At 40.8% G+C, this 122,220-nt stretch overlaps 11 protein-coding genes across 15 annotated transcripts in view; 7 read left to right on the forward strand and 4 right to left on the reverse strand.

The window, feature by feature from the left end:
- Window positions 1-8,855: 8,855 nt before the first annotated feature.
- On the reverse strand, window positions 8,856-10,535 carry LOC144654398 (prolactin-releasing peptide receptor-like). The gene has a single exon (XM_078514542.1). The coding sequence runs from the start codon at window positions 10,301-10,303 to the stop codon at window positions 9,365-9,367; it is 939 nt and encodes a 312-aa protein (XP_078370668.1). The 5' UTR covers window positions 10,304-10,535; the 3' UTR covers window positions 8,856-9,364.
- A 3,468-nt stretch (window positions 10,536-14,003) lies between these two features.
- Window positions 14,004-17,623, reverse strand: LOC144654118 (uncharacterized). Its single transcript, XM_078514218.1, has 3 exons — window positions 16,994-17,623; window positions 15,629-15,783; window positions 14,004-14,969 (listed from the first exon to the last, which is right to left on the reverse strand). Exons 1-3 carry the CDS (start codon window positions 17,241-17,243, stop codon window positions 14,004-14,006), a joined length of 1,371 nt encoding a protein of 456 aa, XP_078370344.1. The 5' UTR covers window positions 17,244-17,623.
- A 2,293-nt stretch (window positions 17,624-19,916) lies between these two features.
- On the reverse strand, window positions 19,917-36,974 carry LOC144654354 (uncharacterized). Of its 2 annotated transcripts, none has more exons than XM_078514484.1 (17): window positions 36,569-36,974; window positions 36,402-36,451; window positions 34,406-34,559; window positions 32,883-32,922; window positions 32,000-32,065; window positions 30,571-30,637; window positions 28,088-28,168; window positions 27,749-27,826; window positions 27,342-27,411; window positions 26,973-27,037; window positions 26,193-26,259; window positions 25,816-25,864; window positions 25,571-25,630; window positions 25,260-25,336; window positions 23,541-23,692; window positions 23,050-23,109; window positions 19,917-21,904 (listed from the first exon to the last, which is right to left on the reverse strand). In XM_078514484.1, exons 1-17 carry the CDS (start codon window positions 36,671-36,673, stop codon window positions 21,853-21,855), a joined length of 1,293 nt encoding a protein of 430 aa, XP_078370610.1. In that variant the 5' UTR covers window positions 36,674-36,974; the 3' UTR covers window positions 19,917-21,852. The 2 variants fall into 2 exon arrangements, with proteins under 2 accessions (XP_078370610.1, XP_078370609.1); XM_078514483.1 differs by having other exon boundaries at window positions 34,376-34,559.
- A 64-nt stretch (window positions 36,975-37,038) lies between these two features.
- LOC144654435 (large ribosomal subunit protein uL6-like) lies at window positions 37,039-42,681 on the forward strand. Its single transcript, XM_078514586.1, has 5 exons — window positions 37,039-37,074; window positions 38,121-38,180; window positions 39,579-39,784; window positions 41,261-41,471; window positions 42,538-42,681. The coding sequence occupies exons 2-5, from the start codon at window positions 38,135-38,137 to the stop codon at window positions 42,639-42,641; spliced, it is 567 nt and encodes a 188-aa protein (XP_078370712.1). The 5' UTR covers window positions 37,039-37,074; window positions 38,121-38,134; the 3' UTR covers window positions 42,642-42,681.
- Window positions 42,682-46,630: 3,949 nt separating this feature from the next.
- On the forward strand, window positions 46,631-47,404 carry LOC144654426 (E3 ubiquitin-protein ligase RNF130-like). Its single transcript, XM_078514577.1, has one exon. It carries the CDS (start codon window positions 46,662-46,664, stop codon window positions 47,322-47,324), a length of 663 nt encoding a protein of 220 aa, XP_078370703.1. The 5' UTR covers window positions 46,631-46,661; the 3' UTR covers window positions 47,325-47,404.
- Window positions 47,405-49,286: 1,882 nt separating this feature from the next.
- On the forward strand, window positions 49,287-52,159 carry LOC144654376 (uncharacterized). 2 transcript variants are annotated; one of them, XM_078514510.1, is made up of 3 exons: window positions 49,476-49,488; window positions 49,618-49,647; window positions 50,764-52,159. In XM_078514510.1, exon 3 carries the CDS (start codon window positions 50,811-50,813, stop codon window positions 51,843-51,845), a length of 1,035 nt encoding a protein of 344 aa, XP_078370636.1. In that variant the 5' UTR covers window positions 49,476-49,488; window positions 49,618-49,647; window positions 50,764-50,810; the 3' UTR covers window positions 51,846-52,159. The 2 variants fall into 2 exon arrangements, with proteins under 2 accessions (XP_078370635.1, XP_078370636.1); XM_078514509.1 differs by lacking the exon at window positions 49,618-49,647 and having other exon boundaries at window positions 49,287-49,488; window positions 50,801-52,159.
- A 3,156-nt stretch (window positions 52,160-55,315) lies between these two features.
- On the forward strand, window positions 55,316-62,746 carry LOC144654361 (E3 ubiquitin-protein ligase RNF130-like). Its single transcript, XM_078514492.1, has 6 exons — window positions 55,316-56,181; window positions 56,962-57,027; window positions 57,838-57,920; window positions 59,982-60,075; window positions 60,621-60,777; window positions 61,704-62,746. Exons 1-6 carry the CDS (start codon window positions 55,483-55,485, stop codon window positions 61,823-61,825), a joined length of 1,221 nt encoding a protein of 406 aa, XP_078370618.1. The 5' UTR covers window positions 55,316-55,482; the 3' UTR covers window positions 61,826-62,746.
- Window positions 62,747-65,548: 2,802 nt separating this feature from the next.
- LOC144654463 (uncharacterized) lies at window positions 65,549-70,253 on the forward strand. Of its 2 annotated transcripts, none has more exons than XM_078514618.1 (4): window positions 65,549-65,634; window positions 65,743-65,913; window positions 66,463-66,501; window positions 69,071-70,253. In XM_078514618.1, the coding sequence occupies exons 1-4, from the start codon at window positions 65,594-65,596 to the stop codon at window positions 69,267-69,269; spliced, it is 450 nt and encodes a 149-aa protein (XP_078370744.1). In that variant the 5' UTR covers window positions 65,549-65,593; the 3' UTR covers window positions 69,270-70,253. The 2 variants fall into 2 exon arrangements, with proteins under 2 accessions (XP_078370744.1, XP_078370745.1); XM_078514619.1 differs by having other exon boundaries at window positions 69,074-70,253.
- An 841-nt stretch (window positions 70,254-71,094) lies between these two features.
- LOC144654434 (uncharacterized) lies at window positions 71,095-71,910 on the forward strand. The gene has a single exon (XM_078514585.1). The coding sequence runs from the start codon at window positions 71,188-71,190 to the stop codon at window positions 71,755-71,757; it is 570 nt and encodes a 189-aa protein (XP_078370711.1). The 5' UTR covers window positions 71,095-71,187; the 3' UTR covers window positions 71,758-71,910.
- Window positions 71,911-106,120: 34,210 nt separating this feature from the next.
- On the forward strand, window positions 106,121-118,466 carry LOC144654310 (FHIP family protein v1g243165-like). Its single transcript, XM_078514410.1, has 7 exons — window positions 106,121-106,962; window positions 109,543-109,701; window positions 112,214-112,300; window positions 113,173-113,340; window positions 114,074-114,153; window positions 114,699-115,422; window positions 116,198-118,466. The coding sequence occupies exons 1-7, from the start codon at window positions 106,222-106,224 to the stop codon at window positions 116,903-116,905; spliced, it is 2,667 nt and encodes an 888-aa protein (XP_078370536.1). The 5' UTR covers window positions 106,121-106,221; the 3' UTR covers window positions 116,906-118,466.
- A 1,195-nt stretch (window positions 118,467-119,661) lies between these two features.
- LOC144654420 (thiol S-methyltransferase TMT1A-like) overlaps window positions 119,662-122,220 on the reverse strand; it is a 13,321-nt gene continuing 10,762 nt past the window's right edge. For both annotated transcript variants that reach the window (XM_078514569.1, XM_078514570.1), the window contains exon 4: window positions 119,662-120,910. In XM_078514569.1, the coding sequence (XP_078370695.1) occupies window positions 120,699-120,910 (212 nt within the window). In that variant the 3' untranslated portion in view covers window positions 119,662-120,698. The remainder of the gene's footprint in view (window positions 120,911-122,220) is intronic.

A 122,220-nucleotide genomic window follows, 5' to 3' on the forward strand; every position in this document is an offset into this window, starting at 1 on the left:
TCACTCATGTTAGTATTATTCAGGGTGGATACGCCGTCGCTCATGTTAGTGTTTTTCTGGGTGGATACGCAGTCGCTCATGTTGGTATTTTCTGGGTGGATACGCAGTCACTCATGTTAGTATTTTCTGGGTTGATACGCTGTCGCTCATGTTAGTATTTTCTGGGTTGATACGCTGTCGCTCATGTTGGTATTTTCTGGGTGGATACGCAGTTGCTGTTAGTATTTTCTGGGTGAATACGCAGTCGCTCATGTTAGTATTTTCTGGGTGGATACGCAGTCACTCATGTTGGTATTTTCTGAGTGGATACGCAGTTGCTGTTAGTATTTTTTGGGTGAATACGCAGTCGCTCATGTTAGTATTTTTTTGGGTGGAGACGCAGTCCCTCATGTTGGTATTTTCTGGGTGAATACGCAGTCGCTCATGTTAGTATTTTTTCTGGGTGGACACGCAGTCGCTCATGTTAGTATTTTCTAGGTGAAGACACAGTCGCTCATGTTAGTATTTTTCTGGGTGGATACGCAGTCGCTCATGTTAGTATTTTTCTGGGTGGATACGCAGTCGCTCATGTTAGTATTTTTCTGGGTGGATACGCTGTCGCTCATGTTAGTATTTTCTGTGTGGATACGCAGTCGCTCATGTTAGTATTTTCTGAGTGGATACGCAGTCGCTCATGTTAGTATTTTCTGGGTGGATACGCAGTCACTCATGTTAGTATTTTCTGGGTGGATACGCAGTTGCTGTTAGTATTTTCTGGGTGGATACGCAGTCGCTCATGTTAGTATATATTGGGTGGATACGCAGTCACTCATGTTGGTATTTTCTGGGTGGATACGCAGTTGCTGTTACAATTTTCTGGTTGGATACGCAGTCACTTATGTTGGTTTTTTCTAGGTGGATACGCAGTTGCAGTTAGTATTTTCTGGGTGGATATGCAGTCGCTAATGTTGGTATTTTCTGGGTGAATACGCAGTCGCTCATGTTAGTATTTTTCTGGGTGGATACGCAGTCGCTCATGTTAGTATTTTCTAGGTGAATACACAGTCGCTCATGTTAGTATTTTTCTGGTTGGTGACGCTGTCGCTCATGTTAGTATTTTCTGTGTGGATACGCAGTCGCTCATGTTAGTATTTTCTGAGTGGATACGCAGTCGCTCATGTTAGTATTTTCTGGGTGGATACGCAGTCACTCATGTTAGTATTTTCTGGGTGGATACGCAGTTGCTGTTAGTATTTTCTGGGTGGATACGCAGTCGCTCATGTTAGTATATATTGGGTGGATACGCAGTCACTCATGTTGGTATTTTCTGGGTGGATACGCAGTTGCTGTTACAATTTTCTGGTTGGATACGCAGTCACTTATGTTGGTTTTTTCTAGGTGGATACGCAGTTGCAGTTAGTATTTTCTGGGTGGATATGCAGTCGCTAATGTTGGTATTTTCTGGGTGAATACGCAGTCGCTCATGTTAGTATTTTTCTGGGTGGATACGCAGTCGCTCATGTTAGTATTTTCTAGGTGAATACACAGTCGCTCATGTTAGTATTTTTCTGGTTGGTGACGCAGTCGCTCATGTTAGTATTTTCTGGGTGGATACGATGTCGCTCATGTTAGTATTTTTCTGGCTGAATACGCAGTCGCTCATGTTAGTATTTTTCTGGGTGGAGACGCCGTCGCTCATGTTAGTATTTTCTGGGTTGATACGCTGTCGCTCATGTTAGTATTTTTCTGGGTGGATACGCAGTCGCTCATGTTGGTATTTTCTGGGTGGATACGCTGTCGCTCATGTTGGTATTTTCTGGGTGGATACGCAGTCACTCATGTTGGTATTTTCTGGGTGAATACAGAGTCACTCATGTTGGTACTTTCTGGGTGGATACACAGTCACTCATGTTGGTATTTTCTGGGTGGATACGCTGTCCCTCATGTGGGTATTTTCTGGGTGGATACGCAGTCGCTTATGTTAGTGTTTTTCTGGGTGGATACGCAGTCACTCATGTTGCTATTTTCTGGGTGGATACGCAGTTGCTGTTAGTATTTTCTGGGTGGATACGCAGTCTCTCATGTTAGTATATTCTGGGTGGATACGCAGTCACTCATGTTGGTATTTTCTGGGTGGATACGCAGTTGCTGTTACAATTTTCTGGTTTGATACGCAGTCACTTATGTTGGTTTTTTCTAGGTCGATACGCAGTTGCAGTTAGTATTTTCTGGGTGGATATGCAGTCGCTCATGTTGGTATTTTCTGGGTGAATACGCAGTCGCTCATGTTAGTATTTTTCTGGGTGGATACGCAGTCGCTCATGTTAGTATTTTCTAGGTGAATACACAGTCGCTCATGTTAGTATTTTTCTGGTTGGTGACGCAGTCGCTCATGTTAGTATTTTCTGGGTGGATACGATGTCGCTCATGTTAGTATTTTTCTGGCTGAATACGCAGTCGCTCATGTTAGTATTTTTCCTTATGGATACGCAGTCGCTCATGTTAGTATATTCCAGGGTAAAAATACGCAGTCGCTCATGTGAGTATTTTCTGGGTGAATAAGCAGTCGCTTATGTTAGTGTTTTTCTAAGTGGATATGCAGTCGCTCATGTTAGTATTTTTCTGGGTGGATTCGCAGTCGCTCATGTTAGTATTTTTCTGGGTGGATACGCAGTCGCTCATGTTAGTATTTTTCTGGATGGATACGCAGTCGCTCATGTTAGTATTTTTCTGAGTGGATACGCTGTCGCTCATGTTAGTGTTTTTCTGGGTGGATACGCAGTCGCTCATGTTGGTATTTTCTGGGTGGATACGCAGTTGCTGTTAGTATTTTCTGGGTGAATACGCAGTCGCTTATGTTAGTGTTTTTCTGAGTGGATACGCAGTCGCTCGTGTTAGTATTTTTCTGGGTGGAAACGCAGTTGCTGTTAGTATTTTCTGGGTGAATACGCAGTCGCTCATGTTAGTATTTTCTGGGTGGATACGCAGTCACTCATGTAAGTATTATTCAGGGTGGATACGCAGTCGCTCATGTTAGTGTTTTTCTGAGTTGATACGCAGTCGCTCGTGTTAGTATTTTTCTGGGTGGAAACGCAGTTGCTGTTAGTATTTTCTGGGTGAATACGCAGTCGCTTATGTTAGTGTTTTACTGGGTGGATACGCAGTCGCTCATGTTAGTATTTTCTGGGTGGATACGCAGTCACTCATGTTAGTATTATTCAGGGTGGATACGCCGTCGCTCATGTTAGTGTTTTTCTGGGTGGATACGCAGTCGCTCATGTTGGTATTTTCTGGGTGGATACGCAGTTGCTGTTAGTATTTTCTGGGTGAATACGCAGTCGCTTATGTTAATGTTTTTCTGGGTGGATACGCAGTCACTCATGTTAATATTTTCTGGGTTGATACGCAGTCACTCATGTTAGTATTTTCTGGGTTGATACGCTGTCGCTCATGTTAGTATTTTCTGGGTTGATACGCTGTCGCTTATGTTGGTATTTTCTGGGTGGATACGCAGTTGCTGTTAGTATTTTCTGGGTGAATACGCAGTCGCTCATGTTAGTATTTTCTGGGTGGATACGCAGTCACTCATGTTGGTATTTTCTGAGTGGATACGCAGTTGCTGTTAGTATTTTTTGGGTGAATACGCAGTCGCTCATGTTAGTATTTTTTTGGGTGGAGACGCAGTCCCTCATGTTGGTATTTTCTGGGTGAATACGCAGTCGCTCATGTTAGTATTTTTTCTGGGTGGATACGCAGTCGCTCATGTTAGTATTTTCTAGGTGAAGACACAGTCGCTCATGTTAGTATTTTTCTGGGTGGATACGCAGTCGCTCATGTTAGTATTTTTCTGGGTGGATACGCAGTCGCTCATGTTAGTATTTTTCTGGGTGGATACGCTGTCGCTCATGTTAGTATTTTCTGTGTGGATACGCAGTCGCTCATGTTAGTATTTTCTGAGTGGATACGCAGTCGCTCATGTTAGTATTTTCTGGGTGGATACGCAGTCACTCATGTTAGTATTTTCTGGGTTGATACGCAGTTGCTGTTAGTATTTTCTGGGTGGATACGCAGTCGCTCATGTTAGTATATTCTGGGTGGATACGCAGTCACTCATGTTGGTATTTTCTGGGTGGATACGCAGTTGCTGTTACAATTTTCTGGTTGGATACGCAGTCACTTATGTTGGTTTTTTCTAGGTGGATACGCAGTTGCAGTTAGTATTTTCTGGGTGGATATGCAGTCGCTAATGTTGGTATTTTCTGGGTGAATACGCAGTCGCTCATGTTAGTATTTTTCTAGGTGGATACGCAGTCGCTCATGTTAGTATTTTCTAGGTGAATACACAGTCGCTCATGTTAGTATTTTTCTGGTTGGTGACGCAGTCGCTCATGTTAGTATTTTCTGGGTGGATACGATGTCGCTCATGTTAGTATTTTTCTGGCTGAATACGCAGTCGCTCATGTTAGTATTTTTCTGGGTGGATACGCAGTCACTCATGTTGGTATTTTCTGGGTGAATACAGAGTCACTCATGTTGGTACTTTCTGGGTGGATACACAGTCACTCATGTTGGTATTTTCTGGGTGGATACGCTGTCCCTCATGTTGGTATTTTCTGGGTGGATACGCAGTCGCTTATGTTAGTGTTTTTCTGGGTAAATACGCAGTCACTCATGTTGCTATTTTCTGGGTGGATACGCAGTTGCTATTAGTATTTTCTAGGTGAATACACAGTCGCTCATGTTAGTATTTTTCTGGTTGGTGACGCAGTCGCTCATGTTAGTATTTTCTGGGTGGATACGATGTCGCTCATGTTAGTATTTTTCTGGATGAATACGCAGTCGCTCATGTTAGTATTTTTCTGGGTGGAGACGCCGTCGCTCATGTTAGTATTTTCTGGGTTGATACGCAGTCGCTCATGTTAGTATTTTTCTGGGTGGATACGCAGTCGCTCATGTTGGTATTTTCTGGGTGGAGACGCTGTCGCTCAGGTTGGTATTTTCTGGGTGGATACGCAGTCACTCATGTTGGTATTTTCTGGGTGAATACAGAGTCACTCATGTTGGTACTTTCTGGGTGGATACACAGTCACTCATGTTGGTATTTTCTGGGTGGATACGCTGTCGCTCATGTTGGTATTTTCTGGGTGGATACGCAGTCGCTTATGTTAGTGTTTTTTTGGGTGGATACGCAGTCACTCATGTTGGTATTTTCTGGGTGGATATGCTGTCGCTCATGTTGGTATTTTCTGGGTGGATACGCTGTCGCTCATGTTGGTATTTTCTGAGTGGATACGCAGTCGCTCATGTTAGTATTTTTCTGGATGGAGACGCAGTCCCTCATGTTGGTATTTTCTGGGGTAATACGCAGTCGCTCATGTTAGTAATTTCTGGGTGGATACGCAGTCGCTCATGTTAGTATTTTCTGGGTGGATACGCAGTCACTCATGTTAGTATTTTCTGGGTGGATACGCAGTCACTCATGTTAGTATTTTCTGGGTGGATACGCAGTTGCTGTTTATATTTTCTGGGTGGATACGCAGTCACTCATGTTGGTATTTTCTGGGTGGATACGCAGTTGCTGTTACAATTTTCTGGGTGGATACGCAGTCGCTCATGTTAGTATTTTTCTGGGTGAATACGCAGTCGCTCATGTTAGTATTTTTCTGGGTGGATACGCAGTCACTCATGTTGGTATTTTCTGGGTTAATACGCAGTCACTCATGTTGGTATTTTCTGCGTGGATACGCAGTCGCTCATGTTAGTATTTTTCTGGATGGAGACGCAGTCTCTCATGTTGGTATTTTCTGGGGTAATACGCAGTCGCTCATGTTAGTATTTTCTGGGTGGATACGCAGTCGCTCATGTTAGTATTTTCTGGGTGGATACGCAGTCACTCATGTTGGTATTTTCTGGGTGGATACGCAGTTGCTGTTACAATTTTCTGGGTGGATACGCAGTCGCTCATGTTAGTATTTTTCTGGGTGGATACGCAGTCGCTCATGTTATTATTTTTCTGGGTGGATACGCAGTCACTCATGTTGGTATTTTCTGGGTGAATACGCAGTCACTCATGTTGGTATTTTCTGAGTGGATACGCAGTCGCTCATGTTAGTATTTTTCTGGATGGATACGCAGTCCCTCATGTTGGTATTTTCTGGGTGAATACGCAGTCGCTCATGTTAGTATTTTTCTGGGTGGATACGCAGTCGCTCATGTTAGTTTTCTAGGTGAATACACAGTCGCTCATGTTAGTATTTTTCTGGGTGGATACGCAGTCACTCATGTTGGTATTTTCTGGGTGGATACGCAGTCGCTCATGTTAGTATTTTCTGAGTGGATACGCAGTCGCTCATGTTAGTATTTTCTGGGTGGATACGCAGTCACTCATGTTAGTATTTTCTGGGTGGATACGCAGTCGCTCATGTTAGTATTTTCTGGGTGGATACGCAGTCGCTCATGTTAGTATTTTCTGGGTGGATACGCAGTCACTCATGTTGGTATTTTCTGGGTGGAGACGCAGTTGCTGTTTGTATGTTCTGGCTGAACACGCAGTCGCTCATGTTAGTATTTTTCTGGGTGGAGACGCAGTCACTCATGTTAGTATTTTTCTGGGTTGATCCGCTGTCGCTCATGTTAGTATTTTCTGGGTTGATACGCAGTCACTCATGTTAGTATTTTTCTGGTTGGAGACGCAGTCGCTCATGTATGTATTTTCTGGGTGGATTCGATGTCGCTCATGTTAGTATTTTTCTGGGTGGAGACGCAGTCGGTCATGTTAGTATTTTCTGGGTTGATACGCTGTCGCTCATGTTACTATTTTTCTGGGTGGATACGCAGTCGCTCATGTTGGTATTTTCTGGGTGGATACGCTGTCGCTCATGTTGGTATTTTCTGGGTGGATACGCAGTCACTCATGTTGGTATTTTCTGGGTGAATACAGAGTCACCCATGTTGGTATTTTCTGGGTGGATACACAGTCACTCATGTTGGTATTTTCTGGGTTGATACGCAGTCGCTCATGTTGGTATTTTCTGGGTGGATACGCAGTCGCTCATGTTAGTATTTTTTTGGGTGAATACGCAGTCGCTCATGTTGGTATTTTTTAGGTGAATACGCAGTCGCTCATGTTAGTATTTTTGTGGGTGGAGACGCAGTCACTCATGTTAGTATTTTCTGGGTGGATACACAATCGCTCATGTTAGTATTTTTCTGTGTGGATACACAGTTGCTCATGTTAGTATTTTTCTGGGTGGATACGCAGTCGCTCATGTTAGTATTTTTCTGAGGTGATACGCAGTCGCTCATGTTAGTATTTTCTGGGTGAATAAGCAGTCGCTTATGTTAGTATTTTTCTGCGTGGATACGCAGTCGCTCATGTTAGTATTTTTCTGGGTGGATACGCAGTCGCTCATGTTAGTATTTTTCTGAGTGGATATGCAGTCGCTCATGTTAGTATTTTCCGGGGTAATACGCAGTCGCTCATGTTAGTATTTTTCTGAGTGGATACGCAGTCGCTCATGTTAGTATTTTTCTGGGTGGATACGCAGTCGCTCATGTTAGTATTTTTCTGGGTGGATACGCAGTCACTCATGTTGGTATTTTCTGGGATAATACGCAGTCACTCATGTTGGTATTTTCTGAGTGGATACGCAGTCGCTCATGTTATTGTTTTTCTAAGTGGATACGCAGTCGCTCATGTTAGTGTTTTTCTGGGTGGATACGAAGTCACTCATGTTAGTATTTTTGTGAGTGGATACGCAGTCGCTTATGTTAGTATTTTCCTGAGTGGATACGCAGTGGCTCATGTTAGTATTTTATTGAGTGGACACGCAGTCGATCATGTTAGTATTTTATTGAGTGGATACGCAGTCGCTCATGTTAGTATTTTTCTGAGTGGACACGCAGTCGTTGTTAGTATTTTCTGGGTGGATACGCAGTCGCTCATGTTAGTATTTTGTGAGTGGATACGCAGTCACTCATGTTAGTATTTTCTGAGTGGATACGCAGTCACTCATGTTAGTATTTTTGTGAGTGGATACGCAGTCGCTTATGTTAGTATTTTCCTGAGTGGATACGCCGTCGCTCATGTTAGTATTTTTCTGAGTGGATACGCAGTCACTCATGTTAGTATTTTTGTGAGTGGATACGCAGTCGCTTATGTTAGTATTTTCCTGAGTGGATAGGCAGTCACTCATGTTAGTATTTTATTGAGTGGACACGCAGTCGATCATGTTAGTATTTTATTGAGTGGATACGCAGTCGCTCATGTTAGTATTTTTCTGAGTGGACACGCAGTCGTTGTTAGTATTTTCTGGGTGGATACGCAGTCGCTCATGTTAGTATTTTGTGAGTGGATACGCAGTCACTCATGTTAGTATTTTCTGAGTGGAGACGTAGTCACTCATGTTAGTATTTTTGTGAGTGGATACGCAGTCGCTTATGTTAGTATTTTCCTGAGTGGATACGCAGTCGCTCATGTTAGTATTTTATTGAGTGGACACGCAGTTGCTCATGTTAGTATTTTATTGAGTGGACACGCAGTCGTTGTTAGTATTTTCTGGCTGGATACGCAGTCGCTCATGTTAGTATTTTTCTGATTGGATACGCAGTCGTTCATATCAGTATGTTTTTCGAGTTTCCGATATGTAGTCGCTTATGTTAGTATTTTTCCCAGTGTTTACGCGGATACGCAGTAGCGCATCTCAGTATATTTCTAAATGGATACATGGTGGTTCATTTTTAGCATTATTTTTACAGTTTTTTATACTCATAGCACTTTCCTTATTTTAATGACTGTTTGTTTTTATAACTTGTTCTCCTTTTTCACTTTAGACCTTTTTTCCCTCTGTTTTGGAGCTAGTAAACATATATCTTGAAATTAAGCTCTGAAATACGTACATCAAGCTTAAAATAAGGGGCCAACATCTGCAGCGAATGGTAACCGGTCAAAAAAAAAATTTATGTAGTTACTGACAGCCAATGTGGCTTTATTAGGTTTTGATTTTTATTATGTTTCTACATGATGGCATTTATTATTATTGTTGTAAATAAAACTGGATTTATCAAATCTTGCTTACGAAATTTTCACCGTTTTTAGCGCAAATTGCTGTTATGTCTAAAGTAAACGAAATAAAAACTAAAGTGAATGCCAGTTGTTTTTTCTATTTACCACTCATAGCACTTTCCTTCTTTACCTTTCAGCGTCGTTGCTATCCGTTTTTCATTTTCATTTTCTTTCTCGCCAAGTTTTAACTGAGCCATATCGCAGTGTAACGTACGTGGTCAAAACACTCAGGCTTTTCGTTGACAAGGTTTTCATAAATCCAGTTATAAATAAATGTGACAAGGTTCATCGTGTACATGTTTTTCTAAATTACTTCGCGAGTTACGTCATGTACATGTTCATGCCAGGGTCACCGCTGACTGCATGGATCCGTCTTCGTCTGCTTCCACAAACGTTTTTAAGACCCATTCTGTAATTGGAACTCTGAAATGCATACACCACCGGGTTTAAAGAACAGCTGCAGTACACTAAAAAGTAGGATACTTTGTAGGCCAGCGTGTGTGCTGAAACCCTCATTGCCGAGATAGCAGCGAACGGTATAAAACATGCTATAAAAATTACCGTCACAGTTATTAAAATCTTCACAATCTTCTTCTTGTTGTGAACGTCGTCTTCCTTTGCTTTCTCTCCCTGGCTGTTGTCGGAGGGTAGAATATCCTCACATAAGATACCTTTGACAATGCGGAAATAACAGACCACCATAACAAGCAACGAAAGCACAGTCAATGCCGCTAACAGACCCCAGTAAGCCTTTGAAACGGATGGTTTCCAATCCAAGTGACAATGTTCAACCTCGTCAACGTACTTTTGTTCTACAAAAAGTGGCATGACAAAGCTGATAGAAAACGTCCAGATTAAGCAAACAGCGATGCAAACGTGTTTCTTTCGAAGTCTCAGTGTTTCTTCCATTGGTCGCAGAAGAGCATTGTGTCTTTCGATTGAGATTAGTGTCAAGCTGAAGCCAGAAACCAACAACGTTGCTCCTGATACATGGTGCATAGTGACAAACTTGCAAAGAAAGCTACCAAGCGCACCTCTCGGGTGATGCTCAACAGCAAATTGTAGAATGACGCCAGGAACGCAGAAAATAAGAGTTATCACATCAGCCACGGCGATATTTGCAAGTAGAAAGTTTGTTGTTGTGTGCATAAAGCGTGATCTTTTTACCACTGTTATGAAGAGAGCATTTCCTGGAATACCAACCAGTACCACAATGGCGTAGAATGGTAAAAGTACCAAGTCTACTTGATGTGGTTCCATTCCAGTATTACAAATGATAGCTCTGTTTGCTGGGACTTATGTTGCTGTTCTTCAAGCAGACCGCTACAAAGTGAACAGACTCAACGCTGAAGTTCATTATGATTTATGCACAGGTGTTGTAGCAATTTATTTTCTTAATTGTGTCTGACAAAGGCCAACGCATATAATTTAAGACACTCTTTGTTAATGATGCTCGAGAAATATTGAAACTCGAAATTACCTCCTGAACAAGACAGGCTGCCCACAAAGTGGCCAGTTGAATGAAGTCTCATTAACTTTTGGCACTTCACATCTGTTTTTCCTATACTTGCTCGATTAAATGCCATGGTAACATGGTACAGCAAGCACGTTTACCGTGAAAGCTAACATGTTCTCTTGTCACGGAAAATTGATATGTAGATTTGGGTAACAACGATGCAACGAACGACATCAAAACAACATATTTTGCCGGATAAAAGGGTTTAATTAACAGCTAGGCAAAATTTTCATCATCTATTCAATTTCTAAACGACATGGTCGCTTATTTCCCAAGGGTAATATCGAAACCTTTTAATTTACTCTTTATACGTAGCATATTGTGATTTCTGAATGAACAGATAGGCTTTCAATATAACAAAGAAAACGTTACCTTAACTTTGCAAACAGAGGGTAAAAAAGAAGATGAACTAGTAATTATTTCCTGCCAACCTATCTGCTTTTCTGTGTTTTCCGAAAGAACTTGCAAGATCCTTTCTTTATAGTTTTGTTGAGAAGCTCTATCTAATGAAACGTTATTTTACTGTTGATTAGACGCGGCCTCCCGCATGCATTTTGTTAGAAGTTCATAATGATTATGAACATCTGATTTTGTTGTCTTGATGCCTATTTCTCCACTGATTTTGCTTGTATGTATCGAGAAGAGCACGTATGCGTTTTTTGTATTGCAGATGATTCTAAATTTTACCATTGTAATAATAATAACAATCTTTTTCAGCAAAGCTCCAATCACTTAAGTGGTTTACATGGAGGTCCTAACACTATATATATATTATATAATTTAAAATCTATTAATTAAAATCTATAAATTAGAGCTAAAACCAAAATATAACGAAAGATAAAGAACGAGAGTGTAAATTTTCGAAATGTAAATATATTGATTTCACGGCTTTTCATTGAATAGATAAAGTACAAAGTGTTGTCAAATAAACCTAGAATAAGGCTACCACGTTCTATTTACAGATGGAAGTTGCTGTTCCGATTCATATTAACTTTCAGTAAAACGCTTTTCATTAACCTTGGACATATTATGTGCCAAGGTTCATGCAATTATCATGACCTTGATCATGGCAAAGATATTTCTGTTGACATTCATATGGGCTTTAGAGCGGCCCTGACGTTGGTGAATTTGGATTTCATTTTAAATACCTTATTGTGCCTTATTTTCGCGGGAACTTAATTTCGCGAAAATGAGACAGGCATATTTCGAACACTGTCAGAAACGTTAAGAATAAATTTTCGCGGGTCTTAAATTTAGCGATATTTTGAAAATCGCGAAAAAATCGCGAAAGTAAGTAACAATAAGGTATGTGTAATTGTTTTTCTCTTCTTTTTTGGTGGGGTTGGGGAGTTAAAGTAGTAAATAATTTTTGTTATAAAGTTACCCTAAAACGGGTACTTTTTTAACACTGAATAGGTGGATTTATCGTTTCGTTCGTGAACTACCCTAGCTAACAACTCTCAGTATTAGCACAGTAAAACGCTTTTTATCACGTAGCACATATCATGTGCCAAGTTTCATGACAATTATCATGTGGCTAGGCCTTTTTACTGTTGACATTCAAATGGACTCGATCGACAAATTAAATTAAAAACGCCTTGATGTTGGTGAATTTAGATTTAATTTTAAAGATGTGTAATTGTTTTTTTTTTTTTCTCTTTTACGGAGGGGGCGGGGGGGGGGAAAAGCAGAGAGCGATTTTGACAAAGTTATTAGCTCTAGGATCGTTTACTTTTTTAACACTTTAGGTAGGATGATCGTTTCTTTGTGAACTACCTGAACTGTACTGTACAGCAGCTTTCAGTAAAATGCTTTACATTAGCGTAGAACATATTATGTGCAAATTTTCATTGCAAGTATCGTGACCTTGATCATGGCCAGGCTCTTTTCTGTTGACATCCAAGTGGTCTCGATCGATAAATTAAAAGTGCCTTGACGTTGGTGAATTTGGATTTAATTTTAAAGATGTGTAATTGTGTTGAATGTCTCTTTTTTTTTTTTTGGGAGGGGGGGGGGGAGGAGTGGGCGATTTTTGACAGTTATGTTAGCCCTAGGAGGATTGGGTACTTTTTTGACACCGAAAAGGTAGGATAATCGTTTCATTTATGAACTACCTGAACTACAACACGATGACAAATAAATATTGACTGAAATGTGTCACGTATATGGTCTATTTGACAAACATCTTCGGAGTCAGTTTTGTATTGAAGCACGCTCGTTATAATTGCAGACATAAAGAAAATTGAAAGTCTCTTTATATTTTTAATTTAAAGGAGTCCTTGTCGTGATGTCTTGCTCCATAATTATAGCAGGATAAATTCTTTGCAGTTCTTGGAATAGTTATAATTTCATTTTTTAACGGCAAAAACTTAAAACGCATATCATCTTGCTTGATTTTAAGATTTCCTTTCTAGTCGTCGCGTTTGCCGAAAAGATAATGAAAGAAAAAGAAAAGAAAATATGAAAGGTTTACACCTGTTCTCAATCGATAAAAGGAATTTGAATAGGCCTTATCACGGTTTTCGACTGCGCCGTCTTGAGGAGTAGGCAAAGCGGGTAGAAATTACAGCTTTGTCTATAATTTTTACCCGCGAACCTGGTCAACTCACCGAACCGGAACGTAAATCTGCAGAGAAAATACAGACAAATGTATGGGAAATTTAAAACATAACTGAACGCTTTCTAGCCCAGCTCTCCGAGCTTCATCGAGCGTCATGTCATTTGCATTTGGTGCTGACCAAATGAATAATGGGTTCAGGGAATGATATTGAATTACAAAAAGAATAAGGCGGCTCCCTTGGGGTTGTAGGACCACGCAAGTGTTAATGATGCAATCTTTGGAATCTGTCTGCCCAACCTGACGCAAGTTCACGCTTAAAAACTGCCTTGTAGATGGGTTGGTCAAAGGTATGGGTTTACAGCGTAAAGCATAAAGATGTGACCATTTATAATCAATTCAAATTCTTTGATACAGAATTTTATCCAATCAGAAGCTGAGGAAAGCTTACAGTTGACTTCTGATTAGAGTAAATCTGCACGAAAGAATGTGAAGTAATTAGAAGTGGTCACACTTTTTGGCTCGTTTCTGTAATAATACATTAATAGGATTCATCAGTAGTAGTCAAGAGTCGTTCAAGTTACCACATGATATATTATATTTACATGTATAAATATTGTTTACACAATATCAACCTCTTTCTTTACTCTCTCTATTTAGAAAACGAGAGCACGGACATATATTAACAATTTTGAATGTTACACACATTATATAAAATTATCTTTATCAGTGTTTTCGTTTTCAAACTGTCATTAATTTTTCAATCTTGACATCTGAACAGTTCAAACTGCGATAAGAGACATGTCCAGTTCAGAACGAGTCAAGTTTTTCTGTTCCTTCAAGTTGTCTACTTGCTGCTGAAGTTCAGCCAACATTTTATTCTTATTTTATGCTTTCATCGTGGTATTTTCTTTTTTCAGCTTAGCTAGCTGATTGTTAAGTTGGCAAAAGGACTTCGATTTGTCCTCTTTAAGTTTGTTAATCTCTTTATCCTTATTTGACATGAATCTGGCGTTTTCATCCATTATCAACGCTAGCCGATCTTTAAATTGGTCAAAATTATTCGATATTTCGTGTTGAAGCTTGGTCAACTCTTTGTCCTTCTCTGCTAGCCGTTCGTTGAATTGGCCAATAATACTCCACTTTTCATCCTCAAGTTGTTCAATGACCTTCGACTTTTGCTTTTTCAATTCGTTCATTTCTTTGTCCTTCTCAGAAATGATTTTAGCGTTTTCATTCATGAACGACGCTATCCGATCCTTGAATTGGTCAAAAACTTTTGACTTTTCCTCTTGAAGTCGTTCGTTGAGCTCTTTGTCCTTCTCAAACATGATTTTGGCGTTTTCCTTCATCAATGCCACCAACTGATCTTCAAGTTTGTTTCTAACCGCCGTCTTTTCCTCTTTAAGTTCGTTAATTTCGTTGTCCTTCTCAGAGATGACTCGTGTGCTTTCGTCTATAAACTTATTTAGCTGAACTTCTAGCTGGTCAATGGCACGCGAAGTTTGTTCCTTCAGCTTTCTATAGTCCAGCTCGCACGTTTTGAAGTGAGCTGCCTCCTTTTCCAAGGCGTCTACTTGGAATCTTAAACTTCTTACATCAGCTCTCTTCGTTTCAAGTTCAGCCTGAAGAGTGTCGTTCTTCTCCTGCAAATATTTGATTTCGTTCTTCATGCCACTGTTCTGAACCAACAGCTTCACATTTTCCTCGTTGGTTTTTTCAATTATTTCCTCCAAAGTTTTGTTCTCTTGGTCTCCGTCCTCAACCCACAGTTGAAGTTCCTCTATTATTTCTGTATTCTCCTTTTCAAGCTGTTCAAGTTCCTTCTTATGGATTTCGTCACAACTTGAGACCTGTTTCAGTGTAAAAACAAATATCGATAAACATGTGGTTTATCTTCAGTTCACTCAAGAGCGATATGCCCCCCCCCCCCCCCCCCCACTCCGCTCTTGTGTGGACTCTCTAAGTGGCACCAGAAACCCCTTTTGAGTTTCTGGTGACACTGTGTAAGCATTCCCGTGGTTTTTTTTTTGATGGGGGTGGATGTGGGGGTGCTCCATTCTAAATTTTTGCTCCCTTTCTGAGATCGCCGTGTAGCAATAGCGTTCGTCGCTACTAACATTTCGTCGAAAATACCCTTACAGACGTGCTCTGTGATGTGTCTTACTGGTTTAAGCACCTAAGTACTTCTCTGAAAGGATTGTAAGTACAAAAAAGCAGCATATATCAGCGTGTTGCGGAGCAAGTATGGCGCAGTTGCGAGAGTGCTCGCCTCCCACCAATGGGGTCTGGGTTCGATTCCCAGGCCCGGTGTCATATATGGGTTGATTTTGTTGTTGGTTCTCGCCTTGCTCTGAGGGTTTTTCTCGGGTTCTCCTGTTTTCCTCCCTCCACAAAAACCAACATTTCCAATTCCAATTCAAACTGGGCAAAGGACCCGCATGAAAACCAACTAGAGCTGATGTGTCTTCCACTCTAAATATAGCAATTTATTTTTATTTTTGTTGTTTACCTGGTTCGTTAATGGGGTGTTTAATGGTGTTCTTCGCCTCACGAGCGGTGTTGATTTTGTAGCAGGATTAGGGTTGCTACGTTTAGCTGCATGTGAAGTATTGGTCCCTGTGATATCTGCTGCTTGTTTTCTGTGTATCTCTTGCAGGTTAATTCCTGAAAATTAATTCCAAAATTAAAAACAAGTTTTAATGACAATCATTGACTCGACTTTAGGTTCATCCGTAGGCGCTAGTACCTTGAGATTACTGTAGTTAGCGGCTACTAATTTTTGCGAATTTAGCGAGTTAGGCGAAAATCGCTAAATTTAGTACTCGCTAAAATGTTTCACGGTAAAATTTAATACAGTACTCGTTAAGTTTAAGTATCCCCTCCCACCCCACAGAAAAACAAAATTAACCATACTGTATTAACTCGAATAAGCGCCGCCCCCGAATCATCGGGCGCCGCTCTCGAATAAGCACCGCATTTGGGATAAAAAAGTTAAAAAGCCGCAGTCCCGAAGCGGCGCTTATTCGAGGCATTCTGTTTAACTAAAGACAACACTACAAAGCAAATCTTAAAAAAGCTTGGACATTTCTTTTCATGGAAAGCGATGTTCTGTAGTTCAAAGTGATTGTTTTACCGCTCGCCCATTAGTTTTCTATCCGACATTCTTGCAATACGTAGTTCTGTAAATGTCGTGAAGTCCGCGAACTTTACCAGGACAGCTAGTGCCACTTCTCTCTCTTCAGAAAGAGAGGAATATTGTCAATCAAAAGGCACTCTTTTCAATTACTGTAAAAGATAAGATTCTTTTTGGCGTCCAAATTTTTAAGAAGCGCCGCCCTCAAATAGGCGCCACCCTCGAATAAGCGCCGCACTTGGGGGCGCGAAACGAGTAAATACGGTAGTTGCCTTGAAAAATTCTTTACAGAATGGATACCGGTAATTTTGCTCTTTCTGGCAATGTAAATGTTCCTTCAATTTCAGGTGAGTTTGTTCTTTTATTGAAAATTTACTTTCATGATAGCTATATGTTCATTAAAAACTGGTTTACACGATCATGGCAATAATTAATTAAAATTTTCAGAAAATCGCTAACTTAAATAGTCGCTAAATCTTGCTCAGAAAATATCGCTAAAATTAGTAGCCGCTAACTTTTAGTAAGTCGTAGTAAAACTAGTAGTAAACTGTTAAACATTTTTTGAAGCTCATTCGCGTATTATTTTTAAAACAATGTTTTTCCTTTTGACGATGGTATATGGCGAGCAGCTCAATGTACTCGAAAGCTCTTGTATAAGTGATGCACTTCAAAACTAAAATAAGCTTGTTTAAATATTTGCTCAAATGAAATATAAAAAATGTCTGCAAAACATGAAAATACCTGAGTCTTTTCCCAAAGGTCTTTTATCTCCAGTCTTGCTGTCTTTCTGAAGGGCCACTATCGGAATCCGTGATGGCCGCTTGTTTTGCGGAAGCTTTTCTACGGAATCCGGAATGCGCTGCTTTTTATTAGCTTTGTCTTTTGACGAGGAACTGTTTCCGCTGACAGTGCTCAAACAGGTTGCTTTGCGGACTGGTATTTTAGAATTTTGTTGAGCTGGAGAAAGGCGATTCTTGTCACAGGACGCCATCGCGTTTTCACGGCAGTTTTTGACGCAGGGCTTGAACTACAACTTTCCCTAAATCTGTTCTGTGTTTGTTTTCTCTGTTTTGGCCTGTTTCGGAACTTTTCTCTTCGATTTGACTGCGAAAAATATCACAATATCTCCCGCTCCGAATCTCAATGCTGACTGCATCGATAGCTGAAGCAAATGATTCAGTTTTGAAGAAATCCATGGAAACCGTCTTCGATCGTTTCGTCATAAACAGCGCTGCTTTGGTCATTCTTGCTCGATTGCACGCGCACAGTTTTGCTGCACAAATTTGGCGAAAAAATGCGTTTTTATACGCTTGTTTCAGACTGTAAAGTTTCATTCAAAAATGGCTCTATCATTTATAAACTTAAGTAAATATATTAAGCGCAATTCAGTGGAGAGGTTAATTCACATTTTCAAATAAAACTAAAACTTAACTTACCGTATTTACTCGAATAAGCGCCGCGGCGCTTATTAAATTTTTCACGCCTCAAGTGCGGCGCTTATTCGAGGGCGGCGCTTATTTAAAATTTGGACGCCATAAAGAATCTAATCTTTTACAGTAATTGAAAATAGCGTCCTTTGATTGTCAGTCTTCGTCTCTTGCTGAAGAAAGAAGTAGCGCTAGCTGTCTTGGCAAAGTTCACGGCCTTTACAACATTTACAGAGCTGCGTATTGCAAGAATGTTGGATAGAAGAACTAATGGGCGAGCCGTAAAACAACATTGAACTGCAAAACATCGGTTTTGATGAAAAAAAAATGTCCAAGTTTGTTTTAGAGTTGCTTTGTAGTGCTGATACTAGTTTAACGGAATTCCTCAAATAAGCGTCACATCGGGACTGCGGCGCTTATTCGGGGGCGGCGCTTATTATCTTTTTTGTCCCAAATGCGGCGCTTATTCGAGGGCGGCGCTTATTCGGGGGCGGCGCTTATTTGAGTAAATACGGTAAGCTTACCTTTTATGAAGGCATAGCTCTGCAGTGTGGAAAAGATCCTGTCCAAATTACTATTTTGAGTCTGTCGTTTCAGCTCTTGTTGATGCTTGGCTTCTTATGAAATTTCGTTGTCTCCTGAGAGATAATCAATGCTGTATTGTTCCAACTGAAACGAAGTAAAAAATAAACGTTCTTGCCGACCGGAAAAGTTAAACGAAGCCGGCGTCTCGTTCCAAGTTTTGAGTTCATCAAAAACAGCATTTACATCAAACTTATAGAAAGAATGCTTTGTCACTTTGGCCAAAAAGGTTTTCTTTAGAACTAAAAACTGAGTTTCACTCATTGCAAATGAATTAACTACAGTAATTTGTGTCCAGCTCAGACGTAATACTATTTGTAGTTCGTCCTTCGGATTTTCCTTTGATTCAAAATCATTTTCAAGCCATCTTAAAGGAACTCATAAAAAGCCAATCATAAGCAACGAAATTTGCTGTCAATCAAGACTCCTCTTGCAAACGTATTCACCTGTCAATCAAGCGAAAATTTCGGAGAATATGATGCTACGGGGGAGAGGGTGGGTGCAAACATAAAAAAATCCTGCAAAGCGAAAATCAGTCTATCAGTCTGAGTGTCGATTGTCGAATTCCAAAACCCAACGGTTAATATTTGCTGTATAAATCTAATGCACAGTTGTGCAAACCCTCCAGTCCAGTGGCATTGCCAGACAAGCTTTAAACTGGAGTCTGCAAGGAGAGCGTAAGAGAGGTCGTCTCCGAAACACATGAACACGTTCTTTTGACGTAGCCTGCGAATACAGACCAATACAGCCGCCTCTCATTTGGCTCCTGTTACCACGCACGTAGTAGCAGGAGCGAATGAGAGGCGGCTGTATTTGCAGGCTACCCTTGACGGAGGGTCTAAATGGGGGTACCTCGATAACAATATTATAAACACCTATTTTTGGCTCTGTAACATGAAACAGTTAAGTTTTAGGCATTTCAACACTAACAGTAAAAAATTCACTGTAAGTAAATTTAATCCACAAAGAAACAAAAACAGCTCCAAAAAGGCTAGCCTGCGAATACAGCCTCCTCTCATTCGCGTCCCGCAAGGACGCGAATGTGAGGCGGCTGTATTCGCAGGCTACAAAAAGGCCAATATTATTTTATTTAGAATATCAAGAAGCTTTTGGCCATTTTCCGACAATTTCCGATCATTTCGGTAGATTTCTGGAGACTACCGAAGATTCCCGAAGACCGTCGAAGATTTCCGGAGACTACCGAAGATGTCTGATGACTGAGAAGTGGCAATGAACATTCCGAGTTCCTTCAAAGGGAGGAGATCAGGGAGAGTCATGCCTTACTGCGAGGTGTCTTATGTTAAGTTAACTTTTTTATCCTGATTATTAGTCACTTAAATGATGGGCATCCAATCAGCTAGCTATATTTTGCCCTTTTCCATTTCTCTTCTCCTACTTGTTTTACTCTATATTTATCTTTGTTATTTGAAATAGAATAAATAAAAAAATGAAATGAAATGCAAGGTAAGCTGCAAAGCGTTTCTAGTCAAAACCGCCTTGTGGGTGTCGACTGGGGGGCCTTCTCGGCGACGAGTTTTCAAAATGCCGAGAAGGCCCTGGGGACGAGGTTGTTACTTTCATGGTTTGCGTAGGCTGGTGATCGAAGACCATGTGGAATTGAAGGAAGTGACAGGCTTAAAAATCTCAACAAAACAACTCTTAACCACATTGCTTTTGCTTTACTTTGCTCAGATGTACAAACATTGTCGTGGTTACAATGGAAACCACATTATTCTTCTGACATTACTGTATGATAAATTAACAGTAAACACTGATACCCCTGTATTTAAATGAATTTACATGTACATTGTTTGCATAAAATATTCTTTCAGATACTTAGCTGTTACAGCTGAACCCCGATAACTCGAACCCTAGATAACTCGATTCTCATGCTAACTCAAACCTTTTTCGAATCCCCTCAAGATCATTTTCTTACTAAAAATTATTTTATCCTTCATAATTCGAAACCCCACTCGATGAATAGCCTTTGTGGTTCCCTCTATAGCGCGCGCCTGCAGGGAATCACGGTAGTTGTATTCATCAAACCATGCGCGAGACTCAGCAACGTGCATCATTGTTGAGTCTCGCGCGCACGCATGGTTTGATGAATACAACTACCGTGATTCCCTGCAGGCGCGCGCTATAGGGGGAATCGGGTATTGAACCTCTTTCTGTTCCGATTCCCCTTGAAGTTATCGGGATTCAACTGTACTTGGTTGTCAAAAGGCCCATAAAATTATTGGTTAATGGTTTTGATTTTAAGTGACTAGTGATTACTGTAAAAGGAATCTGCTAGTGAAAGTTCAACTTAAATGTACATCTTTGTTTCCTGTGAATTTCATGCACTTGTTTTTAAATTATATTTCACTACATGTACTAAGAATATCTATTATTATTTAGAGAAAATATACTTCTAACCCTACATGTCTCATCAAAAATCGATTTGCCTCATAGAGGTTTGTAAAAATAACTGTACAATGTTTCATATTTATCAAAGCTCTCAGCTAATTTCTTAGCATAAATTTCAGCTGCCTCCTCTGGTGGTCATTCCTTAGTTATCTAGTAAAGAGGTGGACAAAATCCCCATTTGGCTACTGATAACAGACACCATAACATTGTGAAGTTCCATAAATTATCCACACCTCCCCCACGGAAGGGATTTTTTTAACCCCCCCCCCCCACCCCTCTGGAAATTCCAATTAAAATAAGCTCAACATTTCCTTAAAGGTTTTGGCGTTTGAGACCCCTCCCACCACCCAGGAATTTCCAATCCCTTCTGTGGGGAGAATATGGACATTTTCTGGAACCACACATTAACTTAGACAAGTGTTTTCTTTCTTACCAATTACTAGAGGCTTGCATCAAAAATCGACTATCATTCTTTTGCATTCCATTGATTATTGACATTACTGAACTCACCATAATTCACACAAACCTACTGCAAATTTTAAAGTAAAACCAATCATTTTTCTAAAACATTAGTGCTAAAACGCAAATAAATGTACATGTAGTATTTAATTTCATTTTTTGCTGAATGGAAATGTTTGAATCTGTTGAAATGGCGTAGCGCACCACTATATTTTTATTTATTTTCTTTTATTTAATTTACTAGTAGATGAAATCATATGGTGAATATCACTCAGTGAAAAAAAAAAAATTTCATTAAACTGTTTGAGTTTGTTCAGTTGACGATAAATATGATGTGTTGCTGTAGAAAGGTACTCTCTTTTTCCACTCTCTTGACACAAGTAAAAGCTGTCCCAGAGGAGCACTGTTCTATTGCTTTAGTATTTAAAATTTGTAACTCAATCTGTGTATTGTCCTTTCATCTCTTGTGCAATTCTGGCTCTAGATGTTCAACCGATTGATTAAACTATCCACTGGTTAAATCACTATCCAGTGAACGGGATAATTGGTTTTGTTAACATTTTATCCGCTGGATGGTGATTATCCAGTCAATAGTGTTATCAACACTTTGAACGATCGAGGTCTATCTTTATACAGGATTATAATATTTTTTTTCATTTACATGTTATATTGAATAAATAAACTGAACATTAAGTACAACTTAATGCACCAGTTGAAATTAAATCATGAGCCAGCCAGAAGCCTTAGAAGAGCATCTCTTGTTCCTATAACGGCCCTGAAAAAATACAATTATTATTATTAGAAACACCTATAAAGTGCCAATGCAAAATTTATTACATGTATGATATTAGCTTGAGGTTTCTATTAGTTGATAGTTGACAAGAAGCAAGCCCCAAGCATTAAGGCTGAAAGAAACCAAGAGTGAACCATTTAAGACGGAATCCACTAGGAAGTCGGGTAATATTTATTAAAGTTGGACAAAAATCAATTTCCAGAATAATTTAAATCCTATTGCGTTATTTCCTACTCTTAATAAAAGGTAAAGATGTAAGTAATTATCCGTGATAACATCAAAAACAATTTCTTATCAGAGTCTGAGAAAATGAATTTCAAAGTTCACAAGGTATAGGCAAAATCTCATGTGTAACCATTTTGTAAATTCGTCTTAAGCGATTCAGTGGAATTCAGCGGAACTTCAAAATGTGTTTTCGATGTGTGGTGTTGTTAGAAAAGATTTCCTTTGATAAGATATTTGAAGCAGTAACAAAAAAGTTTGCAATAAGGTGGAAATAATTCTGGTATAACAATTTCTTATCAGAGTCTTAGAAAATGATATTTAAAGTTCACAAGCTATGGGCAAAAGCATACATCTTTTAAGCGATTCAGTGGAATTCAGCGTAACTTCAAAATGTGTTTTCGATGTGTGGTGTTGTTAGAAAAGATTTCTTTTGATAAGATATTTGAAGCAGTAACACAAAAGCTTGCAATCAGGTGTAAATAGTTTTGGTACATAACTTTGTCCAATAACTACTCGAAGTCCTGGCGGATTTCCTCTTAATTTTTTTAACAAGGAGACTGATCTATTTAACAGAAAGTTCAGTGAAAGTGGTTTATTTACAGTTTCGGTTTGTGATTTCTGTAGTTTAATTTGCGTAGGCTTCCAGGTCAGTCTGCACAAAGTATGTCTGGGTAAAGTATGCATATAATCAGGAAGTTGCAGCCAGAAATAACTTTAGTGGGGCAAAGTGGCAGTGTTTCAAAGTCTTTTCATTACTTTTTTTTTAGGGAAATTCGATTTATGCTATTTCAACAGCCTGTAAACCTGTTTGCATATTAAACAATAGTACTGTTAAAGTTCAAGCGTAAAAGCTCTTTACAGTCTTACACTGCTCAACATAAAAATAACTGAACACTCCTTACCCAACTAATCCAAGAAATATAATTACTATGTCAATCAGCCATTCACATTTTGTGAGATGTCTAAAAATAAGGTAAAGATAAAAAACAATTATTAATAATGTTTTACAGATCAATAAAATTTGACACCAACGAGAGCGTATGGGTGTTCAATAATTGGGTACTTTTCCTTATAAATTGTATTCAAAGCGCGAAGAGTTGTGTGGATATGAATTACAGTAGCCTGCAAGGCCGGCATTCAAAGAGGTGGGAGAAGGGGAGTTCGATCATGGGCGTGGGCAGGAGCAGAGAGTGCGAAGCACTCCCCTTTGAATGCCAGCCACACAAGCTAGAATTATAGGGTTCTAACAGCCAGAATTTTTCATTGTGGTTGGAGCTCTGTCGTCCACAGCGGAGATAGAAAAACCATTTCTTAACAGTCATAGGTCTGAGCCAGCAAGATCTTAACCCAAGCCTGTTAAAGTACAAAAATCCCTTTAAATCAATGTACCTACCCTTCAAATATTCGAAGGTGAAAGATCCCTGGTAAAATAAATCCTAGCAGTGTACAACAACTGGATCCAAAGAATGCCATAAGTGTAGAGAAATTTGGAATTACAAGCACAACAATGCCTGATAGTATTACAACACAGCCACGTAAAATACACTAGAAGAGAAAAAAGGAACCTGCCTGTTAGTAGCTTGCCCTCAACTAGAAACCTTTTATAAACAAACTTCTTTAATTTCTTTTCCAATAAAAATTTAAACTGCCATACAATCTAATGATAATGATAATGATAATGAATTTATATAGCGCATTTTTCATGTGTATATGTTCAAATGCGCTGTACACCAGACCACAACACCGGGAGCTTCGTGCCCTACTCTTTCGAATAGTGTGTGGGTCTTTAACGTCCCCTGTTATAAGACGAAGATACAAGAGACGGGACCTACGGTTTATCGTCCTTCCGAGAAGACAGAATGTCTAACCATTTGCAGATTTTAATTACAAAGGCAGCACATTCTCCTCAGTTATTTTAAGACCCTGAGTGTTGGTCCGGCTGGGGTTCGAACCCATTGACCCCCGCACAGCAGCCGCGCCACCAACTGAGCAGCCAGGCGGGGCAGCCAGTGGTAGAGCGCCGGACTGCTGTGCGGCTAGCTCACGCATTAATGCCGATGTCTTTCCAATTATCTTTATCATGATCTTTAATTTTCTTCTTGTAGTTCTTAGGTTTCAGGTAAAAAAGAAAGATACAGTCTGTAATTGAGCCTAGTGGCCCAGAAGGCCAGATAAAAAGTCTGTGTTTAAGCCAAGTGGTCATACAGCCGGAGCTTATCCCCGTTTTTGTAGAAGAAAGCCTTTTTTTAAATAGGGTTATTCCTTCAGTTTTTAAAAAAAAAATTTTTTTAAAAAAAGGCCCAAAAAAAAAAAAAAAATTGTAAAAAAAAAAAAGTAAAAAAAAAAAAAAAAAAAAAAAATAAAAAAAAATAAAAAAATTTAAAAAATTGTAGCACAAACCAACTAGGAGTACTTCTACTCTCTGTGGATGGGATGATAGTCCATTGCAGGGTTACCCCGTGCATTAAATTCCCCAGTACCCATTTATACACATGGGTGGAGAGAGGCACTATCATGAGAGTTTAGTGCCTCAAAATAACACAACACAGTGACCCTGGCCAGGGCTTGAGATTCCAGGTCTACAACTCGACCTGCAGTCCAACACACTGAACATTAGGCCACCACAGCTCCTGTAGTGTACATGCTGTACTTCACATAGAGCAGTTTTCAATTGAGTGTCGTAAAACCAAAACCAAAGTAATTATTCTGGCCAATCAAAAAGACACAGACAATCCAGTGGACCAATCAAAACTCAAAATAAATACATGTACCCGACACGAAGCACAGGAAAACGTGCGCGAGCGAGTCACAATTGGTTTTGGTTTCACTTCTGATTGGTCAAGAAAGTGGCGCAAAATTTTAAAACCAATCACTTAGAAGCGTACTGATGCAAAACCAAAGCAAATGCGAATTACTTTTGACACTCAAGTGAAAACTGCTCTAACTGACCTACAGTTTGCTAATGACTATTGTAAGCACTGAAGCTTGCTTTTCTATGGTATTTACATTTATTTACTTAAAAGTTAATTCCTCAGTGTGAGGTGTCAGTGATAAAATATCAGGGGATTTAACTTAGGGCTGTTGAATTAAAAACATTCCGACAAATAATTACCCCTTGATAATAACTACTTTTTCCTCCATCTGGAAGAAGTTTCTTCTCTAGTAATAGTACAACTGGAAACATCATGACTGCAAATTAAGAGCATGAACAAAAAAATCATTATCACATGTTAATGTAACTGTTAACTAATGCCCTCTGCTAATTACCTACCCTTCCCTACTCCCCATATATTTTTTTAAAAAAATCTAATATTTAATTTAAAATAATTTATTTATAACTGGGACAGAGACTACATGTACTAAAAATAAATAATAATTTACCATAAAAGAGCAACACTCACATAGTAATGAAACTGTACTTACTTGGGTAAGTGAAAAATAATGAAAAACAAAGACACAGTTGAACTACAGCAGGAAAAGGACCTAAAAACAATAATTTGAAACATATAACATCAGACAGAAGTTCTGAATCAGAGAAAAACGATAATTTATGTGCATTTAATAATTTAATACTTCCTCTATGGGATACATTTTTGATGTACCACAAACATATAAAAAATTATAATATCTAAATACTAAATACTTGTTATATCGAAAACATTTCTCACCATTAGGTAAATTTAATGTAATCATTTGCTCAGTGTATTCTCCAAAGGACTAGAAAACCAAAAAATAAACCACTCAAGATTAAATTTATTAATTTAATGAATGTCTAGTCACAGCATACTCCACTGTAACATGCAAAATGCACAATCATTAACAATAAAAAATCACATTTAATGATGATCCGCACAAAAACAAGCACGACCACATGAAAGCTAATTTTACAAAGGACACAAATCCTTAACAAATACAGGGAAGAAGTCAACCAAACAAAATGTTAATTAAAGGTTTGATTCTTTAATAATATAATTAAAATTCAATATCATAATCGATGATACATTGATACAATCACATGTCATTTTAAAAATAAAATTGTGCCTACCAAATAACCACAGGCACCAAATGCAATATACAACGTTGTAACTAAAAACAATGTCATCTTGAATACACTGAAAGAAAAAAAATAAATTTTACAAGTTAGAGTGATCAATTCATAGTTTCTCCCAACAATATCTATAGTCTGCCATGTGGACAGGTGAAGAGAAAGAAGAAAATCATCAAGTTCAAGAGGATAGTGTCTTGAACCTGATTTACTTCCTACTTCTACTTCTAACATTAACAGAACTTCAACTTTGCAATCAGTACCTAGGAAAAGTTTATAGTTTGAGACAATTTTTGACTGAAAGCCCTGGTTAGAGAATATAAGGCAAAATGTCAACTTTCGCATGTCTAGATTCGCAAAGCCTGACAATTTACTTCAAGAATTTTCATTGGATAATAACATCATCTTTACTTGAAGCTTGGTTCCTCAAACAAACCATTCAAAGACCATAGCTCATAGCTAAAGAATAGTGGTTATAAATTTTAATTAAAAGTAAAATTCACTTCCCATAAATATTTCACTTCAGTCTGTCATTATAATTTCTTCAATAAAAATCAATAAATACAGCTCTGTGTGCAGGGTTCATGTTATACACTTGAACACGTACTAAATGATAGCAAAAGCGTTAAAGACGCTTTTCATGATCCATTAAACAGAAACTAAATGGATACCGGTAGTAAACAATTTATTCCATTAAGCGTAAAGCATTTAGTGGCTGTTTTCACTTTCCAGGTCACAATTACAAACTTGTTTGGAGCTTAATCAAAGTCAAATACTTACTTTCTAAATTTGTCTCTTGAATCTCTTGCACAGGATGCCTCCAGTGACAATATTAATCCTGCACCCTACATTAGAACAGTATACATCAATAAGAATTATATTCTTATTATATCTTAATCTGAACACCACACTTCAACACACTTTGTATGAGTCCATTTATACACACTTTTGAGAAAATATTTTTTTTTGAGGATAATGAATGGAACAAATCACTGATTGACTGTTGTACATTGTATATCATATACCGATCATTTTTTTTTTACCTTATCAATCTGTCTTTATCCTCTGCAAATAAAAATTAATTGCCATTTCTTTATCACAAATTGTTTTCTTTTATATTTTTTTTTTGTTTTGCTTTAATTTACTTACCTCATAGCAGTATATTGCCACACCCAAGAAAAATGGCAGACCACTTATTCTTGCAACCTGAGGATGAATCCTGATAACACAGAGTTAGATAAAATCAAGAGAAAGTAATACATTTTAAGCAATGTGTTCAAATTGTAGATTAACACTTATTGTGGCTAAACCCTGCATGAGAAAACCTTAATCCAAAAACAATAAAAAAGTAAAATTGATTTGTCATAGAACTTCCATCATCTACTTTTGCTAGGAGAGAAGGCTGACTGAGACTGGCTGACACCCCTTCCCTCCCCCCTCCCCCTGCACTCTCCAGACCACTCATCCAACAAAAGAGAGATACATTAACAAACTCATTTCCCTTTACAAAGAAAGTAACTGAAATTAGACAAAGTACAGTAACTATAATAACTTACTTGACTTTATCAAAGTGTGCAAAGTCAAACCAAAAGACTACACAATAAGCAAACACATTGGCAAAATCTGCAAAAAGACTGCATAAAAACAGGTATTAGTTATTATTTAATCACAACAACTGGTACTTCATGCTTTCATAGAATATACTGTACCTCTTGAAGATACAGAACTTCTTGAGTTGTTTTTAATTAGAACTTTACCACTTTTTTCATAATTATTTGGCAAGAACCTGTGTTATATTCTCATGAAAATTTATGATGCATTTATATTTTTATCGACTTCAGTTATAAATTAAACAATATTTATAAAAATGCACAATTTATAAAGGCGACATTTACCTGAATATAGCTAATTTCTTCAGATGTCTGAAATTTACCAGAATAGCTAGTGGTGGTAATAAACTCATAAGGAACTGGTGCCTGCAAAAAAAACCCAAGAAATCATATATATTATGATCAGTCAAAAACCACTTTAATTATATTGTAAGAATTTTAACATCTTTGAGCTTTTTTCTAATGAACTTGCTTAATGTTTACTGTTCTTGATTTTGGCAGTTCTAATTAAGGCCGATTTACACGGCACGATTTTGTTGCATGCGACAAGCTTACGACACGCCTACAACAGTCGTAAGCGAGTTGTAGGTTTGATAAATTACATGACACAATTCGTGTAGTTGGCCTGTTGTAAGCATGTCGCAAGCATGCTGCATGCGACAAAATTGTACCGTGTAAATCGGCCTTTACAAGTGCCCATAATTTTGATGAAGTTCGATGGAATAGGCCTTATTCGTATTCCCCGACGGCCCTGGGGCGAGAGCCTTCTAAACATGAATGCAAGGCTAATGCGGGATACTTTGCTCGAAATTGCAAAGAAACGTATGGAAAATCGCGACTGGGTTGCCGAAAAACCTTAAAAATAATAAACGCTTTGAGGATCTATAGCTAGGAGGTGATCTGCAGGCCAGAGGGATACCAGTGTCAATCAGAAAAAATTAGAAGATCTGGTAGAACTGACCGAGAAGGCTAACAAATTTTCCTTGAAGTAGTTGAATCGGGGGAGTGCAAGTCAGTCATCGAGTCGCAAGGTAATGACCCCAATCTGTTAATAGTTGTTTTGATTGTACATCCGACTTACCAGAGGCAATATACTTAACTTGGAGAGATTTGTATTGCCATTATTTTAAAAAAATAAGAATAAATGTCTGAGAGATGCTGCGTATTGACTACATATTTTGATCGGCATATGGACAAAAACAACTGAACGAAATGGCGCATTAATTATTTACAAATTCGTTTGCTGTTAAATGCTCTCACTGTTTAGTTAAAAGAATAGCTTTTAATTCCACTGAACTGATTTCTTTCAGAGTTTGACTGCTATGTTTCTGTGCTGCTGCCAAAACGTCTTGAGAACTAGTAAATTTAATTAATGTTCTCGCACGCCGGTACATGCAAACTGGCTAGAAAGACCTAAAAATCGCAAGATCTAAACTTCCAAATTCATTTTGCCCCTAAATCATCGAATGTTCGAATAAAAGATAATTTTCTTATTTCAGTTAAGTGAGAATGTCGATAGTTTAATGATCATTTAATATTCTTTCACGAAAATGGTCTGAAACAGAACTGGATGTTTCAGATTAAAATCTCGCACGCACATCAAGATCGGCAAACTCACTAAAGATTACAAAGCAATTTACAGATTCGTTTTGAAGCTAACTACACACAATTTTTGATTAAAAGGCTAGATTTTCATTTGGCTCAAGTGATGCTGTTAATCGTTTCACGCTCATTTCATGCTCTTGCAGTGAAAAAAGTTATCACAGCGCCACAGTTTAAAAAAATAAACAACTGAGATTGTGTGCGTGATCAAATTTAATATAGCAAGTTCCCTCTTCTGAACCCCTTTCTTAAATAGCAATATAGATATCCTCAAGGAAAGTTTAATCTCTCACTTAAGTCGGATATACACTGAAAATAAAAATAAGAGATTAGCTGGAAACATAACCTGGTGTTGAAGTTTACTTCGCAAGTACTGCTGACTCGAAACCGTTCCCGACGATTCAGTGTAAATTTGTTAGCCTTCTCGGTAAGTTCTACCAGATCTTCTAATTTTTTCTGATTGACACTGGTATCCCTCTAGCCTGCAGATCACCGACTAGCTCTAGATCCTCAAAGCGTTTATAATTTTTAAGGTTTTTCGGCAACCCAGTCGCAATTTTCCATATGTTTCTTTGCAATTTGTGCAAAGTACCCCGCATTAGCCTCGCATTCATGTTCAGAAGGCTCTCGTCCCAGGGCCGTCGGGGAATACGAATAAGGCCTATTATACAGGGCAATAACCATTGAGAGTGATTTTTTGAAACTGGGTTACCATGATGATAGTAATTTGATCAAACAGGGCAAAAATTTTACATTTTGAGCAAGGTTCCTCATGGTCACTTAGTGTGTCTAATAATAGCTCATGTGTATATTGTATGTTGGTAAATAAAATGCATTCCATCTATCAATAAGAATCTCCTTGGTTTTAGTCCTTTCGCATTTGACTGAATTTCTTTTGTTATCATTACTTATACAACTGTAAGATAATTACATGTATGTAGTTTAGTATAAATTCATGCCCAAATACCGTATTTGAACCCTGTTACTTAAATTATACAGTGTAGCTAATAAAGCTATTATATTTTTTACATAATATACACCCATTACTCCAGCAACAGATCATCCCTTTCACCATTTATAGAGTCCACACAATAAAACTGTCTTTATGTCAATATTTAGTCAGTGACCGCCAATAAATTTACAAATCTGGTCTGCTGAATACTCACTTGCTCAGAACTGGAAACATGTTGTTTAGAGTGTCAGAGATAAAAATCAAATATGCACATGAAAAACCTGTCAACACATAAAAAAGCATTTAAATTTCAGGGCTTGAGACTAACTTTTTAACTCAATGGTTTACTGGCTAGTGACATATCAGATTTTACTAGCCAAAAGTTATTTTTCACTAGTCAGGTATATTCATTTCTATCGAGAACAGCTGACTTTTCCGAGTTTTTCACTAGCCAAATGGCTAGTAGGAATGCTAAACCTGGTAGCCAAAAGTTAAATTTAAGTAGCCTTTGGCTAGTTGGCTACTGTTAGTCTCGAGCCCTGAATTTCAACAGACTGTTTACACACTGTAAGGGACGTTCAAAATAATTATTTAATATGTTCTATTGGAAGTTCTAACTTGGATCCAAGGTCAAAGTAAAAACAAATTTAAAGAAATTTACTAAATTTGCCCCTCAACCTAACTTTAAAGTAGAATCCCAATTTTTCAAACCCTCAGCTTTTTTAAACTCCTCATTTCTTGAACCAATTTTTGTTTCCCTTGGATAGTACTTCTCTGAAGTAATTTTACCTGATTTCTCAAACCCCTCAGATTTCTCCAAGCAATTTTTGTTTCCCCTGGAGGTTTGAGAAATCGAGATTCTATTGAAATTTTGGTACATAATTCTTCTCAGTAATCTCTCTAAGTTATAGTACTATATTATTTCTGCTGTCATTGTTATATGGCTAAGATATGGAGAGTGACACTCCGGTGAAGCCATAAGCGACACAGAGTGTCACCGGCGGAGCGGGGGATTTTTTTCTTCGGGCGTGCTGGAATACAAAGCGGTCAACAGCAAACGCGGAAGAAACAAAAACAAGGTACATACACCCGAAGACAAAAATATATGTTCCGCTGGAAGTTGATGCACAGAACACAGATCGCTAAGGGAGGGAGGGCGGGACGCAACATTTGAACTGTAGTCGTGGTGTTTTACCGTCGAAAGACCTAGAACTGAGGTGCACGCTGAAGGGAACGGTTAATATTGCACCGCTACACCAATGGGAGAGAGCCATGGGGATAATTAGCCATTTCCACGGGACTTATGACCTGCATACATAATAAAGTACTATGCAAATGACTTTGAATAGAGAAGTGTGGGAATTACACATGCTTTGTGAGGTTAATTGTCATCAACCAATCACACAGAAAATTATTTTTCTAGATAATCATTCTCTTTTAAAAGTTGTTGGAAGAGCGCATGGAAAGCTTTTGAATCACCTGCCAGGTTTAGCAAATGACTAACAAATTATGTTTACAACATCTACTAGATGTACACTACAGTATATAGCTTATAAATCTGATTAACTTGAACAGTGGATGGTCGAGTGCTTAATATCAGTTATTACATGTACAGTATAACAGTAGCTCTTAACAACTGATACCTATTTGTGAAATGACTATGCTTATGTCAACTAGGGCTCTTCCAGAATTTCCCAGAGCATAATAACCTGAAACAACAAGAAGACAGATATTGCTCATAGTACTTCACCAGGGGTTTGGACACACCAGGGGTTAATCTGGCTTATTGCTGGTTTTCACTGTCACGCAATCAAAAAATAAATTCGAAACCATTCAACTACAGAAGCTAGGAATTTCAAATATTATAGATGATAAATAGATAAACAATTTCTCCAAGTTTTTTAGGTCTGTATGGTGCACCGTTCGCCAGTTATTTCGCGAACGTTTCCACGCAAATTTATAAAGCTTAGTATGGAGATGCCATAACTGTGTCCTTCCGAGGGACACAAATATGGCCGCCGTGATGTCAGAGAAACCATCTGGAACTCAATTCTGTTTACAACAGCGGCAATCTTTGGCTCATGAGCTAGTACAGTTTCACATAAACACCACTTATTATATCTGAAATGTTCAATCTGCTGAAAATGGAAAGGAAAGGCCTTTTTCAAACAAAACAGCTTTGTCACGGCACTCAGCTTGATGTCACATACGACAGAGAAATCAAATATTCAAAATGCTCTGATTAAAAAACGAATGACACTATCGATCTGGAAATTTGCAAAAAGATATATTTTTAGTTTATCTTACGTCTAATGACAACAAAAATTTAGTAGGCCCAGTGAATTTTGATTTCAGAATTTTATGACGTAACATGAAAACCAAGAATACCTGAAAAGTATGTTGACCAACATTTCCAGGTCACTGATTTACAAAAAAGCAACAAAGTGCTTAAAAAATTTACATCGTCTAAAAGAATAAGTAGATTCATGTACTGATGAATGACGAAACACTGTACAAAACACTCACCAAGATCTCCATAATCAATCTCATGATGGGGATTCTGCAACTAAATATCCATGAGAACTAAATATTAACCTGATATACAATAATCAAGCATTTATCATACAATCTACATTGTACACACATGCATACATGTACTGAAATGTCAGGTTCAATATAATAATTGTAGGAGTCCATCACCTTACAACGAACCTTGCAACAGACATGCTAGTCCATTGCAAGGTTACCCCCAGCTGCTATTTAAAGTGCCGGTAACCAATTATATACACCTGGGTGGAGAGAAGCACTATGAGAGTAAAGTGTCTTGCCCAAGAACACAACACAGTGACCCTGGCCAGGGTTTGAATGGAGACTGCTCAATCCAAAGTCCAATATGATGATACATGATATGTATATGTTGCAGTTAATTTTCGATCTCAGTTAATTTTTTTATTTTAACTAGTTAGTTTTTTTTTCTAACTAGTTTTTTTTTATTCTAGGTTAATAAGTAGAAAAAGTAGAACACCTCCCCTCCCTTGATATCTCATACCCCCCCCCCATCCTTACTAACCCTCCCCTACTATCTGCTGTTATCCCCCTCCCCTAAGTACTATCATTTATTTATTTTTCCTTTTTACTAACCTGCACTGGATTTGAACTCTCAACCTCTGGATTTGCTGTCCAACCCCTTATCCACTTTGCCACGTAGGAAACATTGGGTGAACTACTATTTTTTTTAAATATATGATACCCTTACCCTTACCCCATTATTTAACTAGTTAAAAAAAATCAACTAGTTAGAAAAAAAACTAACTAGTTAAAATAAAAAATTAACTGAGATCAAAAATTAACTGCAACATATATGTATTCTGCAGGTAAATACAATGTATTTACATTTTATCTGCCTGTATAGTATGTTGCTGGACATGCATCAAAAGAAAGAGAAGTCTGCAAGAAAAATGCTTTAGCAAGATTGCTAAGGACCATCACAGTAGGACGGGAATTTAGGAAATCCAAATAATTTAGAGAGCATTGAAACATAAAGAGAAATAAAATACAAATAGATCTTGAAAAGATCCAGTAAGGAGAGAACATGACTTTAGCAGACTTAACTGCTACAGTCAAACCAGATGTTCTTTTGATAGGAACTCTGCAATGTTGCAGTGCAATGTACCAAATGAATACTGATTCTCAGTTTTATTTTGCCATGTAAAACGAGGTTATACCACCTCTGTTTCAAAGAAAAAACAGTTGACAATAGGACAATGGCCGATTCCCACTATGGTGCATGCCTGCAGGGAATCATGGTAGTTGTATACATCAAACCATGTGTGAGACTTAGCAACGATGAATACAGCTACCGTGATTTCCTTTAGGAGTGTGCCACAGAGGGAATCGGACATTAGTTACTCCTTCTTTAAAACATAGGTGGAGTTGTTATGTTCGGTTTTCTACCAGAAAAATAACATCAAAAGAACATCCGCTTTGACTGTAATTATTGCTAAATTAGCAATACTGACTAGCAGTTCATCCACTACTTCATCCATTACTTTATCCACTTCTCCGTTTTCAGCCGTCTTCAGCAATTCCTTCTCCTCTGACGCAATCTTTCCGTCACCTGACAACACTGAGCCATTAATGTGGTCAAGCTTCTTCCACGTTATCTTTTTCTTGCAGTCAATAATCAGTAACATTGCTTTCACACTGTAAGGAGCACAAAACAAACTTTATTAATACCAGTAAACAAAACTTTTGTGGGGAACCCATGTCGCTTGTCTAAATTTAAAAATGTCCTGTGTCGCTGTTTTATCGCACTTCCCGTCCCTGTCGGTAGTTGAATTGAAGGAAAATTGTTTGTCCTTGTCGGAATTTAAGTTTTTCCAAAAGGTTTGCCGTTTGTCACAATTTTATTTTATGTGCCAGCTGTCGCTTCTTTCTGGGCCGTGTCGCTTGTCAGAATTTACCCTGACAGGGCCTCATTGAAGGGCACTACAAGCAAACAAAATAGAAGGAAATGAAACTTTGGATGTTGGTTTTTTGGGAAGGAAAAAAGTGGAGAACCTGGAGAAAAACCCTCTGAGCAAGGCGAGAACCAAAAACAAACTCAACCCACATAAGGCACCTGGTGGAAACCAAACCCGGGCCACATTGGTGGGAGACAAGCGTTCTCACCACTTCACCATCGCTGCTCCCCCCTTTTGTGCTAAAATTATGACCAACATAAGTACCTTCGCTCATACACAAAATATGCCCAGAACAGCAAGATGAGGATAACGGTGAATTGTCAAAAGGTAATCAAATTGTACAGTTGGAGTAGTTTTTTGGTGATTTTTCCAAGACACAGTGACATTGTATGCAAAGAGTCTGGGCCCTACTTTTTACCAAATAGTAATGAAGTTATTTTATTGGCCTTGAATTCCCTCACTGGATCAGTTACTCACTCACTTCATTCTGATATAAAACCGCAATTAATTTATGCATTAAACGGTAAACATGCTTACAGAAAGGTTCTTTAAAATGCAATTCAGTCATGTCAATCAGAAGTAAATTATTCTCCAACCTCATTTCCAGGGTCGCTCTCTTACAGGAAACAAAGTTGTATATTTACAAAAGAAATTCCTAAGCGTGAAAGAGGATCAAAGATCTTCATCGTGACACAGCTTAATTTTCAGATTTTGGATGTATTAATTTTCAAATCAAGACACTTAGGTCTGGTTCACACCAAAAACATAACAATGTATTATATAAAGGAAAAAAAGCTGATCTTTTCAACTAGCCCAGCCCTGTCCAACTCACCCAGGCTATGTGACAGACCTTTCTTTGAATACTGGATAACTTAAAATGTCAAATATAGCTTTTTATGAATTTTGATTGCTTTATAATATACAATTGATCTTTTGCTTCCTTGCCTAGCTCACAAAGCCTTTTTCTGTCACAAACTACTACTGGTTTGAGAGCATCTTGCCAGCTGTTGCCACAGTGTATAGGAAAAAACATTTTTTGGTGTATTTTTCACAGTAATGTTAAAGCTGTGGCTTGTGTGGTTTCATGCATTTCCTTGGTGGGGATTTTGCCCAGGAGGAATTACATGTATAGCCCTAACTCATTCATTAGTACCAGTATTCTAAATTACCCATTTTGACACATCGTTGATGTTTGCTAAACTGTTTCAATAAAGCTTGTTTTTAGAAAAAGTTTAGACAAAAAAGTTAGAATAAGCTAGTCTTTTATCTTAAAGCTAAGCGTATATACGGCTTAAAAAGTTATTAAATTAGAAGCCCGGGCGAGCAAAAAATCAAAACAATTTTGCCAAACTGTAAATTAAAAGCCAACTTATGACTGCTCAAGAACAAAAAGTCAACAACAAACGTATTCGCTGCTATGACTACAAGTACTCCCTATCAAAAATCCATATTCACGATATTTTTAAAGGACCGGCAAAGCAAACTCTGTTGCCTACACTAAATACCGAACGTGAAAGTTTGTACTTTCAGACGGTGAAGGCAAAAGCTATCGTTTAGCCAGTGATTTTAAGTAAAAACTTACCTTAATGTACCAATTAATGCCATGATCGCACTCCCTTCGATAACTCCCGCCTGACAAATAAAACAATCAACCTTTTAGTTGGCCAAAATCTTCATTCTCCAAATATGCGTTCGTGGCATCGCCGTACCGCGTTCGTTCGAGCGATCGCTCAAGCTTCAGCGCCTTACCTCTCTGAATGCATGAGGCATTCCCAAAATCCCAGCACCGATGAACGAAATAAATATATTGGCGAACATCTTGATGGAACTTTTGGCCCCATCATCTTGATGCATTCTCCGCAAAATGACATTTAACGTCCCCTAACTTTCGCCACCACAGCCAAACTTGACTACATCCAGCGGTAAATATGTGTCAACTCTTGAAGAGGGACTGGTATCTATCTTCCCTGCGGGGGTAGGGGGAGGTAGTGGTGGTTCGTAATCACATTTTCTTATAACAGCTCAACCAGAGTTACCAAAGGTTTATCAGAACATTTCAAAAATTTCTTTTTCTTACATTTTTACCATCTAAGTGTAACTTGTTTTCTTTTTTTACCGTTTTCAAGCCAGAAATGATCTTTGTATTGTTTTGTTCACCCCACCCTAGACCTGAGGAGGAAAAATTGTCCATCGAGCCTGGTTACTAAGCAAGTTACAAACTCGACTCTTTCTCTTTCCTTCCATCTTCGGCGAAGGTAATAATCTTGTTTGATATCCACGAACATTTACCTCTTCGCTGTATCATCCATCGCTATTTAGTAAATATCTATGAAATACATAAACATATTTATTTTTGTCATAGCTTATTTTGTTCCAATCGCCCCTTTGAAATGAAGAATCATCTTGCTAAGTCACAAGATGAACTTGCATGTTCGGTGTCCGCAGAGTCTCATGGCCGTGTATTTATTTTTGTATGAAACAACTCGCTTGACTCACTAACGTTTAGAACACATGTGGATGTCAGAAAAATGATTAAAACAGGAGATTTAGTCCCTAATACGACCAAACTACAGTAAAAATAATTGTCAACATGTAAGTTGTCTTTCACGAAAATAACCTCTTATGAAAATATCTGATGGAAGTCCCAATACGTTTTTCTGGACTATTCAGCGTCTCTCACACAGCAAACGAGTTGCCTATTGTTATAAACTTTTTATTTACTACAGTGGAACCCCGATATAACGATCTTCGATATAACGATATTCCCGATATAACGATGAATATGTTATGTCCCGGCAATAGTAAAATGTATGGGACGGAACCCCGATATAACGATTCCTCGATATAACGATATAACTTTACTGCCCCCTTGGCATATCGTTACATCGGGGTTCCACTGTATGTAGATCATTACTGTACATGTCATATTGGAGTAACATCATTTTTTTTAACATTTACCACACTACATAAACTTTTCTGAACGATAAAAGTCAGAAAGCTTATGAAGACATCAGTCTTCTATTAGCCTAACCTATAAAGTCAGAAGCTACTGGGAGACTAGTAGCTTTGACAATCAAAACTATATCGATGGTAATGAACAGGCCTGATTTTAGTGCAAATCGGACAGTAACAACTCATACCTATATAATTAGACAGTCTAAACGTCATGCCTGTGTTATTGGACAGCCCAGTTGCAAAAATTATCCAATGTTTAAAAGTACACGTACATTGTAAGAACCACTCTTAAGGTTTTGCTGTCAGGGAAAAAATATTAAATTATGTACCCTGTTTTCCATTGCAGATTGTCTTTGAGCCATGAAGACGATTCTGGCAAGTCAGACAGTTGAGATACCTGAAAATGGTACTGAAGACAGCAATGTTATTTTTGTTTGAATAATGGGCATTTTGTAGGACTGCAACAATACATTTGCTTACAATACAATACATATCTTTTTATTAGAGCGGTTTTCACTTGAGTGTCGAAAGTATATCGCGTTTGCTTTGGTTTTGAATTACTACGCTCAGTGATTGGCTTTAAAATCTCGCGCCACTTTCTCAGCCAATCAGAACTAAAACCAAAACCAATCGTGACTCGCTCGCGCACGTTTTCCGGCGCTTTGCGCTGGCTACATATATTTGCTTCGAGTTTTGATTGGTTCACTGGATTGTCCGTGTCTTTTGTGATTGGCCAAAGTAATTACATTAGTTTTGGTTTTACGATACTCAATTGAAAACTGCTCTATTTTTTATTAATTTTATTTTTATTTTTATTGATAATCAACACTTTACAAAATAAAAGGATAAGATTTAACCTATACTTATCTGCAATAGATTTTAACTTTCCAATTTAGTTTTTCAAGGCTTTTTTTTACATCGTATACTAAAGCATTCAAAATTATATGTACAACAGGAGTACTAACTTATTACTTAACTTTACTTATTCTAGACGTTTTCCTCAAATGCTTTCCATTTTTGGTTGAACACATTAATCTGATTTGTCTTAAAAGCAATATATTTTTCAGTTTCGTATTTGATTTCTAAAATTTGTCTGAAGTGATCAAAGTTGGGTTTAATTCCTTTTCATTTACAGGTCCAAAGATACGTTTTTCCTAAAATTATTATGTAGTTTACCAAGTCCATTCCCTCCTTCAGAATTCCAATAATAACATCACGTAACAAAAGACACCCGCAACTACCAAGCCTATTCAAAATATTAACAGTCACCGTATTCCAAAAGGACTTTGAAAAAGTGCATTCAAACAAAAAGTGATTGATAGTTTCTCGACTCACTTGACAAAAAGTACAGTTAGGGTTTGTTATGTAGCCTATTAAACAGACGGTCATTTGAAAAGAGAATCTCTCTTTGCAATACATATCTTGATGCAAGTACCACAATGCAATACACGATATGATACATGTGTACATCATTACATAATTTTACCAAACTGTGGTTTCGTCTCAGTTTTTTTGACACAAACCATGTGTTTTTGCTTGTGGGAACCCAAGATTTTGTCAGCTGATACTTATTAGAACTACACATGTGTTGTGTCACATCTTGAAAAATATATCCACCTAGTGATCAGAAGCTAAGCAAGGATGGAACTTTTTTACCCTCTAAATCACTATATCGTTATGAAATCACAATATTTACTGGCTGGAAGTATCAATCAGAGAGCTGACAACACTGCTCTGGATAAGCATTTACTGCATCTTATTGGCAATAATTACTCACAATTAATTATTCTACCTTTTTTTGCAGTCACCATCAAGCTGAGGGGCCGTGAGGTAACAATCAAAGGACCTCGTGGTACCCTTGTACGAAACTTTAATCACTTAAAACTAGAGCTGGTTCTTGTGGGCAAAAAGAAGTTGCGTGTCGATGTGTGGTTTGCAAAACGCAAAGAACTGGCTTGTGTGAAAACCATCTGCACTCACATTGAGAACATGATCAAGGGAGTTATCTATGTAAGTATTTACTGGACAATATTTACTGGCTGGAAGTATCATAAGCATTAGATCTGCATGTACTAAAAGTCATTTTAAACAGAAACTTAAGACATATTTATTTAGCAAGGCATTTTGTTAGTTTATATTAAGAATTTTTTTTTTCTTATAGCTAATTGTAACTAGTGTAGGTTTCGTTTTTAATTTTCTAAAGATTGTAAATAGGTTCTTATTTTTGTATCTATCGTAATGTTTGTAATGCGCATTTGATTATTTTATAGAAAATGCGCAATATAAATATTAAATATTATTATTATTATTATTAAGTACATGTAGTTGACAGGGAAAAGTGATTGATTTTGGAAACCTCAACACCTCTCTAATACAGACACCTAAGGGACAGAGCAAAGTGTCTGTATTATAGAGGTCACTAACGATGGTGTCACTTTTTGACTCCATTGACAGCTTAAAGTGTTCAGTAACTAAAATGATGCCCATACTTGTCTTTACTGCATCTAAATTGATTAATATGCAACATTAATACATTGTCTATCTGTAGAGTACTATATATTTTACATTTCAGCTACATGTACTGTATACAAACGAAATGATCTGCAACACAACGCTGCATGTAATAAAATAACATTACAATTCCATTTAGTTAAATGACTTTTAACAAAGTTAATCTGGGGCATTTAACATAGTTAACTGCCACGAGCTAGCGGGCGCCTTTGGCCAGCGGTCACCTGGTTAAGTGCAGGCTCACATGGTTTGTTGCAGCTTCGTTTTTTCAGCAGCGTGTTTGCTTTGAGCACTAGCGGTCGTTGTAGCGGTCTTCTTCGTGTTTTTTGAGCACTTTCCTAGCGGCTTTGCTCAGCGTTCCCCCACCCCACCCTCCCCTATTTCTTCTCCTTCCACTGATTCAATCAGTGTTGACGGGTGCCTGGAATGGGGGCTCATGGCTGGGTTGCGGGGATTTGCCAGCCATGGGAGCGGTATTCTGTCTAGGGGCTGGCTGGCCACAGTGGAAGCCCCTGGATATCCCAGGCACCCACCTTCCATTTAGCTAGGCAGCAGGTTAAAAAAATGTCCAAGGGGAATAAAGCATTGTTTTTATAACCACTCACTCACTCAACCCTGTTCGTACCCTTGGGCACACAAGGCCGTGTTTTTATAGCCAGAAACAGGAAATTGCATTACGAACAAAAACTGAGAGAGTCAGAGTCTGATCAACGGAGTGCTCACAATAAAGAGGTTATGATCATATGAATTTGCTCCATGGGGCTGAGATTTGGTGCGAAGTGACTGTGTGCGTTGTCCGTATTAGAGACTGAGAGGGTCCATATTATAGAGACTTCTTCTGAAGAAAATATGTGATAATTTTGTTGGGACATCAGATATTTTCCGTAATAGAGAGGTGTCCTTACTTAGAGGTTTGACTGTATTGCGATTCTTGAGTAAAAGCTTACATTTCTGACTTAAATTTATTGTCTTTAGGGTTTTAGATACAAGATGAAGGCAGTATATGCTCATTTTCCCATTAACATCACCGTCTCAGAAGGCAACACCCTGGTAGAGATTCGTAATTTCTTGGGGGAGAAGTACATAAGACGCGTGAGAATGAGGCCAGGTGTCACCTGCACCAATTCCACTGTTAAGGATGAAATCATTCTGGAAGGCAATGACATTGAGCTGGTTTCGAATTCAGGTTAGGTCATGACCAAATCCTTGTACTGTAGTTGCTTTCTTGTGTTGAATTATCATAAAATGCTGGTTATACCCCCCTCCCCCCCCCCCCCCTTCCACCACCATGGCTTAGTGCTCCAAATATTACCATTTGCTTTGGTTTTCATTACTACACTACACTTTGTGGCAAAGCCACGAGTCATTCTCTCCTCATTTTTCCTCCTCATCTGCATACTTTTGACTTCTCAGGTCGCACATAGGATTTCAGGTACAAAAACCAACAACTTGCATTCAATACACTTTGTGATTGGTTTCAAAATCTTGTGTCACTTTCTCGACCTATCAAAAGCAAAACTAAAATTTCCCACATGTTTTCTCACACGTTGTGCCACTAAATTTGCTCACTGGGAGAAAAGACTTGAATGTTGGTGAATGAAAAAACTAGAAAAGAATTCTTGGCACTTCTGATCACATTTTTCTGTCAGGGTCAACAGTGACCCCTTCAGTTTTAATTGATTGGAACATGGTACAGGTTTAACGTTATGTCCACACTTTCACAGGGCAACCATCTTCAAAATCTTTGTTTGTCATCACTTTTTTTTTACCTTGGTTCACTGTTTTGATAAAGGGGCTTTGTCACGGATTTCAACAGATTTTTAAGCAGCCAAAATTTATATTTGTGTTGTAGGAAACCTGAAAATAATGGTCCATTTTTATTAACAATTGCTATATTAGAGCACTTAAACTGTTTACAAGCGTCCTTGGCTGCAGGAGGCTAGGATGGAAATGGATTGCAAGCTTGAAAAATTGAGGCTAAACTTTTCGAGTTGTTTCCGGGGGTCTTCAAAGTTTCAATATTTATAGCCGAAGTTTGATTTCTATCCACAAATTATATATTCCTTAAAATGTTCAGAGGTGATGTTTTTTATAGGTTAAAGTGCCTACCACTAATTTCAGAACAAAGACCAAATATCTGTGAAATCTTCTTGACATAGCTCCTTTTATGTCATTTTCTCAGACTTGGTAGTAATTTGTCAACAGTATGTGTGACAACTGTTCTCAACGCTCTTTTGCTCCTCATTTTACAGCTGCCCTGATTAAACAGTCAGCCACCGTAAAGAACAAAGACATCCGTATGTTCTTGGATGGTATTTACGTGTCTGATAAAACAACTGTTGTTGCTGAGGAATAAGCTTGTAATAAAATAATAAAACGTTATTGCCACTAAACAAGGTTGTGGTTTATTTTCCTTCCTTACAGCAAGAGTATTCTTCATTACAACATTGGTGCTCCCCAACTAACTGAACACCCTGAACAGGCTAACATGCACCTAGAACAATGATTATATATATCATTGTATTCTAAAACAAGAAGCTACTTAGTAGCTCGAAACCGGGTGGTTAATGTTTAACCACTCTTTTAGCTAACAAGAAAGCCTAAGGCTTTTAGACGTATACCCATTAGCGTTTTATTTCCTTTTGTTGCTGTTCAACAAGAAGTGCGTTATGTTGAAGCGTGACATGCGATATACGATACTCGGCCATTAGTATTAAAGGTCAAAGGCACTTTGATCGCTTTTGAAGACTTTGAAGGTAGAGATATCAGAGTTGCTTTCGTTCTACTTTTAAAACGCATAATATATAACTTGACTCTTTCAATTATATGTCGTACTGGTCATTTCTAACTGAGCAGCAATTCTATTTTGCTCTGTGGTCTAAGCGATGATTTGTTGTTGAGTTAAACACACGGAAAACGCGTATAACGCACGTAATTTTAATCCCTCAAGTGGCAAGTAATTTAAAACATTTCCTCCGTCCCATTCTCCTTCCTCCACTGAGGCAATTTCAAGTGGGTGATGAAAGATGACCTGTTTTAAGCCAATCAACATGCGTGACCTTCAATGCCCTACCGACAAAAAAACTAAAAAAAAAAAAAAAACCGAAGGTAGATTATGAACCGGGGGGCACCAGACCCCCACCCGGTTAACAATTATTCCATGAAGGTGCGTTGGATATAAGATGGCGGATAGCCAACGAGGTACCGTAGCACAGAGTTGGCTATAACGATCTCGTATCCAACAAGTGCGAGTGGAATACTTGTTAACCGGGCGGGGAGACTGGGCCGGCCCGGTTCATAAATCGCCCGGAATTTTTTCGTCGTCGTAGTAGTAGTAGTAGTAGTAGTAGTAGTAGTCTTGTCGGTAAATCGTTCCAGACCCGCTCGGCCACTTTCTTGGCCAGGATTCAAATCACGCACCCTTGATGTTTACTCGGCAGAAGCTATTAAATCATTCTCCTATTTTAAATTTTATCTAATACCCTCAATTCTCTTAAGCGTGAAATATATATTTTTGTGTTATTCAAGCGTTTGAGTACTGGTTTGCGAAACCGGTGATTTTTTTGACACGTCCAAGCAATTATTATTATTTTTTTTTTTGAAAACTGCTACGTCAGTCACGCAATGATTTTGCAGCAAGCTTCACGCATAACTGCTTTTAAAAAAAGGGCTGGTAGCCAGAGAATTTTTGAGCCGGATTACTTTGAAGATGCTCTTCATTTAATAGAAACAATTGTGTCCATTTTCATCCGTGTACAGTTGAGCCGGCAAAGTCGCGTATCAGAGACGATTGAATGTTTGCACAGCGAAATAATCTTATTTTTGTTCTTGATGTAAAAGCTTTACTTACACACTTCCCAAGACTTCAGTCGACAAAATGGTAATGTATAGTATTTCTACGAACTATGATGGTATTTGTGAAGGGATCCGCAAAGCCAGCAAGTAAAACAAATGGTCTGCAAAATGAAAATGAAATCTTGGCGCGGGTAATTTAATACATGTAATTAAATTCTACCACGGCATGCAAAATTTCACGTTTTTGAAATTTTCTAAATCTTTTTGCCTTTTAAAATGTTTCTTGACCCCATCTTGAATTAAAATTCATCTAAAACGTTTTCATGTTTCTTTTTTATTTTTTCACGTTTGTATTTAATAGTTGCCTTTTTAGGCTTTTGAAACGAACACGGCATCTATTTATAGATTGAGGCACCATGTTGATGTTTACATATTTGCGTTATTTGTCGTAGTAGTTCACTCGGCCGCTTTCTTGGCCAGGATTTAGATCCCGCACTTTTGATATTTACTCAGCAGGAGCAATTAAAATTTTATCTAATACCCCGATTTCTGTTAAACGTGAAAGATATATTTTTGTGTTTTTATTCAAGCGTTCGACTCAAGCGAGTTCTGGAGTCCGAAACCGGTGATTGTTTCGACAGGTCGCTGAGGTCGAAGCTTTTTTTACATCAGTCACGCAATGTTTTTGCAGCAAGCTCCTGCATTTAAAAACGGCTCCAGACTCTACTTTGAAGATGCTTTTCATTTAGCAAGAATTGTGTCCATTTTGTCTATTTCCATCCGTGTACAGTTGGGCCGACAAAGTCGTGTGTCACAGACGAATTGAATGTTTACACAACAAAAGAACCTTATTTTGTTCTTGATGTAAAAACTTTACTTGCACACTTTTCAAGAACTCATAAAACAAAATGGAAATGCAAAGTAATAATATAATAATTTCTTCAAACTAGAATGGAATGTAAATCGGTAAAGCCATCGTGTGAAATAATAGACGGCAAAAATGAAAACTTGCCCTTCGGCGCGTATAATTAATTAAATTTTATCACGGCATCAGTATTTTCACGGCTTGGATTCAAAATTTTTAATGCAATTCAAATGTTTCTTCGCCTCATCTTGAATCTTTTTTTCACATTTAGTTGAGATTTTTAACAGCATCTGTTATCTAATACATGTGGTCTAATGCATGCCCTTTTTTAGTCTTTTTATTTTCTTTTGTAATTTCGTTTAGAAATTTTTCTGTTATTCTTGATATTTGACTCGTTTTATTCGTTTTTTTATTATTTATGTTACTCGTTTTATTCGAGCAGGAGCCAATACTGTAATTTTCTGGTTACTCCGCTCTTTTTAGCGAGGAATATAAAATATATATTTTTTGTTTTTCATTCAAGGGTTTTGAGTTTCAGTCGGAACCGAACGGCGATGGAGAAATGACCTGCAATGAATCACGCAATCAAGAACTTGCGTTTGCGTGACTGCTTCCCAAAATTGACGTAAAGAGCTTGCATGTTTGAAAGCTGAAAAGCTTTCTTATCTTGTTCTTATTCCCATTTTTTTGGTGTGGTACATTTTTAAAAATGTTTACATGTAAAAACACGTCTTAGTTTTTAACGAAATTGTTTGTTTGTTTCGGTCGGAGATCATTTGTACTGCCATTTAACTGGTTTGAGTTCATTTATTCAAGATTGCACACAAAACGTTTTCAATACCTACGTTATTCAGTATTCGGAAGAAAAATAAAAATTTGAAAGCCTAAGCAGGAATTTGTCCAAGCATGGACAAGCAATCCACAGACTTGCGTGTTACTCAATATAAATTAAATGGTATTTTAAAAGTTTTTGCTGTACTTGTCTAATAAAGTAGTTAAACATCAACCGCCCGGTTTTAAGCATTAAGCTTTAGGCGTCTTGTTTAATTAAAAACGCCCAAAGAATTTCTATGTTCTACTATATTTGTGTCAATGGTATATGAGCTCATATACCATTGCCTGTTAACCAATCAAAACGCAGGAATTGCAATATACCATTGCTAGGTTTTAATATTTATTATTAAAATTTAACCATAGTATATTGCAACTCCTGAGTTTTGATTGGATTACAGGCCATGGTTTATGAGCTCGTGTTTTTCGCAAGGTTTGAGATATTTCTTTGGGTGTTCGATGGAGTAGTTCATCTGGACAAGTCTCTCTTACATCAGGACAGACGATATCCCGCAAGATTGAGCTTGAAAAACTGTGGTTACGCTGCGCTTTGCACGATTTTTGACTTATCCCGCAAAAACATACGTGTCTTGCAGCCCCCGTTTCCCCGCCCTGTTTTGTACGAATGACTTTCTGACCATACCATATATAGGTATCGAGCTAATTTCTTGAATTCTACTGAATAAATTTTAAACGAAAGTTAGTAGAAACTACAGTGAATAAAAAGAGCTGAGGTAGCTTAATGCGTGGAAAAATTGCCTGGAATCCACAGGTGTGTCAATCTAGCCATCACGTGACGTCCTTCTTCACTGCGGCTTATTGACCTTATTCACGAGCGACGGCGAATCTGAAAGGCTGGTTTAAACTGTTAAAATACTTAGAACGATGCTGTCGATTGCAAAACGGTTTTCTAGGCGATTGGGCGTCATTGTAGTTTTATTATTGTTCGTTTGTGTCGGCAATTTTGTCAATTGCAGTTTCTATGATGAAAACCCGCCAACGGAATACACAGAGGCTAAATTGAATATAACGTACTGCGATGCCTCTGGCAAGAAATGTTTTGTAAAACCTTACGCTGGCGATGGGAAGTTTGGCATCGATAGCCCTAAACACGGCTCAAGTGGATGGCTCTATACCTTGGTCGAAAACAACGTACATGGCTGTAAGGAATTCAACGTAGAGGTGGACAAAACCCCATGGATTGCCCTCATCGAAAGGGGAGTGTGTAACTTCAAGGAAAAGATACAAAATGCCTACAAACACAACGCTATTGCCGTGATAATTTACGACCACAAAGATAACAAAGATGAAATTATCATGTCGCACACTAACGCCGATAATATTGTAGCCGTGAGCATAACGAAATCTCTTGGAGAAGATCTAGCCCGCGCTCTTGTGAACAGAACCAAGGCTGTGTATGTAGAGATATCTGTTGGCGATAGCTATCCGGAACATCTTTCATCTACCAGTTCCAGGCCTTTCGCCAGTTTCAACCCGTATATGTGGCTGCTCGGCTTAGTTTTTGCCGCTCGGAGTAAATTCTGGTAAATGGAACACCCAAATCCCTTTATACGAATTTAGTTTGAGGATTTTGCTGACCATTGGCCCAAACCGGTTTCCCAATACAATCTTATCACTGTCTTATGAACGTATGTTATACCAATCTAATTATAAGGCAGGAGGGCAGTAACTTGTTACAGCCTATTTTAATACTGAATAGATGCATAAATGAGTTAAATTCCGACGGCTCTGAAACGGCGACATGAAGGAACTAAAATGGCGACGAACAATGAGACTGCTGCTGTGAAATTACGACAGCGACAAACATAAAAGCAAACTGGCGTTATTTTTTTCTAAATAAGACATGTTTGCTTGGTATCGTGTTATGCTCAAGAAAAAGCGAGTGAAATTAGACAAATCGGTGGGTTTATGTACTAAGAAGGTTGATTAAGAAAATTTGCGACCAAATAGCAAATCAGGTTTTCTCACCCTATTACATGTACAGAACAATATTGCTTTTTTATTTATGAATAATATGTCACGCTTCAGCGTTCCCTGAAAGCGAGTTTGAATCATTAATAGTATATAAATGATCCAGTGATTTTAAATCGCAAAAACTTAAAACAAACCCAAAATTCAGTACCTTGAAACTAATCATTCTATTTGCTTGTTTTCCGGACAGTGTACAGCTTTTAAAAGTATTGTCATACATCACAATCCTTTAAAGGAACCAGTCGTTCTAGAAAGACGAATCGCCCCGGGAGTTCTTCAGTCCATTGATCAAACCAATAGGAAGGTAAACTGGGTGCTGAACAAAGGGTTTCGCACTTATTCATCAGTCTGTGTATTCAAATTTGGATGATCTGTTCTCAGTACATTAGGGTATCTCATAGACTAAACGTAAACACTCAACTTTCCCTTGTCACTTTCGTTCTTAATATGTGAAACTCAACTGAATAAAACTACCAACAAAAATCAGCCTGTGTGGTATCCTGTTGGAAACGATATCATGTTTGCTGTTGCTCAGCTGAAGTCAGCTTAAAGTCATATTTCGTCATCACGAAACGGGCGGGATAATGACAGAGAACCAACCTCCTGGTCCAAAAATGTTTCGGTCTCCGCAATCGCTTGAGGCTTCAGTGATGTTGAGTTTGTCGGGCCTGGAAAAAGTTCACTGCCGCAGAAAAAAAGGTTGGATTTCACATCCATTTAAAAGGATCTTAGCTATGTTAACCCATTTTTACTTAATGCACACTCGATTTTAGCCAGTTTCCGGCAGAAGTTTATTAATTATAACCAAGTATACACAGGCAATATTTTTGCTTGCAACCCAAGGGATTTCTGAGGTGGTTAAGTGGCATCACTGCCGCGTGGCTGATTTAGTTTCATCACCTCAAAGTCGCGGGTTCGAATCTTCCTGGACAGGGCTTATTCTAAATGGTTTGGGGGTTGAATAACCTCTCCCCCGTGGAGATTCGACCCTACGGCTCCAGCAGGCTTGGGGCCGAGCAATTCCTCCCTAGAAATTCCGATTTTTTTTCCCCTTGTTTTTCTGATTTTTTTTCTGTATTACTGTTCTGAGCTTTTTACGGACACCATCACTTTTCAAACGCTAGTGAATCACGAATAGGGTTAATATCAAGATATTCTAGTATTGTTTTGTCCGACATTGCTCGAGTATTTGCCGTGCCTTCTACAGCCCTCGTCAAAATTTTTGGCACGATATCCAAATTCATTCCTTTTCTCCCCACTCCCCTTTTCAATGTTGATTTCCCCAATTAATTCGACAACTTTGAAATGGAGGAGGGGATGGTAAAAATGAGCTGTGGTACCAAAATTAGTTGAAATTAGCAAAGTGTCTCAACAGTTTTTTCATGATTGTAGCTTCAAGCACCTTATTATCATCATTCAGTCATCTTCGGAAAACAGGCCGTTACTTGAAATTAGTTCATGTCAATACAAACGAGCATAGCTTTAGACCATGAGCAGTCACCCGTTTCGACCTTTTTATTTCGACAGACAGCTTGACCGACAGTACGGCCAAAATTAGATGACTGAGTATGCAAATCGAAGTTCATGGCTGGCATGTTTCATCTTTACGGATCGCGGCAATACTGTACATGTGCTTTAAGCTTCAGTCTCCGGCGCCATAGAATAACTCAGGCAGCTTAGGGAAAGGAAGGTGCTGCTTTTTGATATATCACAGTGCACGGTAAGTGCTTACCTTGTGAAAAGAGTTTCAGTGGAGCTTAGAATTGAAGTTCTAATATCTTGGAACACAATTAACCATACTGTAAATTAGTATCCCTTCCTAAACATACAGTCATCTTTATCTTTACAGTAAACACGTAAGGAACCAACGTTTGCTGCAGTATCCTTTTCCTCTCTGTATTTGGAGAAAGCGATCACGGTGTAAAATACATGACTCACATGCATAATGGAACAGTTTTCCCGGGCGAGTTTTATTACGTTCAATCGCATTAAAGACGCCATATGCACAATGCAATTTTCAGTGTCGATTCAGAAGCCCAATATAGTTCTGATAGTTTTGTTGTTTTGTTCGTTCTTATTGTTTGTTTTATGCTTTTCGTCAATTCTATAAACGGCTCTCTTTGTTAACTTGTTAACGTGTATGTCTTTCATTATCAAAAAACTGATTGCGCCTGAACTCGGATGTCGGAAATCGAAACTGAAACATAACCCCGCAGTATGGCTCATTTCCCTCGTTCCCAGAGCCTTCTCTGCCTGGTAGTATTAGTGTTCTTTTACTTTTATTTCAGAGCTCAATATTGGAAACTCGGCGTTTTGAAATTTTTTGATACGAGCTGTCGTGGAGTGCAAAACGCCATACGGACAGCGTACCTATAATCAAGCCTGGGAAGACTCCAAATTCAACCCCGGGTCCCCGACTTTGTGTGGTAGACCCGCGGGGGGTATTCCCTATAATGGCCTATACTGGGAGGCTCCGCCCGAAAGGGGTACCTTTTTTAGCCTTCAGGTATATAAAAGGGTCAGGGATTTCACAAGTTTAGGTTTACGAAAGGGTATGGAAATCTGTCATTCAGACTTTAGAAAGGGCCTGTAATTTAAATATTTCGCATAGTTGCAATTTATGGCTGTATTTTTTTTATTAAGCGCTATATGAAAATGACAGCACAAAACGTTTGTTCTAAGTCTATGCCAGGTCTTTTAGGTATATAAAAGGGGCACCTTTTTTCAGTAAAACTTGTACGAAAGGGGTTCAATTTCTGTCAAAATGGTATAAAAGGGTAAGGGGTTAGAGCTCGGAGCGGCGCCCCCCCTATATAAAACATTTTTGGGTCCCCCCCCCCCCCGGTGGTAGACAATGTTGATCAAAATAAAACAACAACATAACAATTACTCAGGTTCACACAGGCGGGTTCTTATCGTGATCGAACGATTTGGGTTTTTGTTAGATCAGGCAATAAATATATAAAAGAACGTGTTTTCTTAATACCTTCTGTAGCTGATGGGGGTAACTTTTTTCTTTTCTTGATTTCTAGAACGATCAACATGGGAACTTGTATGGGAAGGCCGAGAACGGTAAACCGTGAAATTGTACTAATCAGAGATCAAGGGACTAGAGATGCACTATGGGAAGAATATTATTTTGAGCAGTGGGGAATGTTAGCTAGCAGACACCGCCAATGTGTGATGCAGGCTTTTTGGAAAGAAGCAAGCGTTACTAGAATTGAGGAACTGTTGAACGGGGACTCGGTATATCGTGAGATGATTAGCACGGGCAGCCAAGCGGTGGCTAGTGAGGTAATGATGGCTGCATTTAACCGCCTTGTTGCACGAGAAGTTGTGAAAACTACCATTGGACGCACTGTGCGTGTTGGAGGGGAGGGGTGGGAGATGTCTGCTTTTGCTGAAACAACGACACTTACAGCCGTCCATGGAACAAACGCCGCGCGCGCTCTAACAGGGGTCGTCCTCGGACCAGCGATTTCCTCCATTGTAGGGGAACAAGTAGCTCGAATTGCCGGAGAGAAACTTGGAGTGAGCGATCCGCAAGCAAAGACTCTTCTTTATGCCGGTGGATCCGTTGCAGGCGGGGCTCTTGTTGGCGCTTTTGTCGGAGGCCGTATCGGGGCCGTAGCAGGGGCTGCAGTTGGTGCCTTAAGCTGGGGGCTCCGAGAGCTTATGAGTGGTGCTCTAGATCGAAGGAGGCCCACTAAGGTGGTTCCAAGGGACAACTGGTGCTACTGTGAAATTGGATCATTGAGCGATGATGTGGCTCAGTTATGCTTTGGTACCTACAGCTCCAGTGATACGGTTTACCGCGAAACTTACCAACACGAATTCAGAGGACAAAATTCAAATTGGGTCATGAGCGCGGGCCAGCCACAAGACGGCAGCTTTCAACTGTGTATGTGGTTGGGGAACGCCATGATCAAGCTTCTGAAAAATGTTTATTATCGAGATCGAATTCGTGTCATTAGGAAACGAAGAACCTATCACATAGTTCACTGTAGAGGCCAGTTTCACCCCGGAAGAGACTCTGGTACAACGGTAGTTTACAAAATCAAAATACGGCGACATTAGAACAGTTATATTCAGTTGTCATTATTTGTGGTGCAGACATAGCTAGGACCACGCCAGCCTGTCGCGTTACTGGTGTCTGTCTTAGAGTTGCCCACCTAGCTTAGAATGTCCGTCTTAGAGAGGTATCCATTCTTACAGCAACACCAATGTGTCCGCCAGTCCGCCATCTTGGATCACCGTCTTTTAGACAGATTTTTTGCCAACCTCGTCCTGGAAACGAGGTTTCGCCATATCATCGACGGATGTTACCGTCCGTAAATACTTAACAATTATCTTGTGAAATCGCGCGGAATAATTAACAATTATCCTGCGAAATCGCGCGGATTTTCGCCTGTTATTTAGCCGCGGGCCGTAGGCCGGGTTGTCTAAATTATTCGTTTTCCCGAGTTTTTGAGGGTTTTTTTTTTTTTTTTTTTTTATTTTTTTAATAAAACACATTTTTTTAATATAAAAAATTTTTTTTTTGGTTTTTTTTTTTTTCTTTTGGTTTTTTTTTTTTGGATATATATTTTTTTTTTTTTATTTTTGGGCGGGGGGGGGCTGTAATAACGCTTGATATTTAACAGCCGACAGGGGTGGCTAAAATTCATTTTGAGACAAATACAATAGTGTGAGATAGAAACCTCTGCGTGCGTTAAAAACCTTAAGGTATAGACGCTTCTCCCAGGGATGTACACTTCTAAAGCCGCGCTCTTCTCTGAGGGGCACATCTTAAAGGGAATGTGTCACGGCTGAGTTACCGTATTTACTCGAATAAGCGCCGCGGCGCTTTTATTTTTGCGCCCCAGGGGGGCTTTGGGGGGGGCTTTAAATCCAAAAAAATTTTTTTTAAAAAAAAAAATAAAAAAAGAAAAAAAAGGGGGGTTAAGTTTATTTTATATATTAAGCTTTGCCAAATACTTGCTATGAAACTTAATGTTTGCAAAGAAATTACTTCTATGGATCTAAATGACAGAGCCAAAGCTTTATTGGCATGAAATGTGTCTTTCGGGCGTTATAATTTAAAGTTACAAGCAAACAAGGATAACTTTGAAAACTGTTCAGCCCAACAATATTTCAAAAACGCATTTCACAATCCATTTTAATCTTCGTCGCTTTTGGTCATCCGTACCTTCTTTTGTATTTGCTGTGTTATTAAAATGTTCCTTCACTGTTTTAAGAGGTCATTTTTTTATTTCACGGAATTTGATTGTCAGTTCACATGCCTAAATTTGGCTAAAATCCGTGACACAGTCCCTTTAAAGATGATTTCCAGTCCGTACTGCGCAATCTCCGCCTGCAATGTTTGTGAGTCTCACAAACAGAAGAATTCCGGGACAAAACTTACCTTTTTCTTCATTATTAACGCCAGATATCCTCGCAAAACAATAATAACGAGTAAAAGAAGCTCGACGGTATTTCAAACGGACGTTTTAGCTCATCGTGAATTCTTGAACGAAACGATCCGTAATGGCGAACTAAAAAACCTCATGTACGCTATCACCGAAGTGTAACGTTTCAGCGAATTCAAAACAAAAATGAAAACAAACCCTGAGTCTGCGCAGTACGGACTGGAAATCATCTTTAACTGAGGTGCATACCTCTGTAAGGCTCGCATATCTATCCTTTATAAAGATGAGTGCTTTTCTAAGGAAGATGCGCCTCTCTAACTCTCTAAGCTGGACCAAAATCAGACGAGATTGAGCAGGATAATTGTTTTATAAATTAGCAAATTGTCCAAAAAAGTAATTTATAGCTACTTAAAATCTGTGATTATGCAGCGCTTTGCAAGATTTCGGATTAATCTTGCCAAAATATGAATTTCGCAGGTCCGGTGGAGGAGGGGGGGGGGGGGGGGGGGGGGGGGGCGGTCGCGCGATATCTTTTATGTACGGATGGCTTTCTTACCATACCATATATGGGGATCACGGTAATTCGTTGAACACTACTGAACAACTGAGTGATAACAACAGTAAATAAGAGAAGCTGAGTGGCAAATTCTTTTATCGCCAACTTGTGAACCTTTTTCGTCATAATCATCACAAGTTTCGATAAATCAATAGTGCTCTCGAAAATATGTAAACGTAAATTTGTCATGGAAACTGAGGTTTCGCTTTTCAAGTTTTAATCATTTCCGGTGTTTCCCAAAGGAAAAGCAAACAATATACTGTTTGTTTCCCCTTTTGAATGACGTGTTGTAAGAATTATTACTGTAAATAGCTAGCTAAGTAAACTGAACACTTAAAATAAAAGTTATTTCTGACTTAACTGCTTCATTATAACCTTTTTTTAGTGCTGCGATTTAAGACGTTTAAGCGTTGGTATCGATCGAGTATCGAAAGTGACTGAAATAGGAACTTCGAATGAATTTCGACAAAAATGATCTACTTATAAAACACGCATAAGCTTGTTTCTGTTATGATTTCTTGATGACTCTATATTGTCACTGGGCTGCTGATTTTGAGCGAAGTCAACAAGGTCTTGGCCATGTCTGATGTTTTTTTCTTCTACTTGCTGAAGAGAATTTTTCTCCGTTCGTTGCATGTCGGCGTTGTTATCGGTGAATTATGATGACTGGGAAAGTAGAGGTTTTCAACAGCTGGTTCAGAGTTTAGCATTGTTTCGCAAAAACGATCCACTGAGCGAACTAAATCTTGATCTAAATTTTGGGATCCGGGACAATCAACATGGATTTTGTAAATATAAACATATATATAGCTGAAATAAAAAATTACTCAATAAACAAATTATGGAAAGGAAAAATTACCAAGAAAAAAAAATGTTTATAGCACTAAGTTGCTCAGAAAAATCGTGCAGAATTTTTTTGTGGATCCTTTATACTTGCGGCTTTTATAATTGGTCCAACCAAAATGCGGCAAAATCAAGAAATCGGACTTTCCGGTTGAATATTAGAGTACGGTTTTTCGATAGCCGCTGTTTAAATTAAATAACAGGTTTAATTGTGGCCATAGATGAATGATGAGCCTTGATCGCTTATTGCGAGTCAAATTTGAATTCGCGCACAGTAGCTGTTTTTTCGCGTCAGTTTTTTTTTTTTTTTTTCATTTCGGTATTAATTTTTGACTCAGCCTAGATTAAAGATTTCCGTAGACAGTACACTTCATCATTTTGACGTCCACGAGTCGTCCGTTTGATTTTTTTTTTATCACAAATCAGCGAAGCACATAAACACTAAGCCAGCAAAGAGCATGTTTCAACGCACGTAAAAATTAATATGCATTTTTTTAAATTCAATATTCCAAAATAATTAGTGCTAAGTGACTTGCCGCGGGTATGTCGCAATTTTTTCCGCGCACAACTAAAAATGCATGTTCCGGGATTGCTAAATTTCCAAGTCAGAGAACTTTTTTGGAATATAACTTCCGATCAAAATGAAGCCAATATATTTGGTTCGTGCCATGACGTAGCAAAATGCGTGGAAAAATTGCGTGGAAATATCACAGCCAACCACAGGTGTGTCAATCTGTGATCACGTGACTTCCTTCTTCACTGCGGCTTATTCACGATCGGGCAAGATGGCGGAAGAACTGTTTCGCTGTTTATACTGAAAACCGTTCACAAGCGCTTGGAATCGACTTATCTTGTTATCGACGGCGAATCTGAAAGGCTGCTTAAACTTTTGTGATACTTGAGAGCAATGCTGTCGATTGCGAAACGGATTTTTGGGCGATTGAACATCATCGTAGTTTTATTATTGTTCGTTTGTGTCGGGAATTTTGTCAATTGCAGTTTCTACGATGAAAAACAATCCACTGAATATACAGAGGCTAAATTGAATATAACGTACTGCGATTCCTCTGGCAAGAAATGTTTTGTAAAACCTTATTCTGGCGATGGGAAGTTTGGTATGGATAGCCCTAAACACGGCTCAAGTGGCTGGCTGTATACCTTGGTCGAAAACAACGTAAATGGCTGTAAGGAATTCAATGTAGAGGTGGATAAAACCCCATGGATTGCCCTCATCGAAAGAGGAGTGTGTAACTTCAAGGAAAAGATATCAAATGCCTACAAACACAACGCGACTGCCGTGATAATTTACGACCACAAAGATAACAAAGATGAAATTATCATGTCGCACACTAGCGCCGATGATATTGTAGCCGTGAGCATAACGAAAACTCTGGGAGAAGATCTAGCCCGCGCTCTTGTGAACAGAACCAAGGCTGTGTATGTAGAGATATCTGTTGGCGATAGCTATACGAACAAATGGGTAAATCCGGCTTCTGTTCTGTTTGTTTCGGTTTCGTTCATAGTGCTAATGGTGATTTCGCTCGCCTGGCTGGTCTTCTATTACGTACAAAGGTTTCGGTATGTTCACGCACGGGATAAAACCGAGGTAAGAATCGGGCATTTAAAAACAGAAAACAGCATGTTTCTTTTAATAGTTTATGCTATATAACAAAGCTAATGTATGTTCTCGAAGGTGGTGATGTTTTTATTTGTTTTGAAATTTACTGTTTCGCGCTCGCACGCAATTGGATTTCGAACCATTCACCGTGTAATGTATACTGAAATTGACATGTAACTTGCAAGTTTAATTTGCCTTAGTCATGTTTTGCTAACCGTTTTTGAGTGTCTTGTATTTTTCCTTTGTTGTAATTAACGCGTTCGGAATTTTTAGTGGTCCGTCCGTCACTCTAATACTAATTACCTTGAGTTGAAATCAGACGGAAAAAACTCAAGTTGTTTTCATTGAAGCGCCTCGCAAATCGCAGTTTTTGTTGCAATTATTTATTTTTTGCATTTCAAGGCAAAACGAGGAATGATAAAAAGAGAGTTAGATTTTACTGCCTTCAAAAGTGCAAGGAAGACGCTAGTCAAGAGGATCTGTTGCAGACATCCGTTATCAACCCACTGTATTTTAATACTTTGTGTATGCATACAAATTTTGTCACTTTGTCGTACAATATTCTTATAAAATAAATAACAGGTATTTGCAGACTTTTGCAGTGTAAATAATGTATACAGTAAGATATCTTAAAAGACAGGTAAAATTAATTTATTAATATTTCAAGAGGAACTGCATTTGTACATTGAGTAAATTTGTGTGTACTGGAATCCAGCTTTTAGCAATTTGGTCAATTTTGTACATTTCTGGAATTTTTTATTTTAACAGAAACGTCTGACATCTGCTGCGAAGAAGGCTATAGCAAAACTCCCAACACGCACTGTCAGTAAAAAGGTATGTTTTAGTTGCCAAGAGATACAATATATGGTCAATTAGCTTATCTGTGGGAAAATCATGTTTGGGATATTGGCCATAACTAGTCCCTTTTGTCTTGGGTAGTTAAGGGCAATAAATATTGATAAAAATTGAGCATGAACTTGCATTCACTGGGTCTTGCATGAAGCTGGCATTATCATCAAAGCAGCTGTCTTTTGTAACTTCCCGTAATGTGGACAATGGCAACAACTTCTGTTTTTAGAATTTCATGAAGAGAAAATTGAAAATTATAGTAACAAGTACAGAGGTGATGTTTTTAAAAGTGTTCAGTTTAGGTGTGAAAATGGGTAAATTGTCAATGAAACACATTTTACTTCTAGAAAAACTGTCAGTGATTACGCAGCAATTTGCAAGAGTTCCAATGAATCTTGGTTATCTAGGTAATTCTTGTACCAAAGTGGAGGTTGCTAGTGTTGGATATTTACCGGTACCAAGCTGCCGAGCGCCGAGGTGAATATCCACCACTAGCCACCTCCAGTTTGGTAAATAGTTGTTTTAGTATATAACAAAACAGTGAGATAATATATATAACCCAAAAAGGATTACTTTTAACTTGTTTATTCCTGGCAATGATTACACTTTCCCCCCCAAGTTGCTCGGAGGTGAATAGCAAAGGGTATCCCATGTTTGAGTAACCAATCAGCACGCACCAACAATGGCATCTACTGTTTTAGTATATACTTACACATGTTATGCTACTAGGTTTATAGGAACCAGTCACAATTAACGGATCATGAATTAATGCTTTCTGTCTATCTAATTGTTTAGACTGAAGATGATGAAACAGACAGCTGTGCAGTTTGTTTAGATGGTTACAAAGCCGGAGATGTTGTCCGTATACTACCTTGCCAGTGAGTAAAACTCCTTATGTTTTTGCACATGTGCATACTCAGTGATACTGCACATGATAGTTAACTGCGCTGCGCAGTTTTTTCTCTCGCGTTTTTTTTTTTTTTTTTTTTTTTTTTTTTTTTTGCCCCCCCTCCCCGGGAGTTTAAAAAAAAAAATAAAAAATTTTTTTTTTTTTTTTTTTTTTTTTTTTTGTTAAAAAAAAAAAAATATCCAAAAAAAAAAAAATGGGGGGGAAAAAAAAAAAAAAAAAAGAAAAAAAAATTTTTTTTTTTTTTTAAAAAAATATAAAAAAAAAAAAGGAGTTTTCCATAATGTGAAAAATAGTCTAGGTCACTTTTATAACATGCTGAATCTGCTGGATGTGTTGCGAGAGCTGATAACTGTAAAATAATACAATTGTTTTAGTGTATTTTGTATTTATATTGTTGTTACTTTTGGGTGATTTAGACCTTTAAACTTGATGAGGTACAGATTGGTTGGCAACTAAAGCAGCATACAGATTTTCTTGTTGCACACTTTATTTCCATCTTCAGGAGTGATAACTCTGAGGTTCAAGCCAAAATGGTTAATCTAATAACAAAATGACACTGAAAAAAGAATCAATGTAGTGCCCCAGGTTGTTTTTTGGTCAGTTAGAAATTTGTCATGGGTGTAGCTGCTAAAACTCTAAACACACCAAATCGGCCACAAAAGAAACCAAACAACACCCAAAATCAGCTGCAGAGGAAAAAAAAACAAATTCAGGTTCCAAGTGCGTGCCATTCTCTGTACTTTAATCACACTATCCTGAAGTCACTGCACGAGGGCACACAAATTGCTCGATGAACTGGAAGTCACAACATGCACGGTTTCTAAAAGAAATACAGTCGAACCTCGATTATCCGGACTCGTTGGGACTAGGCTAAATAGTCCGGATAATCGAGGGTCCAGATAATCAAAAGTATGAATATTAATGAGCCAAGAAAAACGAGGGCATCTGACAGGCCGGATGTGGCGGTGCGGATCCATAAAGTTTGCTAACTTCCGTGCATCCTCTGCATCTTCGGAAATTTTTCCACATTTAACTGGAAAAAAAAGAAAAATTGCTCCATAATAGCAATAAATCAGCTGTTAACCATCCTCACTAAACAAAAATTCCGAAAACATTGATCACTTTCAGGCAGTTTTTCTGTGAAAAAGGCGACGAAACCACGCCGATTCGTTCGCAAACAATTTGGAACATCCAGGCGTTTCTTGCGTCTTTTCGTGATGGGCCTGGTGACTAGACGTGGTGCCAACATGGACCGATCCAACTTTTTACGATGCTTTTCACTTCATAGAAGGATTTAAACATTCTGAATTTTGCCATTTTGTAAACTTCAGTGTAATACAAGTAGGCAAAGACAGAAAGCAAATTTTTTTGTGTGAATGTTTTTATGGCTAGTGGAAACTGAATAAGGAAGTTGTCTGCCGAAGTATCAAATGTTTTTCAATTGGAAACTACACAATCAGAGTTTTCCAATGTTTTTTGACAGGTAAACCACCTTGAGATAATGTTAAAATTGTTGTAGAACTTAGTTATATCTGGTCTTGAATGTGATTAATTAATATTCATGAAAAAATTGGGACCAGAGAAGGAAGTCGGATAATCGAGAAATCCGGATAATCGAGGTCCGGATAATCGAGGTTCGACTGTACAAAGATTGAAATAGACGCTGAACTATACTTGCCAAAAACACCAGTATCAATGGGCTACAAATATGTACAGAAAATGCTTGAACCTCTTAAAACTGTGAACACGCTGAGAAGAAAATTTGCCTTTACAGCCCTAAACATGGCAGCCTTTTCATTACGTGTTTTCACACCACACTGCGCCAGCCTGGACACTAAACTCCTGCATGAAACAGCTGTATGTTACTAGAGCAAAACTTGAGCTTACAATGGATAGCAACCAATCAGAGATTCTACATTGATCAGTAGTGCCATAGTAAACTTCATTATGATTGAAATTTTTATTCCCTTAACCAATATGCAGATAGACGGGAGTATCATGTAGCTCATGATGACATGTTCTTTTCCAGGCATGAGTTCCACAAGCTGTGCATTGACCCATGGTTGGTGGAGCATAGGACATGCCCCATGTGCAAGCTTAACATCTTAAAGGAACTGGGGGTGGTGAGTTCATAATTTCAGTTTTGCAGTCTTAAGGGTTTGAACCAAAGATTATTACTACCAAGACAGGGTTGTCATTAAGGGCCGGCTGCCAGCTAATTTCACCGCCCAAAAGAGAACTTAAATCCGATTGGATTTGATACTAGCCTAGAGAAAATTTAAGCATGACTGAATGAAGTCATAAATTGAGGGCTCGTGCAAAATAGGGCGAAGTGATTTTGTTGCTTGGTTGATTTCCTGCCTGAAAAATACCCCCTTGGCTTTAGGCTAATGAATGCGACTTTGTTGTACATGTACCTTGTTTTGTGTGAAGTTGATCTCTGCAATATTAATTTTAGAGAAAAAAGGTTTTTTTCACAAGTAATTGTCGTTCCAGTTGAAAATCACTTTAAAGCAATGTTACTACATTTACCTGTACATGGTTGGAGAAAATTTATAACATACCTGTTAAATGCCAGCATAGCACAACACTTGGCTGCTTGTCATCTTCTTGACTGTGCAGTTAAAGTTGCAACAGTAAAAAATTATGGCGTTTATTTCTTCCTCAGACCAGCGATGAGTGTCGCACTCAAGACGTGGAGGTTGGAACATCTGAGATTCCAGACGAAGACCATCACACTGCGGCTGATAACCCTGGTGTGGTTATGAATGAAATTGAACCTTCTGTGACAAATGAAAGGAGACCAAGTAGTTCAGACACTTCAGGTATGCAGCCTTGGTTGGAAAAAATTAAAAATCGGCATCTGTCTGATTTAGTGGTGCTTTTTTAAGAGGTGGTGAACATTTTTGGTCCTTAGAAAATTGCTTTTGGCTGTTGTTGTGGCCACTGTGTTGTGTTCTTGGGCAAGGCACTTTACTCTGAGTCATAGTGCTTCTCTCCACCCAGGTGTATAAATGGGTACTAGCAAACCCTGGGATGGACTACAATCCATGCTACAATTCTTGGGACACTTACTGTTTTTCACACTTAAAACAAAGAACAAATCAGCAATTACCCCCCTGCCCCATTACAATGTTGTGTAGCTTGAAAAAAATGCCTTCTGGTACCATCTATTTTGCAACATTGGTTTTGGGGGAAGGGAGTTCTCAATTTTTGAGAATTTGTAACAGAATGTCATGTTATACTTGTTGAAATGAGTCTTCCAAGGAATTATGGCACGGATTGTAGTACTTATCCCACCCTTGAGGGGGTACAGTTTATACTCTTAGTTACTCAATGGTAGAACAGAGGTTAGTATACCTTCACTTTTTGAGTGTCGAAAGTTAATTCCCGCGTTTGCTTTGGTTTTGCATTGCTACACATTAGTGATTGGCTTAAAAATCTCGTGCCACTTTCTCAGCCAATCACAACTAAAACCAAAACCAATCGTGACTCGCTCGCGCACGTTTTCCCGCGCTTTGTGCCGGCTACATGTATTTGCTTCGAGTTTTGATTGGTTCACTGGATTGTCTGTGTCCAATTTGTGATTGGCCTTTAGGGGTAATTACTTTGGTTTTGGTTTTACGACACTCAAATGAAACCTGCTCTAGCATGGTATGAAAGGCCAGGTATAGGTTAGTACCTGCCTAATGGACCACAAGACTGAATGCAGCAGTGAAATAATGAAAGACTTTTTACTGTCTATTTTCAGAGAGCTCCAGTGTTTCTGGCTCTGGCCGCGTGCTTCATGTCAGCGCAGAAATGAACTGGGAAAGAGAAGGTCAATCCAGCTCAACATCAAACTTGGTTGAACATCCTAACCTGAGGGCTTAACAACATTAGCCATTGTTTATTAGAATATTGTATTGAATCATTAGAACAGGGGTGCATGTAAATAGGTGGACATCTTACTCAGTAGAAAGCTGGTTGTTACGTGAAGCGATACTGTGCATGCACAGCGTAGATAAGCCACGACGACTTGTAGTTCAGTCGTCAACATCTTTCTCCGAAGGCAAAGACCTGTCTAACGCAGGTAAACCGAGCTGACTCCCATTTTGTGCATGTTGGAGAAATTTTTCCTCTCTTTTTTTCTAAATATGTCCTTGAGGCTCACACTGTTTTGTTTTACATCATTGATGCTTTTTATTTTGTATAAATTTCCAGATATGTTTGTGCTTTCTCCAGCTATAGTACACAAAAACCAAAATTTATGTTATAATTCCTCATTAGACCTTTTTTTATTACAACACTCATCAAGTACTCAGGTTTGCCATTTTGAAGTGATAAAGGTTTTTATTACAGCTTTTAAAAAACAAAAATTCTCATTTTGGTGAGTGTTTCAACAAATTGAAAAGATCAATGTTTGACGAGTATTTTTAAAAATGAAGGTATTGTATCAGATTCACCACAAATGGTGATCATCATAGAAAAGGAATTAGGTATAAGATTGGAACAAAATTTCCCAAAGAGAATTGTAGAAAATGTACATTGAACATTACTGTTAGAAATTTTTGCAATAACTTTATTATTTTGGCCTATTACAGCAAGGCGCCCAAATGTGTGACCACTTTTAATTTATTCACATTCTTTCGTGCAGATTTAATCCAATCAGAAGTCAACTGCAAGCTATCCACAGCTTTTGATTGGATTAAATCTGCACGGAAGAATGTGAATAAATTAAAAGTGGTCACACATTTGGGTGCCTTGCTGTAAAGGGTACTAGATTATTTTAGGAGACTTGATTTTTGGAGAATTTATTTACAGGCGACGCGCACCGGCCACCACCTTACACTGCACGGAATTATACGTTTTCACTGCGTTTGGTGAAAAAACGATGAAAAGACATGACGTATCACTTTGCAAGGAGACGTGCGCAAACAAAAAAATTACGAGAGCGAAAAGTTTGTTGGGTGGCCACGGTAGGCGCGTCGCACTGTAAACTGAGTCCTATGATTTTACTGGTTTTGTGGAAACTCTGGGAACAATGACTCAATCAGATTAGATCAAGAGAGATAAACCTTAAGATCAAAGTGTAGTTAAGAAGTCTGTTTTGCAGTCTAATTTAGTGTATATTTTTTAACAAATCAGCTAGCATACCACTTAATAAGATTTTATTGAAAAATACTCTCTGATTAGTGAAACTTTGTACTTCAAGTTCCAATTCTAAGTAACAGGCCATGACTTTTAACTCTTACAAGCTACAAGAATATCTATAAAGAGTGAAGGGAGACTATAGCAAGAGAGTTCATCTATGGTCACTTTCGGCTAAGATTGGTGCACATTTTAAAATGAATACAAAATTAATTTATGTCGACTGACTGCAATATTGAGATTGTCTGAGAAAGTCAGTTTTTGACAGTCCATGGTGAAAGAACATCACTTTAAATCATCATCTTCATAATTCATCCCAACCACTGTTTCACATCTTCAAGCTTTTCAATTTTTTGGCATTAACAATAATAACTTGTTTGTATTTATTATTGTTTTAGGGGCCAAAACTCTGAAAAGCTGGAAAATATGATTCATGAAAAACCTTTAATGTGTAAAAAAGTGATAGAATATTTTGAACTTCTTGAAGAAATTGATTGTTGCCCAGAAAACTGAGTGATTTTATGTATTCAAGTCTTATTTTATATACAGCAGAATCTCCATTTCTTGTATCCTCGATTTCTCAAACCTCTTGATAACTCAAACCAGAAATGGATTCCCTCCCTCAGTCAAACACTACAATTCTATCCCAATTTTCCCTTCCCCACTTTGTCAGTAGGTGTGGTGGCCTAGAGGTTAGTGCCCTGGACTCTTGGATCGAGTGGTTCGGGTTCAAGCCCAGGCTGAAATAAATGCTTTGTTTTCTTGGGCAATGAGCTTTTCTTTCGCAGTGCCTCTCTCCACCCAGGTGTATAAATGGGTACCGACAAATTTAATGCTGGGGGTAACCCTGCAATGGACTAGCATCCCACACGGGGGAGTAGAAATACTCCTAGTTGCTTCATGCTACTGAAACTGCTGGCCTGAGAGGCCACTTGGCTCGAACACAGCATTTACCTTCCTTCCCGATGTATCCTACCCTTTTGTTTCCCTCAGAGGCTTGAGAAATGGAGATTCCTCTGTATGTGATGACTGAGTAGTAATATTAATCTGAGTTATAAGATACTGCCTGCAGAGCTATAGATAGTTCCATACCCTTACGCCCCCTAGACTAGTCAACTTGTAACAAATTCTCCTTGGTAGTCTCCGTATATTTCTTTTAGCACTAATATTTGCAAGAAATTTGTCAAATATTGTGAGAAAGTTTAGACTTCTCTCCATAAAAAATAAGCTGTTTATGTGAGTGGAAAAATTATTTTATGCAGATCAATCTAGGGGCTTAAAGAATGTAGGGTAGTTTAAATTTAATGTAATTTCTTCCTTTAGTGTAGGCCGCTTGTAAATAGATGGGGAAGAAAGTATAAATTTACCTGTTGTCCACAGAATTGTATGCTAAATGCAAATAAATGTACAAACTGTTTGGTATTTACCTTATGTCTGTTGTTCTGCCCCATTCATGAAATGGGTAGTGCCAGAAAATAACCACACCCCTCCCGTGGAATGTGAGTGCCTTTTTTTTTTTTTGGTTTTATAACCAGAAACCCATGGGTTTCTGGTATAACACCCCACCGCTCTTTGACTGGAAATTCCAGTTTAGCTTCATGACCTTCCTTGGGGAATGGATATTTCCAGAAAATGCGCAATATCAATTTTCTTTACCATTTGGAAAACTGATAAAGCATCTTCAAAAGAAAAGTAATAAACTTAGAAGAATAAAGAACGGCAGTGTTAGAGTGATTTTACTAAACCCGTGAAATAGTTAATACGTTTTTAGACACTAATTCCATTTTTTTCTTTTGTTTTAATAGTGGCCTTTAGCTTTGACTATAACGCACAAACTGTTAGATATTGTTTCACGGATGAAATGAAATCACTTTATTCTATACTATTTTTATACTTTTTAGAACAAATGCACAATATCTATGTCCTCTATGAGACGTGTCTGCAGGGAATCATAAGTTAACTCAGCAATAGGAACAGCACCGTTTTTCCAGTACTGTCAATGGACCAATCAGAGAAATGCACAGAATCCTGTCGAGACGTTTAGCCCTGCGGAAATCCATGCCTCTGGTTGCCAGGGCCTACGAACTAAACACAGCTGCAGCATAAACATTGCAGAAACATTTGTTTTCCTGTTCTAGCCTCAAATGAATCACGTACCAGAAGCGTAAAATGTTTTTGATATGCTGATTATCCGAAACATGTGCTTCCTGGTGGCTAGACAGGGAAACATTTGTTTCCGCAAAAGTGCTTCATTTGCCTGTAGCCTTCCGAAAAATCTGCAACGAAAAACAACTTACATAAGAATAAAAAAAAGAAAGAGGTACATTTTTTGTTTTATAGGTGTGAGGATGTAGTAGAGTTCTGTTATTCTAGGTCAGTCCAGGGGGGGGGGGGGGGGGGGGGGAAAAATAAAAAGTTGGTGCGTTAAAGAGCTAAATATTGGATCAGAAAGAGGTCTGGGTACCATTAACATATTTCAGAAAGGGGACTGGGTACCATTGACAAAACAAGATGGCGTCCGTAGCAAGATCGTACGTTCTCAACAAGAAAAGGTGAGAAATTTGGTTGGAATCTTTGACTTTCCTGTTCATACTGCACTACTGTTTACTCTATAACATTTTCATCTAAATATATTACTAAGTTTTTTTTTCATTTTCAAGGCAAGAACAGGCGGGAAATCAAAGGTGTCAGAAGTGTTTACAAATGGGTCACTGGACTTATGAATGCAATAACAAACGAAAGTACTTACAACGAGATTCAAGGACAACGATCGTTAAAAAGAAAATGAAGTTAATGAAATCTTCTAGTGAAAACACTGATACAGCTAAAAGGTAACTTCTTGGCCTTAAAAGTACTAAGCTAATATATTAGACTGTTGTCAAGAGATAATGCTAATAATAATGCTGGGGGGGGGGGGCACTCCAGGGCTGGGGACGTGCGGCCCGATAGGGTATGGTTTTCAGGCTTCTGTCGAACGGTATTTCACCCCTTTGTCCTAACGGGCATGACCAAAGTTAAACAGGATAGGTGTATAGCCGAAGTGAACAGGTATCCGATCCTCGTATTCGCATGATACTAGCTAATCATGATCACAACAGAGCCAGTGAGGTACTTGTCATGTCAGAAGGGGAAAAAAATTGGCATCTGTCAAACAGGGGGGAAAATCAGAGGCCGGTCTTAAATAGGGTCAGAGTTTAGGAGCCGGGCCGCACCCCCACCCGAATATGTCTAGTACCCCCCCCCCCCCCCGGGGCTATAGATGATTTTTCTAACCACCATTTTGTTTAGGGCTAGGAGGCTGTGTGCCCCTATAATAGACATGATCCTATTATTAATAATGATTATATATCTGACATGAAAATTTGATACCTTGTTCCTAGTGAGGCTCTTGACAAGGAGAAAAAAACGTCAAAGAAAAGGTATAAATAATTATTGTTCTTTTATAATACAATTAATTATGTTTACTTAGATGTTATATTTCCTCAAATAAACCCTGGGGACATTTATTTGAACTCCCAAGATTTGAGCCACATACAATTTTCATACTGCTGATGTAGCCCTACAGAACGGCCCGAGTTCGAGTGCTGGCCAGGGTCACTGTGTTGTGTTCTTGGGCAAGACACTTCACTCTCATATCGCTTCTCTCCACTCAGGTGTATAAATGGGTACTGCCGAAATAATGGCTTTAGTTACTTTTAGTAGTGCCACGCTCTATAGGAAAAACAACTGTCTAAATGCACGCGCAAAATGGCGTAAACAAAAGTAGTACTAGGTGAGTGATACAATTATTAATTTTTAAAAATGCTGCCTTACTAACAAATAAAAGCTAACCGCAAGCAAACCGGAGTGAAACTAACCGCAAGCAAACTGGAGTAAACTAACCGCAAGCAAACCGGAGTGGAACTAACTGCAAGCAAACTGGAATGGAACAAACCGCAAGCAAACCATGAGTGGAACTAACCCAAGCAAACCGGAGTAGAACTGACCGCAACCAAACATTTTTATCGTTTTTAGACAGTTTTTGGTTGCGCAATAAAATTTGTCATTTAGCGCGTGCATTTAGACAGTCGTTTCCTATAGAGCGCGGCACCACTAAAAGTAACTAAAGCCGAAATAATGCTGGGGATAACCCTGCTATGGACTAGCATCCCATCCATGGAGGGGGGTTAATGCTACAGAAACCGGGATTAGCTCCAGCACTTTGGGCCACTTGGCCAGGCACAGACTCAGCTTACTCACTGTGTATCAACACAGGTCATATCGGGCCAGTTCACATTGCAATAATTGTAGAATACAGTAAAAATCTGCGTATAAGAACCTGTTACCGGTAAGCTAAAATTTTTATTTTAAGCCCCCTCCACATAAGAACCCATTAAGGATAAAATTTGAAGTTAATAGGTTCTTATCAGTGGAGTTGCTGTAAAAGTGTATAGGTAGAAACTGCTGAATTTAGATCATTATCTGATTATATTTAAATATGTTATATTTATGGTATTTATAGCATATTTAAATGAAATTAATATGAAAATTAAGAACTTAGTAAAGAACCTTGGTAGTCTAAATTTGCTTTAAGTACCATTTATATTAGAACCTGTTTAGGCTACCTTATTACATGAAATTTTCGTGACACTTTTTGCCTTTAATTTCGCGAATTTCGCAATTCCAAAAAAATCGCGAAATTAAAGTGACGCGAACAATAAGTGTCACGAACATAACATGCCGCGAAAATTAAGTGACTCGCATTATATCAACAATAAAAAATAAGTTTAGTACCCTGAAGGAAGGACGATTTTCAGTGTAAATGGATGTTGTCATCAATTGACTCAAGAACAATAACTTATGCACGTACAAACATGACATACTTGCTATTACCGCCCTTGCATTTTTGTTAATTTTGACGTTATTGTTCCTTTGATGAAGTCGTTTTATTTAATTCAAGGACATGTTAAATAATATTGCCAAGGAAATGTCAATTGTGTTTTACTCAAAAACGCGAATTTAAAGTGATGCAAAATACAAAATTTTCGCAAAATCGCGAAATTTATGTGTCGCGAAATATGCCCACCTCAAAATCACGAAATTAACGTGTCGCGAAAATTTCATGTAATAAGGTAAATTAAAAAATCCAGGTTCTTATACGTGGGATTTTACTGTACTGAAAAGCTTGAACTGTATACTTGCACAAAACTGTGCATGTGTCATTAGGTGGCCTAAAGGGTGGTGGACAGAACACTGACCCCCAGACCATGGACTACCCTGATGAAAAAACCCAAATGGACTACACTAAAATGTACTAAAAAGGAAAGTACTGTTCCAAGTGAGTAGTCTATTTACTGAGCTGCTGTAATACTCACATTGCACGTACCTTGTTTACTTTCGGCCAGTACACCAACGTAGGCCTCTAGCTACCATTTTGAATATTATACTAAATTAACATCTGCCGATTGCAACAAGTATAGACTTAATTCAATCCATCTACCAATCAATCAATCAATCAATCAATCAATCAATCAATCAATCAATCTTCACACTCTGTAAATGTAACTTGAAAATGGATTGAAATGCTAGTTAGCTTGTCTAAGGCACCTGGTATTTACCAAAGTTAAATAGCAGAAAGTTATTTTGTCAACTGAGGTCGAAGAAAATAAGGACACAAGCAAAGGTACCATACGCACGAGTCGGAGTCTTCACTTTTTCAGGTCAGTGGATGTTTATGAAATAGTGTAATTTATTCTAAAAGGCGGCTAGAGTTGCCATAAGTAAACAAGGTATGTGTAATGTGAGTTTAACAGCAGCTCAGTAAATAGTTTTCATTCTGAATGGTACTTTAGGGGTAGTCCATTGGGGCAGTCTATGGACTGGGGGTCAGTGTTTTGTCCACCACCAAATGCCTAAAGGGCCTTTTGATAATTTACTTTCTGTGTTATTTTTATGATGGTACGAGAAGCACTCCTATTAAAGATTTTTTATATTGTAATTTCCTGAAAGCAGCAGTGAGAGCAACGATGAAAGTGATGAGTCTGATTCCGACGACTCTTCAACAACAGACAGCAGCGACTCATCTGACGACAGCAGTAGCCCTTCTAGTAGCAGCGACAGTTCGGACAGTAGCAGCAGTTCAGAGGAATCAGACAGTGATGAAAAGCAAGAGAAGAAGAAGAAAAAGAGGAAAAAGAAGAAGCACTGAAATGAGGAAAAATGTGACAACCCAAATCGGTGGCATCAACTTGGAAATGTGATCTAGCATTTGAAAGACAATGAACCTATTGAGAGAGCTGATGGTGTCATGTTACCTTAATTCACTGAGCTACAAGTTCAGTCATTTGCAGTACCAGTGGTTTAGAAGGAATAGTGGAATGCAAAGCAAGAATATCCCGCAAGGTCACCCAGTATGTATTCATGGTTGCAAAGCCTGTTAGTTGCACACTTCATTCTGTAATTTTATGACATGCAAAACTGAATGACTTGAATGACTAATACTGAAGGTTCCTGATACATGAATCTTATTGTATTGGTTGTATCCATTTTTTGTATGACAGTCCTTGTTCTTCTCTGCTAGGTGAAACTGTGCCCGCAAGGTTAATTTAAGTTTTATAAACCCTGTGCTAAGCTTTGTAGTAGGGAAAACTTAACATTGTGGCATTTGTTTCCGTGAACATGGTACCATTCTGTTAAAGGAAGAATAATTTACAGATCTGCTGTTTGCTATGATCTTTCTTGATTGATGGAATGGAAGACTTTTGTTCTAAAGTGAGCCTTGCCACTCAAATTTTAGTTTGCAAGGAAACACTTACCCCATATTTTATTAGCAATTTTTATTTATTACACTTTTTAATCTTCACTTAAACCAATTCTCCCGAGTTTTGCACATGTGTACTCATGTGCATCCGTTTTGGCTCACTACACAATGCTTTTGGAAGTGTTGCGTGACAGCTCATCAGCTCATTGAACCTCACAATGTTCATCATACTTCTGGAAAAAGTGTTGCATGACGACTTAACAGCTAATTTAAACGAGGCCGATATCATTCTACTTATACAGCGTGCTATATGTATTTTACAAATAACTCTGAAAGAAACTTATAGAGTCAGTAACGTTACGCTGATTGTACGCTGAAAAAGAACTAACAGCAGTGACTTTTTTAATTTAATAAAGATTTTGTTACATATTGTGTCTGTTGACAAAGTACACGTGTTGATACCCTGGAATCTTGTGGTTCGTTTATGCCACACAGGGGGGATCCAGGATTTTTCTTAGGAGGGGGTGCACCATAATGGCATGGCGTAACTGATGACTTCTTTTGCATGATACTAGTTGTATTAGAAATCGGTAGGCCATCTGGGGGAGGGGGGGGGGGGGTAGCACCCCCTGTACCCTCCCCCGAGATCTGCCGCTGTCACAGACTCACTAACTCATTTTAAGAACCTGTTAGCCTGGTCTGCACAAACAAATGAAAGACCCATTGTTTTTAGCACAGCTCGGGACTTGTACGCCCGCACAGATTACCCAGGTAAACAACAAAGAAAAAATGCCCCTTTCCATTTCTGTTCACAAAAAGAAGTTTCCACCAGTGTCGGCGTTTTCGCGTAATAATAATAGTAATAATAATAATCATCATCATCATCAGTCGTCGTCATCATCATCATCATTTACATATCCGAACGCATCGAGTCTGATGCGTTTGGCTAAAAATGCGTATAACTTCCTGGGGCTGCACCGAAATTTTTAAATTGTTCTCTCTCCTAACCTTCCTCGTTTTTACTGCGATGCTTAACGACTGGAGGAGTCCAGCTTCACTCCAACTGGGGTATATTCTAGATTTTCTTGCTCTTTGCATTTAATTTCACGTAAATGTTTTACACCTAGAGACCCAACCAATAAAAAGCCAATTGTGCGCGGAGCTGTTTCATAATAGGGTTTTAGAACGTGTAGAAAGCGCGCCAGAGCGCGCGCAGTAGATCGAATTCCTTGTGACGTGCACTCTATGGTCTTTGTTACGTCATGTCCTAAAGTTAAAATTATTGTCTTGTCGGTAGCCTGAGTTGCTGAGCTATAAACAGGAAGTTGGACGTTTAAAAATCTATTCAACAATTCTAAATTTCACGATGTCGCTTCAGCATGATTCTGCTTCGGAAGCCGAGATGTGGGACCAACATGATATCGACCAATCATCTACGAGCAACCTTGCGCTGGAAGCTGCAGCTAACTCCAATGAAAGTGTAGAACAAGATTTCGATTCCTTACCCCTAGAAATGGATGATATTATGTGTAAAGAATCGGACCACGCCCAGCTGGAAAATGACTTTACAATGTACGAAAAATTGACAATGCTACAAGACACTTTCAAAACTGTTGGCGGAGACCTGGATGAAATCAAGACCTTAATGTTTAAGCTACGCGATGTGTTAAAAACAGACGGAGATGAAGAACTTGGTTGTGATAGTAAGCAGAGGCATGGCTGTTCTGGGGAAAGTTCTAACGACATTTCAGTAATAGAAGAAAACGAAGCCTCTATGCAAGATTTGCCGCTATTACAAAATGGAGATAAGTTGAAGTGTCCCACAAGAGAGAGTTCGACTGAATCAATGGACGACTGTAAATACTCCACTCTTATTGCAGATATTGAAGTTTTGAAAAACAAACTTGTCTCACTCAAGAGAAATCTTGCAGAATAATTAAGTTTCTTTTCAGTCGTCATTATCACATTGAAACAAAAAATTTGTACTAGTTTATCAAAGAGCAAAGACATATTTTCATCATTGAAATAATAATAAATATGGCGCGAGTACGGCGTTATTTCAGTGAAAAGCTGAGAGAAAAGACTACATGCAGAATTAGTTTTATGTTGTTGTTGTTTTTACATTCACGTAAATTAGTACTTATTTTTTCTCTCTCGCCGGTACCCATTCATACATCTGGGTGGAGAGAGGCACTGTGAAAGTAAAGTGTCTTGCCCAAGAATACAACGCAATGACCCCGCCCAGGGCTCGAACCCAGACCGCTCGATCCGGAGTCCAGCGCCCTAACCATAAGGACCCATATGGCCAACACTTCTCCCAGAGTTCATCATCATCATCATCATCATTTATTTGCCACTTCAAAATTAAACATACAAATTAAAATAACTTAAAAAGATAGGGCGAGGAGACCTCCAAGAAACCACAAGGCTTATGAGGGAGGCCACATCGGGTTAGCAATAAGTTTGTAATTTCGCTGTGAATGTGCAGCTAGGCCAATTTCAGACTCATTTTATTAGAAATTTAATCATTTTTTCTTAAAAGAAGAGAAGCTACTCGAACCAGTGATCGATTCTGGTAGAGAATTCCAAATTTTAGGACCCTGGAAAAGTATTGTAAACTGCTTTAGATTTGTACGACAGTGATGTGGTCGATAACACTTGGCTATTATTGTATCATAACTGACTACTAGTAGAAAACAAGTTCAACTAGAAGTGACACATTTTCTCTCAGGATTTGGTCAAAATTAAATGACGGCCTCCAATTATACAATCAAACTCCGTCGACTCTCGATTCTATTACAACAGGCAACAAAGGGTAATTATGTCGAGAAATCGGTTCTGCATGCAGTCCCTACGCGGAAATCATGATCAATTGGCTGTAGGGTGGTTCTTTCTTATTAAACACTAGCAATGTTTTATTTTAATTCCTGAGTTCTGATTGGTTAACAGGCAATGGTGTATTAGCTCATATACCATTGACCTTAAATATGGTAGCCGATACGGCGCGTCAACCAAAACAGCTGGGAAGCTAAAATATTGCATTTCTTTGGGCGTTTCTAGTTAAACATTTTTTTCACTCGCGCTTGTTGAGTATGAGATCGTTATAGCCAACTCGGCGCTAGGCGCCTCGCTCGCTATTCACCATGTCATATCCAACGCGCGCTCGTGGAATAATTGTTAAGTAGCCGATCGGGGGCAACAATGTAATGGCTTGATCCAAGCCAGTATCATTCCTTCCTTAAGGCACAAACTTATTAGTTGCGTAGGCGGGAAAATGAAACAGTTAGTTTATTATCAACAGGAAAGTAATGAAGATAAATAAACCGAAAAATCAAATTTTGAAAAACTGACGGTTCGTGCGTTAGCCTTTATCGTAAGCTCCGACGAAGAGGTAACTCTCAAAACGGCAGCTTTTCGAAATTCGCTCCAGACTTTTTTTTATCGTTATCATGTTCCTTGTGATAATCAACCTAGTGCTTCCTCAAATAAGCCAGAAGAGGAGAGGAAAGAAGACCCTGACGTGACGTCGACTAAGACGATTTCTAGATTGCGCACTCTGTATCGTATGTAAGTCACAAGACATAAGATACAACCAACGGCGAGACAACACGCTAGCACGTTGTAGTCTTGCTTAATTTTCGTAGTATTTTCACTTTGACTCAGAATTTGGTGCATGCGGTAATAAGCTCTTTGGATAGCAAGCAAGCTTTTATCTGCAGTTTTCAGCTTTTTAAAGTTTCCCACAAACCCACGCCGAAGGCAATTAAGATTTATTGTTGTATTTGCTAGTACCTATATTTAATTCTCTTCTTGATTATTTCATTGTATGATCTAATCCGCAGATCAGTGTCTATCTATCAAATTTCCATTGGTTGCAAATGAAATAATCTAGTTGTTTTATGTATGGAGGAATATTTAATAAACCCTGGTCCCAAAAAGAGCTTCAATTCAGACTCGATTCGGATCGATCTGCATCGATCCAGAATCGACCAGAATCGATCCTGGATCGACCCGGATCGATTCTGGATGGATTGTGGAGCGATCCGGAGTTTAATGCCACACGAGAAGCAGAAGCAGGCTGTCACGTTTTCTAAAAAAATGCCTCATCCTGCGATTTTTAACAATCTGAACAGTTGAGGTTTTGCAAGAAGTCTTTATGTGAATGTGACTTGTTCATGAGGGTGATCTGACGCTTTATGTAGCAAAATTTAATACCAGATGTTTTCATTGATTTCCGGCCGTCTTGTTGAAGTATGAGCAGCTTGGCTCCAACATGGCGTTTCTGTACTGTGCTCTCTAAATTTGCGTGACAGATAACTCGAGTACAGATCGAATAACGCACAGACCTGAGACTTGGACAAGTAGTTTATATAGAAGTTTCTACAACCTGTAATATTCTTGATCTTATTGACTCAATAGTTCAGGATTTATATTTTCACGGCGTGATAGTGGCGTGTCAGTGAAAACCACCCATATTCAGATAATGCTGATGATAGTTTCTCGTGGTTCTCGTGGTTCTCCTGGTTTTCCTGGTTCTCCTGGTTCTCCTGGTTCTCCTGGTTCTCCTGGTTCTCCTGGTTCTCTTGGTTCTCCTGGCTCCCGTCGTTCTCCTGGTTCTCCTGGTTCTCCTGGTTCTTCTGGTTCTCGTGGTTCTCGTGGTACTCCTGGTTCTCGTGGTTTTCGTGGTTCTCCTAGTTCTCGTGGTTCTTGTGGTTCTCCTGTTTCTCATGGTTCTCGTGGTTCTCGTGGTTCTCCTGGCTCCCGTGGTTCTCCTGGTACTTGTGGTTCTCCTGGAACTCCTGGTTCTTCAGGTTATCCTGGTTCTCCTGGGTCTCGTGGTTCTCCTGGTTCTCCTGGTTTTCCTGGTTGTCCTGTTTCACGTGGTTCCCCCGGTTCTTCTCGTTCACCAATTGTAATTTTTTAATGAACTTTCTATTGTAATTTTAGACACCTTTTTAATTGAAATTGTAATTACCTTTTACCTAGAATTATATTTATATAGATTTCTATTTATTCATGTCATAATTCACAATTATGTACATATACACTTTTTACCCCTTTTAACCGTCTTTTATTTGTAATTTTTAAACCTTTTTCATTTCACGAGAGCGTTTTAACGAGCTACGGCTCCTAAGCTCTTCGTGTATAAATAAATTATGTCTATGTCTGTCTATGTCTACCTGTTTTTACTGGTTCTCCTGGTTCTCGTGGTTCTGCTGGATCTGCCGGTTTTCCTGGTTTTCCTAGTTCTCCTGGTTCTCCAGAATCTGCCGGTTCTCCTAGTTCTCCTGGTTCTCCTAGTTTTCCTGGTTCACCTGGTTCTCCTGGTTCTACAGGTTCTCGTGGTTCTCCTGGTTCTCCTAGTTCTCGTGGTTAACGTGGTTCTCGTGGTTCTCGTGGTTATCCTGGTTCTACAGGTTCTCGTGGTTCTCCTGGTTATCCTGGTTCTTCCAGTTCTCGTGGTTCTTCTGGATCTCGTGATTCTCCTTGTTCTCATAGTTCTTGTGGTTCTCCTGGTTCTCCTGGTTCTCCTGTTTCTCCTGGTTTTCCAGGTTCTTCTGGTCCTCTAGGTTCTTCTGGTTCTCGTGGTTCTTCTGGATCTCGTGGTTCTTCTGGTTCTGGTGGTTCTTCTGGTTCTCGTGATTCTCCTGGTTCTCGTGGTTCTTCTGGATCTCGTATTCTCCTTTCTTTTTCTCAGTTTTTTGGTTCTCGTGGTTCTTCTGGATCTGGTGGTTCTTCTGGTTCTGTTGGTTCTTCTGGTTCTCGTGGTTCTTCTGGTTCTTCTGGATCTCGTGGTTCTTCTGGTTCTGTTGGTTCTTCTAGTTCTCGTGGTTCTTCTGGTTCTCGTGGTTCTTCTGGATCTCGTGATTCTCCTGGTTCTTCTGGTTCTCGTGGTTCTTCTGGTTCTCCTGGTTCTCCTGGTTCTCGTGATTCTCCTGGTTCTTCTGGTTCTCGTGGTTCTTCTGGTTCTCGTGGCTCTCCTGGTTCTCGTGATTCTCCTGGTTCTTCTGGTTCTCGTGGTTCTTCTGGTTCTCCTGGTTCTAGTGATTCTCCTGGTTCTTCTGGTTCTCGTGGTTCTTCTGGTTCTCGTGGTTCTCCTGGTTCTCGTGGTACTCCTTGTTATCATAGTTCTTCTAGTTCTCCGGGTTCTCCTGGTTCTCGTGATTCTCCTGGTTCTTCTGGTTCTCGTGGTTCTCGTGGTTCTCCTGGTTCTCGTGATTCTCCTGGTTCTTCTGGTTCTCGTGGCTCTCCTGGTTCCCGTGGTTCTCCTGGTTCTCGTGGTACTCCTTGTTATCATAGTTCTTCTGTTCTCCTGGTTCTCCTGGTTCTCGTGGTACTCCTTGTTCTCATAGTTCTTCTTTCTCGTGTTCTCGTGATTCTCCTGGTTCTTCTGTTCTCCTGGTTCTCGTTGTTCTCGTGGTTCTCCTGTTCTCCTTTTCTCCTGGTTCTCCTGGTTCTCGTATTCTCCTGGTTCTTCTGTTCTCCTGGTTCTCGTGATTCTCCTGGTTCTTCTGCTCTCGTGGTTCTCGTTGTTCTCGTGGTTCTCCTGTTTTCGTGGTACTCCTTGTTCTCATAGTTCTTGTGGTTCTCCTGGTTCTCCTGTTTCTCCTGGTTCGCCTAGTTCTTCTCGTATTCTCCTGGTTCTTCTGTTCTCGTGTTCTTCTGGATTTTGTAATTCTCCTGGTTCTCCTGTTCTCGTGGTACTCCTTGTTCTCATAGTTCTTGTGGTTCTCCCGGTTCTCCTTTTCTCCTGGTTCGCCTGGTTCTTCTCGTGATTCTCCTTCTTCTGTTCTGTTTCTCCTGGATCTCGTTTCTCCTGTTCTCCTGGTTCTCGTGTACTCCTTGTTCTATGTTCTCCTTCCTTTCTTCTTTTGTTTCTCTCGTTCTTTTTTCTCGTTTTTCTTGTATTCTCCTGGTTCTTCTGTTCTCTATTCTTCTTTCTCGTTTTTTGGATCTTTTCTGTTCTGGTGGTTCTTCTGTTCCGTGTTCTGACTTTGATCTCCTGGTTCTTCTGTTCTCGTGGTTCTTCTGGATCTCGTGTTTTCTGTTCTTTTTCTTCCTTCTCCTGTTCTTCTGTTCTGTGTTCTTCTGTTCTCTTGTCTCTGATTCTCCTGGTTCTCCTGGTTCTCGTGGCTCTCCTGGTTCCCGTGGTTCTCGTGTTCTCGTGGTTCTCATGGTTCCACAGGGCACAGAGGAGTCAAGTTTGTCCGCATTCAAATCTCTCCGTGCAAAACGATCTTCAAAGCGATCGTGTAAGCGTACGTGATACAAACGCCGTCATACGATACTTGTTTGCAGATCGTCTGGTGATATCGTATTCTGACAATGGTCGCCTGGGGCGAAAAAAATCGTGGCCCGAAGGGCGACGATTTTTTTCGGAAAGCGACGAGGCACGAAGTGCCGAGAAGAAAAAAGACAAGGGACGAAACATTATACCACGTGATCGGCTCGATGTCACCCGAAGCATACTGGTGGCGGAAACGGAAGTCGTGTGTAGATCCATGCTGTGACAGATGAAATCAACCGCTACTAATCCGAAATTCAAAACAACAGCTGATCCTTCGACCGGCGGTAAGATTCAAAATATGAATAGTGCTCTCCGGGAAAAGCGAAATTTACCAGACGAGGAACAACGCAATCCGAAGAAATTGAAAGTGGAAAACAATGCTTTCTCTTCAAAGTGGTAATTTACTTGTGAAACACATTACGGTATTGCAACATCACATGTCTCGTGACGCATTTCCGCCACCAGTATCCTCCGGTCCACATTGTACGAAAACAAATTTTTAACTGCCTAAAACTCGTCCCCCGAAATACAGCTTAAACGACTTGTTTGAAGATTTTCTTACAGCGTATGGGGAGAGAATACTAGTCTTAAACCACATGTCAAAAATGAGATCGTTACGTTTGATTTTGAGCGAGGAACGAGGGATCGGAATTTCGCCTCAAATCGCTTTCGTCCCTTGCTCTCTTTCTTACTGCTGGTCTCTCTGGTAACGCCCACAAACATTGCTGTCTGCGGATGTCGCATGACCAGACCATCTGTAAACAAGAATCGCATGACGGCGCTGTATCGTCTGTATCACGAACGGCTTACACGATCGCTTTGAAAGGCTTTTGAAGGTCGTTTTGCACGGTAGAGATTTTGAACTGCGGACAAACTTGACTCCTCTGTGCCCTGTGATGGTTCTCGTGGTTTTCGTGGTTTTCCTGGTTCTCGTGGTTCTCGTGGTTCTCCTGGTTCTCCTGGTTCTCTTGGTTCTCCTAGTTCTTTCTGGTTCTCCTGGCTCCCGTCGTTCTCCTGGTTCTACTGGTTCTCCTGGTTCTCCTGGTTCTTCTGGTTCTCGTGGTTCTCGTGGTACTCCTGGTTCTCGTGGTTTTCGTGGTTCTCCTAGTTCTCGTGGCTCTTGTGGTTCTCCTGTTTCTCATGGTTCTCGTGGTTCTCCTGGTTCTCCTGGCTCCGTGGTTCTCCTGGTATTTGTGGTTCTCCTGGAACTCCTGGTTCTTCAGATTATCCTGGTTCTCCTGGGTCTCGTTGTTCTGCTGGTTCTCCTGGTTTTCCTGGTTGTCCTGTTTCACGTAGTTCCCCCGGTACTTCTCGTTCAGCTATGTCTACTGGTTCTCCTGGTTCTCCTTGTTCTCCTGGAACTGCCGGTTTTCCTGGTTTTCCTAGTTCTCCTGGTTCTCCTTGATCTGCCGGTTCTCCTAGTTCTCCTGGTTCTCCTGGTTCTCCTAGTTTTCCTGGTTCACCTGGTTCTCCTGGTTCTACTGGTTCTCCTAGTTCTCGTGGTTCTCGTGTTCTCCTGGTTCTCTTGGATCTGCCAGTTGTCCTGGTCCTCCAAGTTCTCCTGGTTCTCCTGGATCTGCCGGTTCTCCTAGTTCTCCTAGTGTTTCCTTATGCTCCTGTTTCTTCTCATTCTCCTGGTTCCCGTGGTTCTCGTGGTTTTCCTGGTTCTTCTGTTCTTCTGGTTCTCGTGGTTCTCCTCGTTCTTCTGTTCTCGTGTCTCCTCGTTCTTCTGTTCTCGTGGTTCTTCTGGACTCTGATTCTCCTGGCTTCTGTTCTCTAGGTTCTTCTGTTCTCGTGGTTTCTGGATCTCGTGGTTCTTCTCGTTCTGTGGTTCTTCTGGTTCTCGTGGTTCTTCTGGTTCTCGTGGTTCTCCTGGTTCTCGTGGTACTCCTTGTTATCATAGTTCTTCTAGTTCTCCGGGTTCTCCTGGTTCTCGTGATTCTCCTGGTTCTTCTGGTTCTCGTAGTTCTCGTGGTTCTCCTGGTTCTCGTGATTCTCCTGATTCTTCTGGTTCTCGTGGCTCTCCTGGTTCCCGTGGTTCTCCTGGTTCTCGTGGTACTCCTTGTTATCATAGTTCTTCTGGTTCTCCTGGTTCTCCTGGTTCTCGTGGTACTCCTTGTTATCATAGTTCTTCTGGTTCTCCTGGTTCTCGTGATTCTCCTGGTTCTTCTGGTTCTCGTGGTTCTCGTGGTTCTCGTGGTTCTCGTGATTCTCCTGGTTCTTCTGGCTCTCGTGGTTCTCGTTGTTCTCGTGGTTCTCCTGGTTCTCGTGGTACTCCTTGTTCTCATAGTTCTTGTGGTTCTCCTGGTTCTCCTCTTTCTCCTGGTTCGCCTAGTTCTTCTCGTGATTCTCCTGGTTCTTCTGGTTCTCGTGGTTCTTCTGGATTTTGTAATTCTCCTGGTTCTCCTGGTTCTCGTGGTACTCCTTGTTCTCATAGTTCTTGTGGTTCTCCCGGTTCTCCTGTTTCTCCTGGTTCGCCTGGTTCTTCTCGTGATTCTCCTGGTTCTTCTGGTTCTCGTGGTTCTCCTGGATCTCGTGGTTCTCCTGGTTCTCCTGGTTCTCGTGGTACTCCTTGTTCTCATGGTTCTCCTGGTTCGCCTGGTTCTTCTGGTTCTCGTGTTCTCCTCGTTTTCTTTTCTCGTGGTTTCTGATCTCTGATCTCTTTCTTCTGTTCTCTAGGTTCTTCTTTTCGTTTTTCTGATCTCTTTCTTTGTTTGTTTCTTCTGTTCTTTCGATTGATTCTCCTGTTTTCTGTTCTGTGTTCTGGATCTTTTTTCTGTTCTTTGTTCTTCCGGTTCTCCTGGTTCTTCTGTTCTCGTGTTCTTTGTTTGGTGCGACTCCTGTTCTCCTGTTTCGTGGCTCTCCTGTTCCCGTGGTTCGTGTTCGTGTTTGACAGGGCAAGGAGCCGCCTTCCGCCGAGCGCGTGTAGCGTACGTGATACCGCCGCATACGAATTCAGATCTCTGGTGATACGACTGACAATGGTCGCCTGGGGCGAAAAAAATCGGGCCCGAGGGCGCGATTTTTCGGAAGCGACGAGGCACGAAGTGCCGAGAAGAAAAAAAGACAAGGGACGAAACATTATACCACGTGATCGGCTCGATGTCACCCGAAGCATACTGGTGGCGGAAACGGAAGTCGTGTGTAGATCCATGCTGTGACAGATGAAATCAACCGCTACTAATCCGAAATTCAAAACAACAGCTGATCCTTCGACCGGCGGTAAGATTCAAAATATGAATAGTGCTCTCCGGGAAAAGCGAAATTTACCAGACGAGGAACAACGCAATCCGAAGAAATTGAAAGTGGAAAACAATGCTTTCTCTTCAAAGTGGTAATTTACTTGTGAAACACATTACGGTATTGCAACATCACATGTCTCGTGACGCATTTCCGCCACCAGTATCCTCCGGTCCACATTGTACGAAAACAAATTTTTAACTGCCTAAAACTCGTCCCCCGAAATACAGCTTAAACGACTTGTTTGAAGATTTTCTTACAGCGTATGGGGAGAGAATACTAGTCTTAAACCACATGTCAAAAATGAGATCGTTACGTTTGATTTTGAGCGAGGAACGAGGGATCGGAATTTCGCCTCAAATCGCTTTCGTCCCTTGCTCTCTTTCTTACTGCTGGTCTCTCTGGTAACGCCCACAAACATTGCTGTCTGCGGATGTCGCATGACCAGACCATCTGTAAACAAGAATCGCATGACGGCGCTGTATCGTCTGTATCACGAACGGCTTACACGATCGCTTTGAAAGGCTTTTGAAGGTCGTTTTGCACGGTAGAGATTTTGAACTGCGGACAAACTTGACTCCTCTGTGCCCTGTATGGTTCTCGTGGTTTTCGTGGTTTTCCTGGTTCTCGTGGTTCTCGTGGTTCTCCTGGTTCTCCTGGTTCTCTTGGTTCTCCTAGTTCTTTCTGGTTCTCCTGGCTCCCGTCGTTCTCCTGGTTCTACTGGTTCTCCTGGTTCTCCTGGTTCTTCTGGTTCTCGTGGTTCTCGTGGTACTCCTGGTTCTCTGGTTTTCGTGGTTCTCCTAGTTCTCGTGGCTCTTGTGGTTCTCCTTTTCTCATGGTTCTCGTGTTCTCCTGGTTCTCCTGGCTCCGTGGTTCTCCTGTATTTGTGGTTCTCCTGGAACTCCTGGTTCTTCAGATTATCCTGGTTCTCCTGGGTCTCGTTGTTCTGCTGTTCTCCTGGTTTTCCTGGTTGTCCTGTTTCACGTAGTTCCCCCGGTACTTCTCGTTCAGCTATTTTCTACTGTTCTCCTGTTCTCCTTGTTCTCCTGGAACTGCCGGTTTTCCTGGTTTTCCTAGTTCTCCTGGTTCTCCTTGATCTGCCGGTTCTCCTAGTTCTCCTGGTTCTCCTGGTTCTCCTAGTTTTCCTGGTTCACCTGGTTCTCCTGTTCTACTGGTTCTCCTAGTTCTCGTGGTTCTCGTGGTTCTCCTGGTTCTCTTGGATCTGCCAGTTGTCCTGTCCTCCAAGTTCTCCTGGTTCTCCTGGATCTGCCGGTTCTCCTAGTTCTCCTAGTGTTTCCTATGCTCCTTTTCTTCTCATTCTCCTGGTTCCCGTGGTTCTCGTGTTTTCCTGTTCTTCTGTTCTTCTGTTCTCGTGTTCTCCTCGTTCTTCTGTTCTCGTGTTCTCCTCGTTCTTCTTTCTCTGTTCTTGGATCTCGTATTCTCCTGTTCTTCTGTTCTTAGGTTCTTCTGTTCTCGTGGTTCTTCTGATCTGTTTTTCTCTTGTTTCTTCTGTTTCGTGTTCTTCTGTTCTCGTGGTTCTCCTGTTCTCTGGTACTCCTTTTTCATAGTTCTTCTAGTTCTCCGGGTTCTCCTGGTTCTCGTGATTCTCCTGGTTCTTCTGGTTCTCGTAGTTCTCGTGGTTCTCCTTTCTCGTATTCTCCTATTCTTCTGTTCTCGTGCTCTCCTGGTTCCCGTGGTTCTCCTGTTCTCGTGTACTCCTTTTATCATAGTTCTTCTGTTCTCCTGGTTCTCCTGTTCTCGTGTCTCCTTGTTATCATAGTTCTTCTGGTTCTCCTGGTCCTCGTGATTCTCCTGGTTCTTCTGGTTCTCGTGGTTCTCGTGGTTCTCGTGGTTCTCGTGATTCTCCTGGTTCTTCTGGCTCTCGTGGTTCTCGTTGTTCTCGTGGTTCTCCTGGTTCTCGTGGTACTCCTTCTTCTCATAGTTCTTGTGGTTCTCCTGGTTCTCCTGTTTCTCCTGGTTCGCCTAGTTCTTCTCGTGATTCTCCTGGTTCTTCTGGTTCTCGTGGTTCTTCTGGATTTTGTAATTCTCCTGGTTCTCCTGGTTCTCGTGGTACTCCTTGTTCTCATAGTTCTTGTGGTTCTCCTGGTTGTCCTGTTTCTCCTGGTTCGCCTGGTTCTTCTCGTGATTCTCCTGGTTCTTCTGGTTCTCGTGGTTCTCCTGGATCTCGTGGTTCTCCTGGTTCTCCTGGTTCTCGTGTACTCCTTTTCTCATGGTTCTCCTGGTTCTTCTGTTCTCGTGGTTCTCCTCGTTCTTCTGTTCTCGTTTCTCCTCGTTCTTCTTTCTCTGGTCCTGGATCTCGTATTCTCCTGTTCTTCTGGTTCTTAGGTTCTTCTGTTCTCCCGTCTCTGTCTTCTGTGGTCCGGTCCGTGTTCTGGATCTCGTGATTCTCCTGTTCTCTGTCTGAGGTTCTTCTGTTCTCGTGGTTCTTCTGGATCTCGTGGTTCTTCTGTTCTTTTCTTCCGGTTCTCTGTTCTTTCGTGTTCTCTGGATCTGTGATTCTCCTGTTCTTCTGGTTCTCGTGGTTTCTCCGTGGTGCTGATCTCCTGTTCTCCTTGTTCTCGTGGCTCTCCTGGTTCCCGTGGTTCTCGTGTTCTTTGGTTCTCGTTTTTCGTGTTTTCCTGTTCTTGTTCTCGTGTTCTCCTGTTCTCCTGCTTCTCCTGGTTCTCCTGGTTCTCCTGGTTCTCTTGTTCTCCTAGTTTTTCTGTTCTCCTAGCTCCCGTCGTTCTCCTGGTTCGACTGGTTCTCCTGGTTCTCCTGGTTCTCGTGTACTCCTGTATCATAGTTCTTCTGGTTCTCCTGGTTCTCGTGATTCTCCTGGTTCTTCTGGTTCTCGTGGTTCTCGTGGTTCTCGTGATTCTCCTGGTTCTTCTGGCTCTCGTGGTTCTCGTTGTTCTCGTGGTTCTCCTGTTCTCGTGTACTCCTTGTTGATAGTTCTTGTGGTTCTCCTGGTTCTCCTGTTTCTCCTGGTTCGCCTAGTTCTTCTCGTGATTCTCCTGGTTCTTCTGGTTCTCGTGTTCTTCTGGATGTAATCTCCTGTTCTCCTGGTTCCGTGTACTCCTTGTCTCATAGTTCTTGTGGTTCTCCTGGTTCTCCTGTTTCTCCTGGTTCGCCTGGTTCTTCTCGTGATTCTCCTGTTCTTCTGGTTCTCGTGTTCTCCTGGATCTCGTGGTTCTTCTGGTTCTCCTGGTTCTCGTGGTACTCCTTGTTCTCATGGTTCTCCTGGTTCTCCTGGTTCTTCTGGTTCTCGTGGTTCTCCTCGTTCTTCTGGTTCTCGTGGTTCTTCTGGATCTCGTGATGCTCCTGGTTCTTCTGGTTCTCTAGGTTCTTCTGGTTCTCGTGGTTCTTCTGGATCTCGTGGTTCTTCTGGTTCTGGTGTTCTTCTGGTTCTCGTGGTCTTCTGGATCTCGTGATTCTCCTGGTTCTTCTGGTTCTCGTGGTTCTTCTGGTTCTCGTGGTTCTTCTGGATCTCGTGATTCTCCTGGTTCTTCTGGTTCTCGAGGTTCTTCTGGTTCTCGTGGTTCTTCTGGATCTCGCGGTTCTTCTGGTTCTGTTGGTTCTTCCAGTTCTCGTGGTTCTTCTGGTTTTCGTGGTTCTTCTGGATCTCGTGATTCTCCTGGTTCTTCTGGTTCTCGTGGTTCTTCTGGTTCTCTTGGTGCTTCTGATTCTCCTGGTTCTCCTGGTTCTCGTGGCTCTCCTGGTTCCCGTGGTTCTCGTGGTTCTCGTTGTTTTCGTGGTTTTCCTGGTTCTCGTGGTTCTCCTGATTCTCCTGGTTCTCCTGGTTCTCCTGGTTCTCTTGGTTCTCCTAGTTCTTTCTGGTTCTCCTGGCTCCCGTCGTTCTCCTGGTTCTACTGGTTCTCCTGGTTCTCGTGTACTCCTGTATCATAGTTTTTGTTCTTTTCGTGATTCTTGTTTTGGTTTCGTTTCGTTGTATTCTCTGTTCTTCTGGCTCTCGTGTTCTGTCTCGTTTCTTGTTTGTCTCCTGTTGATAGTTGTGGTTCTCTGTTCTCCTGTTTCTCCTGGTTCGCCTAGTTCTTCTCGTATTCTCCTGGTTCTTCTGGTTCTCGTGGTTCTTCTGTTTTGTATTCTCCTGGTTCTCCTGGTTCTCGTGGTACTCCTTGTTCTCATAGTTCTTGTGGTTCTCCTGTTTCTCCTGGTTCCTTTTTCTCGTATTCTCCTGGTTCTTCTGGTTCTCGTGGTTCTCCTGGATCTCGTGGTTCTTCTGGTTCTCCTGGTTCTCGTGGTCTCCTTGTCTCATTCTCTTTCTCTGTTTTTGTTTTTGTTCTCCTGTTTTTGGTTCTCGTGGTTCTCCTGTTTTGTCTGTTTTCTGTTTCTTGTTTTGTCTTAGTTTTTTGTTTTTGTTTTTTTTTTTTCTTTTTTTTTTTTCTTTTTTTTTTCTCTTTTTTTTTTTTGTTTTTCTTTTTTGTTTTTGTTTTTTTTTTGCTTTGATTCTTTTCTCTGGTTCTGTGGCTCTCCTGTTCCCGTGTTTGTTTGTGTTGTGTTTTTTTTCGTGGTTCTCCTGGTTCTCCTGGTTCTCCTGGTTCTCCTGGTTCTCCTGGTTCTCCTGGTTCTCTTGGTTCTCCTAGTTCTTTCTGGTCTCCTGGCTCCCGTCGTTCTCCTGTTCTACTGGTTCTCCTGGTTCTCGTGGTCTCCTGTATCTAGTTCTTCTGGTTCTCCTGGTTCTCGTGATTCTCCTGGTTCTTCTGGTTCTCGTGGTTCTCGTGGTTCTCGTGATTCTCCTGGTTCTTCTGGCTCTCGTGGTTCTCGTTGTTCTCGTTTCTCCTGTTTGTGTCTCCTTTTCTGATAGTTTTGTGGTTCTCCTGGTTCTCCTGTTTCTCCTGGTTCGCCTAGTTCTTCTCGTGATTCTCCTGGTTCTTCTGGTTCTCGTGTCTCTGGTTTTGTATTCTCCTGGTTCTCCTGGTTCTCGTGGTACTCCTTGTTCTCATAGTTCTTGTGTTCTCCTGTTCTCCTTTTTCTCCTGGTTTGCCTGGTTCTTCTCGTGATTCTCCTGGTTCTTCTGGTTCTCGTGGTTCTCCTGGATCTCGTGGTTCTTCTGGTTCTTCTGGTTCTCTGTACTCCTTTTCTCATGGTTCTCCTGGTTCTCCTGGTTCTTCTGGTTCTCGTGGTTCTCCTCGTTCTTCTGGTTCTCGTTGTTCTCCTCGTTCTTCTGGTTCTCGTGGTTCTTCTGGATCTCGTGATGCTCCTGGTTCTTCTGGTTCTCTAGGTTCTTCTGGTTCTCGTGGTTCTTCTGGATCTCGTGGTTCTTCTGGTTCTGTTGGTTCTTCCGGTTCTCGTGGTTCTTCTGGTTTTCGTGGTTCTTCTGGATCTCGTGATTCTCCTGGTTGTTTTGGTTCTCGTGGTTCTTCTGGTTCTCTTGGTGCTTCTGATTCTCCTGGTTCTCCTGGTTCTCGTGGCTCTCCTGGTTCCCGTGGTTCTCGTGGTTCTCGTGGTTCTCGTGGTTTTCGTGGTTTTCCTGGTTCTCGTGGTTCTCGTGGTTCTCCTGGTTCTCCTGGTTCTCCTGGTTCTCTTGGTTCTCCTAGTTCTTTCTGGTTCTCCTGGCTCCCGTCGTTCTCCTGGTTCTACTGGTTCTCCTGGTTCTCCTGGTTCTCCTGGTTTTTCTGGTTTTCGTGGTTCTCGTGGTTCTCGTGGTTTTCGTGGTTCTCCTAGTTCTCGTGGTTCTTGTGGTTCTCCTGTTTCTCATGGTTCTCGTGGTTCTCCTGGTTCTCCTGGCTCCCGTGGTTCTCCTGGTATTTGTGGTTCTCCTGGAACTCCTGGTTCTTCAGATTATCCTGGTTCTCCTGGGTCTCGTTGTTCTCCTGGTTCTCCTGGGTCTCGTTGTTCTCCTGGTTCTCCTGGTTTTCCTGGTTGTCCTGTTTCACGTAGTTCCCCCGGTTCTTCTCGTTCAGCTGTTTCTACTGGTTCTCCTGGTTCTCGTGGTTCTTCTGGATCTGCCGGTTTCCCTGGTTTTCCTAGTTCTCCTGGTTCTCCTTGATCTGCCGGTTCTTCTAGTTCTCCTGGTTCTCCTGGTTCTCCTAGTTTTCCTGGTTCACCTGGTTCTCCTGGTTCTACTGTTCTCCTAGTTCTCGTTTTCGTGTTCTCCTGGTTCTCTTGGATCTGCCAGTTGTCCTGTCCTCCAAGTTCTCCTGTTCTCCTGGATCTGCCGGTTCTCCTAGTTCTCCTGGTTTTCCTGTTCCGGTGTTCTCCTAGTTCTCCTAGTGTTTCTTATGCTCCTGTTTCTTCTCATTCTCCTGTTCCCGTGTTCTCGTGGTTCTCCTGTTCTTCTGTTCTCGTGTTCTCCTGTTTTCCTGTTCTCGTTTTTTTTTTTATCCTGGTTTTCCTGGTTCCCGTGGTACTCCTTTTCTCATAGTTCTTGTGTTCTCCTGATCCTCCTGGTTCTCCTGTTCTTCTGTTCTCGTGTTTAGTGGTTCTCCTGTTCTCGTATTCTCCTTTCTTCTGTTTTAGAGGTTCTTCCCGTTCTCGTGTTTTCTGGTCTCGTGTTTTCTGTTCTGTGTTCTTCTGGTTCTCTGTTTCTGTTTCGTTCCTGGATCTCGTGATTCTCCTGTTCTCTGTTCTCGTGTTTTCTGTTCTCCTAGTTCTCCTGTTCTCCTGTTCTCCTAGTTTTCCTGGTTCACCTTGTTCTCCTGGTTCTACTGCTTCTCCTAGTTCTCGTGGTTCTCGTGGTTCTCCTGGTTCTCTTGGATCTGCCAGTTGTCCTGTCCTCCAAGTTCTCCTGGTTCTCCTGGATCTGCCGGTTCTCCTAGTTCTCCTGGTTTTCCTGGTTCCGGTGGTTCTCCTAGTTCTCCTAGTGTTTCCTTATGCTCCTGTTTCTTCTCATTCTCCTGGTTCCCGTGGTTCTCGTGGTTCTCCTGGTTCTTCTGGTTCTCGTGGTTCTCCTGGTTTTCCTGGTTCTCGTGGTTTTCTTGTTTTATCCTGGTTTTCCTGGTTCCCGTGGTACTCCTTGTTCTCATAGTTCTTGTGGTTCTCCTGATCCTCCTGGTTCTCCTGGTTCTTCTGGTTCTCGTGGTTCTAGTGGTTCTCCTGGTTCTCGTGATTCTCCTGGTTCTTCTGGTTCTCGTGGTTCTTCTGGATCTCGTGATTCTCCTGGTTCTTCTGGTTTTAGAGGTTCTTCCCGTTCTCGTGGTTCTTTTGGATCTCGTGGTTCTTCTGGTTCTGGTGGTTCTTCTGGTTCTCGTGGTTCTTCTGGTTCTCGTGGTTCTTCTGGATCTCGTGATTCTCCTGGTTCTCTGGTTCTCGTGGTTCTTCTGGTTCTCCTGGTTCTCCTGGTTCTCGTGATTCTCCTGGTTCTTTTGGTTCTCGTGGTTCTTCTGGTTCTCGTGTTCTCCTGTTCCCGTGGTTCTCGTGGTTCTCGTGTTCTCGTGGTTCTCGTGTTCTCTAGTTCTCCTGGTTCTCCTGGTTCTCTCAAAACGGCAGCTTTTCGGAATTCGCTCCAGAATTTTTTATCGTTATCATTTTTCTTGTGATAATCAACGAAGTGCTTCCTCAAATGAGCCAGAAAAGTGAGGAGAGGAAAGAAGACCCTGACGTGACGTAGACTAAGACGACAAAGACGATTTCTAGATATCGCACTCTGTATGGTATGTAAGTGACAAGACATAAGATAAAACCAACGGCGAAACAACACTCTAGCTGGTCGTATTTTCACTTTGACTCAGAATTTGGTGCATGCGGTAATAAGCTCTTTGGATAGCAAGCAAGCTTTTATCAGCAGTTTTCAGCTTTTAAGTTTCCCACAATCCCACGCCGAAGGCAATTAAGATTTATGGTTGTATTTGCTAGTACCTATATTTAATTCTCTTCTTGATTATCTCATTGTATGATCTAATTCGCAGATCAGTGTCTATCTGTCAAATTTCCATTGTTGTAAATGAGATAATCTAGTTGTTTTATGTATGGAGGAATATTTAATAAATTGCCTGGTCCCAAAAACAGCTTCAATTCAGACTCGATCTAGATCATTCTGCATCGATCCAGAATCGAGAATCGATCCACTAATTTCAGAACAGTTTACACCATAAATCTGCGAAATTTCCGTGACGTAGCCCTTTTAAGTGACCTGTAATACACCATCCCAAGGGACCCAAAAAGGGCTAAAAGAGCGGAAAATTAAAATTAAAATTAAAATGAAAATGAAAATGAAAATGAAAATGAAAATGAAAATGAAAATGAAAATGAAAATGAAAATGAAAATTAAAATGAAAATGAAAATGAAAATGAAAATTAAAATGAAAATGAAAATGAAAATGAAAATGAAAATGAAAATGAAAATGAAAATGAAAATTAAAATTAAAATTAAAATTAAATAATAAAATTAAAATTAAAATTAAAATTAAAACACAATTAAAATAAAGATTAAATTTTAGCTTATGCACCCCTGCAAACATCTTTTTTCGAAATTATTACTATTTTTATACCTATCGTGTTTGAAAACAATTTATTTTGTCTTTCCAGGCCCTGCAAACAATTTTTTCAAAATTTTTCATCCCCCCCCCTCCAAAAAAATAATGGTCCGTCCCTAAGTTTAATTAAATTAAATTGTATTCGTTAAATTATAAATTATATACGTAAACATATCGAAGATCCCATACTAGGATTGGGTTCTCCTGGTTCTCCTGGTCTCCTGGTTCTCCTGGTCTCCTGGTTCATGTGGTTCTCCTGGTTCACCTGGTTCACCTGGTTCACCTGGTTCACCTGGTTCTCCTGGTTGTCGTGGTTCTCCTGGTTTTCCTGGATCTGCCGGTTCTCCTAGTCCTCCTAGTTCTCCTGGTTCTCCTGGTTGTTGTCCTGGTTCTCCTGGTTTACCTGGTTCACCTCGTCCCCCTGGTTCTCCTGGATCTGCCGTTCCTCGTGGTTCTGCTGGTTCACCTGGTTCAAGTGGTTCTCCTGGTACTCCTGGTTCTCTTGGATCTGCCGGTTCTGCTGGTTCACCTGTTCTCTTGGTCTCCTGGTTCACCTGATTCTCCTGGTTTACCAGGTTCTCGTCGATCTGCCGGTTCTCCTAGTTCTCCTGGTTCTCCTGGTTCTTCTGGTTCTCCTGGTTCTCTTGGTTCTCCTGGTTCTCCTGGTTCTTCTGGTTCACCTGGTTCACCTGGTTCACCTGGTTCTACTGGTTCTCCTGGTTCTCCTGGATCTGCCAGTTCTCCTGGTTCTCCTAGTTCTACTGGTTCTCCTGGATCTGCCGGCTCTCTTAGTTCTTCTGGTTCTCCTGGTTCTCCTGGTTCCCGTGGTTCTCGTGCTTCTCGTAGTTCTCCTGGTTCTCCTGGATCTGCCGGTTCTCCTAGTTCTCCTGGTTCTCCTGGTTCCCGTGGTTCTCGTTGTTCTCGTGGTTCTTCTGGTTCTCCTGGTTCCAGTGGTTCTCGTTGTTCTCCTGGTTCTTCTGGTTTTCCTGGTTCTCCTTTTCCCGTGGTTCTCCTGGTTCTCCTGGTTCTCGTGATTCTCCTGGTTTTCGTGGTTCTCGTGGTTCTCGTGATTCTCCTGGTTTTCGTGGTTCTCGTGGTTCTCCTGGTTCTTGTGAATCTCCTGGTACTCCTGGTTCTCGTGGTTCTCCTGGTTCTCCTGGTTCTCCTGGTTCTCCTGGTTCTCCTGGTTGTCCTGGTTGTCCTGGCTCTCCTGGTTCTTCTGGTTCTCGTGGTTCTCGTGGTTCTCGTGGTTCTCGTGGTTCTCGTGGTTCCCGTGGTTCTCGTGGTTCTCCTGGGTCTCGTGGCTCTCCTGGTTCTCCTGGATCTGCCGGTTCTCCTAGTTCTTCTAGTTCTCCTTGTTCCCGTGATTCTCGTTGTTCTCCTACTTCTTTTGGTTCCCGTGGTTCTCCTGGTACTCCTGGTTCTTAAGGTTCTCGTGGTTCTCCTGGGTCTCGCGCGTGGTTCTCCTGGTTTTCCTGGTTTTCCTGGTTCACGTGGTTCTCCTGGTTCTTCCGATTCTCCTTGTTCTAGTGTTTCTCCTGGTTTTCCTCGTTCTCGTGGTTCTCGTGGTTCTCCTGGAAATTTACGGCGTTTAGGTCGAAATTCAAGCAACTAACCGCAAAACCAAAAAATATGTTGCGTGTTTCATTACGCGTATAAAGCATTCGCGTACAAATTGTTCGTGTGTCCAAATAAGGTACTTAACAAAATGAATATTCAAACGCTGTGCGCGCGCGTTACACGTTTCAACCCTTATAGGTTTCTGATAATACTTAATCCTACGTAAAAGACCAAGGTTCTTATTAACCTTAGATGAAATATACTCAACATGGTCGGACCATGTAAAAGTTGAGGACAACATAACTCCCGAATATTTAAAACTAGTAACAGAATTTATATCAGTGTCAATAATAGATAATGAGAAAGAGGAAATACCAACAACTTATTACTGCCTATAATCATGGAATTCGTCTTAGTAAGATTCAAAGTTAGCTTATTTTCATGTAGCCACTGAGCAACTTTCAAGAGATCATCATTTAGTGCCTCTTCTAACAGGTGTGGCTCCTTAGCAAAATAGTACAGGACCGTGTCATTAGCATACAAAGTCACCTCGCAATTCTTTATAGCCAGAGGAAGACCATTAATATAAACCAAGAAGAGAAGCGGTCCCAAAATACTCCCCTGATGCACCCCAAAGGTCATCGGGAGTGTGTCAGACACAGCATCACTACAGGCAGTCCTCTGTTTACGATGACTCAGGTAAGACTTGAACCACTGCAGGGTACTGTGCGAGACACCGATAGCCGACAACTTAGACAGCAAGATGTTATGGTCAACTGTATCGAATGCCTTGGTCAAATCTAAGAACACTGCACCGCACAGTTCTCCACTCTCCATATGCAATAGGACCTCATCTGCAAAACTGGTGAGAGCTGAAGTTGTAGACAGCTTCGGACGGAAGCCAAATTGTTTGCTGGAAATGAGGTTATTTGAATCCAGAAAGTCATAGAATTGAGAATGGACGACTTTTTCCAGTATTTTACTCATTGTTGGCAGAATAGAAATTGGGCGATAATTTGACGCATTTGTCCTATCTCCAGTTTTAAAAAGCGCAGCCACTTTCGAGCATTTCCATATTTCAGGAAAATTGCCAGTGCGAATAGAAAGATTCAGTAACTTGGTGATCGAGGGACAAATAGCACGCGCGCCACACTTTTTAAAAAAGTCTCGCACGGATGTTGTCTAAGCCAATAGCTTTGTTTGTCTTCAGAGAAAGCAGATGCTTGAGAACTGTTTCCTCGTCAACTTCATGGAGCGAAAAAGACTGTAATTTCGTGGCCAATCTGACTGGGAACATAGTAGCAGCTGATATTTTATCTGCAAGACTTCTGCCTATGGATGCAAAATAACAGTTGAGCACGGATGCAATAGAGGCTGGAGTGGTGTGTTCAACGCCATCAACTACGATACATTGTGGGCTCGAGGAATTAGTCTTACGCGAAGACACCTCATTCACCGCCTGCCAGATCTTCCCTGAATCCCCTTTTGCCTCTATTCCCGTGGTTCTCCAGGATCTGTCTGTTCTCCTAGTTTTCCTGGTTCTCTTAGTTCTCCTGGTTCTCGTGATTCTCCTGGATCTGCCGGTTCTCCTGTTTCTCTTAGTTCTCTTGGTTCCCCAGGATCTTCCGGTTCTCCTGGTTCTTCAAGTTATCCTGGTTCTCCTGGATCTGCCGGTTCTCCTAGTTCTCCTGTTTTCCTGGTTCTCCTGATTCTCCTGGTTCCCGCGGTTCTCCTGGTTCTCCTGGATCTGCCGGTTCTCCTAGTTCTCCTGGTTCCCGTGGTTCTCCTGCTTCTCCTGGTTCCCGTGGTTCTCCTGGTACTCCTGGTTCTTAAGGTTCTCGTGGTCTCCTAGGTCTCGCGCGTTGCTCTTCTGGTTCTCCTGGTTTTCCTGGTTCTCCTGGTTCACGTGGTTCTTCTGATTCTCCTGGTTCTACTGATTCTCCTGTTCTCCTGGATCTCCTTACTTCTCTGTTTTCCTGTTCTCCTAGTTCTCCTGATTTCGTTCCTCCTGATCTGCCGGTTCTCCTTTTCTCCTAGTTCTCTTCTCCAGGATCGCCGTTCTCCTGTTCTTCTTCTCCTGATCTCCTGGTCTTCCGTTCTCCTAGTTCTCTGTTTCCTGTTCTCTGATTCTTTTCTTCTTCTCATCTTTCCGCTCCCTCCTGTTCCCCTTTCTTTTTGTTTTTTTTTCCTGTTTCGTGTTCTCGTGATTCTTCTGGTTCTCGTGTTCTGTGGTTCTTCTTTCTCGTTTTTGGTTTTTCTGGTTCTCCTGGTTCTCCTGTTTCTCCTGGTTCTCTCGTTCCCGTGGTTCTCCTGGTTCTCCTGTTAGCGTGTTCTCTGTCCCGCTTTTCGTGTTTCGATTTCTGTGTTCTTCCGGTTCTCCAGGATCGCGTGGTTCTCCTGGTTCTCGTGGTTCTCCTGGTTCTCCTTGTTTTCCTTGTTCCCGAGGTTCTCGTGGTTCTCTTAGTTCTCGTGGTTCTCCTGGTTCTTCTGGTTCTCGTGGTTCACCTGGTTCACCTGTTCTCCTGGTTCACCTGGTTCTCCTGGTTCTCTTTGTTCCCGTGGTTCTCCTCGTTCTCCTGGTTCTCTTGGTTCCCGTAGTTCTCCTGGTTCTCCTGGTTCTCGTTGTTCTCGTTGTTCTCCTGGTTCTCGTGGTTCTCGTGGTTCTCCTGGTTCCCGTGGTTCTCGTGGTTCTCCTATTCTGTGATTTCTTGTTCTCCTGTTCTCCTGGTTCTGCTGTTCTCCTCGTTCACCTGGTTCTCCTGTTCTCCTGGTTCTTCTGGTTCTGCTGGTTCTCCTCGTTCACCTGGTTCTCCTGGTTCTCCTGGTTTTTCTGGTTCTCCTGGTTCTCCTGGTTCTCCTGGTTCTCCTGGTTCTCCTCGTTCACCTGGTTCTCCTGGTTCTCCTGGTTTTCCTTTCCTTTTTCCTGTCTTTTACGTTTTTATTTTTTGTTCTCCTGTTCTCTTTGTCGTGTTCTCCTGTTCCCTGTTCTCTGTTCACCTGTTCTCCTGTTCTCTTTTTCCCGTGTTCTCCTCGTTCTCCTGGTTCTCTTGGTTCCCATAGTTCTCCTGGTTCTCGTTGTTCTCGTTGTTCTCCTGGTTCCCGTGGTTCTCGTGGTTCTCCTGGTTCCCGTGGTTCTCGTGGTTCTCCTAATTCTCGTGATTCTTCTTGTTCTCCTGGTTCTCCTGGTTCTGCTGGTTCTCCTGGTTCCCGTGATTTTCCTGGTTCTCCTGGTTAGCGTGGTTGTCTTATTTGTCTTGGTTCTCCTGGTTCTCCTGGTTGTCGTGGTTCTCCTGGTTTTCGTGGTTAGCGTGGTTCCCGTAGTTCTCGTGGTTCTCGTGGTTCTTCTGGTTCCCCTGGTTCACCTGGTTTTTCTGGTTCTCCTGGTTCTCCTGGTTCTCCTGGTTCTCCTGGTTCTCCTCGTTCACCTGGTTCTCCTGGTTCTCCTGGTTTTCTGGTTCCCGTGTTTTCTGTTCTTGGTTAGCGTGTTATGCTTGGTCTTTGGTTCTCCTGTTACGTGGCTCCGGAGTGTGGTTCTCTGGTTTCGTGGTTAGCGTGGTTCCCGTAGTTCTAGTGGTTTTGTGGTTCTCCTGGTTCTTCTGGTTCTCCTGGTTCTCCTCGTTCACCTGGTTCTCCTGGTTCTCCTGGTTCTCCTGGTTCACCTGGTTCCTCTGGTTCTCCTGGTTCTTCTAGTTCTTCTGGTTCTCCTGGGTCTCCTGGTTCTCCTGGTTCTCCTGGTTCTCCTGGCTCTCCTGGTTCTCCTGGTTCTCCTGGTTCTCTTGATTGTTCAGGTTCTCCTGGTTAGCGTAGTTCTCTTAGTTCTCTTGGTTCTCCTGGTTCTCCTGGTTCTTGTTGTTCCCGTGGTTCTCCTTATTCTTGTGGTTCTGCTGGTTCTCGTGGTTCTCGTAGTTATTCTGGTTCTTCTTGTTCTCCTGGAGCGCGTGGTTCCCCTGATTCTCGTGGTTTTCGTGGTTCTCGTGCTTCTCGTGGTTCTCCTTGTTCCCGAGGTTCTCCTGGTTCTCGTAGTTCTTCTGGTTCTCCTGGTTACCGTGGTTCTCGTGGTTTTCCTGGGTCTCCTGGTTCTTTAGGTTCTTCGTGGTTCTCCTAGTTCTTCTGGTTGTCGCGGTTATCCAAGTTCTGCCGGTTCTCTTGGTTCCCCTGGTTCTCGTGGTTATTCTGGTTTTTCTGGTTCTCCTGGTTATCGTGGTTCTCCTGGTTCCCGTAGTTCTCCTGGTTCTCGTGGTTCTCGTGGTTTTCGTAGTTCTACTGGTTTTCCTGGTTCTCCTTTTTTCCTGTTCGTTGTTCTCGTGGTTTTCTGTTTCGTGAGTCTCCTGGTTTTCCTGTTCTCCTGTTCTCTGATTAGCTTGTTTTTAGTTTTTTGTTCCCTGGTTCCCGTGGTTTCGTGGTTCTCGTGGTTCTCGTGGTTCTGTGTTCTCGTGGTTCTCGTGGTTCTGTGTTCCCGTGGTTCCCGTGGTTTCGTGGTTCTCGTGGTTCTCGTGGTTCTCGTGGTTCTCGTGGTTCTCCTGGTTTTCGTGGTTTCGTGGTTGTCCTGTTCCCGTGGTACTCGTGGTTCTCCTGGTTCTCGTGGCTCTCGTTTTTCTCCTGGTTTTCTGGTGTCGTGGTTCTCCTGGTTGACCTGGTTCTCCTGGTTTTCCTGGTTCTTCTGGTTCTCCTGGTTCCCGTGGTTCTCCTGGTAGTCGTGGTTCTCCTGGTTTTCGTGGTTCTCGTGGTTCCCGTAGTTCTCCTGGTTCTCGTGGTTTTCGTGGTTCTCCTGGTTCTTCTAATTCTCGTGGTTCTCCTGGTTCACCTGGTTCTTCTTGTTCTCCTGGTTCTCCTGTTTCTCTTGGTTGTTCAGGTACTCCTGGTTTGCGTGGTTCTCGTAGTTCTCTTGGTTGTCCTGGTTCTCGTGGTTCTCCTGTTTCGTGTCCGTGTTCTCTGTTCTAGTCTCCTGTTCACCTGTTCTCTGTTCTAGCCTAGTTTCTCCTTTCCCTTTCGTTTTTTTTCTTTCTTTTGTTGTTTTTTTTGTTTCGTTTTTTTTGGTGTTTGGTGGGTTTCGTGTTTCGTGTTCGGGTTCCCTGCGTAGTCCGTGTGGTTCTGTGGTGTGTGTTCTCGTGTTCTCCTGTTCTCCTTTCGTGGTCTCGTGTTCTTTCTCGTTGCTCTCTTTCTCTGTTCTTCTGTTCGTGGTTCTCCTGTTGACCTGGTTCTCTTTTTCCTTTCTCCTGTTCTTTGTTCCCTGTTCTCCTGTAGTCGTAATTCTCTTTCGTTTGTTCCCTAGTTCTCTGTTCGTTTCGTTCTCCTGTCTCTAATTCTCGTGTCTCCTCTCTTCTCCTGTTCTCCTTTCTTTGTTTTAGGTACTCTTAGTTTTGTCCTGTTCCCATGGTTCTCTTCTCGGTTTCGTGTCTTTTCTTGTACACTTTCGTCTTGTTTTTGTTCTTGGTCTTTTCTCGTTGTGCTCTGTTCTCGTGTTCTCGTGTTTTCCTGTTCTCTGTCTTCAGGTCTGTGTTCTGTTCTCTGTTATCGTTTTCTTCTGTTCTCCTGTTTTCCGTGTTCTCCTGTTCCCTGTTCTCTTCTCCTTTCCTGGTTCTCCTGTTCTTTTTTCCTGTTCCTTATTCTTTCGCTCCTGTTCTTCTTTCTTCCTAGTTCTCGTGTCTCTGTTCTCCTGTTCACCTGCCTGTCACTGTTCTCCTGTTCTCCTGGTTCTCCTCGTTCACCTGTTCACCTGTTCCTCTGTTCTCCTGTTCCTGTTCTCTGGTCTCCTGTTCTCCTGTTCTTTTTTCAGGTTCTCCTGTTAGCTTAGTCGTTCTCCTCTTCTCCTGTTCTTTTTTCCCTGTTCTCCGTATGGTTCTCTGTTCTTGTAGTTTTTCTTGTTCTCCTGGAGCGCGGGCTCCTGTTCTCGTTCCGTGCTCTCGTGGTTCTCCTTTTCCCGAGGTTCTCCTGTCTCGTAGTTCTCTGTTCTCTGGTTACGGTGGTTCTCCTGTTCTCGTGTTCCTGACTCCTGTAGGTTCTCGTGTTCTCCTAGTTCTTCTGGGTCGCGGTTACCAGCTCCGGCTCTGTTCCTTCTGTGGCTTGCTCTACGTGTTCTCCTGTTCCCGTAGTTCTCTGTTCGTGTCCGTGGGCTCCGTGCCCCGTAGTTCTCTGTTCCGTTCGTGTTCTCCCCAGTAGTCTCCGCCCGAGCCGCTCCTGGTTCACCTGCGAGGTACTCCTGTGCGTGTTCTCTAGTTTTTGGTTGTCCTGTTTCCGTGGTTCTCCTGGTCTCGTGGTTCTCGTGGTTCTCGTGGATCTCTTGGTTCTTGTGGTTCTCTTGGTACTACTGGTTCTCGTGCTTCTGGTGGTTGTCCTGGTTCTTGTGGGTCTCGTTGTTCTCGTTGTGCTCCTGGTTCTCGTGGTTCTCGTGGTTTTCCTGATTATCCTGGTTCTTCAGGTTCTCGTGGTTTTTCTGGTTCTCCTGGTTCTCGTGGTTCTCGTGGTGTTCGTGGTTCTCGTGGTTCTCCTGGTTCTCCTGGTTCCCGTGGTACTCGTGGTTCTCCTGGTTCTCGTTGCTCTCGTTTTTCTCCTTTCTTTTTCGTTTTTACTTCTCCTTTTTCCTGTTCTCCTGTTTCTTGTTCCCGTGTTCTCCTGTAGTTTTCTCTTTCGTGTTCTCGTGTTCCCGTAGTTCTCTGTTTTCGTCGTTTTCGTGGTTCTCCTGTTCTTCTAATTCTCGTGGTTCTCCTTTCTTCTTGTTCTCCTGTTCTCCTGTTTCTCTTTGTTAGGTACTCCGGTGCGTGTTCTCTTAGTTCTTTGGTTGTCCTGTTCCCATGGTTCTCTTTTTTTCGTGATCTTTGTTCTTGTGTTCTCCTGGTACTACTGGTTCTCGTGCTTCTGGTGGTTTTCCTGGTTCTTGTGGGTCTCGTTGTTCTCGTTGTGCTCCTGGTTCTCGTGGTTCTCGTGGTTTTCCTGGTTCTCCTGGTTCTTCAGGTTCTCGTGGTTTTTCTGGTTCTCCTGGTTATCGTTGTTCTTCTGGTTCTCCTTTTTCCTTTCCGTTCTCGTTGTTCTCCTGGTTCCCGTGGTTCTCCTTGTTCTCCTGGTTCTTCTGGTTCTCCTGGTTCTCCTGGTTTTCCTGGTTCCCGTGATTTTATTGGTTCTCCTGGTTAGCGTGGTTGTCTTATTTGTCTTGGTTCTCCTGGTTCTCCTGGTTTTCGTGGTTAGCGTGGTTCCCGTAGTTCTCGTGGTTCTTCTGGTTCTCCTGGTTCACCTGGTTCTTCTGGTTCTACTGGTTCTCCTGGTTCTCCTGGTTCTCCTCGTTCACCTGGTTCACCTGGTTCCTCTGGTTCTCCTGGTTCTTCTGGTTCTCCTGGGTCTCCTGGTTCTCCTGGTTCTCTTGGTTGTTCAGGTTCTCCTGGTTAGCGTGGTTCTCTTAGTTCTCTTGGTTCTCCTGCTTCTCCTGGTTCTTTTGTTCCCGTTTCTCCTTTTTTTTCTCTTTTTTTTAGTTTTTCTTCTTTTCTCCTGAGCTGTTCTCCTGTTTCGTTTTCTCGTGCTTCTCGTGGTTCTCTTGTTCCCGAGGTTCTCTGTTCTCGTAGTTCTTTCTCTGGTTCGTGGTTCTTGTTCTGTGGTTTCCTGATCTCCTGTTTTTAGGTTTCGTTTCTCCTAGTTCTTCTTTTCGCGTTCCAAGTTCTCCGGTTCTCCTGGTTTCCCTGGTTCTCGTGGTTCTTCTGGTTTTTCTGGTTCTCCTGGTTATCGTGGTTCTCCTGGTTCCCGTAGTTCTCCTGGTTCTCGTGGTTCTCGTGGTTTTCGTGGTTCTCCTGGTAGTCGTGGTTTTCCTGGTTTTCGTGGTTCTCGTGGCTCCCGTAGTTCTCCTGGTTCTCGTGGTTTTCGTGGTTCTCCTGGTTCTTCTAATTCTCGTAGTTCTCCTGGTTCACCTGGAGCTTCTTGTTCTCCTGGTTCACCTGTTTCTCTTGGTTGTTCAGGTACTCCTGGTTTGCGTGGTTCTCTTAGTTCTTTTGGTTGTCCTGGTTTCCGTGGTTCTCCTGGTTCTCGTGGTTCTCGTGGTTCTCGTGGATCTCTTGGTTCTTGTGGTTCTCTTGGTACTACTGGTTCTCGTGCTTCTGGTGGTTGTCCTGGTTCTTGTGGGTCTCGTTGTTCTCGTTGTGCTCCTGGTTCTCGTGGTTCTCGTGGTTTTCCTGATTATCCTGGTTCTTCAGGTTCTCGTGGTTTTTCTGGTTCTCCTGGTTCTCGTGGTTCTCGTTTTCTCGTTTTCTCCTGGTTCTCCTGGTTCTTCTGGTTCTCCTGGTTTTCCTGGTTCTCCTGGTTCTTCTGGTTCTCCTGGTTTTCCTGGTTGTTGTGGTTCTTCTGGTTCTCCTTGTTCCCGTGGTTCTCGTGGTTTTCCTGGTTCTCGTGGCTCTCGTTTTTTCCTGGTTTCTGGTTGTCCTGGTTCTCCTGGTTATCGTGGTTCTCCTGGTTCTCGTGGTTCTCGTGGTTCCCGTAGTTCTCCTGGTTCTCGTGGTTCTCGTGGTTCTCCTGGTTCTTCTATTCTCGTGGTTCTCCTGGTTCACCTTGTTCTTCTTGTTCTCCTGGTTCTCCCGTTTCTCTTTGGTCGGTTCTCCTTCTCTTGCTCTCGTGTTCTCGTGTTCTGTGTTTCGTTTCTTGTATTTGTTCTCTTGGTACTACTGTTCTCGTGCTTTGTGCTTCCTGTTCTGTGGGTCTCGTTTCTCGTTTTTTCCTTTCTCGTGTTCTCGTTTTCTCCTTGTTCCCGAGGTTCTCCTGGTTCTCGTGTTTTCCTTTTTCAGGTTCTCGTGGTTCTCCTGGTTCTTGTGGTTCTCCTGGTTCTCGTGCTTCTCGTGGTTCTCCTGGCTCTTGTGGTTCTCGTTTTTCTTGTGGTTCTGCTGGATCTCCTGGTTCTCCTGGATCGCGTGGTTCTCCTTGTTCTCGTGGTTTTCCTGGTTCTCCTGGTTCTCCTTGTTCCCGAGGTTCTCCTGGTTCTCGTAGTTCTCGTTGTTCTCTGATTACCGTGGTTCTCGTGGTTCTCATGGTTCTCCTGGTTCTTCAGGTTCCCGAGTTTTTCTGGTTCTCCTGTTTCTCTTTGTTCTCGTCGTTCTCCTGTTTCTCGTTGTTCTCGTGGTTCTCCTGGTTCTCGTGGTTGTTCTGGTTCTCCTGGTTTTCGTGGTTCTCGTGGTTCTCGTGGTTCTCCTGGTTCTGCTTGTTCTCCTGGTTCTCGTGGTTCTTCTGGTTCTCCTGGTTCTCCTGGTTCTTCTGGTTCTCCTGGTTCTCTTTGTTCTTCATGTTTTCGTGGTTCTTGTGGTTCTCCTGGTTCTCGTGGTTTTCCTGGTTCTTGTGGTTCTCCTGGTTCTCGTGCTTCTCGTGGTTCTCGTGGCCCTTCTGCTCTCGTTTTCTCGTGTTGCTGGAACTCCTGGTTCTCCTGGATCGCGTGGTTCTCCTTGTTCTCCTGGTTCTCGTGGTTCTCGTGGTTCTCGTGGTTCTTCTGGTTCTCCTTGTTTTCGTGGTTCTCCTGGTTCTTCTGGTTATCCTGGTTCTCCTGGTTCTTCTGGTTCTCCTGGTTCTCCTGGTTCTTCTTTTCTCCTGTTCTCCTGGTTCTTCATTTTCTCGTGGTTCTTATGGTTCTCCTGGTTCTCCTGGTTCTCTTGGTTACCGTGGTTCTCCTGGTTCTCGTGGTTTCCCTGGTTCTCCTGGTTCTTCAGGTTCTCGTGGTTCTCGTGGTTCTCGTAATTCTCCTGGTTCTCCTGGTTTTCCTGGTTTTCCTGGTTCTCCTAGTCTTTTGGCTCGTGGTTATCCAAGTTCTGCCGGTTCTCCTGGCTCGCGTGGTTCTCGTGGTTCTTCTGGTTTTTCTGGTTCTCCTGGTTCTCGTGGTTCTCCTGGTTCTCCTGGTTCCCGTGGTTCTCGTGGTTCTCGTGGTTCTCGTGGTTCTCGTGGTTTTCGTGGTTCTCCTGGTTCTCCTGGTTCTCTTGGTTTTCCGGGTTCTTTAGCTGGTTCTCGTGGTTCTCGTGGTTCTTCTGGTTTTCTTGGTTCTCTCGGTTCTCCTGGTTCCCGTGGTTCTCCAGCTTCTCCTGGTTAGCTTGCTTCTCGTGGTTCTCCTGGTTCTCCTGGTTCTTGTGGTTCTCGTGGTTCTCTTGTTTCTCGTAGTTCTGCTGGTTCTCGTGGTTCTCCTCATTATCCTGGTTCTCCTGGTTTTCCTGGTTCCCGTGGTTCTCGTGGTTCTTCTGGTTCTCGTGGTTCTCGTGGTTCTCCTGGTTCTCGTGGTTCTCCCGGATTTCCTGGATCTCCTGGTTCTCCTGGTTAGCGTTGTTCTCTTTGTTCTCTTGGTTCTTTTGGTTCTCGTGGTTCTTCTGGTTCTCGTGGTTCTCCCCGTGGTTCTCCTGGTTCTTGTGGTTCTCCTGGTTCTTCTGGTTCTCGTGTTTTTTCAGGTTGTCGTGGTTCTCGTGGTTTTCGTGGTTTACCTGGTTCTCCTGGTTCTCCTGGTTCCCGTAGTTCTCCTGGTTCTCCTGGTTCTCGTGGTTCTCCTGGTTCTTGTGGTTCTCGTTGTTCTTCTGGTTGTGTTGTTTCTCGTGGTTGTCGTGGTTGGGTCGTGGTTCTCGTGGTTCACTTGGTTCTCCTGGTTTTCCTGGTTCTCGTGGTTCTCCTGGTTCTCGTGGTTCTGCTGGTTCTGCTGGTTCTCCTGGTTGTTCAGGTTGTCCTGGTTCTCGTGGTTCTCCTGGTTTTTGTGGTTCTCCTGGTTCTCCTGGTTTTCCTGGTTCTCCTTGTTCCTGTGGTTCTCCTGGTTAACCTGTTCTTCTGGTTCACCTGGTTTTCCTTGTTTTCTTCGGCTGGTTATCCTGGGTTTACTGGTTCAGCTGGTTCTCCTGGTTCTCGTTGATCTGCCGGTTCACCTGGTTCTCCTGGTTCACTTGGTTTTGCTGGTTCTCGTGGTTCTCTTGTTTCTTGTGGTTCTCCTGGTTCTCGTGGTTCTCGTGGTTCTCGTTGTTCTCCGGGTTCTTCTGGTTCTCCTGTTTTACCTGGTTCACCTGGTTCTCCTGGTTATTACATTTGTGACCAAACCTTAGTGATTTCCAGAAACTATACTTGTTCCTTTAACAGTAGGGACATCGCCACTGTCTTTTTTATCACTAAAACGGACATCTAAGGTGGACATTACAATTTCTCTTGTATCACAAAGCTTGATCATTTATCTCTTAAAAGTAGTCAATGCACCATAAACTGATACGACGAAACAAAGTTGACTCAATCTGTATTAAGTCAAAACATCTTTGGATCTTCCTCGGAAATCTTCGGAGATCTTTGGTAATCTTCGGAAATTTTCAGAAAAGTTTGTAAAATGTTCGAAAACATTCGTGTGACCTTCCTTCCAATTCCAATTTTTTGCCGTGCCTTAATCTATTACTTGGTTATAATAATATATTACTGGATTATAATAATCTATTATCAGATTATAATAACCGTATTATAATCTATTGTTATTATAATCCACGGATTAATATTAATCCGTGTTGTCCTGACACAATGTACTGTACATACGAACAGGTATTAGAATCTTGTCAGAATCCAGAGGCGACGGAGCGTTTTGGAACGTTGTGGGTCTAAACCTGTCCCAAAAATACCCGGCAGGTTTTCATATTTAGAGCAACATTTTCCGTTGTAGCAACGGTTTTTTTATTGAGCAGTTTCTAGACCGAAGATTTCTAAAGATTCTCCGATTAATATATTGTTGTTCGAATTGAAGGCCATACGAATGTTTACGATCATTTTTCCAACTTTTCCGAAGATAAACGATGTTTCCCGAAAACTTCTAAGAAAGTTTCGAAGATGTTTGAACTTTCGATCGTTCATCATTAAATTATCGTCGGCAGACAAGACGTCATCGGTTTCTTCACGATTGTTCTCAGTGAGAGAAATTCCTTTAGTCCCTTTAATTTAACAAGTTTTTACCTAATTTTTTTAGACAGTTCAGACGATTCTACTTCATGTTTTCTTTTTGGGTAACTCTTTTGTCGTTGGAGGGCAGAAAATATAGGCTCTGAAGTAGCCAAAGTCAAGATAACGTGAAACACTATCTAAACAGCTTGTGGACCTCCACTTGTGGTGTTCTGGAGAAAGGAGGTTTGTTGAAAGACCTACCACATATGACTTTGCCAAAAACGAACCTGTTAAAACTTTTGTGAAACGATCACGAGAAGGATTATCGTTACAAACTGAAGGATTATCGTTACAAACCAAATTTACGCTGCGAAGGATTATCGTTACAAACCAAGTTTACGCTGCGCTCGCAATATTTTGGGCACCAAAACGGGGAGGAGGGGGGGGGGGGGGGGGCTGAGACCCCCTAAAAAAAAGTAACCATTTGAAGGGGCTACAACCTACTTCGGACCCTTCCGCCCCTTCCCCTGCTCCGCCACCTACGGAATTGCGCGCTTCTCTGCTGACTTGAATTTCTATTTGAGTTTGCTGGCACATTGAAACTTACCACCACAGTAAAAGCAATACACAATGAGATAAGTCTTAATTTGTAAGTGTTGTTTCATATATTGTATATAGTTAACTCTCTGATCTCTAAAACGGACGCCGTCGGGACCGGCTCCAACTATACACTCAACTTTCTCTTAAACGTACAGTTCTATAAGACGGACAACTCTTTAAAGTATGTCAGAGTATTTTAAATCATTTTTCTGATTACTTTCATATTGACGGAAACCTCAAACTAGTAGTTTTCTAATGTAGAAACACACCAAACGAAGAAATAAAAAGTAAAAAGCCAAAAATAAACAAGGATGGTTTCGACTGACGAAGATTAAGACGGATTACGAATGAAAGACTTGAAAAAACTTGCCAATTTTTTCAAGATGCGTAGTCTGTGACGTAGCTCCTTTAAGACGGACACCAGTGTTGGTCACGGCCTGTCCCTGCCATCTTTCAGTCATTTTACTGTAACTTAACTCCATACTGAGACGGTCAACTCTCTAAAACGGACAGTTTGAGCTGGTCCTAGTCTCCCTTAATCTCCTTAATCTCCCTTAATCTTCAGCTTAATCTCCCTCGCAGCCGTTTTTAGTGTCGTCACGCAACATTCCTCAGGAATGTTGCGTGACGACACTAAAAACGGCTGCGAGGGAGACTAAGCTGGTCCCGACGGTGTCCGTTCTAGGGAGAGTTGACTGTATTCATATTGTTTCATATTGTATCGGTAAACTGGTGGACGGTACAGTCAACTCTCGCCTTGCGGACACCCCGCTATTGCGGACACTCGCTATTACGGACAAAATCCAGATCCCCAACGAACAAGGTTTGACTGAAAATGATTCCCGCTATTACGGACTCTCGCTATGACGGACACAAAACGACGCCCCGAACGTGTCCGCTATAGCGAGAGTTGACTGTAATTACAAATTGAGCGAGGATTTTAAAACCAAATGGTAAAGAGTTGAAAGCTACATGCCATTGTTCCTTCGGCTTCTTGCAGTAAGCCACTACCTCTTTGGAACTTCTCTTTTCATTTCCCTGTTGTAAACACTACCTTAACTGTTTTCTAACTTAGAGACATTGTTGTGATCTGTTTGTTATTCTTATAATCGATTACCGTATTTATTCGATTTACCGTGTTTATTCGATTTATTTGATTTACTCCCATATGTGGCTTTCCAAGTTGCTCGAGATTTTCCAAAAAGTTGCTTGTAATTTCTCAAAAAGTTGCTCAAAAGTTGCTCCAAAAATCCAAAAAAGTTGCTTCTGATAACAAAAGTTGCTTGAAAGTTGCTCCAAAAAATCCAAAACGCTGCTTCTAATCCAGAGAATTTCTCTAAATATGTGCTAATTTCCCTTTGAGGGTAAGATTTCCAAACTGTTTTATGCAATTTTACAGCAAAAAAAGTATCTAAATAACATATTAAGGGAAAAATTTGTTAAATAACAAGGATTTCTTCAACTGAGAAAAATCGTGAAGATATCGATCGATGACGTCATGTTTGCTGACGAGTTTTGTAATGTTTTAATGCATAATAAGCCGAAAGTTGAAACGTCTTCAGATGTTCCTCGAAAATCTTCAGCAAACTTCGTTAATCGTCGGAAACGTTCGTATGGCCTTAGAACAACACTCGGATAATCTTCGGAGATCTTCGGTCTGGAAATTGCTCAAAATGCAACAAGTTGCTCTAGAGGAAAAAAGTTGCTCGAAGGGAAAAAAGTTGCTCGAAATGTGGAAAGTTGCCAAAAAGGTATATAGGTATGTGCCGCCCGATAGGGTATGGTTTTTGAGGTTCTCGGTCCTTAAATAGGGTATCATTTTTGTTCCTTTTGGCAATGTGTTCCCAGTGTGATCCTTAGATAGGGTACCTAAATTCTATTAGCTAAAATAAACGCCCAGCTAAACGAAAAAAAAAAGATATTTTAAGACTAAATTTTCTGTTTAGGTATCAGAAAAGCGATTTTATAAAGTTTTGTGTCTTGCCGTCTTCACGGAACGCTTCTCCTCCCCTTGAATAGGGTGTCATTTTTCGGTTTTGGGCCTTAAAAAGGGTGTCAATTTTCGCTTTCTTTATCCTTAAAAGGGTCAGGGTTTAAGAACCTTGGCGGCACACCCCTATCCGAAATTTATGGGAGTACCCCCCCCCCCCCCCCCCCGGGCGCCCACCTCGAATAAGCGCCCAACCTGTAGGTAGTAGAAAAGTTAATAAGCGCCCAGCCTCGAATAAGCGCCCACCCCCTCCTCCCAAAAAAAAAAACTGAAGTGCACAAGCTGAGTATACCTTAGTGACAATAAGATTGGAATGGACTTCGAACTACTAAAAGACTACTCGAGTTTTCTAATATTTTACAGAAACTTTCAAAGAACAGTTAAAATTCTGCTTTGGTACATTTGCACATCTTCACGTTTTATTAGTACCTGTTGTCTTGTTGCAAAATAAACGTACTTGCTGAAAATGGTAAAAATTTAATAAGCGCGCAGCCTCCAATAAGCGCCCACCTCGAATGCGCCCACTCTCAAGGTCCAAAAGGAACAATTGCATTTCTTGTTTTCCAAGGAAGTCAACATGGTAGTGACCGGACGACCGTTTCCTGACCAGTTCTTTTCATCTTTTTCGCTGTTCAACAAATTAACGACATTAACCCATTATGACTGCCTTTGTTCAAAGTTGAGGGTCGAAATAAGAATTACTAAACAAACATCCAATTTGTGGATCACTGTTTTATTATGCTGTCCTGAATAATTAAATCACTTCTCGGTCGGGGTGTGCTAAGTTGAGTAAGGTTAGTTAAGTTTTATATCGCACAGAAATTTCTGGTAACGATAATATTTTTATTATTTATGATATTTTGGAGGTAACTGAGAACAATATTTTTGAAACGCGTCAATGTCAATGCATTCAATGAAAGAACACCTGGGGGTGGGGGGGGGGGGGGGTTGTAAAGCGGATAATAAGAAGATGATCAAATTACGGAACTCTTTAAACCTCAGAAGGGCTTTTGCAAAAAAAAAAAAAAAATGAGATGCGTATGTCAAATATTGTCAGTTTCGCAAAATTTTAGCCTTTGCGCGGACTTCTACCATTTCCTTTCTTGCTACCAGGAAGCAATTTATTTCCTTGTATGCAATAAATAGAAAGCGTCTGCTCGCCAAGTGCAAAATTTTAATTTGATTCTGAAATATTTCTGGATCGACAAACTTCCTCGAAACTTCCCTGTTGTCAGAACTTACAGAAAAGTTCATGCTGTTGAAAAATACCGAACAGAAATAGGATCGCCATATGATTGGCTAAAAAGTGCTATGCTGTCAATCATCCTGTCGGTTGTCGTGCTTCCATGTTTTCAAGATGGCGGAAGGCGGATGATGCTTACATGAGCGTAATAACTTTTGTCCAGTTGAACAACTAACTTATGGGGCTTTTTGAGCCGACATTCAGTCATGAGCTTGCTAAAGAAACTTGCTTCTCTGTCGCCTCTTCAATCCCCGAGTTCAGACGTTGATAAGAAGCAATTAGACGATGGTTTTGTTGAGGGTGCCTCGGACGATTTGAGACTTGTGGACGTACACTGGAAAAATGCAAAGGCGATAATACTTCTGGATGAGAAAACTATTGGACACCATGAGCGATGTAATATTTTAGTGTACCATTTAAATGAAATTGTTTCCGTTTTAGTCGACGAAAAGGACGGTGATCCCGGTCCTTGTTTACAATACGTTCTGGACGAAAATGTGTTTCAAACCGTATTCACCTGGAGCGCGTCAAACAAGAATTGCGTTAAAGACATGAAGCGAGAGCAGCTTAGGTTTTTTAGGAACCTTATAGAAAAAGGCAGAGCGCCTCTGCTTATATACGAGCAAGTCTGGAAACCTCTGCTGTACCTCTTGCATTCTTGCGTGAACAACATTTCATCGGACATGGAGGAACATTTCGTGGCAGTGCTGAAAGGGCTTTGCGTGAGTGTTAACCGCGATATTGCGCTATTAGATCTGTTTTTCCTGGAGAATCACCATCACACGCAGATTGCAAAACTATCTGTGTTTTCTCTGCTCATTCCTTTTGTACATCGCGAGGGAAATGTTGGAATTTGGGCTCGCGATGCGATGCTTTTATGCATGGCTCTATCATCAGTAAACGCAAGATTGGGAACATACATCGCCGAGGAAACAGACTTCTGTCCCGTGAGTATTATAGTTATTTTTTATCACGTTACTTAATGTTTTGTACTTAAGGTAATTGTTTGTCATATAAGTTACATCTTAAAGTGTTTTTAACTTGTTCGATCCCGGGTCAAAGGTAGTTTTTTTTTCAAACTTTGGCGCGACTATTATGGGTATGACTATGTCAGTTTTATTTATTTTTGTTGACTTTGCCTTCAAATGGTTTACTCTTCGATTTAAAGAATTTGCTGACACTTTATGTCAGCTTTCTTTTCATATTTAGCTGCGATTACTTCCAGACAATGTTCGCTGAAACAAAGACTAAACACCCTGCAGAATTATTCACGTTAACTTTGCCAAATTATTTTCCCCAGAGTCAGCATGGATTCGATCCAAAGGTTGCAACTTTAAGTAACGTAAATGCGTATTCTACAGTTTATATTTGATCGTGATATTTCAAGTTTCGTTTTGAGTTTATTGTGTCCCGTTTGCAGTGTGTTTTGTCTATAATTCACTGTTAATTCATCCCAGCAAAAACGTGAAATCTGAAGTCTGCTCATTTGAAATTCTTTGCATTTGTTGATACCCCCTGATGTATGCAAATTTTTGGCTTAAAATAATTTGAATTTAGTACTACAGTGTCATACAAGTTTGGCAGCTGGTAAAATAATAAAACTGAGTGCCATGTAGTACGTAGAAAAGTGATCCACAGTCTGGTTTTGTGTGTGATTATATTCTTTTGAAAATTAGCTAAGCCATAATGAAAACTACAAATATTTGTGTTTTGTTGGTGAGTTTTAGTAATAAATAGTGCAGCAGTAGCAGTAATATTCAGTGACAGTGACAGGTAAAAGTTTACATTAATATTCAGACTGAAGTACTGTAGGTGTATGACAAATTTCTTACCCATTAAACCAAACCGCATCTTGTTCAATCTTTTTTCCCTGTTGATCACAATAATATTGCCTTGATCACTCCAGCAAAAAATTATTATTGTCTGATCATTGTTAATAATGATCTCTGAACACTATAGAAAGCTTTAAAAAAAAAAGTGATTGCAGTGGTACACATACAAACTGCATCTTTCTGTAAAATATTCTCGTCACTTGTTGTTTGATGATGTAATAATTGAGTTTGTACCAAGATATTTGATCTTGATAGATACAGGTTAAAGTTTATCAATTAAGATATCAACTGGTCAAAGTGTGTAGCGAGTGCAAACCTTCCCTTTTTAACTCAGAAAATGGCAAAACTATTTCTGAGTTCTCGGGAGCAAGGCCAATATGACTCCTTCGCTCCTCTCCTTCCATCCGTCAATAGCTCTTATTGCAGTTCCCAGCAGTTTGACACATAAACGAGGCGAAAGGGTCATTCTGCATTGTTTTAACCAATGTGTTGACCCTTTCGCCTCGTTCGCATACCTTCTCAAGAAAAGAATATAAATTATTATCGCAGGCTCAGCTACAATAACTGCTATTCATGGACTGTATTAACCAGTTCGTTGCAAACAAACCGAATGCTGTTTTGATGGAACTTTGTGTTGCGGCGCAAATGTTCCAATATTGATTGACAGTTTGCTCGTCGCAACTTGCAACCTGAGCAAGCTGCCAAGTTCCAGTTTTTAATTTTCCTGTATGGAACATAATAATTCCACCTCTGTTTCAAACGAGGATGAAATAATTGCCCTCTTATCAACTGCTTATCAACAGACTGTGAGAAATTAGCGACAGGCTTAGTTGAAATTGCCAAACTTGGAATTGAATCTTAAAATTCAAATTTGCTCCGCAAGCTATGGCTAAAGTTTGTAATTTTGAAGCGTCATTCCTAGGTTAGCAGTGTAAACTAAGCCTGTCGCTTATTTCTCGAATTCTGTTGATGAATAGTCAAATATGGGCAATTGTTTTCTGCTTCTTTGAAACAAAGGTGATTATAACCTTGTTTTATACCGCAAAATGAAAACCAGAACTTGGAAACTTGCTGGAACAAATTTGAATTAAAAGTTGCAAGTTGCAATGAGCAAACTGTCAATCAATATTGGAACATTGCACCGCAAAATTGCAGACTTCCCATCAAAAGAACATCCAGTTTGACTGTATTCCACTGACAAGTTCATATCATTAGTGCAGATGCACTATGTGATGGTTTGGTGGGTGCGGTTGCACCCAGCCGCTCGCGGTGACTCGCAATGAATTTCTGTGGAGGGGGTGGGGGGGGAGCCTGACGACCCCGGACGAGCACCCGACGAAGACCACGAAGCCCGCTCTCCGCCACACACGATGCGAGAAGTCCTGCTGAACTCAGAACTCGCGGGTTGCGTAGCCCAGACCGCGCCGAACCGAAAAGAGAGACTTCACGGCGCCGGAGACTGCGGATCGGACACCGACCAGGAACATCCTAGCTGCTGCGACCTGCGATTTGATTGAGTCGGGCACCGAATGTCGCGCCGCGTTCGCCGGAAGACAGTGCCGGGTCGTTGAAGATGGGCGGGAGATCAGTAGCCTGTGAACAGTTCCGGTTAGCAAACCGACATATATAAAACAACATACTTTCAATTGTTCCATATTGCATTCTGCACTTACCAAATCATCGAGATTTTTTTAGGTGTTGGCAACAGGACTCAGTGCACTGTACTCTGACCTGCCGACCTCACTTGACATCCCATCAGAGGACTGGTATTCTTTGGAAAGGGGACTGTGGGCAACATTTCCTGAACTGGTGTCTTTTCTGACATCTCTGGAGTTCTGTAACAATGTTATTCAGGTACATAAAATAAGAGATTATTGATGTGGCAGCTACTTCTGCCATTGTCAGTTTATTACAATGCTCATTATCTTGATTAAGGGTGCATTCGATTGGGGAATCTGGATTTGGATTTTAAAATTTAAATTTCAGATTTCCCAATAAAACAAAAAAATTCAAAAGCGGATTCTGACTTACCGAAATCATTTTCTGAGGTGGATTTCAAATAAAAAAATCCAAACCTGGATTTCATGGATTTCTTACTTCGCCTTTTTTTTGGGAAATCTGAAAAAAGATTTGCAAAGCTGTTATTTTGAGCAGTGGTCAATGATGCCCCACTGTGAATGCGTAATCCAGAATGGTGAACCAAAACACTGAAAAATGCATTTGATTGTGAAATCGAAATAAAGCTGATGTTTAGTTCCAAACAATAAAATTGAAAAATTAGTGGTCTGATTCATAAAATGCAGAACTTAGTTGTAAGTTTCACATTGTTGTTTTTCAGAAGACGGAAAATAAATTTGCCAAAAGTTATAAAGCATGTGCACAGCTATTTTCCTTCTCAATCAACCTTTTGTTGCTAAGCAAAAGTTGTTTATCATGAGCTTAAAAGCTCCCCATTCGTGCATGCAGAATTAGGAGAGCATAGAAAGCAGAACAGATTTGCAAATCCTTTTTCTGATTTTCCTCCCAACCCCTTACTCCCCCAAAAACAACAACACCAAAAAAAAAACACCAAAATAACAAATCCGTGAAATCCAAAGTTGGATTCCTTAATTGAAATCCCCTCAGAGAAAGACTTTGTTGCATCAAAATCTGAATTTGGATTAAGGTAGTAGAACTGCTATAAACATGTCCAATTTGAAAATTAATATCTCAAACATTAAATATTTTTTCAAAATAAAAGTTACATAGACTTATGGACAAGACCTGGACATTCAGGAAAATGATATACGAGGTGTCAATTTTCACACCTTAGGTGTGAATTCGCAGTTAAATCACAGGCTCATAAAATTAAAGATTGCCGATTTACGGCTTTCCTTTGAAAGATACCGTAACCAGAGCCGCACCTGCCACGCGAAAGAGGGGGGGGAGGTGGGATGGGATGAAACACAGAGAGACCGAGGGGAGCCCAATGGCGCAACACAGAAGAACCGAGGAAGACACGAGAGATGGCCGCGACGAGGACGCGGACCGCCGAGCAGATGGCCCCAAGGCCCGACCCAGCCTCCAGCCCCCACGCTGCCCAGTCCAGAACGACGCAGACGGAGAGTGGGGACGGGGGACGCGAGACGGGAGGGAGAGAGCGAGGAGCGCAGGAGACCAGACCGACGGGACCACCCCGAGGCGGGGGGCGGGGGGCCGCGGGGTTTACGGTACAGAGATAATTTCAACTGGAGCCGATTTATGATAGAAACGTTTAATTACCTACAAATACCGGAGTATGCCTGCATTTATTTCTGGAGATAGAGCGTTCTAGTTATTTTTATGTGTGCCTCAACTTTGAACAGCCATAATTTTGTCAAAAATGTCTGGGCCGCTCCGGGCATTCACACACAGTTTTCTCAACATAACACAAATAAACAGTGCAAATTTCACCGAGATCCTGACAATTCTACACCTTTAAATTGCAAGTACCTTTTGAGGCGGTCTGTTACAGCGGCGAAATTAGCGAATGTAAGCAGCGAAATGTGCGTTCGACGCTCTGTTTTTTTCGACGCCATATTGAATTCTCAGAGGTAGACCGCTGTTCAATGTGTTTAAGGCCGTATTGTTACGATTGCTACACGAACAAGCTTGAAAAAATACGGATTTTTCCGATTACTGTCGGAGAAAACATGGCGGCGTAAACAAATATGATACACATAGCAACGCCAGATTTCGCAATTGCGTTACGGAACTCATGCTGCATCTTCTCTGGGCTCTGCGAGGGTTGGATATCAAGACAGCTTCTTTGTAAGCTTTAGAAGGCTTAACAAGAGGCATAGATTTTGTTGATGCTTCCAAATTATAAAGAATTTCGCCGTCTTGCTAAAATTTCGCTCGAACTGTGTAGATACGATCGCATGTTATAAAGCCGATTCATGTAACATTGCTGTCAACGCGAGGTCATATCGACTCGGATGGCAGAGCGCTAATCATTAACATCGCAAAATGGCGTTTCTAGCAACCAACTTTCGCCTTTTTTTTCTCCGCTTCTAAGCTAAAAGAAGCCCCCCATCTCTTGTATTTGTGTTAACTTTATTAATATCTTTGAAAAGAGCGAGTTTTTAGGTATGGTTTATTTTTGACCTTATAGCAGTTCTAATACCTTAATTAGGAATCTGAAATCCGGATAAGTACATAACCCAAGTCTGGATTTCCAAATTGGATGCACCCTTAATTATGAATTTGTGTTTAAAAGCTAGCTTGTATGTAAGAAATGGCAACAGCTGTTACTTTTAGCAGTAGGTTACTAAATACTATGCTTATTTCTTGAGAATAATTGCATGTTTTTTTCGGCTGTCTCATACAATTTATTTATTTTGTTCAGATTGCCCATCCCCAAGTTCAGTGCAAGCTGTTGGATCTAATTTACCATGGATTTCTTGTGTCAGTAATGGCGTCATCACTTAGTCAGGTACAGTGGGTCATATAAGTGTTGTCTTCTGGTTGGTCACTTTTTTGAGAATTGGAAAATTAAAAATGAAAAATTGTTCAGTTTCATTTTGCATTTTCGAAAGTACAAAAAAAACTTCTGATTTTTTTTTTAAACCTCTGAATATTTCATTTTTCCAAAAAGCAAAAACAAAAAACACAAAAGAGAAAACAAATGATCAGTGAATTTTTCAGAATTCAATATTTAATCTGGCTTCTCATAGCGGACTTGCAAAAGGATCTTAGTTTTGCAAGATGTATTGTAGACAAAGGTCTTAGTTTTGAAATTAGGGCTCCTCTGCTACAACTTCTTCAGGTGAGTACCAAGGAAGCTTAAAAATCCACTGGACATACAAGAAGAACCAACTCAGAAAACCTGCATAAATGTTAAGTATACAACACTGCAGACGTTTCTAGTTTCTACAGTGGCCAGCTGCCAGATGGTTTACCAGTTACCTTATACAGTCAACTCTCTCTTAAATGGACACCGTTGGGACCGGCCCCATCTGTCCGTCTTATGCTGGATTTCCACTGACGCGTAATTTTTTACGCGCGTGAAAAATTTAGAGACACTGACTGTATGAACGACTTGCGTACACGTTAACGCAAGTCGTTCATATATTGTCTCTAAATTTTTTCATGCACGTAAAAAATTACGCGTCAGTGGAAATCCACCTTTAGAGAGGTGTCTGTTTTGTAAGGAGTTAACATGTAGTTACAGTAAATTGACTAAAAAATGGCGGGGACAGGACCAACATCAGGTGTCTGTCTAAAAAGGAACCCATCTTAAAGAAGTGCCCGTTAAGAGATAATCGACTGTACCACTGATTGTAACTTTATTTTTCTACCCTGCAGAGCTCCACTGAAGCCCTAATTGCTGCCACATCCTACCTGGACCTGTTTTTACGCAGCATTACTGATGCGAATTTGATGAAAGTGTTTTTGGAGTTCATTATGGTCCAAAGCTCTGATGGAACTCCCATTCTAGACTTGCTTGTGTCAAGGATTGCACAGGAATCCCAGGTAAGTAGTTGGCAAAAAGGTTACCCAACTGGTGTTAACTTGATACAACATGAGAATACCAGTGAATACATTAAGTTGTTAGTTAAGGATTAGACAGTGGCTGTTTTAGGTCCGAGGCTCAGGTGGCCTGATTCTCTTTTTGAAAAAGAATATTATACCTAAAGGCATACCTGCCAACCCCCAGAGTACAAAAAATCTAGAGACGTCTAGAAATCTTTGCATTGTAAGGATATCATTTAAGACAATGTATAAATACTCTCCGAAAATCAGACCGGTAGATTTGATGAAAAACTTGGAGACTCCCAGGAAAACCTGGAGAGATGACAGGTATGTAAAGGACCAAAATTTTGTCTCTTTTTATTGGCAAGAAAAAGTCTTTCTTAATGTGGGCCCTCCATTGTTAGCCACTATGAATTCCTCACTGTCAGTAATAGCAATAGGACTTTGTGCTGTACAATTCTGGGAGTAATCAGCAGTCAGAGTAATTTCAAAATCAGCCAAGTGCAATGCTGGTATAAAATTACTCCTGAATTGTATGGCCCAAATTGCCTTAATCCTGTATTCAGCATGACAAAATAAAAGATTGTAGACAAAGGACAAGAAAGTGGACTTTTTCTTTCAGCACGAGGCCTTTCCGTAATCAATAATTAAAAGCCCTTTTGCCTACCAACAATTGTAGCTGATGTTTTATTAGTTTTGTGCTTATGGCTTTTCTTTAACTGTTTTATTTTAGCTTGCTGTGGTGTCGTTGGGTTTGTTTTACACTCTTCTGGACCTGAACTGTGAGGATATCATGTATAGCTTGGTGCTCAAGTGAGTTCAGTACTGCGCTATGAAACATGAAATTTCACTGCAGTACAATCTGTCAGTCTTTTTGGCAGCGATTGTTTGAGTTTCGACATGCAACGCTCCCTCCCTGTTTGTGGGACAGAGAGCATTTCGTGACAGGCCCGAAAAACGGCTGCGAAGGAGATTAAATTTTTCCCCTACAATTCCAATTTTCTTTCCCTTCCAACCTTAAAAAAAAAAAAAAATATATTTAAATTTTTTCCCCCTATATATATATTTCTCTTTTTTTCTTCTTTTTCTATATTTTTTTATATTTTTTTTTTTTTTCCCCCTGCACTCTCTGGGGAGGGGCAGATGGTGGCAAAAATATGTGAATTTTAAAGGCGATTTTCGTTATCAGTCCTTAAATGCGCCCTGGGATGCATAAGGCCTCTTTGAAGGCCTCTCCAGCGGGAGCGGTCAGACTTCGAATTGAGCCGGGTTTTACAGAACTTTTCAATTCACTAGAGTATATACATGTACATGTAGCTTTCTATTCCTTGACCCTACGACATCAATCACCTCCACAGATACCTCATCCCCTGTAATCACATTCTGAGCAGTCAAAAGAGAACCATCAAGGAAGTGGATCTTTACAGCAAGAGCGCCTTCAAGTTCCTGTCGCTCATTCCCGCTTGCTGCTCTAGTGAATCCTCGTCGCTTTCCTCTTCCTCTGAGAACTTAAACGGAGGCGCCAACACCCCAATGAAGATCGACCTGAAGACATCAAGCGAGTTGGTGTTCTACCGGTCACCGCTCTTGAGTGATCTTTATGCTGATGTCTGTGCAGATTACATGGAGTACCTAGTGGACGCGCGTAGTTTACTAAGAGTTTGCCAGATGAAGTGTGCTTGTTGGTCCGCGCCATACGATGGGCAAAACCCAGCCCCACAGGACCCCTCCTCAATAGAGCGAGAACGATCGGTATCTAGCCTGTCGACACTTGTTGCCAACGGCGACATCCCGAGCCGGGGGTCCCAAGGGGGATCCCTGGGACCGGAGGATGCACACGGCCCGGTGAAGCGATCAAAATCAGCGACCGAGTTTGAACAGAAGCAGAGTAAGCCCGACTTAGGGCCGTTTTTAGTGACACTGTTTCAAAAAATCGAACGAATGCCGCAGAACTCATTCTATGTGAACTTGATTTTGACCGGGGTGGTGTCGAGGCTTGCTTTGTACCCGCAACCGCTTCTGCGCTCGTTTCTTCTTAATTACAACATGGTTCTCAAGCCAGGAGTACGCTCGCTGTTCCAGGTAGGGGACTTGCTTTAATTGTTAGATTTTCGTGTTTGTATTAGTCCTTCTTTTCCCTTGCTTCGCAAAGTGTTCGAGAACGAAAGCGAATGAGAAAAATAGCCGCGCGAACAGTGGGGGGGCCAGATGCGCGGGCAAGACTCGCGTGCGAGGCGCGTTTGCAATACGTGCATCTGGTTCCCTAAGTCTTGTCCAAAGAGGGACTGTTTGAGGTTTGGTATTTAAGAAACCCTTGTCTGTAGTGTTATACTCATGAAAGAAACCTGGTAACAAACTCCCCCACTGCAGTCGCTTTTTTTACTTAGTTTGTTGGAGCGGTTTTGCTTGAGAAGATTTGTGTGTGTTGTTTGGTTTATGTTTGGTCCCTGGCGACCGTACGTTACTTGAGGCAGACCCTAGAAGCTTAAGAAACCAGCGCTTTATGACTGGTTTCCTTAGCATAAAGAGACAAGAAGCATTGCTACTCCAACCGGACGGGATACTAGTTAAACACAGATTCTCTCTAAGCACTTTGTCAGCTTGCGCTAGGAATTCGCTGGCACCCATGATGTATACTTCGTAGTGATAAGAAGTATACATCATGGAGCATACATAAAGAGACACTATGAGAGTTAAGTGTCTTGCCCAAAACGCAACACCAAGACCGCATTGAGCTGTCCAACATTCAACAAAATCTCAGGTCAATTTCAGGTCAACGGGTTGTTCTTGGGTAGAACTTACAAAAGAATTAGCCGCTGAATTTAATTTAACTTTTGTTTTACCCTTCTTAACTCAGATTCTGAGTTCGGTGAAGATCAAAGTAGAGAACATCGCGGATCAAGTTGACGGACTCGACAGATTACTGCGCCGAGCGAGAAAAAACTTAATTCTTCGCGAGGAAAAGAGCCGCGCAAGCATCCAAAGCGTTGTCGCGGACGTACAACAACCACAGAAAATAACAAAACACTCCGCCGAACCCAGAAGCCCCACAACGGCTCACAAGCTGTTGAAGCAAAAAACGGACTCTTCACTGTTGAGTAGTATGCGAATGCTTCAAGACGGGCCTCCACCGAAAAGTTTTGGAAGCAAGGGAGGCCCACATCTGCGGAAAACATCCCTGGAACCGCCCATGAGCCCGAGATTGGTCAAAGGAAATCAGGAACGGCGAGGAAGTAACGCGAGTGCAAGCACAAGCTCGAGTCTGTCGCTGAGCGAGTCATGGGAGAGCTTGAACTCGCTAAGTCCCAAGTCTGGAAGCACCACAGATCTGAGCACTGAGAACTATCCTAAACCGGGGACTGTTCACAAATTTGCGAGCCCCCAGAATTCGCCCAAAAGATCTCTTTCGAAGAACACATTTAAGAGAAAAAACCCAAAGACTGCGAAAAACGCCGTGTACTGTATTGTGGTCTTGGAAGAGTGGCTGAAGGAACTGGCCGCGATTTCACAAGAACACGCTCTGTTACTTGGCGCCGGGGATGAATGGCACGCGGCTTCCTTGTAACCTTGTGTGGGGTGTATCCATGGGAAGTGGGTATGAATTGCCCGAGGGATGTTACAGTGAAAAAGAGGGGGGAGGAGAGATTGGGGGGGGGGCCATCGGAGAGAAAGGAATTTCCCCATGATGAATAAGTCGGTAATTTTATATTATATAAAAAAAGCTATTTTTGGGTTATTTCAAACAATTATTGGGGAAAAAGTGTTTTCTGAATCACTAAGACTGAAATTCTACCCAGGTCCTAGAAGTTGTTCTTCTAGTACAATCTAGAACCTATTGACCACTTTTCATCGTTTCGCGGACCTATGAGTCCAGGGTACTGAAATTTGCACGGTAGAAGACACGCGATCCAGCGCAACCCGGAGAGAAAGGAGTTGTTTCAGTAGATGCATTACTTAACCGTAGAGCGGTTCTGACTTAAGTGTCGAAAGTAACTCGCTTTTGCTTTGGTCTTCTATTGCGTTATGCTTGGTTTTTAAAAAAAAATTGCGCCACTTTCTCATTCAATCAGAGTTAAAACATTCATACACGCTTACCCGCGCTTCGTCCCGGCTTCATGTAATTTGCTTGAAGTAGAACCAAAACCAATCTTGACTCCTTTACACACGTTTTCCCGCGTTACGCCCCGCTACGCTGTGTATTTCTTCAAGTTTTGATTGGTTTTGCGGGTTATCTGTGTCGATTGTGATTGGCCAGAGTGATTAGTATGATTTTGGACACATGTTACGACACTCAGTTGAAACCGCTCTAACTCCAGCGAAGATTACATTGCACGAGAAATAAATTAAGGTAATCACCCTTTAATGATATCGTGAGGGAAAAATAGAACAATTTTAAAATTAATTACACGTAGAAGAGTTTAAAAGATATTTTATACCAACCAGAGTTTTTCTCGTAAACATTTAAAAGAGAGACTATCGATCAGAATGTTATTTTGTTATTGTTTTATGTTAATACACTACTGTACATAGCTATTTTGTATATTCTGGTTCCAATCGATCGAGAAGAAGCCATATTGAAGTTTTACTATTCACCAATGAAATTCGCTTCTGACTAACTGTTGTCAACGAATTTTATTTTAAAGGATATATTCGTCTAAGATTGAATCTGTGCCCTATTCAATAGGCGTAAACTTGAAACGAGCTCGTTCTTGCTCTCAGAGCAATTCTGGTGTAATTTTGGTATATTTACAGAAGAAACCAAAATTAGCTCGGAAGTGTTTTATCAGTACTTTGACTCGATTTCTAAGCTCAACATCCTTTTGAATTCGAACGTAGTGTAGGTTAGGTTAATTTTTTGCGGCCTGGATCTCAAAAGAACACTTAAATGACCTCCAACTGCAGTAGACAGTTATTTGATGTTGTCCCAGTCCCCTAATGGATCGAGTTTCTTGTGCCAAGGGCCCAGCAACGGGGAATAATAAGCTCTGGGAACAAGACGAGCTGTGATAAAGTTGGGTTAATAGGTTATGTCCAATCTAAATGTTATAAATTATACAATTCGGAACAAATTCTAGTAACGGGCACGTGGTATCATTTTAAATAAATATAAGGCAGAGCTTTTGTAACGTTTTGTAGACTGCTTTTTTTTTTGTACCAGGTTAGTTACCAGATGTTCTCCCGTTTTACTGACCGAGATGGACTAAAAACGACTCTTCATGTAGTAAGGCCAGTGATTCATTTGTTGGCGGTAGAGAAAGTGTGTGTCGCCATTTTGGCTTCGTTTTTTGAATTTTATTCCTGTCAACCGGGCAAAAATTTTCCATATGAACAGACGTCAAAATCCGTCCTGGTAACTGAGACAGCCCGTAAACCGGGCTCATGTGAAGAGGCCCTCAATGTTGTTCGGAAATCTGGCAGTTGCACGATCTTGGACTTTTCAAGTTGTAATTTAGTGTACAAGATTGTGTACAAGAATTGACTGAGTTTATAGCATCATTTTGATCAGCAAAAGCCCCCCTCCCCAGGGAGGTAGGCTCTCCATGTCGGGCTGGGGAGATGCTCGTTGTACCTATTACATGTTAAATGTCGTGTTTTGATACCGGCCGCTTGGGGTGTCCCATTGTAAAATTGCACATTTGCTGCATTTGTGGTACGCTCTGTCTGAGTTTCCTACTTCTTGTGCCGTTTACTCCCGGTTCCTGCCCCTTCCTTACTTGTTCCTGCCTCGTTGTGCTGCTCCTATTTGTAACTTATGTTGTAATTGTTTTGCTCCGCTTCTCCAGGTTCCCGCATTTTCATCTCTCGCCTCCCATAAATACCCTCCTGCCTCTCCACTCAGTTTGAATGTGACACAAGACGTGATGCAATGATAACTCGTTCATTTTGATGCAAATGAAAGGTTTTGCGTAAGGCCTGGTTTTGAACGACAGTGCCGTAGCAAGGGGGGGGGGGGGGGGGGGGGGTCCCCCTTTTTTTTTTTTAAAAAAAAAAAAAAAAAAATAAAATATTAAAAAAAAAAAATATATTTTTTTTATTAAAAAAATTTTTTTTTTTTTTTTTTTTTTTTTTTTTGGGGATAAAAAAATAAAAAAAAAAAAAAAAAAAAAAAAAAAAAAATTTTTTTTTTTTTTTTTTGAACGAAGAAACACGATGTAAAGCCTTTTTATTTCCTGCTCCCGCCCGCGCCTGTTGGCCGCGCGCTCGCTCGTTAAGCGCCTGCGCTCATTTCGTTCGTCAGCGGTTATCTCTCAGAGAGCCTCTTCGGAGGATAGAGATGTAAGGCCATAGGATTGCGTGTGGTGGAAATGATTAAAAAAAAAATTAACCATTCAACTTTATTTTAATATATTTATTCCCTTTCGGATAAACAATATATTTCCTCGAGTAATAATATTATAATAATAATAACTTACAAAGTAATCTCACAAAAAGTAATATTTACAACCGGTCTCATTTAAGAATGTAATATCTCATACATTAAATTTTCTCTACGAGAAAAATCCTTGATCTCTTTCGTTCCATGGTCTGAAATCTGAAGGATACAATGCTTAGAAACTTGAACTAATAACTTAAGAAAAAAGTGTAACAACAGAAACGTTTTCCTATTACAATGTGCGCGTTTTATATATATCTAAACAACGCAAACAAAACACTACTACTTTAGAATAAAAAAATATAAATAACAACTTCGTTTCTTCGACTCTGATTGGCCTTTTCATACCACGTGACAACAGTGGCATGCTAGAAACACGTGCTTTTATAAATACAGATAAACCACTCAATTCATTAAAGTGCCCTAGGTGAGCTAGTGTATTCTACCTTAAAAAATTTAAAATGCAAAAAAGTGATTCCTTCGAAGCCTCAAATCAAACACTGTTATCTCTTTAAATCGTGACATGAAACAAATTTATAATTGTATTATACTGGATGATAATCATTATATAACTCCTGGTATAATCGTTTCTAAATTTATGTTTTTTCTTATAACGCATTTTTGATTATAATTTTCTTTGCCCCAAAACGTTATATTAAAAATATAATTATATGCCACACTGGAAAATGACTTTGTATCCCTGTATATACAAGAAAAACAGACTGTTCTGTCTTAACATGACTACGTTTATCTAGTTTATCTAGTTTATATAGTTTATCGTACACTTCCACTTGCAACGTTTACAGGAACTAAACTTGCTTGATAACAAAAAGTGGCGAAGCCAGATTGTAAACGAAGTGTAAATCTTACAGCACGGTATAACGCACCTAAGACAATCTCTTAAGAAAGCTCCTTCGAAAAGATGTTAAAAAGGTTAACTACAACTTGAGACTCGTGGAGTTTGCCCGGGCTTCCGTCGTCTGCATCACTTTATAGCATACCCTACTATGTGTGGACGCATGAGGTAGCAAAGGACCATCAGCTCTTTCAGAATAAACTTTTCATAGCAGACACTCGTGAACCCAGCATTGTCCAGGTAAGTCCACGTGTCTCTGCAACATGAACATCCGTCGCTCAGGTATTTCCATTGGTTATCGAACTTGCGCTGGAAAGAACTCCTCCAAGTGTCGGGCTCATCTGAATAGGAACAAAATGACTCTTTGTAAGGCCTCGTTTCTGTCTTTTGAAACTAGACATTGCATTATCATATTAATTTTATAATGAACAATTATTTCACGAGCGCGCGTTGGATATGAGATGGTACTAGCCAATGAATACAAATTGCAAATTAAAGCGCGCGTACTGGTGCCGTACGAATAGTCATTGTGCTCACTGAACTACCACGGTTTATTTCTCGACCATGTTTGCTGGGCATGGCAAAAAGTCTGATATTCGATGGTCGCTAAGACAATCAAAACTCTTTGTAACATAATGGGGGCGGGGGGGGGGGGGGGGAGGGGGAGATAAAACACTGATTTAACGAAATAACCAGAAGTCTATAAAGTGGATGTGTGATACAGCTTCCAAGCAAAACACAGGCCACTAAATACGGAAAATAATACAACCCTGATACTCTTGTAACGCTTGCATAATCTACAATAACATTAATTTAAAAGCAGCGCCAAATTACCACCACCGAGACTCTAAAATGTGTTAAGGGATGGACCGTTAGAAATAACCAGGGGGCGGGGGGATTTCCATGCACGAATTTTTTTAAGGCTTTTTTGTGTGGAGGATTTTTTCTTTCGTTGTAGGGTTTCTTTTAGGCATAACAGCTTGCAGGAATTTTTTAGACAAGTTTCCCTTGCAGGAATTTGTTTGGGGAAAAGTCATCCCCTCCGGCTATTTCTTAGACTACGAGCAGTCCCTATTTTTTCGCAGAGTCTGTCGAGCTTGAAGCGAAAACTTTTCGAAGAGTCCGTCGAGCTTGAAGCGAAAAAAAAAATTACGTAATATTTTTCGCTTCAAGCTCGACGGACTCTTTTTTTTGCTTCAAGCTTGACGGACTCTTTTTTTTGCTTCAAGCTCGACGGACTCTTTTTTTTTTGCTTCAAGCTCGACGGACTCTTTTTTTTGTTTCAAGCTTGACGGACACTTCGAGAAAAAGTTTCGCTTCAAGCTCGACGGACTTTGCGAAAAAATAGAGGCTGCTCGTAGTCTAGCTATTTCTAATGGTCCGTTCCTAAAAAGGCAGCGGCGGTGTGTTCGCTGTGTCTATCTATTACACACAATTGAATTTTAATTTTCCTTTCAACAACTTGCTGAAGATGCTGAAGAGGAGTGTCAGATACATTTGAATTGAAAACTAACGTCAAGTGGCCGGGAAACCACTAATGGAGGCACGTTGCAGTTAAACGGAAATTGCGTTGACTTTTAAAACAACGTAAAAGATAAGGGAAGGGTTGAGTTCGCAAATAACGCAACGGCGATTTTCTCTAACCACCCAC

This window comes from Oculina patagonica, chromosome 5 (genome assembly GCF_052425735.1).
Source record: "Oculina patagonica isolate OP01 chromosome 5, crgOcupat, whole genome shotgun sequence".
Classification (NCBI taxonomy): Eukaryota; Metazoa; Cnidaria; class Anthozoa; order Scleractinia; family Oculinidae; genus Oculina; species Oculina patagonica.

Coding starts and splice junctions, on each gene's coding strand:
- LOC144654398 (XM_078514542.1), bottom strand. CDS start 10,303: ATGGAACCACATCAAGTAGACTTGGTACTTTTACCATTCTACGCCATT.
- LOC144654118 (XM_078514218.1), bottom strand. CDS start 17,243: ATGGCGTCCTGTGACAAGAATCGCCTTTCTCCAGCTCAACAAAATTCT. Junction 15,784..16,993: donor ACCTTTGGGAAAAGACTCAG/GTATTTTCATGT, acceptor ATTAATTTTCAG/GAATTAACCTGCAAGAGATA. Junction 14,970..15,628: donor ACACCCCATTAACGAACCAG/GTAAACAACAAA, acceptor ACACTGAAACAG/GTCTCAAGTTGTGACGAAAT.
- LOC144654354 (XM_078514483.1), bottom strand. CDS start 36,673: ATGCATCAAGATGATGGGGCCAAAAGTTCCATCAAGATGTTCGCCAAT. Junction 27,827..28,087: donor AAGAAATTAGCTATATTCAG/GTAAATGTCGCC, acceptor GTTTTTATGCAG/TCTTTTTGCAGATTTTGCCA. Junction 25,337..25,570: donor ATTATTTTTCACTTACCCAA/GTAAGTACAGTT, acceptor CTTAATTTGCAG/TCATGATGTTTCCAGTTGTA.
- LOC144654435 (XM_078514586.1), top strand. CDS start 38,135: ATGAAGACGATTCTGGCAAGTCAGACAGTTGAGATACCTGAAAATG. Junction 38,181..39,578: donor AGTTGAGATACCTGAAAATG/GTACTGAAGACA, acceptor CTTTTTTTGCAG/TCACCATCAAGCTGAGGGGC. Junction 41,472..42,537: donor TGAGCTGGTTTCGAATTCAG/GTTAGGTCATGA, acceptor CTCATTTTACAG/CTGCCCTGATTAAACAGTCA.
- LOC144654426 (XM_078514577.1), top strand. CDS start 46,662: ATGCTGTCGATTGCAAAACGGTTTTCTAGGCGATTGGGCGTCATTGTA.
- LOC144654376 (XM_078514509.1), top strand. CDS start 50,811: ATGGGAACTTGTATGGGAAGGCCGAGAACGGTAAACCGTGAAATTGTA.
- LOC144654361 (XM_078514492.1), top strand. CDS start 55,483: ATGCTGTCGATTGCGAAACGGATTTTTGGGCGATTGAACATCATCGTA. Junction 57,028..57,837: donor CACGCACTGTCAGTAAAAAG/GTATGTTTTAGT, acceptor CTAATTGTTTAG/ACTGAAGATGATGAAACAGA. Junction 60,778..61,703: donor AAGTAGTTCAGACACTTCAG/GTATGCAGCCTT, acceptor GTCTATTTTCAG/AGAGCTCCAGTGTTTCTGGC.
- LOC144654463 (XM_078514618.1), top strand. CDS start 65,594: ATGGCGTCCGTAGCAAGATCGTACGTTCTCAACAAGAAAAG. Junction 65,635..65,742: donor TACGTTCTCAACAAGAAAAG/GTGAGAAATTTG, acceptor TTCATTTTCAAG/GCAAGAACAGGCGGGAAATC. Junction 65,914..66,462: donor AACACTGATACAGCTAAAAG/GTAACTTCTTGG, acceptor CCTTGTTCCTAG/TGAGGCTCTTGACAAGGAGA.
- LOC144654434 (XM_078514585.1), top strand. CDS start 71,188: ATGTCGCTTCAGCATGATTCTGCTTCGGAAGCCGAGATGTGGGACCAA.
- LOC144654310 (XM_078514410.1), top strand. CDS start 106,222: ATGAGCTTGCTAAAGAAACTTGCTTCTCTGTCGCCTCTTCAATCCCCG. Junction 106,963..109,542: donor AGGAAACAGACTTCTGTCCC/GTGAGTATTATA, acceptor AGATTTTTTTAG/GTGTTGGCAACAGGACTCAG. Junction 115,423..116,197: donor GAGTACGCTCGCTGTTCCAG/GTAGGGGACTTG, acceptor TTCTTAACTCAG/ATTCTGAGTTCGGTGAAGAT.